The 125,614-nt window shown below is 33.3% G+C and overlaps 4 protein-coding genes and 2 long non-coding RNA genes across 9 annotated transcripts; 5 read left to right on the plus strand and 1 right to left on the minus strand.

Moving 5' to 3' along the window:
- Window positions 1-9,567: 9,567 nt before the first annotated feature.
- LOC128556037 (heat shock 70 kDa protein 12B-like) lies at window positions 9,568-24,934 on the plus strand. The gene is made up of 6 exons (XM_053539937.1): window positions 9,568-9,867; window positions 10,064-10,215; window positions 10,510-10,731; window positions 12,801-12,945; window positions 22,937-23,071; window positions 23,914-24,934. Exons 1-6 carry the CDS (start codon window positions 9,726-9,728, stop codon window positions 24,846-24,848), a joined length of 1,731 nt encoding a protein of 576 aa, XP_053395912.1. The 5' UTR covers window positions 9,568-9,725; the 3' UTR covers window positions 24,849-24,934.
- On the plus strand, window positions 14,752-19,464 carry LOC123554289 (uncharacterized). Its single transcript, XR_008370404.1, has 4 exons — window positions 14,752-14,893; window positions 15,967-16,065; window positions 16,468-16,552; window positions 19,140-19,464. It is a non-coding gene; the product is annotated as an uncharacterized LOC123554289 (long non-coding RNA).
- A 6,070-nt stretch (window positions 24,935-31,004) lies between the features above and the next one.
- Window positions 31,005-46,458, plus strand: LOC128556038 (uncharacterized). The gene is made up of 12 exons (XM_053539938.1): window positions 31,005-31,149; window positions 35,650-35,694; window positions 37,544-37,582; window positions 39,692-39,733; window positions 41,283-41,327; window positions 41,793-41,834; window positions 42,460-42,501; window positions 43,113-43,151; window positions 44,157-44,198; window positions 45,057-45,083; window positions 45,500-45,612; window positions 46,284-46,458. The coding sequence occupies exons 1-11, from the start codon at window positions 31,147-31,149 to the stop codon at window positions 45,584-45,586; spliced, it is 453 nt and encodes a 150-aa protein (XP_053395913.1). The 5' UTR covers window positions 31,005-31,146; the 3' UTR covers window positions 45,587-45,612; window positions 46,284-46,458.
- Window positions 46,459-47,804: 1,346 nt separating this feature from the next.
- LOC128555627 (transient receptor potential cation channel subfamily A member 1 homolog) lies at window positions 47,805-88,309 on the minus strand. The gene is made up of 11 exons (XM_053538471.1): window positions 88,229-88,309; window positions 58,256-58,518; window positions 57,211-57,352; window positions 56,781-56,948; window positions 56,342-56,415; window positions 53,203-53,385; window positions 52,705-52,878; window positions 52,161-52,316; window positions 51,787-51,873; window positions 50,825-51,110; window positions 47,805-50,347 (listed from the first exon to the last, which is right to left on the minus strand). The coding sequence occupies exons 2-11, from the start codon at window positions 58,291-58,293 to the stop codon at window positions 50,159-50,161; spliced, it is 1,497 nt and encodes a 498-aa protein (XP_053394446.1). The 5' UTR covers window positions 58,294-58,518; window positions 88,229-88,309; the 3' UTR covers window positions 47,805-50,158.
- Window positions 63,947-114,143, plus strand: LOC123523501 (uncharacterized). Of its 4 annotated transcripts, none has more exons than XM_053538474.1 (16): window positions 63,947-64,172; window positions 66,202-66,243; window positions 67,358-67,396; window positions 98,882-98,923; window positions 99,938-99,979; window positions 100,894-100,938; window positions 101,497-101,535; window positions 101,711-101,752; window positions 102,822-102,863; window positions 102,988-103,029; window positions 104,504-104,542; window positions 105,625-105,666; window positions 106,670-106,702; window positions 107,620-107,664; window positions 112,501-112,594; window positions 113,228-114,143. In XM_053538474.1, exons 1-15 carry the CDS (start codon window positions 64,170-64,172, stop codon window positions 112,567-112,569), a joined length of 606 nt encoding a protein of 201 aa, XP_053394449.1. In that variant the 5' UTR covers window positions 63,947-64,169; the 3' UTR covers window positions 112,570-112,594; window positions 113,228-114,143. The 4 variants fall into 4 exon arrangements, with proteins under 4 accessions (XP_053394449.1, XP_053394450.1, XP_053394448.1 ...); XM_053538473.1 differs by lacking the exons at window positions 63,947-64,172; window positions 66,202-66,243; window positions 67,358-67,396 and adding exons at window positions 93,512-93,729; window positions 95,738-95,779; window positions 98,622-98,660 and having other exon boundaries at window positions 113,686-114,143; XM_053538472.1 differs by lacking the exons at window positions 63,947-64,172; window positions 66,202-66,243; window positions 67,358-67,396 and adding exons at window positions 93,517-93,729; window positions 95,738-95,779; window positions 98,622-98,660 and having other exon boundaries at window positions 113,228-114,140.
- A 563-nt stretch (window positions 114,144-114,706) lies between these two features.
- On the plus strand, window positions 114,707-120,752 carry LOC128555629 (uncharacterized). Its single transcript, XR_008370218.1, has 2 exons — window positions 114,707-116,856; window positions 118,499-120,752. It is a non-coding gene; the product is annotated as an uncharacterized LOC128555629 (long non-coding RNA).
- The last annotated feature ends 4,862 nt before the right edge of the window (window positions 120,753-125,614 follow it).

The following is a 125,614-nucleotide window of genomic DNA, read 5'->3' on the forward strand; positions in this document are numbered from 1 at the left end:
AAACACAGGGTCTAGGCTTGATATCTTGTGTGTAGCTATTAGTGGTCTTACCAAACTTGTTCAATTATCCTAGGGTCAAATATGGCCGCCGGGGGTCACATTGTTATAGACTTATTTAGGAAACTTGAAAATTTTTTGTACAAACGACATGGCTAGGCTTTGATATTTGGTTGTAGCATCATCTAGTGGTCCTCTACCAAGAATGTTCAAATTATCCACTAGGGTCAATGTGGCCGCCGGGTCACATGTTTATAAGACTTTTGGAAACTTTGAAATTTCTTGTACAAAAGACATGGCCTAGGGCTTTGATATTGGTATGTAGCATATCTAGTGGTCTTACAAGATTATTCAAATTATCCTAGGATCAAATGTGGCACGCCGGGGGTCAAGTTTACATAGACTTTATAGAAAAAGTTTAAATCTTTTGTCTAACCAAACACTTAGACCTTTGATATTGTTGTGCATTGTCTATGGTCCTCAACAAAATTGTTCAAATTGTACCTTGGGTCCAAGTTTATAGATTTATAGTAAAAGCTTTAAATTTTTTGTCTGAAACCATACGACTAGCTTGATATTTGGTTTGATGATGTCTAGTAGTCCTCTACCAAATGTTCAAATTAATCTGGGTTAAAAGAGCCCGCTGGGTCATTAGTATTATGTGAGTTATAAGAAAATACTTTAAAATCATTGATCTATTTCCAGACTGTTAATTTATTACTGATGACCAAGTAAATATGTCACTTGACTGTGACTTGACCTATGACCTACTTCTTTTTTTTAAGTCAGCTTGAAATTTGATGACATACAAGTTTTGCACACAAATCGTAAATGATTTCATTGACCATGATGTGACCTACTGACTTCTTAGATTTTATCATCAGTTTGACATTTGAAATGCAGCTATATTACTCAGGTGAGCGATCCAGGGTTCATGACCTCTTGTTTTTTCCTTTTTTGATCTTTTAACGTCAACGGAGTTAACTTCGGCCGCTAAACTTGGTATGTGTTCAAATCATATAATGTTGTGTCAGCTAAGGTACAGAGTTGTCTGTAGTTGAACATGCCAAACAAGTTTAAAAAGAATGGTCATGTACAAGTATGTGAATAAGTTTCCATTCTTAGTTAATGATTTCAAAATGAATACATCTTAATAGCAATAACAATCATATTATAACGTTTAATGTAAACACATTTTACGAGTATGCCCCAACCAACATTTTATTTTCCACGTGATTATCTAACTACATATCAGAACAAAATATATCTTTAAGTGCAAAATAAGTATTTCTCTTGAAAGAATTAAAACCAAGCTTTGAAGGTAGGAAGAGAATGCCAACTTAATTTTTAATTCCGTCTGTAATGATCTAATTTAAAGCGAAATTATTTTTCAGGATGTTAGCGACCACTACCTATTTCCCGTATTATTTACATTATGGCATAATGATGCTTTACAAATTCGAACTTCGTATATCTACTCACATTTTATTGCAAAAATGGTCTTATGTTTATGGTGATATATACCTTTTGAATTTTCGCACATTTGAAATGACATAACATTTTCACTGATGATACGATAGTGTACGATATCGTAATACCTATATACATGTATGACAGAATCAATCTTACCGTATCATAAAAAGATGTTCCAACACTGTGCATATAGTATTTGCAAATTTGTTGCGTTATTATTTTAATAATTCTTTACATAGATGTTTATTTTAACTCATCGCTCGTCTTAAGATATCAATTTAAATATTTCTTTTTAAACCTGATATTATCATCTTTTGATATAACGTATACAAACATTTAAAACATTTATTTTGCACTCGATCATTTAATCTTGTTAAACAAATATATGTAAAATATTTAAAATGAGCAAGCAGGAAATTTCCCAACTACGTAGATAAAGTTCAGTACACAATTTGTATATTGATAAGACAAATCAATAAACATCTAATGTATTTCGTAAATTTGTGAAAAAAGAATGCATGTCTCTCACACGTCTGTAAGATTTTGTTCTTAGTATGTCAATTAAAGTACGTGTAATCATGAACGATGCGCTGTTTTAATAATGATATTGAGAGCTCAAAGTTGATGCAGTATTTTATGCAATTATACCACCAACACAAATATATAACAGAAAGGAACGGGAGAGTAGAATGATACCAAAATTAAAAATGGCAGCGGTATATAGAGCGTCAGATGTCCAACAAGGACCGAATTCTGATCATGATAATCCACCATCATTTACTTAGGGAAGATAAGTGTTCTCAATTCAAGAACTAGTAAAATAAAAGGGGATTTAAAACTTGATTATCAAAGGATATTAAAAGTAATTCAAATATACATATCTAAGCTGTGAGTTTCATGTCCTAAATAGTATTTTGATTTATTTTAATAGATTCTACGCATCTGACTTTCCTCTGATTTAATTTATTCCTCTTGCATTCTTTGTTTATTAGATGCAATGTTTTTTAATTAATGTTTGCTGTTACAAAATAAGCGTGTATATTTTACGACATATTTTCAAAATGCACACCTGTATATATTAGTCTTTAAATAATTAATGCACATTTACAACTTTATAGATGATCTTCCTTTATCAAACACACAAGGAAGTATATTCATTTCTGTGAATAATTTAATGGCTGAACAAGTTTTGTGTTGGAAAACCGTAAGTACAGACGTTATATTAATGTTTCCTTCGCTTTTTATTTTCATAAATTACAGTTTTAAATTTTTGTTCACTTTCCTGAATCGAGTTCAAATCTACACTATATATAGAACCTTATACGAGAGCTTATGTGAATAAGAAATCATATGACCTTTGAAAACCAGAGTCATATATCTTAACAGAAAATATATTATTTATTGAGTAAATGAATAGGAAAGGGTTGATATATCAACACTGGCTATCTTAATAATCACAGAGCTTACTGAAACCGAAAGTACCCACACAATCGACTCTTTTCTGAAAATGATTGTGTTTATTTAACAATATAGTAAGTATACTTGTAATGCAATCACTTTTAAAAAGAAAAGTAAGCTTCTTCAGAAAGTATGGGATAATACGTATCATGGACTTGTGGAAGATAAGTGACGCTAAACTTATGTATTGTTTAAGGTTTTAAGTTTGGAGACGATTGAGTTAAAACACTGACTAGACGTCTGTAATGTTTGTATAATACCAGCTATTTAGATAAAGATTTGGTAAGATGTACATTTATCATGGTTGGTTTAAAGAATAATATCTGTAGTGTATTTGTTTAGTGGTTAGTATAAAGCGAAAAGACTCGACTATATAAGAACATATTTGGATCAAGCGTGTTGACTTTTTAAGTATTAACGAATACTTAGTTAATATTTTAGAGTGACCAAGTAGACAGAAGTAAAATGAAGCCATTTTCCTAACTTTTATAACGTTCAATAGATAACATACACTAATGGAAATAATCTTCTGTTAAGAAATTTCATGTCATTGAACTTTGTTAAACAAAGTCTAAGGTTATTATAACATCTTGATTGGAATGCATTGGCTCGAGTGTCTGTTAATGACAAGTTTTCTTGGTAACACAGTTGTACACAGTTGTTAATAGATAATATAATAGGGTTATTATAACAGTAGCTTGATCTGGGATGCAGTATTCGGCTCGAGTGGATTTTGCCAGATCGGATCTCACGAGGCGCGCAAGCGCCGAGTGTGATCCGAACTTGCAAAATCAACGAGAGCCGGATACAAAGTCCCAGATCTAGCTACTGTTATAATGACCCTTTTATTATATACCTTTACCATTTTTTGATTCTTGTTTTGTTCTTGAACGAAATTTTCAATGTTTATCGATATTAAATGGAATTTAGTGAAGTTTTTATGTGCGCTATTTATAGAAATGTGTCGGGTCATGCATATTAATGAAACTAGTCCGGCAGCATACAATACGGAAGGTACAATACGGAATTTAAAAGGTACAATACGGAATTTTTGTCTGTCTGTTCATATTCAATTGTGCAATACAAGCCGATTTTTTAACAGAATTGATATAGGTATGTAATAAAAAAATATATGGTATATCTATATATATCTACAGAAATTGTATTGGAAGTCAGAATGGTCTTGTGTTCATGGAAGAGAACTAACTTAAACCTCATAAATGGGGATATACAAAATGTATAATATTTCTATTTTTCGCACGAATGGTTACAATGATAACACGATAATGTGCTACTTTTAGCTAGGCAGATGTTCTCAAATATACAAGTCCATATTGCTGGGACTAGTCCGGTTATCGATTCAAAATCCTTACAAACAATATTACTGGTTTAAAGTCCAGGTTAATGTAATAGCTGTGAGTAACAGGCTCAATCTTATCATATCATAAAAAGTGTTCCAACGATGCGCAAATAATATAATATATTGAAGTACTGCATTTTTAATAATTTTTTACATGAAATGTCTGCAAAAAGGATTTATTGTAATTTCCAACATGATGGTATAATAGAAGATTGTAACAGATAAGAGAATACAATAGATTCATATTTCAACTGCTTTTGTTGACTTGTTTGAAATAGTATGATTTAGTCTGATGAAATATTATGACTAATGAAACATCATATCAATGTATAATATTTCTTTTTCGTGTAAGTGCATGTACGTTCTTAAGTTTATAACTGAATACTGATATTGTCTACCAACAGTCCCAAAATGAACGAACAAATCAATACTTAAATCGTATATTACTCGCACCAGAGATTAAGGTAGGTAGTTACCGAACAAACAAGGAAGTATATAATATTTTCAATTCTACGAAAGACTATTTGGCTTAGTGAGGAAAAAGTAAGTGAACTGCTATCCATTTAGTTATACTTCAAAACATACATGCACATTATGTGCGTGTGTAGGCGATTTCCATAGAATATTATTTTTATATCAGATCATACATTTGATTAACCAAAACCAGTTAAAATTTGAAGGTATAATGCTTTGATTTGAGTAAAGATTCAAATGAATGAAAATTAATTATTAAAACAGTTATGTCTAACATCTCAACATATTTTGATTAAATGCATTTCTTGATAATAAAAGCTGATAAACTTTCTAAATGATTAAACAAATGCAAATTTCCTGATTGTAAATCCCAAAACACACCAGCCTTTATTTATGATTAGATGTCTTTTCTTTCGGATAGCAATACTGGCAAATGTATGAACAAACTATACTGTATTAAAATGAAAGCGAACGCATACGTTTGTTCATAGACCTCATTCCAAAATTATTGGTAGGATGTTAATTATCTTCAGCAAAAAAAAAAAATCACAGTGCTTAATTTCTCAATAAAGCCTGTAGTTTTGAGAAAGCAATGTTAATTTAAATCTACATTTAAAAACAAAATTGTGTTAGGAACATGCTTTAATATTTTTTTTTTGTTTCTTTACAGCTCAAAGTACTGGTTTGAAATCCATGAAGCAAACACCTCTCAGTTGTAAAACATTGAAAAAACTAATACGGTATGCCTCCTACATGTCTCAACATCAAGTAGTAAAATAATTAATTCAACAATTGAACTTATAATTAAGACTTGCATATATTTTAGTAACATTATTAATAAGAAGAAAGAAACAAAATTAAAATAACGCTTTGACATGGTTATATCTGACTTGCGAAACTATAAAAAATCAATTGGACACAAGCTGATTACTGAAATTGTTTTCTACAAAATATCGCGGAAAAATCATAATAGTAAAATTGAGCACGATTTCACGCCTGGTAAACTACAGAGCTACCTCTTTAAGAGGTATACGGTAAACTGCTCTGTCGCGACTTCCGAGGTAGTGCACGTCGCGATAAAAGAACATCAACAAAGGTGAGTGTCATCATATATTTTTGCATTTTTACAAGCAGTGTATCGAATATCAAAAATCGGGGAATGGTAGGCGATGTAGATATGATTTAACTTTACAGAGATCTTTAAGTTTGCCAATTCATTCTTAATTAGTGGTCGTGGTTATGTTTACCAACAAGCTGATTTTGTAGTAAATTTGGCCATTTCGTCATGAAAACACTTTCATTGTCACATATTTACATTTTAACTAATATTAAGAAGCAAACCGAGTAGGTGTGAGATAGCTGTAAAATATACAATGCATTTGGAAATAAAATATGTACCGAAAATGGTGCGGGAGTAAAATTATTCACTTTTTCTTGAGAGAGATAGCTCTGCCGTAAAGGAGATAGTCATGTCGCTAAGGAGATAGCTCTGTGTTGCATGAACAGAGCTCTGTGTTCATAATTTAAACGTTTTAATATTTACTTTGGGTTGTCCTCATTTGAAATAATATAAAGTTACTGTTCCATTTTATATACATATGTATGAATTTTCTAAGTATTGTTTTGATAAGGGTTTTTCATGAGGTTATAATTGTAAATTTTGAATAGTTGTACATTCTGTTTACTTGTAGCTTGTATATGCAATAGAAGCGGTATTTTTCAATTAATCTTCATGAAATTTTGTCAAAATGGTGGTCTTGTTTAAATCTAGGTCGAGTAAGAAAATGTACTACCTGGGGTCAAAACTAGATCACTAGGTCAAATTAAAGAAATACCTTATCTATGCAATAGGAACTGCATTTTACACTCTATGAAATTTGACGAGATTGTTTGTCTGGATAAAATCTAGGAAAAATTTGAATATGTGTTAACTGGAATAAAAAGCTAGGTCACCTGGTTAAATCAAAGGAAAGCTTTGAATATGTGATAGAGGCTGAAGTTTTTCATTTGATTTTCATGAAATTTGGTCAGAATGCTGATTGCCTTGATGAAATCTAGGTCAACTTTTAATATGGGTTAGCTTGGATAAAAACTAGGCCACTAGGAAAAACAAAAGAAAAAATGTATTTGCAAATAGGAACTGTATTTTATACCGGACAAATGCGATGCTGGCAATTTATGAAAAAAAAAATAAATTGAAAATGCGCGAATTAAAGCCCGCGCGAAACTGCCTTTTTGGCGTTTGCGCGCAATTTCATGCTAGCGAATTTAACATGAATAAGGAAATGCGATTACCGGCTCGGGCATGTTTTTTTTCTTCATAATTTCGCAATTTAAAGATGCTAGTGCTCTTACGTCATAAAATGACAAATTCAAATTCTAAAGAAAGATAATTTTACTCAAAATCTGAACTCACGACCCTTCCGACAAATGCGCCTGATTGGTTCAGATAAAAGATAAATTGATAGAAATGAAAATAACCGAGAATATTAGAATTTCAATTATAAAGACAGTTCTTAAATTTAGAATTCGATCACTGCAGTCATTACGTCAGTAATTGTATGTTTAATTGAGGTTGCTAATTAAATGCGTACATTGTTAAAACACTAAATGCATTATGATTAGCCTCCACGCAAAGTTGTCCTGTAAATTTGATTTAGCTGGTAAATCAGCATGACTGTTTAAAACTTTCAGATTTTAGATTCATAAGTGCATTTGAACGTGCTCGTACATTGGTGAAGTCACAGCGACTCTGATATTTGTACAAAGTATATTTTATTTACCGGTACGTACAAACAAACTGGTCGTGTCCTTAACGAAAAGCAATTATGGTATCATTGTATTCAGATATGATTTTACACGCCTTGTAAAATCATATCTGAATGTAATATAAGGTAGTGTAAACAAGTATCAGAACCACTTCCACTAAAGTTACTGGCAACCCTTGCTTTTCACAAGATAATTTCACGTACTAATTATTCTCTAACTGAATTTATCTTTTTTATAGAAAAAAATAGACCATGCCGATTCTAAGAAAATATAGCCCGCTCACTTAGATCAATAGTGAAAGTGCAGATCTATTGATCATGGGCTTTGAGTCTGAACCCCCTGACAATTTTACAACTTATCTGTATGAGGACTTGATAGTTAGTTGCTGAGCACAAGTTAGTACTGGTGCTGAATCCAGAAGTACTTGTTAAAAGGCACTAAATACAAAACAAGCAAAATAAATATAAGAAAATATAAGCAATATATATCATATAAATGATGTATAAATATAAAAATGAGATTGAATTGTATCTCGTAAGTGGACATAAGTACTATCCGGATACATTTAACATTGCTCAAAACTGTTAATGCAACACAGAGCTATCTCCTTAGCGACATGACTATCTCCTTCACGACAGAGCTATCTCTCTCAATAAAAAGTGAATAATTTTACTCCCGAACCATTTTCGATACATATTTTATTTCCAGATGCATTATATATTTTACAGCTATATCACGCCTACTCGGTTTGCTTCTTAATATTAGTTAAAATGTAAATATTTGACAATGAAAGTGCTTTCATGACGAAATGGCCAAATTTACTGCAAAATCTGCTTGTTGGTAAACATCACCACGACCACAAATTAAGAATGAATTGGCAAATTTAAAGTTCTCTGTAAAGTTAAATCATATCTACATCGCCTACCATTCCCCGATTTTTGATATTCGATACACTGCTTGTAAAAATGCAAAAAATATGATGACACTCACCTTTGTTGATGTTCTTTTATCGCGACGTGCACTACCTCGGAAGTTGCGACAGAGCAGTTTACCGTATACTTCTTAAAGAGGTAGCTCTGTAGTTTACCAGGCGTGGATTTAGTACTTAAAACTATTTAAATTTTATGTGTAAAATGACTGTTTATATAATGTTGTCCCTGATTTATTTTTCGGTGTCTCTAGTAAATTTCAAGAGCGATTTCATAATTAGTCGTAAAATTGAGGCTCATTGAAAAATCAATAGTTGTGTTTGACCTAAATAGATTACCGCCATCAAACAGGGAAGTAAGTTTTGTTCTCATTTCCACGATAGCATTTTAGGACAAGAAAGAATTTTGGAAAACGGCAAATAAGATATCGCGTTTACATAAAAAATGTGCTGACTTTAAGTTTTATCGAAAAAAGACTTATGTCTAGATGAAAAAAAAAATAACTCAGCCTTTATTAGGTGGTTTAAACCTTTAAGAACACAAGCTGTTAAGTTTAATTTGGAAACAAGTTACGTATGTCAGGATCGTCCCTTGAACACATGCTTGCTTTAGAAGGCATTGTATATTACACAAATATATACACGTTAATTGATACGTGAAAGCAAGTCTGACAAACCATATACGTATGTTTCTATTCTTTTTTAGAAGGCAGATTAAGAGAAACACAAGCCAATAATTGCACTTTTTTTCCAAACTCAGCACATAACGAACCTAACGAACCACCGTGGCAATATGTCACTAGTGTGCTCAGAAAAAAAGAAGGAACGCTTAAAAGATGCATTTCGAATGAACATCATCATAATAGTACTATACATGTATTTAATATAAATGGAATAGGGGACAACATTACACAAATCTGCCTGACATATTATTTAAAGTAAGCTTAACAATTTTAAAGGAACTATAGAGGGTTTGAAATCTTTGAAATAGATATTTTCACAATATTTGCGGCCCGTTTTTAACTGTGATAAGTTCTAAATAAAAAAAAGAGCTCAATAATTTAACAGCACAATTAAAATAGTTTCTGCCCTGAGCAAAGCACTAACAACAACATAACAGTCTTTACAACTAAAATAGTCTCTGACGTAAGGGCCAATAAAGTAAGCTTAAGGAACAACCACACCAATGTACTCAACACGTATGACTATGATATAGTGTAAAATTTATTTCAGACACGTCAAGAAGTTACCGAACAGCACGACGTAATGAGTTCACTGCTTGTAGCTGCTATAGATTTTGGAACAACTTATTCCGGCTGGGCGTTTTCATTTAAATATGACTTCGAACGTGATCCAACAAAGATAACAGCGAAGAACTGGCATGGAGATCAACTTATTTCCTCGAAAGGTTTTTTAATCAAATTGTAGACGCTGTGTAAATTTTGCTCTCATATAAAACTTTAAAGACTAGAACAATTTATAAGTATAGTAGTATTTACTAATTCGTCATAAGGTGCAGTTGAGAAATGTTTAATTAGAAAATAATAACAAGATCTTCAACGCAATGGATATTTGACATTGCAAAATTTTATTTTTTCTTACAGCTCCTACGTGTGTGTTAATTAAACCAGATGGGAAGACATTTGACTCGTTTGGATACACAGCAGAGAGCAAGTATGCTGATTTGGCTGCTGAGGAGAAGCATGGAGAATGGTTCTTTTTCAAAAGATTTAAGATGATGCTTTTCGACAAAATTGTGAGCTTTTAACCTTAAACGTATTTAAGAAAAGATAATTTGGATACTACAGTTCAAACGCATTGTCGATGGAACTGAGCTCTGTTCTTACGAAAGTAACGTTTCCCTTAAAAACGTCTGATACCGTCCTAATAAAAGTGTAATTATTTTTCATTTTAAATTTAGTATATTCTTTAAGAAAATAAAAGTCCATCTGTTAACGTATGTAACACTCCCTTAACATGTTTATAAGAAATATTACAGATTATATGGGATGCTGGTCATATATTGAAGTTAAATTTTGCTATATTGTAGAAAATAAGTCGAAATGCTAATATTGAAGATGCATGTGGCAAGCAGTTGCCTGCGAAAAGGGTATTTTCAATGATAATCAAATTCTTGAAAGAAGATCTTTTGACTGAATGCAATAGACAACTTGCTGACGCGGTTACCGACAATGATATCCGCTGGGTCCTGACAGTACCTGCTATTTGGAATGATGTCGCGAAGCAATTTATGAGAGAATCAGCCATGACGGTATAAAAAAAATCACATATTAGATGTACCGTAGCTTCAAACTTCTGTTCTGTAGCTGCACACTTAAAGAGGCACCACAAAATAACTTATTGTTTTGTATTTCCATAATGGTAATTATACACGCTTTGCATGAAGAAAATGAGAAATAACAAGTATCTAGTTACAAATTGACAGTGACATACATAAGGCCAAGACAATGTGTTTAATGTCTAAATATATTGTTAAATTAATGTAGTAGTATGCACAGTACTTGATGTTTTAAGGTGAGTTTGGACCACACTTTGTTTGTACAGTGTACGATAGTTATTATTCTATGTTTATAAAACTATACTTAAAAGAGAATGACTAAATAAGTTTGCAGATGAAGTTGTAAAATACTTTAATTCAGGGAGGGCCTAAACTGTATTATACCAGTATTATCTGAATGATTTGCACGAAGTTCATGTGGGAGGAAAAAGCAGATCACTAGGTCGTGGTGGGTCTTAAACTTTCAATACTATAGGTCGACAACGTTTTTGAGCCGTGACTAATTTATGCAGGACAGTTGATCCCTCAAAAGAGGGTAGGAACATACATGTAATACATATTAAAGCGGTATAAGTTATCAATGAATGTAAACGAATGTATGGCCCAAAGGATATGACGTTGGCTTAAAAAACTTGCTTTTCGAGGTTTACATCTTTTTTAGCAAATTTATGAAGATTTCCCTATGTACAATCAAGTAACCCCTGGGGCTGGGACAATTTGACCCTGGGGATCAAGATTTGAACAAATTTTGTAGAGGTCCACCAGGCAATGCTACATGTCAAATATCTAAGCTCTAGGCCTTCTGGTTTACTTTTAGAAAATTTTGAAGATTTTTCTATGTTAATCAAGTAACCCCATGGGGCGGGGTCATTTTGACCCAGGGGGTCATGATTTGAACAAACTGGGTAGAGATCCACTGGGCAATGCTTCACACCAAATATCTAAGCTTTAGGCCTTCTGGTTTTTGAGAAGAAGTTTTTTTTAAGATTTTCCTATATAAAATCAAGTGACCGACGGACAACGGACGCCGGACGCCGGACGGTGACTGATCAGAATAGCTCACCCTGAGCCTTTGGCTCTGGTGAGCTAAAAAATAATAAACCAAACATTATTATTAAAATATATCAAATGGGTTTTAAAAAGCGTCTTCAAAGATTCTTCACTGAAATGAAATAAAAATAATGTATACTAGAGAAAAAATACGGCCGTAATCTGGGATTGAACCCGCACCTCACGGTTCTTTACGCTCTACCAATTGCGCAAGCGATATAATCAAATTCATGGTAAAGAAAACAGACATATCAACTTACTCTATAGATATTTTCAGCCAGGTATGGACAAAATATCGATATAACCGATATAAAGTGTATCATTACGTCACAGCTCAAAACACGCGGTCGAACTATAATCTCATACTTTCGAAACAAAATATAAGTAATTGATAAAAGTGTAGACAAGTGTTTAGTGTTTTCTGGAATGATAATCTTCCTTTTGTTGATATTAAGGTATTGTGTAGATGTTCGATTCTTGCATTCAGTCAACCTTGACATGTATTGGTATTTTTATATTTTTTACCTTTATGAGGAAGGAAATATTGACATTTTTATAACCGCCTTTTATAGATGTATGTAGGATAATTTTCTTTTCCATATACTGGTTGCAGGATTTGTTCTATAATGGATAAATGACACTACGCCATGACTTCCAGTTTATCAAACTTGCAGAACTACCCTAATTTAAAGCTTCGAAGCAAACTATATTCCAGTGTTGCCATCGGCTTCTTGCTTTTACGTTTGAAGATATTTAACAGAAAATAGTCAGAAGGTGAAATGTGTTCAGCAGGATTGTATACAGTTCTTAATATCTGAGGTTATACAATAGCCTTACGTTGAAGCTGTAGAATGTTCTTTTCATATAATATCTTGGTAAGATTAATACAATATGAATACCACCTGAATAAACAACTTCCAAAAACATTAAAGAAACTTCTGTGACAAGAGACTCAGTGATGATAATGTAATATTTAACTGGAATCGTTTTAGGCTGGTATCCTTAAAGAGAACCTGACGCTTGCTTTGGAACCAGAAGCTGCTTCTGTTTTCTGTAGACACCTTCCTGTAAATAAGGAACAGTCTTCATTGGCGTCCATGAGAGCAGGAACAAAGTACATGGTTCTTGATGCTGGAGGTAAGGCTGTTACAGGCAACCATTGATCTAAAAGCATTAGTATTTAGAGGAGTTTAAAGCCAAATATTTATTATTGTATAAATATCATTGGTGGTATAATATTTTAATTGATTCTATTCACGAGATAATACGCGTAATATGACGTGATTCACAAAAACCTGGGTAAAATGGCTTCATTAAACAAGAGGGCCATGAAGGCCCTGTATCGCTCACCTGACCTACTGACCTTAAGATCATCAAGATTAACATTCTGACCAAGTATCATTAAGATATGGTCATAAATGTGGCCTCTACAGTGTTAACTAGCTTTTCCTTTGATTCAACCTGGTGACCTAGTTTTTGATCCTACATGACCCAGATTCAAACTGGACCTTGAAATCATCAAGATTAAAATTCTGACCATGTTTCAGGAAGATACAATTATAAATGTGGCCTCTACAGTGTTAACAAGCTTTTCCTTTGATCTGACCTTGTGACCTAGTTTTTGATCCCAGATGACCCAATATCGAACTCGTCCAAGATTTTATTAAGGGTAATACTCTAACCAAGTTTCATTAAGATTGGACTAAAATTGTGACCTCTAGAATATTAACAAGCTTTTCCTTTGATTTGACCAGGTGACCTAGTTTTTGACCCCAGATAACCCAATATCTAACTTTTCTAAGATTTTTTTACGGGTAACATTCTGACCAAGTTTCAGTAAGATTGGGCCAAAATTGTGACCTCTAGAGTGTTAACTAGCTTTTCCTTTGATTTGACCTGGTGACCTAGTTTTTGACCCTTGATAACCCAATATCAAACTCGTCCAATATTTTATTGAGGGTAACATTCTGACCAAGTTTCATCAAGATTGGGCCAAATTGTGACCTCTAGAGTGTTAACAAGCTTTTCCTTTGATTTGACCTGGTGACCTAGTTTTTGACTCCAGATGACCTAATATAGAATTTGTCCAAGATTTTATAGAGAGTAACATTCTAACCAATTTTCATTAAGATTCGGCCAAAATTGTGACCTCTAGACTGTTAACAGGCTTTTCCTTTGATTTGACCTGGTGACCTAGTTTTTGACCCCAGATGACCCAATATCAAACTCGTCCAAGATTTTATAGAAAGTAACATTCTGACCAAGTTTCATTCAGATTGGGCTAAAATTGTGACCTTTAGAGTGTTAACAGTCAAATTGTTGACGACGGACGACGACGGACGACGGACACAGGGCGATCACAAAAGCTCACCTTTGAGCACTTCGTGCTCAGGTGAGCTAAAAATAGTAAAATACCTTGTAAAATCGGTCACTATGTATAGTTTATGCCCGTTTAAACTGCCAACTTTCAACATTTTTTCTAATGTGTTTTATGAAATCGTCAAGGAGAACTTTCACATGAATCAGAGGTGGCAGAATGATGTCAGACACAATGTCATTTATGAAATCGTCACGGAGAACGTACGCCTCGGCCAGGGCTCGAACTCACGACCAAGCGATCCATAGATCTGTGCTCTCCCTACTAAGCTAAGCGGGCGGGCGTATATTTATGGTGTAACAATTAATGTTAAACCATATGTAATGCTTTTGAAGCAGTGAACATAAAAGAAATTAACCTGACAGAAGCTTACACAGTGATTCATGTAATTTGAAATCATTAATAGTTTGCCTGTTTTGAGCAGTACTCCTTACAATGAAATTATTGCTTGCTTATGACATTTAACTTTATTTATCGTTTCTCTGTGCTTAAGTAATTTAGTTTTATCACATATCTTATAAATTAGACTGAGAACACAACAATGTAGACATAGTACTAGAGCCATTTTACGCAATCGAATACCACCGGAAGTAGAACATTTATGTCAACACCGGTTTCGTATTTCACGTGAAAACGGCCTAAAACTGAGAGGTTATCAACAAATTATAAAGTTACGGGTACCATGAGGATTTGTCATGCATTTAAACGGTAAGTATAATGTTTATGGATTATTCAATACAGTATGAAAGTAAAGTATTACGCTTTAAATGGAAATTATGAAAGAAAAGTCAATAAGAAAATATTGACTTTCTACTTTCACTTTCATTGTCGCTTTTTTAAATGCCCAAATATGTTCTTTCTATTATTTTGTTTTTTCTTGTTTTTTGTTTGTAGATACATAATCCTATAGCAAATTTTTGTGTGAAATGACAGCTTATTTAAAGCATCTGTGATTAACTGGGCCTAAGTTTACCGATTTTTCCATTTAGAATGACCTTTGACCTTATAATAGCTTATAGTCTGTTCTATGTATTTTAGCTGTAGTCAGACCAGAATGTAATTGAATTATAATTAATTTAAAAAAACCTGTTGCAAAGTGTACGAATAGAATAACATGATATCTATATTTATTATTAGTTATTGAAGTATTATAATTACCCCATTTCAGACAGAAGTATAAGCGAACAAATGACACATTACAGTGGCTGCAGAAGCTTGAAAAGTTACATAGAGCAAGGACGGTCAAAACAATGAGATAATGCTTCTATGTAATTTCTTTTTAAAGGCAATTTATACAGGATGGAAGGCTATCACATACAATGTTTTACAATTCATTTGTAGTTTTATCTCTCTTTATGATGTTGAGAATAGACAAGTCAGTGACATCTAATTAACACAAGCTATTGACAGTTGATCTATGTAAGGCAGCATTTGATAAAATGCAATTATTGAATGGCTTGCCTATCAGTATTCAAAAGAGAAAACAGTTGACAATTAACAGGCAGGCCATTCTTTTAAATGACACCATAAATAAACTTTCACAATTTATTTTTCTTCAGCTTATGGATTTAGGCTGGAAGCCATTCTAAACTATGAACTGGTAAATTACATAAGGAGTCATGTAATAATTATAGATGGGATACATTATACTTTTATGGATAATAATAATTTGAAATAATAATATTTTTTAAGATCAAGGTGTTAAAGTGATTTTATAAAGATGGTGTTATGGTTTTTGCATGATGAGTCTTTTCACAGATTTTATTACTTATATATTTCAGGCTGTCCTACATGTCTAGTCAGGTTGACAGAAGTGGAAGATGGTCTAGTGGTACAATGATGTACAAATGATACTCTATAATAGGTTTAACATTTAAAAGGTAATTTAATGCCAGTTATTAAAATAGCATTCCCTTAACAGATACACAGTGTAAATTTAATTAAAATGATATTATGTAAGTTTCATGTAGGATGGTACAGCCAACTATTTTGAATTAAGAAATTTTGACTTAGGTAAAGATATCTATTCAGAGTTCTTAAATCATAGCCCTTGAAATGATACAGGGATAAAAGAACTACTATTGTCAGCCACTCAATCATGTTTCAAAGTTTTAAACACACTATAGAAATAAACATTTTGTTTAAATATCTTGTTAATGCAATGTTTTCTTGATATCTGTCACTTGATGTTTTCAGTGGATTAGAGTCCTAATTTAATGTTAAGTCTGTATTTTTCTGTAATGGAAGTACAAAATTTGTAGGAAGTTGTTTCTTTATTTCAGTGTAAAATGTTCTGTGGATTCATATGATGGGAATGCCAGTGTTATTCTGTATGGTTTAATTAAACACAGATATTGATACCTTCAGGTAATTGTTTACAATATTCAAATAGTTACAATGTAATTCAGTTATTGATTTGGTATATATCACTTCTAGAGGCTTGTGTAAAGTTTGTTTCCCATGAGACCAGTGGTTAAGTATGATATAAACTTTACACTTGCAGTAAGAAATTATACAGTACCAAATATTTACAGACTTATGAATGTAACTTTCCAAATATCTTACAATTTTCTCCTGAAATTAATTAAAAGGGTAAACACAATTTTATTGTTGTAAGCTTAAAAAGGTAAATGTAAGATATAAAATATGAAGTGTCAAATATAAGGTGTGTTATTTTAAAAGGAATTTAAGATATAGTATAAAATGTAGCCTGACATCATAATATTCCAAAATACAAAATATATGCAGACTATATTGGAGTCACACATGTCTATCTGTCCACTTTATATCTTCTACATTTTTTGAAGGATTTTCATAAAATTAACACCAGTTGTTAAAATGCAGAGTGCATACTGCAAGTCACTAGTTCAAAGGGAACTGGTAACAAAAGAAACAAATATAGGAAAGCCATTTGAGACAGAAATTAGAAAAATTGTATTATCGTTTGATAAGTCTGAATATTGGCCTGATAAATATCCCACGGGTTTTCTCTGCAGTTTTTTTCATTGGTAAACATTGAGTTAGATGTATACCCTTGTGAAAATCTAGGGCACGCATAACCTTCTTCTTTCTATAAAAAATGGACTTGAATGTTCCAGTATTGCTTTCATGTAGATCTATAATTAGAAATATATCTATATGACTTTTCCTCTTTAATTGCTTGGCGGATCTTTATTAAACTTGGCCCAAAGGTCTTTATTCAAATTTGTTAAAATGGGGGCACTTTAACTGTTGTATTTTATATATCAAACACTAATTATGTCTCCCCAGGAGACATATTGTTTTTGCCCTGTCCGTCCGTCCGTCCGTCCTTCCGTCCTTCCGTCCGTCCGTCCGTCCGTACGTCACACTTCATTTCCGAGCAATAACTGGAGAACCATTTGACCTAGAGCCTTCAAACTTCATAGGGTTGTAGGGCTGCTGGAGTAGACGACCCCTATTGTTTTTGGGGTCACTCCGTCAAAGGTCAAGGTCACAGGGGCCTGAACATTGAAAACCATTTCCGATCAATAACTAGAGAACCACTTGACCCAGAATGTTGAAACTTCATAGGATGATTGGTCATGAAAAGTAGATGATCCCTATTGATTTTGGGGTCACTCCGTCAAAGGTCAAGGTCACAGGGGCCTGAACATGGAAAACCATTTCCAATCAATAACTAGAGAACCACTTGACCCAGAATGTTGAAACTTCATAGGATAATTGGTCATGAAGTGTAGATGACCCCTATCGATTTTGGGGTCACTCCGTCAAAGGTCAAGGTCACAGGGGCCTGAACATTGAAAACCATTTCCGATCAATAACTAGAGAACCACTTGACCCAGAATATTGAAACTTCATAGGATGATTGGTCATAAAGAGTAGATGACTCCTATTGATTTTAGGGTCACTCCATCAAAGGTCAAGGTCACAGGGGCCTGAACATGGAAAACCATTTCCGATCAATAACTAGAGAACCAATTGACCCAGAATGTTGAAACTTCATAGGATGATTGTACATGCAAAGTAAATGACCCCTATCGATTTTGGGGTCACTCCATTAAAGGTCAAGGTCACAGGGGCCTGAACATTGAAAACCATTTCCAGTCAGTAACTTGAGAACCACTTGACCCAGAATGTTGAAACTTAATAGGATGATTGGTCATGCAGAGTAGATGACCCCTAACGATTTTGGGGTCACTCTGAAAGGTCAAGGTCACAAGGGCCTGAACATTGAAAACCATTTCTGGTCAGTAACTTGAGAACCACTTCACCCAGAATGTTGAAACTTCATAGGATGATTGAACATGCAGACTAGATGGCCCCTATTGATTTTGGGGTCAGTCTATTAAAGGTCAAGGTCACAGTGGCCTGTTCATGTAAAATCATTTTTTGGAAATAACTTGAGAACCACTTGACCTACAATGTTGAAACTTAATAGGATGATTGGACATGCAGAGTAGATGACCCCTTATTTATTTCGAGGTCACTTGATCAAAGGCCAAGGTCACAGGAGCCTGAACAGTGACTTGAGAACCACTAGGCCAAGAGTGTTGAAATTTAGCGGGATGACTGGACATGCCAAGTTGATGATCCCTATTGCAGCCAACCATCAGTGTCTCTTTGACTTTGGCTCCTGACCCCTATTGACTTCTTGCCTATAGGACTTTGCATTGGGGGAGACATGCGCTTTTTCACAAAAGCATTTTCTAGTGTTACTATTTATCTTTCAGTGTGTCATACATATATTTTAGGTCAAATAGTAAAGGTCAGTTTAGTGACTTAGGGTCAGTAATCGCCTCTTGATATATTCTACTAAAATGGGTCTTATGCATAAGATATATTTAGGTTTTATTTTACAAGTAACAGTTTGACTTTTATTCTACCTTATATTGAGAAATATACATATTTTGAATATTAAATGCTGCAGACATGTCGAATACAGAGTTACTACATTATGCATTTGTTTCTTCAGGTATGTCTATGAAATCTTCAGTGTCACCATTCAGCTATGGTTCAAGATCAGTGTCAGCAACTTGCACAGTTTAGTATAGAGGAGCCTACTGAATCAATTTTGTTACATATTTGCTGTTATTGTAGGCCAGACATGTAGAGAGCAGCAAGTCCTGTCCAGTCGTGCATGTAAATGTGATTCAGAAACTGAGAATATGTGAACATTACACTGTTATAATTTTCAAAATATTGTGTCTTGTTTTTAAAGTTGTAAGTTTAAGGTTGGCATAAATTGTTTTTCTCTTTTATAAATCTAAAAAGTGACGGGTCATTATGATTGCAATATCATATTAGTATGACAAAGTTTATATTGAACTAAAACACAACTGAAATTTTTGAAATAATCAATGCATTTTCTTCAGTCTTAAAACATTTGTTTATCGTAAGTGCCATGGTCTATAACTCCTCCGGATTCATATTACTCGTGTTTGGTCCTTTTTAGTTTCACTGAAGAATGGGTGTTTTAGCATCCCGATTTTGTAAAGTGTTGTATGTAAGCTTTTATCTCAGAATTATGTCTCATCCAAAGGTGGGGAGGCGTATTGTTTTTGCCTTCTCGTCTGTCCATATTAAGCCTGTCCTGCTTTTACAGGACAAACTGCTGGCCAGATTTCGATGAAACTTCACAGGACTGATCAGTACCAAGCGTAGAGTTGTGCATATCGCTTGCATGTTCCGTTTCGCTGCACTAAATTACAGCCAGAGCAAAAAATAGAAAAATATTATCGGCTTTCACAGGTCAAACTACTGAACAGATTTTGATGAAACTTCACAGGAGTGATCAGTACCAAGCATATTTTTGCATATTGCCGTCACTTTCCGTTTTGCTGCACAAAATAGCCCCATAGCTAAAGGGATACATAGATAGGAAACATGTTTGGTCATAGAAATACCTAAAACACCTTCCCGTTTGCTAATGAAAAATGTATCAAACTTCTTACACTTGAAACTGTAATAATTGGACATTAAATTCACTGGTTCCATAACTGCCTTTGGCTTTTTTACAAAATTATTGCCCTTGTTACCTCATTAAGCATCATAAAAGCAGAAAGTTCTATGAAATGTTTGCCTTTGTCATGTATATGTCTTCAGTGTTTTATATTGTTGTTACTTTTTGTTGTGCCAGTTTGCGGAAGTGAAGACTTAGTTGTCCAAATGGTGTGCATGTGTCCGTCCTGATTTGTTTGTCTGGGCAATATATTATTGATTAGTCTTCACGAAACTTTGCAGGTTTATTTCCATAAGTTCCCTGTCAACTTTGATAGTGGCATGGTTACTTTAGAAACCACTGTACAAGTCGAACGTTTCATATTTTAGATTTTTATCACAATACAGGCTACTGGTTCAAACATTAAGAAGTATAGTACTATAAGGCATTATTTGAACTCTGTCCAGTACCTTTTGATTTTCTCTGTTACTATGAAATTGCCTTTTCCTAGAAATTGGTTGGCTTATTTTTGGTGAACTTATGTACTTGTACTATATTCATAAAACATTATATAAATCATTATATTTCATATAAACAGAATTAAATAAATATTTAAGAACATAGTGTTTTCTTATTGCTAGATGAAACAGACCATAGGTCAAGTTAGGGTCAATTCTGACACCTTATATGCAAATTGATAAGGGAGATAACTAGTACTGTCTTAAGTAACCAATATTTAGTACACAGTTACCTTCCCTTTACACAAGTAGGACTATTTGTTGTTGATCATCTTTTGAACATTATTCCCTTTCTGAAGACAGAACATTGAAAACAAAAGTTGTTGTATCATGCAATTAGATCATATATAACAATATATACATTTTTATTCCATTTTTTAAATGTTCTTTAAATTAGGTACTATGCCTAAGTTACAATGTCTGAAAAGGTCAATTTAACGCATAAATGATATGAAATAGAAATAACATTCATATTCGTTGCTTTTGTTATAAATGACACAATTTAATTTTCTATACAGATTTGATTAAACTTTATACTTAAAATATGGCGGTTAAAACGTCAAAATCAACTTGCAATGGATATAATGTATGAGCGCAAATAATTTTTCTGTAAACAATGTGAAACTGACCCTCTAATTTTAATGTCTACGAACAGATGTTTTTCAATCAAACCAAAAGAGTCTCATTTATGATTGGTATGTCAAGTTAATTCATATCCTTCTAAATGTTTATAATCCTGAAAACATAAATAAGAGCATACGAAGAAATGATTAAAGAAATTTTGCAGGTTTCTATTTCTTAATTTGTATCTTATTTCAGATCGTAGATAAATACAAGTCAATAGCTCAGTAATATACTGCAAACCACGGACCCCCTTACATAAAGTGAATTATAGATAGAGCGTTTCTACTGTGGTCTTAAAGATAAAGTTGAATATGAAATTTCATATAAATATATCAAAAATATGACCTCAATATTTAGAATAAGTATACAGAACATGTAACAAAAACTAATTGCGGATCAGATGAAACTGATAAATTCCCACGTGACGAAATATGTTTTCACGCTCGGAAACTATACTATTGTACGGTTTAAAACCAGAACAACATAACTTCGCAATGACAAAAACATGCCACACCACTTTTCAAACACTTATATGATAAGTTAGCAAAGACATGAAAATGGTACTGTGAAATCATTTAATTTCGTGGACTTGAAATTTCGTGGTTTTGGTCAAAACGGCAATTTCGTGGGGATATGAATTCGTGGATTTCAACTTTTGAACATAAAATGAATGGGAATTTTACTTGTTCGTTGGGATTAAATTTCGTGGATTGACTCAACCACGAAATCCACGAAAATTAGTCCCCCACGAATATTAATGATTTCACAGTATATGATATTAAAACTAGAAATACATTCTGCATGCCCACCTTTGGCCTCTAAGTGTGACCTTGACCTTAGACCTAGGGATCTGGTTTTTGCGCATGACACTCATTATGGTAAATATTCATGCCATCAAAATCCCACCATGCATGTAGAAGAAATGCTCCGGACAAACATCAATTTGACCTTTGACCTCAAACTGTGACCTTGACCTTTGAGATAGGAACATGGGGTTTGCGCATGACACTCCTTCTCATTGAGGAAAACATTCATGCCAGATATAAACAAAATTAATCCATGCATGTCAAAGTTATGGTCCGGACAAACTTCAATTTGACCTTTGATCTCCAGCTATGACCTTTGAGATTGGAACATAGGGTTTGCGCATGACACTCCTCCTCATTGAGGTAAACATTCATGTCAAATATAAACAAGATTGGTCCATGCATGTCAAAGTTATGGTCCGGACAAACTCTGACGGGCACGGACGCACACACGCACATACACCGACCCGCCAAAAGTGATGACTATATCGAAATCATCGCAAGCGGGCTCGACAATAAAACAACATTAGTGTACATGTACGTCACAGTTTTCAACTATGAATAACGCTAATAATATAAAGCCACGCTACTTTTTGTCTACAAATTTACTGCGTAATTGAATATAGTATTTTCTTTTGTAACGAAAACTGGGTAGAATTCACCTAATCACTTTGTTTGCTTATGATTTATATAAACAAAGAAATTAAGTCTTATTTGAATCTAAAAATAATAAATTATATTAATTTAAGGGTGTAAAGCTTTATTGTAAAATGTAAAAGTAATTTAAGTCAATCCGAAGCATGTGACATCTAAGCGTTTCTTGTACGGGAACACCGACTACTACAAGGGGAAGAATGAAAACATAGTTACTTAATGTTTTCAGGTGGTACAGTGGACATAACGTTTCATCAGGTTATCGTCGATGACAAACTCAGAGAGATACACAAAGCAAGCGGTGGCGCTTGGGGAGGAACGAGGATCGATGACGAGTATGAAAAACTCTTAAAATCTATAGTCGGTAGGTTATTCAAGATGACTTACCGTAAAATAATACATATTTTGTTTGATCATGATATCTTTTACAACTGATTTACTTCATTTTCACCTTTGGTTCGATTTCTAAGGGGAATTCCCCTTATATAAGATAATCAGGGAAATAAATTTCACATTCGACTGCTGAAGTATTTGTATTAATAGAAAAAAATGAAGTCTTTAAGTCAGAATGGAAAATTTGCATCTGTTTGGTTGTTTCTTTTCTGCCTATCATTGCTGTAAAGCTATTTATTCATAATTATTTTTAAAGAAAAAAAAGTCTAGGCATACGTTTTTCACTTGGCGTAAATAAAACGCCATGTCAAAATTTATGCAGACTATAACGCTGCTCGATTAAAAGATAGACAATTATTCTTCCATGACCTTAATTCAATAATGGTGCTTTCAAGATCCATTACTACATAAATCAAGTGAAAAGGCTACAGCCCTTACAGACGATATGTCAACTTCCGCTTTTAAGCGATTCTGATATAAAGATATCCTCTAATAAATATAGTCGTTTTATTTACTTAATTTATAAACTTCCATCTTGTGATCTTGTGCCGAGTCTTTTCATTGTATAATATATTTATATATAGCTAAGTTGTATATATATACTTGACTATATATAAATATATATACTTGACAATGAAAAGACTCGGCACAAGATCACAATCACAATATACTTGACTATATATTAAAATTCTAGATATATGTGCCTGACGTTCTCATATGCAAATTGTTAACTGAACATTTTTATCGGGAAGGTAGGTCTCCATGACTTTTGACTACAATCCGTGTAAAATTATCTTTATCTGGTGTACTCAGGTCCCGATGTAATGAAGACGTTTAAAGATCAACATTTAGATGATTACGTTGATATGCTACGAGCATTTGAGATAAAGAAAAGGGATCTTACTCCTGATGACACTACTAAGATAACTATCCGCATTCCTCCTTCGCTGAATGAATTGGTTCAAGAAATACGTAAGAAACAGCTGAAGGAAATCATCGCCGAGCCAGTATTTAAAGAGAAGATACAATATGTCAGCGGCAAGCTAAGAGTGGATCCTGTTCTATTCAAAGAACTATTCGAGGAGACTGTTTCAAGAATCATTCAACATACGAAATCACTTCTACAGGAAGAAACATGTCAGAATTGTTCAACAATACTGATGGTAGGTGGATTTTCCGAATCTATAATTCTACAAGAAGCTGTTCGAGATGCTTTTAAAGGTTTCAGAATTATCGTTCCGGAAGGGTCAAGTCTGGTTGTTTTGAAAGGAGCAGTTATATTTGGCCACTGTCCAACATCCATTGCGGAGAGAGTATGCCGATATACTTATGGTTTACGAAGAAGTCACCGATCATCTGAAAACAAATGCAAACATCCGCCAACATCCACAACAGTAGGAAAGGATGGTATAATGCGCTGTGAAGACCTGTTTCAGATACATGTAAGAAGTGGTGACACCATACATTTGGGAGAGGAACTAATGACTGGTACTTATTGTCCAAGATATGATGATCAAACGGAAGTAGGCTTTCATGTTTACGCTTCTGAATCTCCTAATCCTATTCTTGTGACAGAAAAATGCTGTTTCAAATTAGGCGTTCTGTCGATACCGATCAAAGATACTTCTCTTGGGAGAGACAGACCGTTGGATACAAAATTCCTTTTTGGTGGAACTGAAATCGTGGTAAAAGTGGTTGATCAGATAACAAAAGAGATATCTCTGTTGTCGATAGACTGTTTAGAGTAAGCCAGATGTTGATTTGTATGATTATGTTATGTTAAATTACACTGACCTGACCTTGATCATATAAGTATTTGTCCATCCAATAATCTTCTCTAAGAATGTGAACCTAAAGCTCCAGTTATGCTTCATAGTGTTTAATTCTCATTATATTTATTTCACCAAAGGGCTAATGCAAATTGCTGCTCTGAATATATTGTTTTCATAACCATATTGTTTTAGTTTTATGCTCTTCGAGTATATTCGAGTGAGGGCATATAACAGAACTAACGGATACTGTCATGACGTACATGTTCAAGCCCCAGCTAAGGAGTTATTGCCCTAAGAAAGTGTACAAAATGAGCGATAGTAATGAAGGAATAAATAGAAAAACTTCTATTACAGTTTTCAAAGGATCTATTCCAAAGTAATGGAAAGAGTTTACTATGAAGTGAACTTGTCAGAACCTGCTCGGTGTTTGATTATGCTAATTTTTCTTTAGGAAAAATCTCAAGGTACCTGATCAACACTATTAGAAATTCATTATTATTAGGCGAATTTGAGCACAATATCACGATTGTAATAAATAAATCATTTCCCCCTGTTTTTGTAAAAATAAATGCAAATACTGTATGGAATTTCAAGGAAAATTGAATAAACGTATCAAACAAATGACTCAGAGATGAAATGCGATGAGTTTGGCAAATATCTTAATATTAAAGATGTACAAGATTTTTTTTCAGGATATTCGCCATTCTGAAAAATGTTTCTTCGAACATTTCTTTCTAACAAACTTTATGTCAAAATAAATGCTAAATAATTTAAAAGTAATATGACTTATAATGTACCATTTAAGCAAACAGATTCTATTTGTTGCGAAAACAATTTTGGCCTTTAGTGTTGGTCGGCATTTGCCTTAAATTAATGTAAGATGTACAGTGGGGTAGGGCTGTTTATTTGAAATTCTATTTAATTAGATCAGGATTGATTCTGATATATTCTGCATGATATATAAAATAATAAGCTACAGCTGGAATAAAAGTTTTCAACATGGCACTTTATATTATCTAGGAAGTATATATTAAAACAGAAATAACTAAACATATAAATTTTCACCAGTTTTGAAGGGATCTTTTCTAAATATATCTTGTAGATGCATGGTGACCCCAATATATTTCTTTCCATTTTGAAGCATACCTGTATGTCATTAATGCAGCAAAATATTTTTAAAATCTTAACTCCAGATTTTTTTTGTAGATGAAAATACGTTTTATTTTTCATTGAAAAACGTTGGTGGGGTAATTATGTCAACATGTACAAAAGAATTTGAATGTGACATTTAGGTTTCTATAATAATGATATCACCATGTATTCATAGTAATCTGTAAGACCTGAAAACCCGACCAAATTAAGTGGGGTATCATATTATATGTTTTATAAAGTACCCCCATTTTTTCAGTTTTACTGAGTTTCAGAAATACTTCAACAGTGGGTGAAGAAAATGCCCTATAAAATGAAAACTAGTGCGGTTACCTGTGCTTTTCTCTGCTCTTATTTGTCTTGGAAATAAATGTTTTTCAAGCTCACAGAGTATGAAAAAAGTCTTAATTGTAGAAAAAATTGATCGTACATCCTTAAATCATTTTAATTTATCTCCCCTTTTTGATTTTGCTTAACATTTTTGTAACTTTGTAACAACTGAATAGAATTTCATTAAACTTCTTACGAATAATATTGTTACGCTCCTGCCCCTTGGAGGAGCCTTCTGTATTATTTCTGTGTCTATATATGTATATATAGCCTATATGCTAAAACAGTAATCAGTCACTGCCTGGCAAATATGCTATGAGGGTTACCGGACTGTAGCCCTTCGGCGTGATCTTGGATGTGGTTCTGAACTACACTGAATTGGACCGGATTGAACCTTAAGGTCGGGTATTGAGCATATATGTATATAATTGGTAGACGTGACTGTGACCGTTTAACCGCCCAATTTGGCTTGACCACTGCTGCTTAACGTGTCTGCACCTCTGTAGACTGCTGAGACCAGACTCCTGTAAATTGCTTGGCGTGACTGGACTTTTATAGGCTGCTAGGTGTGACTAGACTTCTGTTGACCGCTAGACGTGACAGGACTTCAGCTGATTGCTCAATGTGACCGTACTTCTATAGGCTGCTAAGTGTGACAGGACTTCAGTAGACTGCTCAACCTGACCGTACTTCTGCAGGTTGCTAGGTGTGACTGGACTTCAGTTGACTGCTCAGCGTGACTTGCTTTGAAGGATTTAACACGTGACCGGATCTCTGTAGACTGCTAAGTTACTTGATCTTTGTTGACTGCTCAACGTAAATGGTACTAAGATCGCTTCTGGTCAGCCTTTGCAGATGTTCTCTGGTTGAACTCCAACATTTAAGTTTTGAGAAAATATATCTACTTAAGACTTAACAAAAAATTCTAAGACTTAAACTATTAAAATACCACAAACGACTATTAAAAGTTTCTATTAATTATTTAACAAATCTTTAATAGATTCTAATTGTTTCTCACAAATAAATTATCAAACATTGAATAAAATCTAAAAAGGAATAGTCGCAAAGCAGAATGATCTATCAGATTCTCGAGCCAAAGTTTGATTTCTGCAAAATGATTTAAATAGATCAAATAATTCTTCCTTTTACGTAAACAACCTTAAAATGCCAAAATATAACAAATAAAAATGGTGCACACCTTTATAATTTTGATTTCAAGCCAAAATATTGCAAATTTCGAAGAACGGCCAAATACGGTGTGCAGCCAAAATTTTCATGTTGGAGCTCCAGAATGACGGTGAGCAGCCCTTATATACTGTCACTGAACATGCCACAAAAAATGGTGAAATATTCACGAACGCTCCACAGAAAAAATTGTGGTGACCACAGAAAATTTGTGGCATCCACAGAAAAGTCGTGGTCCACGGAAAAGTTGTGGTACACCACAGAAAACTGTGGTGAAAGATTAAATGGATCTATCTGACTGAAAAATACGCAAAGACACAAAATATTTAAAAGACATAAAATATAAACCTCAAACTAGTGCTATCTGGAAAAGATTTAGTTTAAATAGCCGAAAATTTGGTATGAAAATATTTACTCCCTTTGCAACTATTCACCGTGTAAACAAACATGGCGGATAAGATTCTAGGCAACAGGTGTACTAGATAAAAACATTAAAATACATTGTTTTACATCAAAATTAATTGAATTACTCAGCAGATTTACTTCATGAAGGTTGCTACTCAATATGAAATTGGAATTTAACATCTGAAAACTAAAATGAAGGAATTGAGGGATTACTGACATCAGTCGTGAAATTCGGATACATTTACAAACTTTGACAAAGTTCTGTCATGGAAAACGACTTCAAAATTGAAGGATAGATCAAAATATTGGTACAATACGTAATGTCTGGTTGTTGTCTTGTGAATATAACCTACGACAACATCCAGCTTCATGCGTTGTCGCCAGCAAAAGCTGCAAAACGAAAGTAAGCAACCCAAGTGAAAGAATGAAGGATAAATGAAAGGTAAAATTTCTAGAGCATTTCAATATATTGACAGACGGCAATTACAGCAAAAACATAACTCATATAATGAATATATATCATTTTATTTTCCTTCTTTACACTGATTGTTTTGCATAAATTTGTTCATATGATAAATTTTAAGAAATCTTGGTTATACTATAAGATACTCATATGAATTAAACTTATTATTTCTGCAAAAATCTCCTTTAATTATGTTTTCTGTTTATTCATTCATGCCATTCACACTTCCTATGTACAGAATATACATGTATTTGGGCAACATAAATCACTTTACTAATCACTCTTGTTTTATCCACGTGGCAATTCCTTACTTGAAGCGATCTAGACTTTTATTGAAGAAATGAATGCATATTTACTGACACTAAGTAAAATAATCACTTGCATTATACATTTGATTGTTAATAAGGTATACATTTTTAATTGTGTTGTCAAAGACTGCAGTATGTTTTGATATCTTTAGATACTACATTTAATACACATATATACTGAAACTAAATTTAAATGAGAAGGAATATTTTAAATAATGCTCTCAAACAATATCTTAATAAATTTATTGCAAGAAGTTATATTAATCATAAGAAGATGTAATGCTTTCCATAGCCTTATAACCATAACTGATTCCATTTCAGTCCATTTTAAATTGAGTATAATCTTTGATGCCTTATTTGTAAAAATAAAGCATTTTCTATCTTTTCCAAAATGTTGCATAGCAATAAAGGCAGAATGTACGCATTGTAAAACATTAATTCAGTTTTATCATTTAAATTCTTTTCTGAGGAAGCCATCGTAAAAATGATATCGGCATTAATTACATGAAATAGCATTATCGAGACATTATGACATCATTTCCTGTACTAAAGCATCACATATTGTAAACTATATTTGATACACAGTGTAGCAATGCTCGTATATGAGAATAAAATTTTGTTAATCTATATAGAGAAATGAATGAGTTTTAAATCTTTACTTTAGGTTCCGGATTTTTTGAACATCCTATATAATTATAAATGTATATGACAAAAATGTCTAGAAATATGAGAGAACCAAAGAAGACAATATGAGGATTGTGTGATACATGACAATGTTATCCTGTAGTGCAGGTCACATAGATATAATACTCTTCCATTGCATTATGGTTGACAATCGCTGTTCACTCGACAATTTACATTCTAATAGCAGGTTGCTTCCCTTGAGCAAAGATGATTTAGTGTAAGGTTCTAAAATTTGTGCAGAGTAATTGTAACTTTACTTTAGGGTACGGTCTACTACCCACTGCTTACTTTTGTATCAGAATTTTCAAATTACGACGGACATATTAATCGTATGCATTAATGCGTTAAAAGTTAACATTAATATACGGTTGCTAAATTTAAACAACGTCTTATTTAAATAAATTTAACTTTCAAAAATGCATTTACTTGGTTTTTAAAATCAGGTACACGGTGTGTGATCATGATTTATTTGCCTATTTCCCCATTTTTGTCAGATACTGTGGTTATTTTCACTATGAACTTGAGATCAAAAGGGTAAGTAGGCCGTGTAATGACCATATTTAGCATCACTTGGTTTATTTTTATTTTATAATTTAAATGATCTTATGGACAATCTTGAAGATGATTAGGCAGATTCTTTACCCAAAAATTGTATCTAATGTAGCTAAAATTGTTGTTAGTTTCATTTTGTTTCAAGGAAAAAACAAATTTATAATAATAATTTATAAAAAACTATAGTTTTAGTACTTCACGGAATTTAAGCATATTTTACAAGAAGTTAAGGTAGTTAGTGGAATTTGAATATACAATTTCCGAGAGGATTGTTTAGTTCGCGGAACTAAGTAACTTTTTACCAACATTTAACTTGAAAAATTTTGACGAGAACACGAATGTTGTTTGCGGAACATGAATAATGTAGTTCACTGAGCTTAAACATAGAAGTTGAGCCGTGATGGTAATTCACGTGACATTTTGTATTACAAAAAGTTCATGAAAAATAAAATACTTTCTCTCAAACAGCAAAATAAAGCTGACGAAGCTTTAGTTTTACTAGGAAGCGGAAAGGCACGTATTGACCCTAACGCATTTCCGAAGATACTTTATTTTGATAAAAATGGGTGAATGCTACATGTTCAACATATGTATAACAAAATCTTTCTGAAAAAGTGCTTACGGATTCTATTTCAATACTTCATTGCATCCTCCTTCTAATCAATTGAAAAGAAATGTAACTTTATATGCCATGGTTCAAAGTTCATATTCAAGGGGATTCAACTATGAGGGCGTTAAGCCAAGTGATGTTTGCTATCCAAGTTCTGAACAATAAATTGTAACGATACTGTTTTTGTTGAGATGATGTTGGTCATAATTGCAGTGTCATATATGAAAACGTATTCTGTGTTTTGTATCCTGAGGCTAATCTAGCCGAAAAGTTAGTAATAGATGAATGTGACTGGTTATATTTTGTTGTTATGACTACTTTCAATACCTATAGGTAACAAAATTATTAACAGTAACATTTTATCTCAAAACAAACCGATGTGAATGAAATGGAGCGAGTACACAATTTACAGGCAGGTAAACAGACAACTGTAGTGGAAAATAGCAATAAATAAGTTTTCATAGAAGAAATGTGAATATATTAGGGTGAATTATATTTGTTTTAAATTCTCTGAGTTTGTTTCTCTGTATGTAAGTGGAACTTACTCTTGACAAGTAGTCGTCCAATAGACTAGAAAAGGACACTGACATGGTAGGTGATATATTTGAACATGTTTACATTAGATAGCAAAAAATATATATTTGGTTGTTAATATAATGGAATATGATAGTTTGTTGATTATACACACTTGAGGGAATATTTTAACAGATTATATTAAATATAGATATTCCATAAATATGGTGGTATATTTCTGCCACGAGATGCATGTAGCTAACTATCGTGATAACATTCTAAATTATTTATGAAAATGTGCATATTTTCTGAAAACATTACGGCAGTAAATGATATTTTCTAGATATTTTTTTCTTATTTCATGAAAACGTTCTAGCGCAAAATTTCGCGTTAATGCTATCAACGGCCACGGGATAGCTATGTAGCTATCACGATAATATTCTTACCTTTCTAGCAAAGTTGTGCATTTTTCTGAAAAACATTATCACAATAAACTATATTTCAGGGAAATTTTAGGTTATTGATATAAACTTTTTAGAAAAGTTCGATATATCAAGATGTATTTTGAAAGTATCGAGATAGATATTTAGCTTATGAATGGCAGCTGTTAGCACTTTCGCAAAAAGCATCAAGATAATAATGTAAATTATCGCAATACTATTTCCAGGAAACTTTCGAATATTGAGAATTTCTTTTCAGAAATCTTCGCTTTATTTAAGATTAAAAAAAATTATCGCAATAGCTACCTAGCTATCTCGTGGCAGATATATTACACCATATATAAGCATAAACTATTAAAGTTTATGAAAGATTATTATCAAACCAGTCATGCAAAAACATGCATATTACGGTATCGCCGATAATTGGCTGATAATTGGCTGATAGCATCATTTCGCACGATGGCTCATTTTGAGGTACAAGTTCATAGTTCAGTTTATTAACATTACATATATGCACTGTTCCAAGGATCTCATCTCGAAATCTACGTCATGATATCAAAATTTCAAAACACACGTTTAAAAAAATGTAGTGAAGTGATATCAGTTATGACATCATTTTTTCTCTATGTTATTTTGGACAACTTTGTTTTTATATTAACAGAGTACAGTGCATACGTTTACTTTTATATACGCACTTTGACATGAAAGTGTTTTAAAATGCTGAAAAATGACATTTACATAGAGATGCCTGACTATTTAAGAACTAATTTAATATTTTCAATTCTTATATCATTCGACATGATCTAACAGACTTAAATAAAATTTGTATTTTAGGTCTACATATTTTTGTTTTCATGATAATATGGAATGCAAACTTAACAACTTTTGTAACTCCATGCTTTGTGTTGTTACCTTTGTCGAATATTAAGACATTTTACTGAAAAATGGACGATCATTTTAATACTACCACAATCGGGCATAAAGTCATTGAGGAGTGACAGTCACAATCAGGAACCCCTGAAATACAAGTCTAAAATGATTGCAAAGTCAAAAGTCAGTGCACAACTTACATTCGTTTTGTTGTACATGTAGATCCATTTTTGCAAAAAAATGATATCACTTTTGTTCGTTTGACCGGATAAAACTGGAACATACGATAATGTTTTATTTTCAAATTTATTATTATAATATGTGATATGTGACGTCATATACCTAATATGTATATAAACACTAATGTGAAAAATATCGACGGTTATTCCATTTCAACTTAACGGAGTTAAAGATTGAGAATATCATACTAAGTGTAAAGCATTAATTAAAGTTTTACTGTGTGATTTAGCGACCTTCCATTAGCCAGCTTGATGGCTTCCTCACATGAAAAAAATTGAATTTCACAATCCAAGCGACGTTTCGAACCCTCAGCAGGTGAGGGGTAAGTGACCCGAAGTCAGTGACCTTAACTACTTGGCCACGGAGGGGATTTACATTTAAAAATTAAAACGAAGCGTGGAGTTAGTCTAAGAACAGTTGTAAATATATTTAACTATTCTAAAGAAACGGTACTGCTAAAGCAGAAACAATGCAAGCTAGAACAAAAACATGATGAGTCTACAAATTTTAAACAACTGGAAACTTTGTACAAGGGAGTTTCAAGCCAATGTTGTTAACATACTTTGGATGCTGTTAAATCTACTATGGCTAAACTTTTGATACGTTTAACGATTGGGTTAGTGTTACATAATAACTGCACTCTTTCGTATTTTTTCATGATGGTAATTACACAAGATTTGCATGAAAAAAGAGAGAAATAAAAGTATTTACTTACAAAATGACAGTGGCATATATTAGGCCAAGACATTGTGCTTAATGCCTAAACATTTAATAGAATTAATGAAGCAGTATGCAGAGTATTTGCTGTATTTAGTTCAGCCTTCTGTGGGGTAAGTTATTTGTTCATGTTTTTAAGAGATTGTCTGAATACGTTAGCAGATAAAATTGTGATATCACGTCTAAAGTGTCCGTCTGTCATCTTTTAGTACAGCTGTATTAAACCTGTATTATCAGAATAATTTTCATTAAGATTTTGTCGGGGAAAATAAGGTCACTAGATTGTGAGGAATCTTTAACTGTTTGCTATATCAAGAATACTCATTGCATTGCATGGGTGTTAATCTGTTTTATAATACATGTTTAGGTACATACCCAAGCAAGAAGATTGAAGGGGACCAACTCTCAGTTGACCAAAACATAAAAGCTTTGATCTAACGTGAACGAAAAACTAAATAGGCCCTTTGTCCAACAACTGATAAGACATACAAAATATAACCCTATTTGTTAAAACTCTTTGTCACGGAAATAGAACATGCACACTTTTTCTTATGATATACTTTTAGCAGTTATCTTATTAGTCGCCACGAGGCCCTGCCAGAAAGTTTATTTGCATTGGAATTAAAAATTCATCATTTTTTTTTAAAAAAAAATGTAAGACTAAGAAGACTTGTTACTGCACATATCAAGTTTTGAGTTGTTAGCTAAAGGTGCTTCCTGTCAGTGAGGATAACGTTGTTTGAACTAAGTGTATATCCGAAAAGACAATGAGAAATAGCAAACAAAATAAAAACTGATATAACGTAATTGTAACAACCTATGTTTAATCTTGTTATATTCATCATTTCATTGTTTTACAAGTGTTTCAGACGCTTTACGCATCCGCGCAGTCTGGTCAGGATCCATGTTGTTCGCTAACGGTTTCTCTGATTGCGATAGGCTTTGAAAACGAACAGCATGGATCCTGACCAGACTGCACGGATGCGCAAGCTGGTCTGGATCCATGCTGGTCGCAAATGCACTATGTTGGTTTTCTCATGGCGCGGCTCATATCTTAAGACCCCGTTTTTCTTTGCATCCAATGAAAGCAAGTAATTTTAGAAATCCACAGCAATTTACAACCTTCATAAATTTTATACATAACTTTTGAAAAGATTTTCTATGAGGGCATCACACTTAGGATTATATCCAGATAATCAATTTTATCAAATAATTACAGTAACTGCTTTCAGTAAATTCATAATAGACAAATACGAACAGTAAAATGATTTATGGGTTTGTTTACATGGTAAAATAGAGCACGGGAAGTGGGTGTAAGATGGAGATTTTACTGCACCGGTAAAATCACCAAAAATCCTAGTCTGATATTTAATGGAATCTCCAAGATGTGTCATATTTTTCCATGACACAAAGATATAAAGAGTGTTAAAGTCAAATTTTCTGCTGGATTGTGCTTAATAACTGGTTATCGTACGATATAAAGTGTTAAAATCACATTTTCTGCTGGATTGTGCTAAATAACTGGTCATCGTACGATGTAAAGAGTGTTAAAGTCGAATTTTCTGCTGGATTGTGCTGAATAACTGGTTATGGTACGATATAAAGAGTGTTAAAGGCAAATTTTTGGCTTGGGTTTGCTTAGTAACTGGTTATCGTACGATATAAAGAGTGTTAAAGTCAAATTTTCTGCTGGATTGTGCTAAATAACTGGCTATCGTACGATATAAAGAGTGTTAAAGTCAAATTTTCTGCTGAATTGTGCTTAATAACTGGTTATCGTACGAAATAAAGAGTGTTAAAGTCAAATTTTCTGCTGGATTATGCTAAATAACTGGTTAACGTACGATATAAAGATTGTTAAAGTCAAATTTTCTGCTGGTCTGTGCTTAATAACTGGTTATCATACGGTATAAAGAGTGTTAAAGTCAAATATTCTGCTGAATTGTGCTAAATAACTGGTTATTCGTTGTTAAAAATTTCCAGGAAAGCTACTTTTAGTTTTTGAAACTAGAAACGTACATTGAAATATAACAAAATATGGGACAATTTAAATATCAAAAATGAAAACATTTGAAAAAAGTAGTAAAGAAAGATTGTTAGCTAAGATTACCAGGCTCTCGCAATTAACTCCTTTTCAAGCTGAAAGTCCGCACCTTCACCAAATATAATACGTGACTAACAAGATACATCAATGCTGAATTAAAGTTGAATAAACAGAAGATATCCTTCTTCTTGTTCATGAAAATGTCATTTAATGGCTGATGAACGAAATATATGTAAAAGTATCTGTTAACTGTTTTTATTTTTGCAGGCAACAAGACAACAGCAGCCTGACAGAAGGACGGAAACAGACAATGTAAGAAAGTCTATTTATTCTAAATGCATATTCATGAAGTATCAGAGTGAGTACGTATTGCGATCGCCTTTCTTCCATCCATATGTCCGAGTTTCATCATTCTACTTTTTATAAACAACTTCTTCTCAGAGAAATTTGATGAAACTTTGTAGAAAACATCCTAAGAAAACTGTTAAGATATCGCAAAAATTCCATGCAACTCTATCTATTGATATGGTATCAAAAATATACCCTTCTTTAAAACTACCCGACAAAATTGAATACAATTTTGTAAATGTGTCGGACACAATATTTCTTGTCTTCCCAGCGAGAAAAGCATACAGTTGTCTCATCCCGTGCCACGGACAGAGACCACTGTCTTTCCATAGGAAAATACATTGTCTATAATATTTGGGTGACCTCATAAGTTTCTTTGTTTACATAATGCCAGGAAATAATCAAGTCTATTAATCTTTTCAATAATCTTTTAACGCAATAGACAAGTAGAATGATCTTTAAAGTGTGGAGGACACTATCTTCCCAACTCACAGAACGCGCGTATTTACATCCCCACTGTCATTTGGGTTTGGAAAACATTGTCTCGTGAAAAACTTAAAGTCTAATGCTGCAGGTTTTAAGATTATTTTGCACAATGGCATTGCCCCTATATGAGTTTATTAAGTATGATTTAAAAGATGTTTACAAGCCTAGACGGCTAAAACCAAAGATACGTAAATAAGCATAAGACATTTGGTAATAATTTTCTACCAGGTTGTTCAAGCTTGGTACACAAAAGAAAGCAATTTATAAATGGAAAACGACCTGGTCTGTATTACGCATGTGTAAACGGCCTATCCTTTTTTATTTTGAAAAATTCAGAGATTATTTTCTCTGGGCCAAATCGGGATACGCCGATCACGTGAGCGGCAAGAAAAACACACTTGTATTAGAATACGTTCCTGCACACACCTGCCACTTTAAATAAAAAGCAGCAAGTTTCTAATATATGATTTTCTGTTGTTACCTGATCAAAACATGGTATAGTAACGGGAAGCCAAATAAAGCCTAGCCGAATGTCAGTGGCGAGAGGGCATACGCCGAAAATGTGAAACTAGCCGTCTTTCTCCAAAGGTTTAAGGCTTTCATATATGTTAAACCCAACAAAACAAATAAAATGAGCCGTGCCATGAGAAAACCAACATAATGGGTTTGCGACCAACATGGATCCAGACCAGCCTGCGCATCCGCGCAGTCTGGTCAGGATCCATGCTGTTCGCTTTTAAAGCCTACTGCAATTAGAGAAACCATTAGCGAACAGCATGCATCCAGACCAGCCTGCGCATCCGCGCAGTCTGGTCAGGATCCATGCTGGTCGCAAAGCCACTATGTTGGTTTTTCCATGGCGCGGCTCAAATAATGACGCTTACTTACAGCCTGCTGTGTGCAATTCTCACTACATTTAAAATTTACTTTAATGTATTTGTCTCATGTTTTTGTATATTTGCACGAACTGAGAGTTAAATGAAATAAACTTTGAAACTTTGAAAAAACTTCTGGGTAAAGTTTTTTACCCTTGAAAACAGGAATAAACGTTAGATATTCTATATGTACGTTTGTGTAAATAGCTTGTTAAGTATTAACAGGATATTGGTGCATATTTTAAAGTCATTTTTTGTAATAATTAGTCGAGTTATTTTCAAAAGTTATAATTGCAGAAAGAAGAAACACTGTTTTGATAAAATAACTTTTTAACTTAAACAAAACAATTCGTAGAATCTTATTTTGCAGGCAGCGACAGTGAGAGGCTGGTAGCATTTGAGCATATTTGATATTGAATATATTGAATATATTTGGTATGTTAATTTTGCAGAAAATTAGAGGCCAAAACAGAAATAGCGATGAAGAAAAGGTTAGTATCTAACCATGTTTGAAAACAAATATTTGAATATTCAAATTCATGTTATTTACGACTTACAAATTAGCTTTAAGAATGCACGTCTAAAATTAGATGACGTTCAAAGACTATAAAATACCTTTCCTTCTTAGTATTTAAAAGAATATTTTGTGTTTGCCAAATATTAAGTCAAGTTAACATTTTTTCTGGTGGCAAGTTACCCATTGCAGTAATTCAAAGAAATTTTAACATTATCTTTTTGTATAAAAAAGAGAATAAACAATGATGAAAAACGGAATAGATAGAAATTATAATATCAATATTTATTTTACTAGAAAATTGATGCATGTTTTAAAGTCAAATATAAGTCAAATCTGCTTATATATTTAGTTAAATCAAATTATTTTCAAAAGGTATTTAATATTTCTTTGTTTAAAATACACTGGTATATTTTATATATTTGTAATCTGTATTTGGAAGAGAAACCGACGCCACAACAGAAGTAGCGACGAAGAAAAAGCTAGTATCTATGAATGTTTCAGGACAAACATTCATGTTAAAGATTCGTGTTATTCAATATTTAACCTGATAAAACCTCGTGTATATTTGTCTCTGTCCCTTCAAGTAACATGTTAATCCAGGTTAGAAGTACTTGACCTTCTAAAGATGTTTCAAGTAACATGTTAATCCAGGTTAGAAGTACTTGACCTTCTAAAGGTGTTTCTTTATATACATATCAAAGCTTGAAATGCTTGCAGCAGTATTTTACATTAAAATTTTGTTTTTATACAGTAAAATCATGTGTGCTTGCAACTATTATTATCATTGACCATTTTGACATACAGGTAAGAAGCTGAAAATGTGTGCTTTAAATAGATCAGTTTCAATGGCTTTGAATCTTAAAGTTAGATTTATATACTGCGTGGTTTGCTTCCATGGTAACATTATTGTTTTAGGATATTAATATTTCTAAAAATGGACACTTTAAACATAGTTATTCGTATATGAATTCAAATATATCAATGAAAAAGATAAAATAGGTTTACAAATCAAACTGCCCAATGCATTTGAAAATGGCCGTGATATTTAAGATTGCACCCGCCTATCTTCTAATAAAAGCAGTCATTAACAACCATTTCCTTACACTTCAATAGAAGTTACTGTACATAAAAGCTGTAAAATATTGGTCATTTTTCGAAACGGGGGATTCATGAACAATATTTTGGCAAAGATAGCGTAATCAAAAATGCTCAAAATCGTGTACTATCACAGATAAAAGCTTTTAATTTTGCGCGGTTACTGACAAGTAACGCCAGTAACGTTTAATACAGGTAACTCAATGATGTTTTTTAGCTTTCCTGTGGTACTTAATTAATAATGACAGCAATATTAAACCATTTAGCAGCAAATCGGAGAAAGGTTGATGTAATTGTCCAGTAGAGTGAATGTACAAGACGTAAATGTTGTTTAATATTCTGAACATTTGCTTCCGGCTGGGCATGCCCACATTCAAATTTTATATCAAAGTATAGGTCACAACCATCTAAATAGCTTTCCCTATATATTCTATATAAAACTGACATTTTTTAAAGAGCTTCCAACATAGCTAGACCCTTTTCAGAGAACAAATCCTTACCTCATTTTAAAGAGTTATGATAAAACTGATATAAAATGAAGAGAAAATAGGGGTCATATATCTTCTAAGAGAGATTTCTCTGGTCGCATTTGCTTACTGTAAACTGACATCAAAATCACACTGCTGTGACCTGGAAGTACTACTCATACTGCAACTGAGATTCACTTCACCAAATACAACCTGCTCTCACATTTTCCCTACCAAAATGTAACAAATACATCCACAATGAAATTTAAACAGAAACTAGCTTTAATTTAGACCTCTGTTGCCATGCCAAGTGAAAATTAGTGTTCAAATACCTGGCAGCCATTACGCGACTAGACCAGATGGCTCCCACGCTGGTTCCTTTAGTATAGTTAGGTCTATATTGTCCCCTTTAATACGATTAATAGATAAGATTTAGAAATGATACAGTGTTGAATGATTTACCAAACTTAAACTTACTAGATATTTCTTCTTTCTATCCTTCGATTAATATTCTGTTGCAGAGAGGAAGAGTAAAAGAGATGGAAAGGCAGAAAGAACTAGAGGTTTGTCAAAATATAACATATATTATAGCGCTTTTATTAGGCGATATATAATAATTTATAAGAGAAATACTTTACGATACTTTTTGATTTGTGTAAGAAGAAATGTACAGAACCATACGCACTTGATCGGTGTCAGTGTTAAGTACAAATATGAATTAGCCTTTCGCCATTGTATACGACTAGTTTTGGATTACCAGTTGTAATGGCACATCTAGTGCTATTGTATAAAGGGGTTTCTTTTGAGAGCTGATATGAAAGTAGATATGCAATTATTGCAATAGGTAAATCGATGTTTCATTTGCGCTATCTACATATGATTTCGAAGTTGCTATATGACGTTGACGTCTGAATAAATAGTAAATATGCGAACAAGTAGCCATGTGCCACTAATGTTATGGCACGCAAGGAACACTGTACCAATTTCTGTCTCTAGACGGGTGCCTAAATTACCATTAAGAATATAATATTATGTCTTAGAATACTGAATTTGCATGTTTAATAGAAGCAGTTAAAATAAACTGCCGTTTAATAATTTATAATCGTGAGTACTGCTCATTTTTAAACTTGGAAGTATTTTACCATAAACTATCTCCTGAAAGCTATATGAAGGCAAAATACTTATTATATATAATAAGATATATTTTATTAACAATAGAAAACGAAGATCCAAGAATAGAAGCTATAGAAATTTGAAAGAAATATTTTGTAATCTTTTTTTTTTTGAATGTCGAATCACTGAAAAGAGAAAAAATCATTTATGAGATGGAAAATGACAACACAAAATTGTTTTTGAATATATAATAATGTTTGGTGATTCCTAAATGTGTACACAAAATGCTTTCTATCTCTAATTATATAAAACGTACCTACACTTCTGTAGTAGTTCATATGTAAAATAGTTATATAATTTCAGCTTTTGAATAACGAAAACAAATTTAGAAAGAGCGTTGATAACGTCGAATTCTTATATGATTGAGTAAATAGTTTCTACATTTAGATTGTACCACTTGCAAATAGTTCAGCATTTCATCTCAAATAGCATTAGACCAATGCTGGAAAAAAAAAACAAAGTAAAAAAATAAACATACGGTATACCATCTGTCTTTTAAAATATCTAAGTCCGAATAAGTATGTATGATCCATATGTTTAGATTGATATTTGGTAAAATTGTGTTATATTTTTTAATGTACAACACAAAAAAAACTTCTGTAATTATTGAGGACATTGCTGGCTCTTTGGGATAACGGTGTCCAGTCAAAGATTAAAATGTGCTAGGGGCGTTAGGGGTGCTTTATATTTATTACCTATCAGGGAAATACTGAATCGAGCCGAGACATAAATCTGCTTTATTTCTCTCCCAAAAGAAATACTTTATCATATAGTTAGCATGAGTCTAACACTACAGATAGTTCTTTGCTGCCTTTAACTGGTGTCTTTAGGCGTATGAATCATTCTTTTACATCTACTACTATTTCTGTAAACGACATATTATTTTGACTTATAATGAAGTGTTTTGTTATTATTGTTAATAACTCCAAGTATTTGCAGAGAATCAAACGCCTCAGCTTAGACGACAAGAGGACAGAGGCGGAGGTAAGTCTGGGAATACGTATAAAATGAATGTTTAAATGTCTAATTTCGAGTTTGATTTTAAATAATTCTAAAACCATTATGAAAATTAAGTAAAACTTTAAATAAGAAAATCGTATACCCTGGTCTACCTTTTGTCTGTTCATTTTTAAGCTTTATAAGCATTTTGACAATTTGCGGAAATAAAGAACGACGGAAAATACATTGTGTTTAAATGTTGATATATAATGCTATTATAATTAGCTGAAAATAAATATGTTTATATAAAGTATTTGGGTAGACTTGACTTGAACTACACGACAAAAGGAATGACGAAATATATCACATTTGAAATAAAATGTCCTGAATGTTTAAACTTTAATATCAATTTCATCTAAAATAACTCTTTTGGATGCTCAGTAAATCTTATTATTAATAAAAGGTTTCAAAAGCACTTTCCATGAAAATAAAAGCACATTTTCTTTGCAGAGAAGAAAAAGAAAAGAATACGAAAGACAGAAAGAACTTGAGGTTTGTTAATACATGGTTATTTAAAAAAAATGATTTTTATATTTGATTTAGAAGGTTTTGAGTATTATACTTAACGTTTACATTAACTATTATTTTCCGGAAAAGAAATATTAAGCCGGCGCCGGAAATGTACTCCGTCATTTTAACGTCACAACTGATAACCGACAGAATCATGTGATTTGAAAATAAAAAAAAACGATTAGGCCGTTCTGTAATAGGTATTGGTTTAGTTACTGAGATGTTAGGACGGATCTATTGATCTGAAAAATGGCTCAAGATTTACGCAAATAATTTTCAGGTATTTTTCCCAATCGAGTTCCCAGTCGAGTTAAAATACCTTTATTAATTTAGTCACTTAAACTCGATTCATTTATAGATGTACATGTATATAAAAGTAGACATTTCCTTTATGAAAAAAATATGAAGCGTTATTTTTTACACCCCCTTGATAGCCATTGATTTTAAACGCAAAACATTCCGAAATTCACCGTGTCTTATTTATTTTGCATGTTTAGTGAAATTCACCGCATGTTATAGCTTGCGAAGTGATGTAAAGGTTATTTTCAAGTTCGCACATCTAAAATGTCTTATATTTTTCTTGACTAATTGTAACTTCTCTTTTTAGCGAAGAAGAAAAGCCAGCGATCCACGGCTGAAAGAAACAGAGGTTAGAAACTCTTTTATAACTGTTAAATAATATCCATTACAAGCTTTCATTGTGACATGACGTTTAAAATACTCTAAATAATTTTCAAGTAAAGGCATACATATTCGGAATTAACGATCCAGGACTTACATAATTAGACGCAAACACGTTCTATATTCATTTCTGACAATTGAAGAAATTGGAAATTACTTTTAATCATTATGATAAATTGAAAGACATATTTTGTCTAACATGTAAATATAACAGTCATTTCCGATATACCTGAACTTTGCTTATATTTGGTTACGTCAAACAAATTGTTTTATACTGAGGCAAACGATAGAAAGAATCTCAAATGCGCTTATTTCACAAGATATTTCCAGTTTACCAAAGGGAAGTAAATCGAAACTAAAAAGCTTGCAATAGTGTAGAACTTCTGGAATATCTGACAGTGAACATTGTCAACGCGGTGACAGTTTTATTTTTCTAAAAGTGACCAATAGAAATATAAAAAAAGCCTGTGATTTCGATAGAAATCGTACGAATATTTCACATTTCTGATATTGGAGTTTTGCACAGGTAATGAAATGAGGTTTTGTATGTACAGTATAATTATATAAACTATTTTACAGAGACTAAAACAGCAAGACAGAAGAAAGGAGGAGGAGGCGGTAAGAAGTAAAGGTGTTTGAAAAGAGATATAAAATTTATTTAAGACATGCAGTCTATTGAAATCCTGCTGTAGTAAAGTAAAAGTAAAGTAAGTAAATTATTTTTGATCAGAGGGTGGCTCATTTAGCTGGTGCTAATCATCCTTGAGACCCTCATTATAGCAAATGCATAAAAATACAGAGCATAATGAATAACAAATATTAATACACTGAAAATGCAAAGGCATATAAACAGATATGTATTTGATATATAAAAAAACTTGTTTCTGTTTGATCACAAAGTCAAGGAAGTATCATTGGCTTATAGTTTTTGCTTGATATTCCATAGATATAGTAAGGATGTAAATTATTCGCGATTTTATACATAAACACGCCTTTTTACAGAAGAGTCTTTGATCAAGTTGCTGTATTGATAGAGAAAATAATTCCCTGAATCTAGAAATAATTAATTATCAAGGGCCTAAAATGGTTCGACACGCTCGTTTCTATAAAGTTAGTTTATATATATTTGAACACCTTCTGTTTCTACATATGAGAGAGTAATGGTCTAAATGTGGTATGCAGTGTGTAAGATTTGTTAAAAAAAAAACCTATAATTTATTTCTGGAAAACCCGTGAATATTGATAACAACCAAATATACGACGAAAATTTTTTGCAGATAGTTTTGATATGTGACACGAATTTTAAATCTAGTAGTTTTTTAATAGACGTTTCTTTGAGTATTACATTCTTATAAAATGTAGCGAAAAAAGTATGTATTTGCATGAGAGATTCAATGACAACAAATTACACTTCTGAGTCCCAATATTCATTTTGTATAAAACACTTATACAACAAATACAAGTGTCAGCTATGTATCTCTGACTATCTTCAAATTTTACCATATCAATGTCTTTAAATTATCTGAGTCGCGTGAAATAAGAGTATAAATACTTTTACTCGTCTGAATGTTCAGGAAATCGGAATATCACTAAAGGTGTTCAATAGCATTTGTATCTTTGCAGAGAAGAAGAAAGAAAGAATATGAAAGGCAGAAAGAATTAGCGGTATGTTGATAAATAACAGAAACATTTTAAGCTTATTAATATTTTGCCAGCTAAATTTCAGCCGGTTATTATGTATGTGAATTTTGGTGACTCAGTTTTTATCTCGATAGTTGAATATTATATATGTGGTTTGCAACACTAGTACAAACTGAAAATCTTTTCACAGAGTTGTGACAGTTATTATGTAAACAACACTTTGAAAATTGTAAGTATGTAAAAATCGCATGTTCTGTAACACTATAGAGAATACCAGTATGTAGGTAAGATAATTTATATGGTAGACGAAATATAGACTGGTGCTAGACGAACTACAGCAGAATGCAGGAGAAATAGTAGGACTTAATTTTTATGCTCAGCTTTTTACAATGTTTTCAATTATACGGATCGATTATGTACTGTATGTAAGGCAAAATATAAACAGATTGAATGCTTTCTGCATATTCTTAAAAAGCTGTGGCATGAAAGCGTTGCCAGCCTTAACGCCATCTTATGACCACATGCGTTTACAATCGTCACGTGATTTGTTTGGTCGGAGAAATGAATACTTGCAACTTAATACTGCGTTTCGAAATTACACAAAAAATGTACACTTTGAAAGGTATACAATTATTTGAAATGTACTGCAAAGTTACTTGTGCTGCTGAGATATACACTGTATGAAGAACAATACATATAGCAGAGTTAGACACTACCTCGAAAGAAAGGATAAATAGTATGTGTGTATGCTAAGATTATGTTTGATAAATAATTCTGATCAGGACAAAATATAACTTAATTTCAAGTTCAGCTGTTCTCCAAAAGAACACTGTTGGATTCAGTTAAATTTTCTATAAATAAGCAAGATATTTCTTTTTTTAGAGGCGAGAAGAAGAAAAACAAAGAGAGGTATTTATTTGTGACATAATTTATGTATTTATTTGTAGTAAAAATGCAAGCTTTTAAATGAGTAAGCTTTCAAACTATTGGATCATTTGAACTTAGTGACTATTTTATTTTAGGATGTTAACTAATCTTTATTTAAATTATAATTAGAAGATATTGCAGCACGTTGATTAAAATAAATAATACGTTTTCGGGATTCTTTCTAAGATTTGATGATTGTTTGACTTCGCCGGGGACGTCACATAATTTTCCATAGAGTATAATCGTTCTTTTTCAGTGTATTAGGGATACCCCGTAACATTTATATATACTTTTTCTACATGAAAACGAACACATAGCTTAAAAAAATATAACAATACGAATGATAGAATGAAAAGTGCAAGTGGACATTTGTTTCTACAGTCTAATAAATATTTCAGTATAGCTCTGAGGAGGAAGATGAAGACGGGAAAAGTTCCCGGACAGAAACAGCAAGGGCTGATTATGAGGCAGAGGGACTTGCCTAAAGTTTAGGACTCCCGTATAATGCTTGGTATGAATGTATTTTACTATAGATATGAGCCACACCATGAGAAAACCAACATAGTGCATTTGCGATCAGCATGGATCCAGACTAGCCTGCGCAACCACGCAGTCTGGTCAGGATCCATTCTGTTCGCTAACGGTTTCTCTAATTGCAATAGGGTTTGAAAGCGAACAGTATTGATCCTGACCAGACTGCGCGGATGCGCACGCCGGTCTGGATCCATGCTTGTCGCAAATGCAGTATGTTGGTTTTCTCATTGTGCGGTTCATTATGTTGTTTTTTATGTCGTCATCAACATATTAATGATTTAACATAAACGTCAACCTTCGATAAATTTCTCACAAAATACCGTTGTACGTTTTCTCGTCTCAATCTAGCTTTTTACTTCAATGAGAGGACATAGACAATAGACAATGCTATATTTGTTGTTAGTAAAACAATTTATATTGATCCTATGCCATCATATTACGTTTTCCCACGAATGCGAAACAACGACGATCGTTTTTTCACCTATGAATATTTTATTATCTAAACACTTCTATCTTCAGTTTAGTACCTAAATATATCAGGTATCAAAACATCTCATCTGTGTTCCTTAATCATTACCAGATTTGAAATTAATCCGAAGTAACTTATTATAAGCATTATATTTCATAAGAATATGTTCTTACTTTCAGATTGACAACAAAACAAAAACTCTCGAAGAAGAGATATGTGATGCAAAAGGAACAACGTTATCATCTTGCACAGATATCTGTCGTTATCACATTTTGCATTCTGTAATTTTATTTATGTATATGTTTTCATATTATATGTAATCCAGACCTGTTTAAATTGTTCTGTGAGCGTATGTTGGGGGCGTGGTGTGTGTGTGGGTGGGGGAGGGAGGGGGGTGTTGTACGAGGCTTTAAGGCAACTTACCTCAATTACCAGTTTCCTTACCCAAAGGCAATGTGTAGGCAACCTATTTTAATTAACTATTTCCTTAACTTCGGGGTTTCAAAACTAAATGTAAGGTGTGATCTTAAGATACCAACAGACTTGTGTAGGGCTGAAGGGGCATCAAGTGTATGTCTCCCTCAGAACTGGAAAGTGACTTAATTGCATCTTGTGACTTACAACCAGCCAAACAAAACAAACTGTTCAATTCTGCTCAAATATATATGTTTTTTGCCGATGTATTGTTTTGCTTCTTCTTTATGAAAAACAGAAGTATTTTAAACATTTCAAGCAGAGCTAATATAACCGAACTTGTTACGTAACATGTTTTGAAAAATATGTTTATAAAACAATTATGTGTTAGTATTTGCTTCTCTTTATTTCTACTTTATTAATAAAAGCGAGTAGCTTCCCTTTAACTAGCATCAATATCATTTACTTGTATGATCACATTTGGTTTATTATTCCTGTCATGCACCCCCTCCCCCTGTAAACGATTCCGCAATTATAGCATAATAATAAAATATACTGTTTCATACATTTATTGCATAGAGCAGGTTAATACCAGATAAAAATATATGCTAAGTTCCATTCAATATAGTAGAGTTACTTATTATCCAACACAATAACAAACATACAGAGTCTCTGTGGGAGGTCACTAGTAGTTCATTTATTGGCTATATACCAATAAAATTTTGTCTCCTCCGGACCATTTTGATATACTATCTAGATTCTAACTCAGTTATAGACCTCTTTTCACAGCTTATCCTAACATATGCTACGCAAAATCTAAAAGAAAACGGGATGTAGAATATTCTGCAATGAAATACAAGTCACTTTAGTCAGGTATGCTCATATTATTGCATTTCAGAGACCAGTCCACAGAATGAGCAACCTACTTTCATATTAAAGTTAACAACTCGAAAACTTTAGCATATAAGCACGACAAGGGTCTTCTTTTATGTAATATACATTTCTCCTGTTTTATTGACTGTAGAAGGGAAACATATTTTCGAGAATTACTGCTATTATGCTCAAAAGAAGAACTGTATCATTTATTTTCGTTAAATTTTACATTTATTTTACACGACAACATGCCGCTAGGATGTTTTGTACCTTTTAACAGTCATTGCATAATCAATAAAATCTGTGACAAGATTTGAAGCATAGCACGTAACTAAACAACATTATAGCAGACTATGTTTGAATAAGTCTGTTCATGAGAGGTAATGGAATTTGCAACACCCCTCACGCCCCATAGCACCGGCTTGGATTACAGTTTGTGATTGGCCACCAAGTCAGCATGTGTACACAAATACCATATAAATTTTACTGAAAGTCACTGACCTAAACTATAGACATTTATTACACATGTTGAATTAAATCACCATGCAGGCACCTTAATTTGCACTGTCAGGTGTTTGATCTTCTCGAGTTTCAGTTCTGTGAAATGTTTCCTCATTAAAATATATGATGACCGTCATAGCATTTAAGAAAACAAAGATAAAGAACACAAATAAGACAATGATACCCGTTTGAAATAAACGCAATAAAACGTTTAGTTTATAAAGCATTTACTTCATACTTCATTTACATATTCAACCCTATACTAGTATACAATAACATAAAATTACCAATTACGACATTGCCACTCAATAAAAAAGGAAAAGTTGTAAGTGAAAATATATGTGCATAAACTAATATAGGTAATAGAATACATGTTCAAGATATATATCGTATATCTTTTACCTTTTCCCTGCTAGATTTCTAACATGGTTAGACCATCATTTAATTTGGGCAATACTACTTATCATTCAAAGGCGTTTTCACTGATAATTTAGTGACTGAATAGCGAACACTGCAGACCATGTCCATGCAGGCTGGTGATCTCAAAGGCATAATCACTTGCCGACAGCAGGCTAAAGGGTAAACAGTTGAAATGTCATTTTAGTATTACTAAGCACCTTCAAAGCAAGAACATTTTTTTGTAAACTGTTTCATTAAGTGCGTAGTAAACTATTCCTTGGATACGGCCTGTTGGCAAAAGTGTTGCGTAGTCTGGGAAAGGAAAATCGTCAATATTCAGAAACCTGATATGATAACATTAACAGATTGGGACGACATAAAGTATCAAGGTAATCGTAGGCTCATACTAGGTAATTTAAGACTCATCTGGTAATTTCTTTCTTTCTGACAGATTCTATAACAATTTTCCTGAATACTAGAATTGTATATAGGTGCTAGATATCCACAATTAAAATGATATATTGCGCTGTAAAAATCGAGATACCAGCGTTCAAGGAAGAAGACACACTTGAAAAAATAGAAAAAATACAGTTTAAAATAATGAAAAATAAAAAAATACAGTAAAAATCTGTGTTTATTTAATTATTTTGCACTGAAATGTATCATCATATTACAGGAATAATGTTTAGATACCAGATAAATACTATAGTACCTCGGTTTTATGTGCACAATTTTGGAAATTTAAAGATATTTAAAATAAAGAAAATTGTTATAGACAAAAATAGTTCCCTTTGTGTGAAAATAAGATATATCAAACAGAACAAAAATAATCACATTTTGCAGCATCCATTTTTTTACATTGATGTTAAAACCTTATTACGTCCCTTTTACAAAATTATTCTTGAATTTTCAAACTGCATACATATTTCAAGGTTCGAATAAGTGCCAAATACACATCTCTCTACATATTATACAAATGGCTAAAACAAACTGTATCAATAGTAGATTTATTTTGTTTGAAGTTTTACTTGATTTTTACCCTATCGCTCTAGAAGCAAATAGAACTCCAGGGAGAGATAGACATGTTCGTCATGTACTAGAGCTCTATGACTTGGGAAGAAAATTAAACATACGGTCAATAATTCTTTCTAACTTTGTCCCTTTTGGATTTCCATCTGCCAGTTTTCTTTTCTGTAAACAGTTTGCACTACCATTCTAATTAGTGTGGGAAAGACGCTAAGCATATAAAGGAGTGCAATGCAATCTATTGGATATTCATTTAAACGCAGCTCGGGTACATGTAAATAGTACGTTATTTTGTTATTTGTAGAACCAATAAGGCATATTTGAGGTAAGTAATGCTTATGTCTATTTTCGTTACCATAATTAAAAGCAGCGTAAGGAAATATAGAATGCAATAAGTTTACTAGTTTGAAAGGCTTGAAATCAGCACTCTGATAAATCATTTATCTCGGAGTCAGAATTCGCATCCTTAATCTCTGCGCTTTGTATGTCCTTCATCCTACAGTCTAACGAATCCTTTATCCCAGTATCCTGTAACACAGAATCTGATAAATCATTTGACTCAGAGTCTGATATATAATTTATCTCAGGGACTGATACATCCTTTATCTCAGAGTCTGGTATATCCTTTATCTCAGAGTCTGGTATATCAATTATCTTAGCATCTGGCGTATCATTAATTTCAAAATCTAATAAATCCTTGGTCTCAGAGTCTGATACATAATTAATCTCAGAGTCAGATAAACCTGTTATCTCAGTGTCAGAAGTATACTTTATCTCCAACAGATCCTTTATCTCCCAGAAATGCATGTGTATTTTGTCATCTAGATCATTGAAATTCTTGTCAATTTTTTTTATCTAGTTGACGAAGTCTGGATTTCAAGGTCTGGGCTTTCAGATCAGTTTTTATTTGTAACCTTCGTAGTTCGTGTATTCTTTCATCCATGTCTTCCAACAGGGTCGTGTACGATTGGTGCTGATGTTTAAGGTCAATGTTTTCAAACACTGACTTGTAATATTTCTTTCTGTTTCCCTGTTAACAGAAAAATGAAATAATAAAATTAAAAAAAGAGGTCCTTTCATATATAAAGTAAAGTTTTATTTATTTGGAAAACAAAGCAAAATACGTGAATGTACATCTGGTCAGCATTATGTGGTAAAATATCTAGCACAGATATCAATATAAAATACTGGTAATTGTAAATACCTGTGCAGAAAAGTCAAACACGAACTAAACAAAACAAAAAGACGTAAGTCTAAGACGCTCAAACAGGCTGATGCGACACATAACTTACACCCCCTCCCCTTACATCGCTTCCAAATCTTACATTGAAGATGAAATAGAGGAATTCCACACTGTTTTTGAAACACTTTTACATCTTGTACAGTAATGTTCATTGTATATACACCAGGAACTGTCGGGTATCTTGTTATTTTTCACTGATTCACTTTTACTGATTTCTCTTGTTTCCATACTGATACCGAGCTTGTATGGTTAATTAATACATACCACCGAGATAGGTCTCCAGTTAACAGGATCACACTTAATGCATCCACATAGCGACAGCAGCCACACAGTGCATCTACACTGAGACAGAGTGTCTATAATATAGGACAGCATTTGCCACTCATTTCTCTCTAAACGTGTTAAGATCGCGACTCTGTTTGCTCTTACAGATTTGACTGCATCCCCTTGTATCTCGCTGTAGGTGTCACTTAACTGAGCTATCAATATATTCAGTAGAACAACGATCGTCATTGATAGGAATACCAGCATAACAATTATACCAGCTGTTCTGAAATATAAATACACGAACTGTCAGATATACCAGCTGGCCTAAGATATTTAAACACAGAATATCAGTTATGTCAGCTGTCCTGAAATATTTATACAGCATTTTTGACATATTTATACGCACATGAATTTTTTATGTTATACCAGCCCCCAAAAATATTTGTAGACGACAAACTAGAAGGTATTAAACTGTTTCGATTTTTTTTATACACAAACTATCAGTTACACCATCTGTCCTTAAATATTTATACGCAAAGTAGCCGTTATTCAGGTGTTCCGATTTTTTTTAGAAACAAACTATATTTAGATAATGAGAAAAACGATCGTTAAACATGGCAAATGCACCTGTAGTCCTAACATAATAATACACAATCCTTTCATTCTTTGAAAATATCAGTAGTATTACTGTTGACAGTTTGGAAATATGTTAAATTTCTACGTAGAAAGGTTGATTTAATCATGAGGTCGACAGCAGAAATGTTTGGGACAATGACTATTCTTTGTAGATGTAAATAGGTTATTTAGCACAACGATCACACCCTCCCTCCCCCTAGCCTGCTCCGGGCGCATAATTCACGGGAAAAATATTCACTTGAAAAATAAAGTGACTTGCTTTTCGGATAACTGTTATTTGAAACCCTATTTTCTGTCATCATATATAACATAAGGAACTTTACCCGTAACCATCGGATCCAGTATATTCAACAATCGGTTGCGCTTCAATCATGGTTCTCAAACCAACAAACAAAATCCCAAATATTGTGCTGAAAGAGAAGATGATATATGTTATTCTTTATATAGGTCATTAAGGTAAGAGATACGTTAGTTAAAAGAAATAAAGAAATTTAAGACGCATAAAAGAGGGAACTCTCAAAACTACACCTGCAACATATTTTATCTAACATTCCTCCCTTTGGTTGAAGAAAGTGAGACATGACATAAAAAGTTGAACAAGTTCCGGTGGGTTGGGGGCGGGTGCCGAGTCCAATTGCGGGGAAATGTTTACATTATATGCATGTTTGTAAAAATGCTTCTTCTGTTTTGCCCATACCTGGTTTCTTCGTGTGTATTCAAGCTTCCTTCTCCTTTCAGCACTAGCAGAAATACACCACTGAAGGCAACGTTAACAACAATAAACAACAGACTGAACGGTACAAAATTCCGAATCAAGATCTGCCGCAACGACTCTGCATACGCACCAGTTTGGCTGTAATGAATTTAAATCTTCAATGTTGAAACTCGTTAGCTATCAGTATGTTATTATCTTCATCTATTAAACAATCAACATGTTGTAATTGGAAGTATAAGCATATAAGTGTGAAGCTTTCTGCATTATTAGGTGATCTTATTAATTTTGAAATATTTGTGTTGAACACAGCAATCAAACGAATGAAATAAAGGTATAATAAATGTCAACGTTACCATGACTTTAATAAATGAAAAAGTTACATCGTATCTGGTACTCAAACGATTTCACAGTCAAAATTAAACAGAACAAATAGCTCAGCCTGATTAAATGACGTTGAAGAATGACTTGAAGACAAATGATATTCCACAAGTAACTGAACAAGTGTTAAAAAGGTAATAAATTTCACGTGGATACTGCCGCATACTTGAATATTCTTAGGACCCACAACACATAAGTAACAGCTAGAACAAACCAGTGGGCGTTTTCGGTGGTGAATCGCAATATTAGAACAAGAAATATGATGCTTGAAGATAGTAACTCAATCCAGTTGTTAAATTGCTTCCAGTAGTCAAGCATGTGCCTGTTAACAATATATTCAAAATGCAATTAGCAAATCTGAAGCAAACGTAACGAAATCACTTTAAAGATTTTCGCAAAAACATCAAAATACATTATTTCATCACGAGCAGGCACCATGGTAGAACCATCAACCATCCGTAAGCCAGCTGGATGGCTTCCTCACACGAAGAGAGGCTCAAGCCACTTTGTTGAGGGGCAAATCATTTAAAATCAGCGTCCACGGAGGCTCTTATGTTTCATTCTATTTTTTTTATATATTTATTTTCACTTGTTTACTTTCCTACTGCGTTGCTGGCATATCAATCATTCTGTTTCATTTTCTTACCGTTTAATCTGCCATATTTCAGTAACAAGTCTGTAAAATGAAAGAATGCAGAGAGTTATCTCGAAAAATGCCCTTGCACGTTGAAGACTTGTATCATATCTGCGTACATTGTCGGCCATTACAGCAGTTACAACAGAAAAGGTAAGGGAAAACAAGCTCAATAAATACAACAAGAAATTCAGCCTGAAATGGAAAAACAATTAATAAAGTTAAGTTGATGAAAGGAAATGTAGCAAGTCTCTTATGGTTATATCTACTAGCTAGTTACTGACGAAAGATTTTTAGTTGTCGCGTTGACGTTTGTGAGTCGTTTATGTTGCACACTGTTTATTTTTGAAAAGACTTAAAGTCGAAACTAGTGAGACTGTGTTATTTTTGTTGTTTTGTTAACTTATTTTAATGAAACAGTCGGAATATTAATACTGATTTAAAGACAAATGTATAATTTAAATTGGCCATAGCGAACTACACACATAAACAGCATATTGTCGTTCAGTTGGATGTGTTAGGCATGTGATTGCATAAATTGTTAAAGTCAATAGGAAAAGACTTTCCTTGAAAAAAGGATTTTATTATCAAAAACGTAATAAATCATATCTGATGATTCAAATTAATATCATGCAAAAATAACTAAGGTGAGACAGATTTTAGTTATAATTAGAGTCAAAGAAAAATAATTTTAATTAACAAGCAACGTAATTTGCATTTCACTTACAACGTTCACGGTTAAAATTTCTGGTCACAAAATTCAGTTCTTAAAATTTTCAGTTTATGTCTCATTTAAAAAAAAATCGGATAAAGCGAATATGTCTGTAACACATTTTTTATACAACTAACGCGTTTACATGTCCAGATATTAAATTTACATTCAAATAACATAGGTTATAGCTAACTTATCAGAATTTATATTATCAATAAGTGTATAATTTAAAATTTGACATGAGAATATGAGGTTTAAATAGCATGTGTAGGTATACATGTTTCCCATATTTATAACATTTATCAGTGAAATTTGAAAATAGCAAAATATTTTAATCTTTAGTGCGTGAAATAGAATTTACTTTTTTGGTTAATATCACAACCAGCATTTCCTAATTCGTAACATTTTATAAATATTTCATAGAATTGGGCCCATTTTAAAATCAGTCAGCATAGATAACGTATGATTGTAATATAACATTTGTTAAAAATATAAGAAATTTACAATGGTTGAAGGTGCGGATTGAAATATTTGTCTCAACGGTAAATGTTCGGAGGTAACAAGGACCTGACGAGTTACTGCAAAACAGTTACTCGAAAGCCGGATATATCTATCCAAAAATACAACCAGTGATAGACGTTTGTATTCGGTTTGCTTGTTGTTTTTTTTTTGTTGTTTTTTTTTTTTTGTTTTTGTTTTTTTGCATACTGTAGTTTTTGTTAAATATTTGAAGAGTAAAGTCAAACTTTTGCTTTTATTTTAAACACTAGTTGTTTTTTTCGGTATGCCAGACTAATCACAGAATGAACACTGTTGGGAGCTATAATCGCCATACAAGCAATAATTGTGTTGGTGTGACGTTAGACCAAACAAATATTAAAACAATACATGAAAAATCATGGAAAATGAACGAATATAAATGCATCAATGCATATTCAGTCAGTTCGGGAAATAAATCTGATATCTATACATTGTTCGCTGTGCGTTCATAACAATACCCATGAAACGAAACGTTGCGTTTAAGGTCGCTTTAACTGCAGTTTATTGTATTTTAAACCGCGCCCCAAAAGCGGGGCAATATACGCCGAAAGGTCTTGTAAAATTTAAACAATTTTCTTTGGTGTCTCTGTTTGAACGGGATGTAATGTGGCGGTGGATAGGGGTAGGGGGAGGTGGAGTATTAACTCACAAACTACTAAAGGTGAATTGCTGTTTGAGTCGGGGGATGTGCACGCATGTGTGTTGTGGGGGATTAATGTTGATTGCTGCACTCCTCAAATCACTTCATCACCACCCACCTTTATTCCAAGATTAAAATCAATACCTTGAATAGTTATGAAGTTATGCTCAAGACACAAAATACGAAGGACAGATTTGAACTCTTTTATGTCCTTGATCTTTGATATACCGACCAAGTTCATGCGCTCTGTGTATAGTTTTATTGCTACATACCATGTCAAAGTCTAAGTCAATACCTTGACACAAAATATATCGGACAGATTTGACCTTGCTGTAATCATGCTCTTTGACCTAAAAACATCACGCGCTTATATAGCTCTACAAAGACACAAAATTTAAATTTTGTTTCGGCGGGGTGGTGGAGACGCAGGGAGGAGGGGGAAGTTGGGAAGATAAGTATTGTGGATTTCTTCTCTCCTTAGATCATCTCATCACTACCGACCTGTATTCCAAGTGTGAAGTCAATATCAGGAATAGTTTTGAAGTTACAAAGGACAGATCTGAACTCAATTTGTAACCATGACCTTTGATCCACAAACCAAAGTTCATATGCTATGCACATCATCTCATCGCTACCTACCTGACCTATATGCCAAGTTTGAAGACGATACCTTGAATGGGTTTCGAGTTATGCTCTGGACACAAGATACGACAGACAGATTTGACTTTGCTGTGACCTTGACCTTTGACCTAAATACCTGATTCATCCACTCTGCATGATTGAAGTCAATACCTCGAGTGGTTATAAAGGTACGCTCCGGACGCGAAATATGAAGGACAAATTGGACATTTTAGCTCCATTTTTTATATTGACCTTTGACCTAACGACCTGATTCATAACTCTGCACATTGTCTTTTCACCACCTAGGTGTATGCCAAGTGTAAAGTCAATACCTTCAATAGATATTACGTTATACGAAAAACGAAAGTCAAATTTGACTTTTGAGCTACATTTGCGACCTTTACGTTTGGCCAACCAACCTGGTTCATTTGCTCTACGTATCGCCATATACCAATGTCAAAACTTTAAAGTCAATACATTGAATACCTTCAATAGTAATCCAGTTATGCTCCGGACACGAAATACGACGGACGGACAGACGCATAATATGCATAAATATGTTCGTTTTTATCAGAGCGGACGTATAAAAATCAAATATCATAGCATGAATTTTTGCAATATTTAAACTAATATCTTACGCAAATCGTCTTCTGCCCCACGTATTCCATTTATGATCTATCAACATTCCAATCACAGGATGGTTTGTAACCTCCTACATTTAGAACAATGGTCTCAGTATCAAATCAGAAGGATTCAAAAGGCTACAATATGTGACAATTTAAAACATATTTAGAACCTGTTATGTAATAACAATTAAAGACAAAGGCTGTTTGTAATACTTTAGCCAATCTGTTACATGATTATATTAGATATCAAGATGAGATCTATATTTGTACAGCATTTTTTGGTATTTTGCATCAATTATTAAAAAATGAAAATCAAGGTCAAAATAAGGAAAAAGCATTTACTATACACTTAACATATTCCCCCGAAATGTATTTTCACAAAAATGTATGTTTCAAATAATAATATTTAAGACGCATATTGATACTATATATTTGTTTAACTCTAATTTACCTTTTGTGCATTAATAAGATTGTGAAAAACGGTATGAAAGTGGTCGTTGAATCCTTCGTCTGGTGGTTCTAACCCTTTGTCATCTTCCTCAAGCAACTTTATATAAACTGTGGCAAGTCCACTGTCATCTACATCTTTTAAGCTGTCAAACACGGCTTGTATTGTTTTCTTAAAGTTAAATGATAAACTTTTGATTATAAGTAATATTTAACAAGTTATAATGAAAGAAGTAGGCAGATGTTTGCATTTGGGTGTATTTTACATAAAACGTATAATTATGTAGATTATGAGACCACTGATAAAAAATGATCAAAGAAATGAATGCTTTAACATACTGCACATTGCACATTAAGATGAATTTATATAAATATGTGTTGTGAACATTATGTCTGTATGGTTTTGTTTTTCATGTTCAAAGGGAAGAACTTACTACAAACGTGGCGTCACTGCTAATCAAGTAATTCAGAGATAACACGTCAACTGTTTCGTCGGGTAGTGTGTTAGATTTTCGGCCCTGTTTGCATTCCTTGAACGCAGTGTTTTCAGCATCGGTAAGAAACAATTCTCTTACACTTTAAAAGAAAGAAAAAAGGAACATATTATAGTTGAATATGCTATTTTAGATATGTTATATTACATGAAGACTTTCTGTGATGAGCAGACTTTGTAAAGAGGTATGATACTTAGTCTAGTAACTTTCTGTTATTAAATTCCATCTAATGTTAAAGCATATTCTGTTTGATTGAAATTTGGATCCAGTTTGCTTCTATTTTTAATCTGAACAGACGAGTTCAAAATGCCTATATAGCTTAGCATTTATAAGGACAGAGTCCATCTGCCCACGGATAAAGCTGATGAAACTACCATTCACCTAAGGAACTGGGACATAAAAATCGAAAAAGCGTGTATAACGCAGTATGGCATTGCATAACCTCGTATGAAACATTCTCCGGCACCATTTTACCATTAAATTAATTAGTACTATATGTTTAGCTCAAAAGTTAATCAAGACTTTAAGCTAATAGGACCATTTTCCAGGATGGAAAAGCCGCAGTTATATGCGATAGTAAGTAATGGTTAGCATAGTACCCTTCTTCTTTAGCCGTCATTTTTCGAGTTGAATACTATTTATACTGCAATTAACACAACATAACTGAGATATTTGTAGCAGTTTGACCAAAATATTTCGAGAGTATATTGGTTTCTTACGAGCAGAGAACAGATGGTGCCAGGTGAGTCTCAAGTCGGGCCTTCCGGAAATTTATACTGTTAAATCATCTTTTATGATTTATACACACAGTTATTGCTTATGCATGCAATTTTCTGTGAACATCTAGAATATAAATATGTTTCACAAACATTTGAATACTGAAAGTTTACTTATATTTAAAACTTCAGATACTGACAGCTGCATTTTTCTTACGTAAAAATTATAAGTGATATACAATAATTCATCAACTTTACATAACACTTACTCAGCTGGGACAATGTGTCTGATAAGGAGAGCTCCCATATCGTCATAACCTTTTTCAATTGCCACATGCAGAGCTAATTGTTTACTCTCGTTACAAGCTGGAGTTAATGGATCGAATCCACTCTCTAGGAGCTTCTCGGCTACGGGTAAGAAGTTACGTTCCGCTGCCAAATGCAGTGAACTATACCCCCTTACATCATGGGCAAGTTTGGCGCACGTAGGATCCTTCTGGTTATGAACGTACGAATTGATTACATCTAGTACCTGAAATATGCATATATTTGCATTTATTTATTCGATTTTCTTCAAATATAACATTGTAACACTTTATAAAAAAGAGGGAATTTACAGAGTTGTCATGCATAGGAATGCACAGACTATGAGTCGTACAGTTCAGAACGCTAAGTAATGATAAATGGATATTATACTGAACTTACCCTTTTTTCGGTTTTCTTGAATGTTTTTGCTATCTGTTCTTTACGGTTCTCTGCCTCGTTACAACCTCCACCCCTTTTCTGACATGGCAAAATTCGTAATTTTGACTTTATTGTAACAGACATCATTCAACAGAATTGAACACTAATTGATCGCAAATAACGTCAGAGTTGTCAAGCTAATGTGTTGAAGTCAAATACGTTTTTTAAAAGGCAGCTACAAAATCGCACCTCTTACACCATTTTCAAGTGTAGTTTTGATGACGTTGTTCAGTAATATGACGTCATCTATTTGCTTGAAGTTCTGTAGCGTCTGTAAAAGAAATAAAAGTAAAACTGGTTATATGATTTGCAAAATTGTTAAGTAAACGTAAAAAATGTTGAAAGGTTTATTTCATTTCCAAACCTAGTCATCTCTGAAATTTAGAAATTGATAAAACAGTTGGCTTAAACAAGAAGTATGAGTAACCCTACTGGTACTGATGATAAACCCGGAGAGATGATAAAGTCGGCCACCTTGAAATATTCGATTGCATGCGGTCATTTATAAAAATGAACACACCATCTAATAGTTTCCACTTACCACAGCAATTGGTGTAAACAAAAACAAAATTGGTAAATATTCTGTATAATAAATAAATAAACTTATATTTATGTGTATAAAAAATATTTATCCAAAATTACCGGGGAAGAGGGTGTTTTTTTGCGCATGCTCACTGTCGAAACATGAAGGCCTGACATTGGGTCACTTTTCATTACTTGATCAGGAATGACTGTTGCAGTTTTTTTTGGGAAAGTTTCAATATAATAATACGAAGAAAATTTTGTAAATGACAAAGTGGTCGAATTTATCAACAGTCAACGTTCATACAGTCCCCATTTTACAAACCCCTTTCAGGGCCTCACTTCGTGTGAGTTTGCTTATTAAATAAAAATTTGAATTATGTAAAGTTTTCAGCAAATGTTAAGCTTTATTTTGATACCAAACATTGATTTCAATTTGCAAAAATAAAAAAGTTACAGGTAAAAACCCTCATTTTCTGTTCGGGTTTATCATTAGTACCAGTATATTAAGGCGGTTGTTATAACAGCGTCAAGATCAAGTTTGAAACTATTGTAGTTTTCGCATAACAAAGACCATAGTTTAATACGTTTGTTAAACACTGTTTGTCAATATCGTAAAAGAGCTAACGTCTTAAACGATTGAATGATAATATTATGCAGCCTAACTTGATTTTGAAATACAATCGAGCCACATTCTATTTACATGTAATCACAAAAATAAAGAAACTTACCAAGAGTCTTCTAGCACAATGCAGTATACTTTCCCATTACATTGAGACATTTTCTGAGAAAAGGATGCATCATTTAAAATCAAGTAACACATGAAATCACAAATTAAAGAAAAAGCACTATAGCAGAAATTTATTTATATCTTAATGATTTAGCCATAATGACCTTCCAAAATACCATATAAAATTGTTTATATCCGCTTTTATCGCGTACTTTTAGTTATTTACCTACATTCGAATATATTACCCATGACTGCAAGAGTTTATACCTCATCGCAGATTACTAAAGCGTGCAATTCGTTGAAGTTATTTATTCAGACTGTGAATGTGAACCAATTTCCAGCTAGTCATATTTTTGCTTGATGAAACTATTTTATCAACAAACATAAATCACACATGTGACTGATATCAGAAATATTTGACTCGTCAGTGTGAAAATATATAAACAGGATATTTACAGTCTAGTGGAAATGTTTAAAAATACGAAAATATGCAAGATTCCGTTACTATTTCGTACACTATCTTCAGCTGATTATAAAAATATCAATATTCCGCATTGATTTTTTTATAATTGTTTTATACGGATTTTCATTTATTATTATATCAAACTCTTGGTTAATGTATTCTGTACGTTTGAAACACCGGAAGTGATGGTGTAACGTCATTTATCCATAAAATATAGAATAAAGTATGGATCCGGCATAGGAAACGAAATCATTTTATGAATTAACGGCAACCAAATGTAAATCTATTAAAACGGCAACGTTGATATTTTTCTTAAGATAGGATATGATATGTTCAAAGTTTCCAAATAATTTCTCAACATAGGCGTCAAATGTGCAAAAACAAGTAACATTTTACTCTAAATAGCTCGGCGACCCGTCCGTGTATACTGTTCGTCTCTTACAATTTTTTAGTATCGCCAAAATGCACGATTGGTTTTACTGGGAGATATAGCAAATAAAACCTATAAGAAGGTGCTTTGGGAGGGGTGCACGACATTTCGTCGAAACATGTTTAGTCGAACAGACAAATGGACGAAAAGACATTATGCCTAATGGAAACTATGCAGAATGCGACAATTAGTCGATAAAATTAACAGACCACGACACTTGGTCGAAAATAAATTATTATCATTGATAATTACACAAATTAAACGATCAGTAAACGCCTAAAGGTGTTGCTTGTTGTTGATTCCCTAAAGTCCCTTTGATTAGAAAGAATATTAGACGAATTATGTTCACAAACGAGAAATCATAATACGGCCTACCGACAACAATAATATATCTTGCTTCAAATCAGTTTTTATACCTGTTTTGATTTCAGACTTAAAGAAAGCAAACGATCAGATCACGAGAATTGTGAAGGACTACGGAAAGAGGCCAGTCTTGGATTTTCTGAAGGGAATACAGAACGCAAACTTGTAGTAGACTGTTTTGACTGACTTGTTGTGTAACACCCCTCACGCTTTAATGGAATTATATTATATTAAAATTTAAAGGTCTTTATAATCTAAAAGAACAGGAAAATATATCAACACTGAATTAGTCTTCAGCAGTTTCAAATCACACAGTTTAGCCTTCATCTATATATAACCAAATTTATCACATATTTGACGTCGATTTTACACTAGTGTAACAAAGCTTAGACGTCGGCGTCGTTTATAGTATAGGAGCCGTTGGTTGAATTGATTAGTTTATAATAGTAAAACAAGTAGACTGTGTGATGTTTTTGCAGGAAAAGCTGACATGTGATAAAAAGAATATTACAGTTTGTGACTTTCCACACTGAATCAATTAAACTCGCTGAATAAAATTGATAAACTGCTCGACAGTGCCTCGCAATTTTGTTATTATATTTAACTCGTTTAATAAATGCAATATGAAAAGACACTTATGTATTATCCTCTAAGTATGCATCTTAATTTTAACTTCACATAAACTGGCACCATTCGTTTAAGTTCTACCGTTTTCCACCCATATATTTCTTCTCAAGTCGTTGTTAGTTACATGCCATTTCAAATTACTACAACTAACTTGCATTACACATCACTGTTGAATGTAAATATGTGTGTCTACTAAATTAAAAAAAATTATATTGGGAAATTTATCCTTGATAAAATACATTCACTTAACTCTTATAGCTCTGCATGCAGCTACCAATCTTACTTGAAAAAGGGAGTCGTGTTTTTATACTTACAAATAAACATGTGTAACATGACCTAATTTATGATAATCTTTATATTATAACTTAAATAATTCACGGGACACCTCAAAGATAATGAAATATAATAAAGTAGACTCGTTACCCAAGTTCTGTATAATTATAATGTAGACATTTTTGAGTTATAAATCATATAAAAAGTTGAAGGATTACTTACTTACTTACTTACATTCCCATGTAGAGACTGTAAAATCAACGGCCACGTTTGAAGTCACACTTGTCGATGTGTGTTGCTGCTTATCTAGTCACGTGTTGTACTTTTACAACTTAATTAGGGTGTCAGTCAGAGTCAGTAAAAATATAACAAGCTTTATCCAAGTTGTGCAGGTTTTAAAAGTTAACAAGGAATATAGTTTGACTGGTTAAATTCCAGCTGCATTAATATCCCCAATGTTTAAAAATATGATCATGTGTAACAGTATGCTTTTCTACTGAAAACATTCCTACGCTTTGACACCCAGGGATCTCCGATTTCTCCACCCCGTCCTGCTCAAATGACTACATGATCACATGATTACATTTTAATCTTGTATAGCATACTTCATTTCAGCAAATACAAGGATAAACTCAAGGTTAGATTATGGCTGAATGGTTATGCGGTAAACAAAGGCTTTGACATATTTAATCTCCCTCTTTTATTTCTTTACAGCAATGCACACTTTCTCATATAACAAATCTATTAGTGGTTATTTCATGTGTCCGTTAATTTAGCTTTTGAATTAACTGTTAATGGTCATGGTATTATTTCATCTGCATGGTAAAACGGAGCGGTTTTCCGTAAAGTACTTAAGTGAGTTAGCTGTTAAGGTAGTTTTCAAGCAATCAAGGTAGTTCATTGAACTTCAATGTTTTCTTACAGCCATGTAAGGTAGTCCATGGAACTTTATTTTCTTCAGACAGTGGTGGTAACTCGCTAACTTAAAACTTTACGGGAAGGCAATGTAGTTCGCGAAATCTAAACACGTTTTGCCGAAACTCAAGGTAATTTGTGGAATTCAAATATCTAGATGCGAAATAAATAAAACTTTCAACCGTTAAGGTTATTCAGTAAAATTTCTGCAAAACCGTAAATAGAATTCACGGAACTTAATTCACAGAACTTTAATATTTTTCACAAGACGTGGCGGTAGTCTGCGGGATTCAGATACCTTTAACAAGCCGACAAGGTAGGTCAGGAAGGTAGGAACTAAAACACATTTTACAAGAAATTACAGTAGTTCACAAAACTTAAATACCTTTAAGTAGGTGTATTTAATGACATTGTCGAAGGTTAAGTGTTTCGTGCAAGCGGTTAAGATAGGTGAAGTCTCTTACATACATGTATTTCTGACATAAAGGACTACAATACGTACCCAGTATGTATCAGCCAGTGATTGTGCACTTGCAGTACATTCAATTATAAAATAAATTAAATTAAATGCATTTGATTACAAGTTTTTAACAACCTGTGATTATTACTATATTCATTAAATTATTGACAATGCCATAAAGGTAGTTTTCTTTGTCAAAATACAGATGCGTAGGATCTTTGCTATGTAAACCAGGGTGGTTACCTGTCCAAGTATGTGAACCATGGATTGTAAACATACGTGAAAGAATGCATGTTATCTTGTTCATATAATGTTGGTCTAGAGTTGCAATGTCATATTAAAGCTTCTAAAAGGTAATATTTTACAAAACAAATTTATGTGAATGAAATGGAGCGAGTACACGGCTTACGGGGAGATGAATATAGAAAACAGGTATAAGTACATATAAGTAAGTGATTATTTTAAGCCCGTATCTTTGTATGTTAAAATTGAAGAAGCACTCTAGTAACAGTAGCTTAGAAACCTAGGTGGCTTATATCTCTATCAATTTTTCTAACATAAAGTTTATTTCCCCATATTTAAACAGAAGTCACTGTGGACAAATAGTGACCAGGCGAAAGTTGACAAAAAGGACAAAAGGACTAAAGGCATTAATCATGGTAAGTGATTTATATGTAAATGGTTATCAAATTAAAGAATGCAAGCGGTATGTATTTTCTTGTTATTAGTTTGAAATATTGGAGTATGACATTTTGCTTGTTATTATATCGTTTACTCTGGGAAGAGATGCATAGTTTGTAAATATAAAATAGATAGTTCGCACGTGCGAATTATTGACATTTATATAGCGTTAAATACCAGAATACAAAGCAACATCACAGATAAACAATTTATGGTGTAAAAGATCATATTTCCTTTAATAAAACTTTCATAATTATAATTATCCAGATTTAAAAATATACCACTATATATACTTAAGAATATCAAAAGTTTCAAAATGTATGAAAATATTTATCCCATAAATCAGTATCATGCAAGTTAATATTTCATCAGTATGATATAAATTACAGCTTAATTCCTGTATGACATCACCTTTCGCCTGTTTTGAGGGGAGCTTTGCTTTCATATCGAATTTTACAGATTACAAGAGTTATCATCAAAACCACTTTCCGGTACTTACTAGAATTAGTTCTTGACAATGAAGTGCTTTCAAATTTTGACATAAATATTGATGCATACCTCTCTTCAGAACTAGATAATTAAATTCTTTTAGTTGCATTTCAAAACCACCATATGTTGCAAGTGTTTCATGAGAATTTGCAATGCATTTAGGTCACTAGTTCTATCGAAAGCATGGTGAATGGTAAACCCTGCTAAAACAACATTAACACTGATAATTCGAGCTAGAATTTAGCCGAAACTGAGTTTATGATGCAAGGAAATTTTAAAGGGGGGGGGGGGGGGGGGGGGGGGGGGGGCGGAATTAGTGGTTAACGTTGTCAACATAAAACTAAAATCCACGTAAGGCGGTGATGTATAAAAAATAAACTGTTTTTGACATTTGAAATTCACCTACATTCATTGTAGATTAGTGTACTTTTAATGATGTGACCATGACTTGTTACTATCTTTACCTACTCATTGCGCTGTATGGGCTTTTTTCTGTTTTATGATTTGTGAAATCGTTTTATACTTATAATGTTTCAGTGATTACCGATAGTATTTAAACCACGTCACGACTGATATATTCAGAGTGTTTATATAAAAAAATGTATGAGTAGCGTCGTGTCTTTTTATCATTGCATTTTGTCAAAGGGTAAAATTTCAATTTTAATTATATACTTGGGACTTGAGAGTTCATTATTTTATGAGTAATTACCGGGGACGTTGACCTTTTCAAAGTTCTTATGACATTATTTCCCACCCCCACCCCCTACCAACTGTGCTTTTCTGTCAACCTCGTTCCGTCCGTCCGCACTTTCGTGTATGGTGATAACTCGGTTATCCACCAAGTGATTTTACTATAACTGGACATAAATGTCTCTCATAATGAGATAGCGTGTGATGCGATACATCCAGACCGTAGCTCAAAGGTCAAAGTCACACTCGGATGTCAAATATCGACAGGATCTTTTCTTGTTTGGTAACCCAACCACCCATTAAGGGATTTGGATATTTCTTGGCACAAATTTTCCCCATAATGAAATTATGTATCATGCGCAACTTTCAGATCCCTAAATCTAGGTTATACTTGGAAGTCAAACGTTAACGTGGTATTAATAGTGTCTGTTTCGTGTCCAGTCCATATCTGTGCCACCCATTCAGGGATTTAGATGTCAAATAAAAATATGTTTTTCCTATGAGGCCTATAACCATCAATCAAGGGATTTTAATATTACTACAAATGCCAATCCATATAGAAACAACATGGCATGCACTATTCGAAAAAAATAAATTTATAGATAGAAATGAAGGAAGATTCTTTAGCTAAGATAAGCAGACATTTGCAATTATACTCTTTATGCAATTGAAGCATCAAAGCATGCACAAATATAATTTATGACAAGATACATCAAAATTTAATTGAAAGTTGAAACAATAGAGTATACTCATTTTTCGCTGTCATGGATATGTAATAAACTGGTTGATAAATAAAAATGTATGTAACTGTATGTTTACTTTTTTTAGGCAACAAGACAACAGCATGAACGGCGGTTGGGAGAAGACGAAGTAAGATTTATGTTTTTACTTCATAGGTCATCTGCTCAGAGAATCATTGTCAGCTCCTACTGCGATCGCCTTTTCGTCCAATGCATAACCGCTCTTTCCTCTGGCAACGTTTTTATGCAATTTATACTCCACAAATGTAGACGAAACTTTGTATAAAAGATCCTAAGATTGGTATATTGTTTATATATAGAGAGAATATTTGTTGTTGCAGTGTAAGATCAAAATAATTTTCGCCGAGCGAACAACATATGCAGTAAAAATCATGATGTTTACATTCGATCTTACATGTAAAACAAACAAACAAAGTTTCTTCTTTGATGAATTCTAATGGTTTAACCAAATCATATCCATTTTACTAGTGCAACGTCACGTACATTGCGTCATAATGTAATACTGTAGTGACGTCACGAAATCTGTGTTGAAAATTTGTTTTTATTGTTATGCCCCCCCCCCACACCCCTTCGGAGAAGGAGGGGGAGGGGTATATTGTTTTGCTGATGCCTGTCAGTCTGTCTGTCAGTCGGTCGGTCCGTTAACCAATCAGTTTCAGGATGATAACTCAAGAACGCTTAGGCTTAGGATCATGAAAATAGATAGGGAGGTTGATCAAGATCAGCAGATGACCCCTATTGATTTTGAGGTCAGTACGTCAAAGGTCATAGTCACATTAACTCAGAACAGTCGAACATTTTTTTGCCAAATAACTAGAGAGTTTTGTTCCTTATGCAGTTACTGAATGCGTCAAGGGGACATGTCGTGTTCTACGAGTTCTTGTTATGTTTGTCCTGAAATTGATTTTAGAGATTAGTCTGAAATTATAAATGAATATAAACAGGTTTGCAAAGATTAAGTTTGCATTATAACGACATGGAGAAAGAATATGAGGTTTAAATACAATGTTACTCGTTTGACATCTGAAAATTTGATGTTGATTTTTTTTATCCTGACTGTAAAATGTCCACTTGATACCAAGTTCTAGTAGTTGATCTGTTTCAGAAGGCTAATTATCAATTACATTGTAAAAAAACGAATAAACGACAACCAAAAAAATATCTTTTTGTTCTTGTAAGTTAACAGCTATGCTATATCAGTTCTTGAATATTTTAATTTGCAGAGAATTAGACGCCAAAACAGCAGTAGCGAGGAAGAGAAGGTTAGTATTTGAAACAAAATATTGGAATGTTTTCATTCATGTTAAAAGCAACTGTTCAATAAGTGTTTATTATAATACCTTTCTGAAGATCAGTCAAACTTCTTTCACGATATATTTTATAGAATTGTAATCAACACTTTAATATTTTAGTAAACAACATTCCTACTGTAACAGAATTGTAGGATGATCTTAAAACTGTTCACTACAAAATAGTTTTAGTTAACCAGTGGTGGTTTTTCCACTGACCGTTCCAAGGCGGTGCCCAACTGTGTTCCTTTATTTGTTCGTTTTATCCTAGTGTGTTTGCTTTGTGTGAGAGTGTGTGTTAGTGTGTTTGTTTGCGGGAGTGTGTGTGTGTGTGTGCGTGTGTTGGTTGTGTACGCGTCCGCGTGCTGGGTTAACGTTTGGGGAGGCTGAGGTTTTGGAACGTGGCTTTCCCTGTCGGATATTTATCCTTTTTATGTCTTGACAGGTACAATTCAAATCCCGCTTCTTTACTGTTAAGGGGATAATATATTCTGGATTCCATTTTTTGCTATAACGGAACACTGCTATAATGGCACGACGGCTCCCAGGAACCACTTTAGCCATTATACGATCGGGAAACTGTCCCGTGTTCAGTCTCTAGAGGACTGTCGCAATCTTTAAATAGCGTCTTTGTTACTTTATGTAGTTAGCTACGTAATAAGTCTTTTCAAATACTGAACATGCAGTAAAATTCAATGCACCGTCTGAACTAAGACAATGACGGATGCTACTCTAAGTCTTATGTTATGTATTATACGTTACAATTATAGTAATCTAAACAAATTGTTGGTATAGGGTAATTTCGAGAATGCAGCAAAACGATCGCGTTTTTGTGTTAGTACGAAATACACTGTATATTGTAAATTTATTTGTTTTTGCCCTCGTTACATTTATATTTACTTATGTATATCCTTTGCGTATATTTTGATATTGCACATATATCTTGGTTTAAGGAGGCTGTGTTTATGGGGTGTGCCTTTTCATATTGTATCTTTGTCTCTGTTAAATAAATAAACGAGAAAGTACTTGAGGTGTGGGTCACTTGAAAGGAAGGTGTCATTATCGAACTCAGCTTTTGTTTTCTAACAAGAAGGAGACCTGTGAGTGAAGCAAATATTCTTCAGGCTTTCTTCACATTCATGTTAGATAAATTAGTTTATCAAACAAAACATATATATCATGTACATATTGACTCAAACCGAATCTGCTATTATTTTGTTTGGTTGTGTTCTCTGCTTGCAAATTATATTCTAAAATATTTATTCAGTTTGATCAAATTAATAGCGATATAATTATTTCAATTTTGAAATCGATTATCATTGATATCGCGGAGATGATAAATATCGGAGGACAAAGCACTAGAATGATGCATCATGACCATGATGACGTCATGTGACATTATTTTTAAAACGCATTTTTATCAAATTGAATATTTCCTTTTGCAGAGAAGAAAAAGAAACGAAGATCCAAGAGTGAAAGATATAGAGGTAACACATGCACATTTAAATAGTTGTAAATTATGTCAGAAGTTTGTATCTTTTGTAAATGGCAAAAATAACTAAAAGGAAAAGCTAATCATTGATAATATGGCAAATAAAACATATGGAAAGACAAATTGGTCTTGGAAGTATGATAGTGATATTTGGTATTTTCCTGTTACTTTCACAACCTTTTGAAATGTAGACTTCCAATTCTTATAAATCTCTACAAAGCAACCTTTCTGTCTGGTTTATTGTGGTTATAAGATCAATACAAAAACACAAACCGAAGCATATAATCAGACAAAATAATATTAAAAAGTCTGAAACTGTTGATATACCACAATAAAAATGCTCGGATCTTGCCAATCTGTCTTCATAGCATGATGGTGCGTAATCAGATGATGACCTTTAATACTCTATTTGTCCTTAGATAAAAAGTAAACATCAAAGCATACTTGAGACTGCAAGTTATATAACAAAACTGCTCAAAAAAATTAGTTGGGGCAAATGCTTTTCACTAACAGCTCTTGTTTAAGATTTAACATGCGCGACATTTTACATGCGACATAAAACACAGTCATAATAAATGAAGGTATATGTGCATAATGTAGCACAAATACTGTTGAGAATGAAATCTGCGATTTAAGAAATCTTCTAAAACAGTCGAAAACTTACTACAGACATAGAATGAGTAGAATTCAATTTTCCCTCTGAAAATCTGATTAAAAACAAGCCTACTCTTAGCAGAAGCATCACAATTAAGATAAATATAAAATCAGTGCTACTGTTTTGTAACGCAGTATATACTAGTATTTTGACGCTTGTTTAATGGAATTGCTGATTGTAGAATATGTAACTAGTATTTGAATTTGATATAAAGGTATTAATTTGCTGCAAACTATGAAACTGTTCTTTTTGTTTGATAACAGCATATAGATAATGATTTTATACGATATTTATTTGTAGACATTGCAGAAGTATGAAGTATCTTTTAGTGACAATAAGCCTCGGCTTTATAGATTTGCATTGGATTGTCTATACCTTGTATTTAATTTATATTTAAGACAATGTTATTTGCATATACATGTATGTAATATTGTGTGAACATGTAACTTGTCACTATAATAAAATATTAATGATAACATTTTTATGTATATATCCAAAATGTATTGTTGCTGAACAATATGGATAATATAGCGAGAACAATGTTTGAAGGAAATGCCTTTTTGGTATTACATAAAACACGAACAGACACTTTCTGTGTTTACTGAGATAACTGAATTTAATCATCTTTACTACAAATGATCCATCACCCTGTAACATATAACAGTATTGTGTTTTAATTGTCGTAGATTTACCGTTACATTTTGTTTTTAGAAAGAATCCTATTTACAGGTATATGTTTGCACGGCCGAAATATGTTTAGGATGATTCTTTTTGTGTATATCATTTTTGCTATTATCAGAAATTATATATAAAGTGTTGTTTTGTGTTTTTTTCCCCAGAGAATTAAACATCTCAACTTAGACGGAAGAAGGGCGGAAGAGGAAGTATGTTTGTAAACTTGTTTGAATTAAATGATATAAACGCATTTTTCGTTTTTACATTTAACACAAACATGACTTTACCCGTCTTAAATTTAGCAAAAACTATATATGTGAGATCTAGTTATTTCTGTGAAATACCCGTTTTAGGCAAAACGTTAACATAAAGGTAATGAAAGCTTAAATGCTTTGTTCCTATTATTATTTCGTACCGAAATTTTATGTATATCCTATTTCTTTTCGCAGAGACGTGTGCAGCAAGACAGACGAAAAGAGGAAGAACTTGTAAGTGTGTAATCATGTTTGAAAAAATATTTTTGAATGTTTAGATTATTGAACGTACATTAAAAGCAATTGTAAAACAATTAAAATCTTTTAAATGTTCATTATATTCAACAAATGACCAAGGCCTTCGAGTGGTTTGTCGTCTTATTTGTCATGGTTCAGACTTTAGGTGCGCAGGAATTGAAGGTTAAATATCTAAGCATATGAACGATGAACCGTGGTTAATTAGACATTAGACGATAAACCACAAGAAGGCATTGATTGTTTTCATTATTAAATGTCCATTAAAATATATGAATGAAACATATGCTTGGTTTCATTTATCCCAGTAATTATGAACTGCACATCAAGCGGCAATTTGACGCCATAATGCTCTCTTAACCATTTTTGGTTGCAGAATATACAGAGCTTGATTTTCTTCTTTGTTTAGCAGGCAGTCAAATCGAGCAATGTTAGAATGAATTATCACTGAAATACTGAATATTATTTTTTCTAGAAAACAATTAGTATATTTTCTTTTCAGAGAAGAAGAAAGCAAGAATACGAAAAGCAGAAAGAATTAGAGGTATGCCGAAAATAATTGAATAGTTACTACATTCTTAATATTATTTAAGATCTTGATATTCTTTTAATACAACAGATTTATATTCGGAGAACCGATTTTAAAGATGGACAAGAGACAGCATTGGGTGTCTTATAGGCTGGCTACCGACTAGATAATTTTTTCAAACTTTTTAACAATACGTTTTTAATTTCTACAGAATAGGTATTCTTTTTTAAATTTTTTAACAATATTTTTCTTTTCTTTTATTCTCGCTTTTACTATCTTAACAAAATTCCCCTTAGCTCTGATTATGTTTTGAGAAGAAATGGATCATAATTATACAAAATGTAAATAGCCACAGGAGTTATCTCCTATGAAAAACGTAAGATCTGAAGACAGACTAGGTGTCTTCGCATGAATGTGTAGTAACATACGAACTTTATAAGTGCTAATGTTAAATCTTGAACGTCCTTTCTCCATTATGGCTTTTTACTCGACTTGCTTGTCGTAAGTAAATGGCCTCTATGATTATGCGTATTGGTCAGTAGATATAATGTCAACATCACAAGTTTCCATTTATGATTACCGCACTCTCAAGCCTTCAGTTCTCAAAACATTTAACAGATAATGTGGTCACTAAATGATCATTATGGTTAGGAGGTGAATCAGTCAGAAAGTAAAATCGTTGTCTGAAGATGATCTTTGTTGTGTCGGTAGATTAAAAGTGAAAGTTAAAGCGATACTGACAGCTTGAGAGAACAAATAGTTTCTTATCAAAAACTGGAAAATAGTTAACTAAGAACATATGATTATTGCTTGTGCTCAGTAGATCAGACATATTTTATTGGAGTTCTGTATGTCAAAACTCAAAGTGACCTACAGACAGAATTGTTTAAGATCTATAGCTGGAAAAACGCATTGGTCTTGCTAATACGTTTTTATAGCATTAATGCGCATGGTTAGTTTCTGACACTTTTAACATTATTCTTGTTCTTATGTCAAAGTTCCAGATCAAGGCATAATTGAGACTGAAAATTATACAACCAGGTTACTCCGACAGGCTACCAGTTGGGGCATGTGTACTTCACTAAAATCTTTTGTTTAAGAGTTCAAAGAGAAATGTCATTCTATATGAAACATAAAATACAAACAAACGATTCCTGTGTTCACTGAGAAAACTGACTTTATTCACCTTACAACAAAAGATCAATCACCCTGTAATGTATAATAGTAACGTGTTTAAATTGTCGTCACAGAGGTGCATGGTCGATGCTCGGTAAACCTTATTTGTATTAAATAGCTTGACTTATAATGACGATGATTTCTTTTAATTATTTATTGAGATTTACCGTTATACAATGTATTTGTTTTTCAACTGAGTCCTATTTATAAGTTTATGTTTGGATCATTAAACAAAGCGGCTAAAATATGTTTAGGAATATACAGAAAATATAATTATTTATGGGCATGTTTGCTAATATCAGAATTGCATATATATATAAAGCATTTTGCAGAAAATTAACATATCAAATTGGACGGAAGAAGTCAATAGAGGATGTAAGTTTGAACAAATTTAACCATAACATAGCTTTACACTTCTGAAATTTACAAAACTTATTCTGATAACAAAGAATCTGTGTTTGAGGTCTAGCTTTTTCTGTCAAGTTATAATTTTCCGATAGGTTTTTGGCAAAACGTTAACGAAACGGGAATGAACGCTAAAATACTTTGTACAAATGCATGTTATTATTGTTTTTTAACGAAATATCTATATATATGTGAACTATTTTACAGAGACGTAAACAACAAGACAGAAGAAAGGAAGAAGAGCTGGTACGTATGCATTTATGTTTGAAACAAAAAGATTTCCAAATGTTTGAAGTATCAAACGCACAATAAAGGCAACTGTTAAGCTCTTCGGAATATTGAGTGCATTGTATTATCAACTCCATAATGAGTAGTATTTTTTCTCTAGAAAATAATTAACATATTTTCTTTTCAGAGAAGAAGAAAGCAAGAATACGAAAAGCAAAAAGAATTAGAGGTATGTTGAATTACAATATTATAGGATAGTTACTACATTCTCAATATAATATCAAATGTTGATATTCTTCTAATACAACATTTTTACTTCCGGAGGACCGAGTGTTAAGGCGGACAAGATTTACATACAATCAAGACATCAAGACAAGGAGGGTACTACAATTATCGTCAGACATTCTTCACAATCGAGTCCAAATATATAAGCTACTAACTATGCGGTTCTTTTTAAAAAGTGGAGTGTTTCCTGATCACACGGCTCTTTTTGGCACACGATCACATGATATACGTGCAGTTCACCGCAAGTTACCAAAAATAACAAAAAACACTGTATTGTAATGCAAAGACGTATGTTTTTAAAGAAAGTAAAATCTCTTTTCAGCGAAGAAAAAACGACGGTCAAAGACAGAGAGAAACAGGGGTAAGAGAATAAACACTTTCATAACTGTTAATTAATTAATTTATACCCATTGATTTTGAAGCGCATGTTGTGACGCCAAGATTATATTCTAAATTTCAATTAGACACTTCTCAAGAAAAGTGTGTTTTTTTTGTCTTTTTGCAGCAACAAAGAAGAAATAATGATCCAAGACTTGCAGAAACAGAAGTAAGACATAAAATGTTTATAGCAATAAAATATTTATTAAATATCTATTTCGAAAACTGAAACATGATTTGAAACAATATTTCATCTGTCTTTAATTTGACAGCTTCTTTCTATATTTATTCACATTCTTTATATTGACGTTTCTTGAAAATGTATTATTTCGAAATACTGGTTTGGTCGAAACAATTGTTATGTTTCCTGAATATTCCTCTGACATGGCGTGTGACATATTAGGAAGGAAATGGAGTATAACAGATATCAAGGAATCATTCTGTTTAGATAACATTATATCAAGTAGAGGTATAAAGATCATTATTTCATCTTATGAATTAAAATCAATATCTGAAAGGCAGTGACTAGTGCAGCTTTGTAGGGAATGTGTGTTGTTGTTAAAGTTATTGAATATCATTAACGCTTACAAACAAGCTAGAAAAATGATGATATACTGATCGATGAATGTGAAACACCACCGCTCGAGCATGAATGGCTCGAGCCACTGGGCTTGTGCAAGCAATTCATGTGGTCCCGGTCGATTTGATTCTATTTCCTATGTGAAGGCACAATTGCTGGATCAAACACTGGTAACTCAATCGTTCGAGCTTGAAACCTAATCCATGTGTATTATTCTACTCTTAGTTGCTACCAGCACATTTCCAGCTCTGGGGTCATATCATTGTTCTCTAGCACTTTGCACAAAACCTTTTTTTTTATATTGTCCATACCAAACAACGGCTGTCAGATTCTGACATACATTTTGTATTAGGTCAGTCTATGTCTAACCCTGGTGCATATTTTTATTTTCAAACCATGTTCATGGCTACTATGTTGCATCAATATTGCCAATCCTAGACAACCTAGTGAACGACCTAATCATAGAGGGATGGCTAGGTCGCTTGATGTTGAATCTTTTAAACCATGTTCACGGCCTGTAAACACTGGCTCGTCCTCTTTGAGGAGATGAGTTGAAAAAAGAGCCAATGATACTTCCGAGGAGGCGCTAATGACCGGAACTTAATGCAGAATGTAAACAAAGAAGAAGGGTGAGTTGATTGTTTCATTTCTCAGATAAATGTAAGGCCCTATTTCAAAAAATAGCAAATGTAGTTCCACTCAGAAATGATTATACTTTTTATTTATGCAGGCCATTTTGCAAGGTAAATGCATACCTTGACGTGAGAACTTTTGAAAGTTCGAAAATGGGGCAAGTTCGAACCAAAAGTGGAGATTTACCCATATATTTCGCCCTAATTTACACAAATAAGAGTAAACATACATTGTACCAATTTTTCCCATAATGGTATGTTAAATCTCAATTATTTATGTGTTTTAACGACGGGTTTTATCCCTCTATGTTCAATTTTGGCTAAGAGGAGGAGCCAAAGCCTTGGAGGAGGCGCAAAAGTCCAGAGTCGGAGCCACTTACAAGTTCTTTTCCTGGGTGATTAACACTCGTATAAAGCGTTTTCGTTCTCGCAATGTAGTATCTATTTCTTTTTAATGTTTGTAATTTGATGCTTGAAATTGTATTATACTACCCAAATGCACATACTCTTACCTAAAATAACAAGAGCTGTCCACAAGAATTGACTCTGAATTAGAGCTTTGCCAAAAAAAAACTTTATAAAACTTAAAAATCTAAGTTAAAAATGGGCATAACTCTGTCAAAATTCAAACAGAGTTATAGGGATTGTTTCTCCTGGTGTAGACTTTGATAGTAAATAACTGTTTTAAGTTTCAAGTCAATAGTTCCATTCACTACTAAATTAGACCAACAAAGATGAGCTTATAAATGTGTGTAAATATATCAAAGAGGCAATCAAAAAACCCATGTCATTGTATTTTCACTTCCTTTGTTAATTGCATTATATTTGATTATATATTATATGTCTAGGTATCTCTTTTCTAGTTAATAACACGTTTGTCACTTTCTTTAAAATTGTATGAACGTGACTGTGTATATTGTAATATTGGTGTTTAGACGATGTACGAAGTACAATTCTCAATAAAATTCTGTTCTGTTCTGTTCGGTTCTGTTTGATAGTAACAATGATATTTGATGCTATCAAAAGGGTTAACCAAAAGGGCTTAACCAAAAATTCTATGTTAAAAAGGGGCATAACTCCATCAAAATTCAAATCAGTTATAGGGATTGTTTCTCATGATGTAGACTTTGATAGTAAATAACCATTTTAAGTTTCAAGTCAATAGCTTTGATAGTAACAGAGATATTTGACTTTATAAAAAAATAACCAAAGGCGACGCCGACGGCGGTGCGAGTGCAATAGCTCTACTTTTTCTTCGAAAAATCGAGCTAAAAATATATGTGTATGTATCAATGCAACAACTACATAGTTTAATGTTAAATGGTCAATTTTATTTTAAATGTTTGAAAGGAATCGCAAAGAAAGGATGCCCAATTCTGTATGATATTATTACCTTTGTTCGCTCCAGATTAGTCTGTTTAAAAGTATCAACATACATGTTTCCTTACAAACGTTATTTAAATAAAATTAAACAATTGTATTTATAATTCTGTAACTGTAAGCTCAGTAACGGTCAATACCCATTCTGACTACGTAGCATTAATTAAAAGTCTGACATCAAATATTGCCTCAACAGATGGCACCCTATTTACAAACTCCCAGTACTAAATAATAACTTAATATGACTTTGACTGCAGAACGACTGACAAACGGACAAGGCTAAGACAAAACCTATTTGCGGTTCGACCGGGGAATAAATATCTAACTTTTTCAGTTTCATTGTTATCGTTAGAACATCTGGGAGAAGTATTTTGAGTGTTAGCATTTTCTCATATATGTAATCGAATTAAGCAATTTACAAGTAAACAAATATATTTATTTAGCATTTGTAAGTACCTAGTGAAGCACATATTGCAATTGCATTTCAAGACTACCACAACGTTGACACTAACTATTAAAAATCCAAAATGCGTTGGACACGAAAACCGTTGTGCATTAGGAAATGTCCCTTACATAGAAAATATCATAATTATACAACTTATAACGCCATGATAGCCCATCATTAGACAAGTGCAAAAGAAAAGAGAAGTGCAAATATCTCGTAATACATTCTAAATGAATAGGATGTTGTTACAATCTCATCCATCAGATGTTTGTCACAATCCAAGGGAATCATGATAAAGCTCTGGTATGTGGGAATTGATGATACATTAAAAAAATCTCAATTTCGAAGTGCTTTGGCTCCCACTCCGGTTCTTAGCGCCTCCTCTGCGGCGATGGCTCCTCCACATGGTGATAAATGCACATGTACGGGATAAACACGCTAGTAAACCACCAAAGTCATGCAGCAGTAAGATATGCTTTTCAGCAAGATTGATGCAGGGACTATAAAATCTTAAATTTGTGTAAATTAGGGCGAAATATATGGGAAATTGTCTACTTTTGGTTTGGACTTGCCCTATTTTCCAATTTTCAAAAGTTCTCACGTCAAGGAATGCATTTACCTTGCAAAATGGCCTGCATGTATAAAAAGTATAATTATTTCTGAATGCAACTACATTGTCTATTTTTTGAAATAGGGCCTTAAATTTGTCTGAGAAAGGAAACAATCAACTCACCCTTCTTCTTTGTTTACATTCTGCATTAAGTTCCGGTCATTAGCGCCTCCTCGGAAGTATCATTGGCTCTTTTTTCAACTCATCTCCTCAAAGAGGATGAGCCAGTGATGTTGTAATGCCAGGTTGACTCCTGGCTATACAAAGTCTCACACTAAAAGGATTAATATCGTTTTATTTTCTGTCTTTTGTGATAATGGAGTCCATTTAATTTCATTTCAATAGGTTTGCGTTTGAGTAGGTGCTAAGGAGCGTCAGGAGTGTAGCACTTATTATACGCCCGAAGGGACGTATTATGTTATGACGCTGGTGTCCGTCTGTCCGTTAGCAATTTCGTGTCCGCTCTGTAACTCTTGAACTCCTTGAAGGATTTCAAGGAAACTTGACACAAATGTTCACCACACTGAGACGGCGTGCAGACCGCATGTTCCGGATGTCTCACTTCAAGGTCAAGGTCACAGTTAGGAGTCAAAGGTCATATCTGTTTTTTTCGTGTCCGCTCTGTAACTCTTGAACCCCCTGAAGTATTTCAAAGAAACTTGACACAAATGTTCATCACACCAAGACGACGTGCAGAGTGCATGTTCTGGATGGCTCGCTTCAAGGTCAAGGTCACAATTAGGAGTCAAAGGTCATATCAGTTTGTTTCGTGTCCGCTCTGTAACTCTTGAACCCCTTGAAGTATTTCAAAGAAACTTGGCAGAAATGTTCACCACACTGAGACGACGTGCAGAGCGCATGCTTTGGGTGTCTCGCTTCAAGGTCAAGGTCACAATTAGGAGTCAAAGGTCATAACAGTTTTTTTCGTGTCCGTTCTGTAACTCTTGAACCCCTTGAAGTATTTCAAAGAAACTTGACACAAATGTTCACCACACCAAAACAACGTGCAGAGCGCATGTTTCGGATGACTCGCTTCAAGGTCTAGGTCACACTTAAGTGTCAAATGTCATATATGACTTTGTTTTGTGTATATTGCTCTGCATTGCAGTGCTCTTGTTTTTATTTGGCAGATCTCTTTTTTGTTCTCTTACAATAATTTTTTTTAATTACTTCCGTTTTATGTTACTATAAATAGTTTATTTTGAAACTTTTTTATTATTGGCCGTAGGGAAAAACCGAGACCACTTTTCTGTGGTACAACATGGATGGTACCTCAAATTTTTAGGTGTATTTTTACATACCTATACCTAATAAGGATTTTTTTGTGGACTTTGAATATTTTTTTGTGGACTTAAATTTGTTTTTTGAAGTTTTCCTTTTGTTGTTCTAGTCCTTTGGTCTACAACAGTCAAGTTCTTTAAATTTTGCTCCCATCCTATGATGTAATCTTTCCGGCGTATATTGCCCCGCTTGGCGGAGCTCTTGTTACCTCTTATAAAAAAAAACTCAATCAATCCGTGTCTGCGATTATTTTGCATGGTTGTGTTTTATGCTTTCAAGGGATATAATTGTAGATTTTATCATTTATTTAATTTCTAAAAACAAATGAAAATACATTTGTTCAGATACCATTCATTGTTTTTATTGGAAAATGTATGTATATATATATTTAAGTATTAAAACTATATTGCAGAGGCTAAAACAACAAGGCAGAAGAAAAGAGGAGGAGGCGGTAAGTGTTTAAAATGTTTGTGGAAATTTAAAGGTCTTGAAGTAAACATGTATATTGGAATAAGCACTTAAATGTTTGATTACAAGCGCAACACTCGTTTTATGTAAAACAGTACAGTGGTAAAGACACACGTAAGAATCTGTCATATCATGTTTCCTTCCGTTCCATATACAGCTTCAATTGTTTATGTTTATCTTGTAACTGAATTGAACATCTGTCAAACTGTAAAGATGGACATATTCTAACAATTAAACCGCCGTTAAAATGGTCTTTTAACACTTTAAAGTATCATTTTCTAGAGAAAATAAGTAACAGGCACACTATCATTCCAGAGAAGAAGAAAAAAAGAATACGAAAGACAACAAGAATTAGCGGTATGTTAATATACGAAAAATACTATTAGAATAAAGATATAGAAACTGAATTTACCGATATGTTACACAGCTTTGGGAGGCATGCCAAATACAACAATGACCTTACCTATATATCAGACATTCTCAATTATGACGTTTTCCTCCTTTTCCTCATATATCATTAATCGAGGTGGTCAAACTGACCACAGGAAAAGGAAGGTGCAAACAATCTAGCGATAAAACCGACAGAATTAGATTTGTGGTTACAATTTCTGTTCGAAACAATGAACGTAAGTGTAATACTCAATGTTTGAAATTTAGACTCGGTGCTACTTTACTCGTGTCATCAAAGTTTGCACAGTCTGGCAAACTACGTTGGTGGTATGGGATAGCAGCATTTGAAAGTTGTGGTTCACTATCTTTTCACACCCTAAATGAAACTCATTCTAAATTCAAGATGGCAGACGTACCTTAAATATAGGAATGAAATTTCCGTGTGGAATCCAAGTATTGCTAAATATGGACTGCACGAGTAAAATGAACGTGTATATTAATCGTTTTGTTATAAACGCATTTTTCCTCGCGTAGTTCAATATTAAATAGTCAAATATGAAACAAAACATTGGACTAAACCTGAAAAATAATGTACTTACCCCCCTTGAAATCAGTCCAAAATAAAAATTAAAAGTACTGCGAGGGAAAAGACATGACGTCAGGCCCGTGTTCTAATTTTAGTTCAATTTCGGAAACAGCCATTGTATTGTAGAAATTAATTATAATAAGACTGTTTTGATTGCAGTTGAATTGATCACTTGTCTAAAATATATTTTTACTTTCTTTTTTCCCCTTCCGTTTATATCATTTATGAAAAGAAACTGAATTAATAAATATTTCTATATTCTTACAGAGGAGAGAACAATATGATGCACGTGGCTTTGAAGACGGAGGCGAGGTTGGTCTTACAAAAGATATATCACATGTATTAAATAATCCAATATCCGAAACAATAAAATCAGAATAGCAACAGTTTAAAACATATCTTGAGATGGAATGTCATACCTCTGGCATCCCATTTTCACACAATCATCATATTTTTATTGCAGTTCTTTACTTTATTTTATAAAAAGCGAATTTCTACATCAAAACGGGTACATATTTAAGAAATTAAAATGAATTAGTCTCCGTTAAGTAACCAAATACGGAAACACATTGATTGTATCTAGAAACTGACTGAAATGTTCTGTTTGATCTTATGGAACATATCAGCACGTATGCTTCTGAGTACTAGTAGCCTTATATACAGACGACGTTCCAAATTAACTGAGTTGAAGTAGGATAGCAATATTGCATTCAGCAAAAGCAGTAAAATTAAAACAAAACTTAGAAAAGAAAATGTGAACACTCAGAATAACAATACAAATCAATATGATATAGACTGCTGTAAAGTTGACATTATTAGTATACATGTAGATGCAGCATTTTCAACACGTATAATGCTAATTCAAGACACAATATAACAACGGCAGTTTTGTGGGAGATAAGGGATAGAATGTTCTGAGATACTTGATGAGTAGTAATTAAATCGCTCCGAAAAAGGTTTATAGTTGAATATTAATTTTGTAGAGAGGAAGACAAAACAGAAGACAATATAAAAATGAAAGGCAAAATGAAATTGAGATTAACCACTTTGCTACAAATGTATCTTAAATGTACTGACCGCAAGATTTTGGCTAAATACTGACTACGGCAATGAACATTTTCCTGCGGTCTTAATTAATATACCACGGAGAAATACGTACTTAACGGTTGTTTAATATAAAACTTTATAATTAAGGCAGTTTACCCCGTTACAACCGCTTTTCAGTTTTGAATGGAAAAATAATAAAAACAACTAATTCTTATGTATTTCCGTAACATTTGATGTTACGTCAGTGAGTAAGTTTCAAAGCCTTCTTGAGAAATATAGCAAGAATTTTCTGATATCTGAAAAAGAAGTGGTTTTTTTTGTCTTTGTTGTTGCACGATTTGAATGTCAGTGCATTTAAATGATTTGTTATGTCTCTTTAGAGTTTTTCTTTTAAAAAATTTAAGTTTCAAACAATTCAACAGGTTATCGTATGCAGAAATGTGCCATCATAATTTCCTAAGAATCTTCTTATATATTTAGTTATCATAACATTTGACTTCCAAGATGGAAGAAAAGTAGCAGAAAAGTAATTACAAAAGATTCCTGCTATTAAACAAACTCCTGTCTCGAAAAACGGACACAACTCTTACAATTAAATAATTGTTGATCACTTAGAAAATTTCTGCAAAATTTCCTATCAATACAGGAATTTGAAAATTATGAAAATATAAATGCACTCTACCGAATGTCGTCTTTAATGTTACACTTTTACCAACTTTCAATCTGTTGAAACAGAAAGCAAGTACAACTTATTAACAATGAACACAAATGAGCCGCGCCATGAGAAAACCAACATAGTGCGCTTGCAACCAGCATGGATCCAGACCAGCCTGCGCATCCGCGCAATCTGGTCAGGATCCATGCGGTTCGCTTTCAAAGCCTATTGCAATTAGAGAAACCGTTAGCGAACAGCATGGATCCTGGCGCGGCTCAAATTTGAATTGTTTTACCAGGATCTTTAAACTTTTCTATTTTATAGTTGATACCACCAGAAATTATGTATTCTGAAGCAGTAATTATTGACGAAGAGGCGGAGGCACTTTCGTAAATTCTTGAAGTTCCATATACGCTTGGTAAGAATATATGTTTATTAAACTAATTGTGGTTTTCGTCTTAATCTGTCATTTTATGAAGAAACGGTAAAATGCTTAGACCGTCAACATTTTTCTTGACAACGTGTCAAATCTCAGAAAACCGAATATCTGAATCATTTCCATAGTTCCTAATCAATATTATAGTTAAAGTTTCATTGACATAACATGAATGCCTAATCAATTATTATATTATATTTACTTTCTGATAGAAAACAGTAAATCGTTTAAAAGGAAGAATAGCTACTGAGAAAAACATTTAAGATTTTCAAATAATACTTCGTATAGTCAGCTTTGATAACTACGTTTTGTGTATTTTATGCTTTATAAATGTCGATTTTGGTATGAAGTTAGGGACTTCCGTTGGCAATTGGTCAAAGCCGCTGGCTTGAAATCACTTGCCTCGCTTGATATCAGGACATAAAAATGAATCAACTTACCAGTGCGCGAATGGAACTCTGAATCATTTTGCATCATAAAAGGTGGCTTGATTAACGTTACATTGTCTTTAGACAGACACTTATAAAACAATCGGTCACGGTTCCATATAATTCCAAGAATTTATTAAAATACCCACTCTTCGATCGGATGTGAAATGACGAGAGGTCAGCGAACTTGGCCACGCGGCCATGGATGCCTGTTTTATTTTTATATTAATGTTATTACAAGTTAAATCACATGTTCTGTTATATTTGATCTTTTCCCTTAATTATCAAAACACATTCCGATAGCAAACAGATATCTGCAGAAATGTAAGACTATATTTCTTTAAGGTCGAAGATCATTTGTCCAGCATCTCTGATTCTGTGGGAAAATGTCAATTACTTGCAAAGAACATGTATGTACAAAGTTTAGGTTACAAACGTATAGAATAAATTCATCTAAAACATTCAGGTTATAACAAAAAAATAAAATAGGATAGTAAACATAAACGAAGCCTTTTTAATGTAGTGCCATAGACTTTCATTCCTATTATATCATATACGACATACCAAAAGAGCAATGATGTCTTCATAGATAAATCATATTCATATTATGAATTGCAAATTAATATTTATATACAGTGCTTCATAAAAAAGCTTCCTGATCAGGATTATAGTTTTTTATGTGTCTTTGTAAGGATAATACCTGTTTATGTGTATTAACGTCTGCAGAAGCCCGCGGGAATGTTTATGACTGAGACCGAAGGTCGAGGTAACAAACATATCCCAAGAGGTTTCTGCAAACGTTAACAAACAATACAAACGTGTATTGTCGCTATTCTTGCAAAAAAAAAAAACAACATTACACGACGACTAAATCTATCGTTTTAATATATGATGACTTTACGACTCTGGTACATTTTTAATTACCATTCTTTAGTTCCTGGAAACGGTTAACCCGTTTTAAATCTGTTTTACCTCCCCTTATGCAAACATGATAGTACCAATAATTTTTCATATAACTTAAACATTTGGTGAACAGAAGCACAATTTCAAGATAATAACCTTACATTGAGTAATTTTAAGTACGAAAACATTTCGAGTACGGATGAGTTCGAACGTAGCAGCAAGCTTTCAAACAGTTGATATAAATTCACGGAGAAATTAGATAAAAACATACCGACTGATACTTACCAAAATCATTAATATGATTCATAAAAGCAAAAAATCACACAAGTTACACGCGATTCTTAAACATTAGCGGTTATCTACAAAAACGAATCAACGCTGACTTCTAAATGGGGAGTACGAAAATTGTTGGGGGCAGCAGCAAAAAATTTTATGGATTAATTTAATTTTTTTATGCTACAATAAGCGGTTATTGTGAAAGAAACGTGAGGCTTATACCAGATGTCAGTCTGCGCAGAAATACATATACATCCCTGGGAAAGCATTTCAAAAATAAAAATCATGTATTAACAGCATGTGAAATGCCTTGTTTGTACACGGTTTTTCTCTCGTTACTACATGCGTGGATCCATTGAAAAAAGTAGTTTTATCCGAGAATACACAAATGTAGATGCAAACAGATGTGTTTATGGTTCAAGGATATCAGTAACCAAACAAAAACTGAACAAACATGTTGAATATGACATATATTTGGTGAAAGTAGAATTTTTGACCAAAATAATAGTATTTCTATATAATGTATAGTTCTTTGAACAGTTTCAAAAGGTAAAATAATAAAAGCTAAGTACATTTATATTTACAGAGTTTGTTAAACATATTTTACAATTAACCGGTATAAGCTTCTAATGTGTGTTTTTGCAAATGTCCGTTCACTGTGATTGTTTTGCCCTTGTTGTCTATTGCTTTATTTTGTCTATGTTTTATATATTGTATATGTTTATCGTTCACACGTATATCCATACATACATACGCTACTACGGGGTTATGTTTTGGGAGATTTTGTTCTGGCACCGAGGCTTTTCCTATTGGATCATTGTCATTGTTTAATATTATGGTTGCAAATATATACACTAGAGAACTTCAGTTATATACAACTACAAACGCGAATATTGTTTGCATTGTTATGTGCATGTCATTCCCACTTATGCTTCACTTTATTATTTTTCTATAATAATGGCTCATTATTTATTGTGAAGTCTGTTCTAGTTTTGAGATTACATATATGTCAATAAGTTATTAATATTCTCTTGTTTTCCAGAACATTCTACCACAAATAATGATAAAGAGTCTGTTTTTCATGAATCTTCTGATTTATTCTTGGTGGTAAATAAAAGAGCTGGAATCTTCGTAGATGCTTTATAGAGGAAACTGTAAGAGGACAAAGAGAGCATATTAAGTAAGATGTTAATGAAAAACTTTCCTGTATTTCTCAATAACAAAATATTACCGGTTTTGATATTAAACATTTGATGGATTTATGATAAGATTGTGGATTCAAAAAAAATCTTTATAGAGATAATTTATATTCTGTGGATATACTGAATTCAGTTTAGAGTGTGTGAGAAAATTTGAATTAATAGTGTCTGAATCTAAATTGGACCGGAACAGGATTTGGACTATTCTTATATAACATAACAGGACTTAAGGATTAGTTAATATTTTCAAAGATCAGTTAACATTTTTAATGTATTTGAATTTTTACTTTTAAAAATAAACTTCATTTTGTTCATAGTTGATGGTTTGTTTTTCTGTTACTTTTAGTATTTTCGGTAACACTTATTACCCTTAGACTAACAACATTGCTCAATTAATGATGATACTGTTTTATACGCACACAAATGTATTACTTTTATGTTGTAATTTCCCTTATTTGGATGAAAGTGCACTCAGGCAATATCTCACATGGTTAAGCCTACATGTCCTTTTTGATTATGAACTACGCATCAATCTGAAATTACTATTGCCTACTTGACGATTTTACTTTGTACCCACCTGTTTTGCTTTTTCTTTTGTTGGGAGTGCTACACTACCTACCTAACCTTTATGCCAAAATTGAAGACAATACCTTGAATAGTTATAAAGTTATACTCTGGACACAAAATATGATCGACAGATTTGACTTTGCTGTGACCTTTATCTTTGACCAAAAAACCTGATTCATGCATTTTGTATGATGGAAGGCATTGCATTGAGTGGTTGTTAAGTTATGCTCCGGACACGAAATACGAAGGACAAATTTGACGTTTGAGCTCCATTTGTTACCTTGATTGACCTAACCACCTGATTCATTGCTCTGTTGTTTTATAGCCACCTTCTTGTATGCCAAGTTTAAAGTAAATACCTTGAATAGTTATTAAGTTATGCTCCAGATACGAAATACTAAGTTTAAATTTGACCTTGAACTACCTTTGTGACTCCGACCTTGGGCATACCAACCTGATCCATGACCTCCACGCTTCGTCATCAACAAATATCAAAAGATTGAATGGTTACTGAGTCATGCTTCGGACACGAAATATGACTGACGGACAGACGCTTGAGCCATCAAATAATACGGACGTATAAAAATCGATTATCATAGCAGTATTGTTTAATATTTAAAATGATATCTTACACAAATCGTCTTCTGCCCCACGTATTCCATTTGCGATCAATCAGCATTCCGATGACAGGATAGTCTGTAACCTCCTATATTTAGAACAATGGTGTCAGTATCAAAATCAGAAGGATTCAAAGGGCTAAAATTTACGTAATTAGAAATCATCTATTTTGTAACAGCATCTAAAGACGAAGACAGTTTGTAATTATTATACAAAATAAAAAAAAGTGATTCAGTGAGTTTTGGCAAGAATTTATTTGCAAAATCATTCAGAAAAACTATCTACTGTGTTAGTCACACTGTAAATGTTTGATTTCTTTGTATTTCTAAAGAAATGTTAACTTCATGTATAATCATAACCGCCTTCTCAAGGGTCCAAGCTGGGGAAAAAAATACCCGCTCGCTCCATGTAAAATCTACCCGCCTCTGAAAAAATCAAAATTGAGAGAAAAAAAATTCGCTCGCTCGCTCCCATTTTTTATGAAAATTTTCCGAAGAACTATTAATCAATTTGGTATGGCCTAACACGTCTACTTTTTCGTCGGGTAGAGTGTTATATTTTCAGTCCTGCTTGCATTCCTTGAACGCAGTGTTTTTAGCATCGGTAAGAAACAATTCTCTAACATTTTGAAAGAAAAAAAGAATGATAATATAGTTTAATATAATTTTTAGACATGTTTTACTACATGAATACTTTCTTGTGTGAGTAGACATTAGAAGTCTGATGCTGGTAGCCTGCAGTTATCAGATTTCATCTACTGTGAAAGTGTATCCTGCTTGATTAAAATTTAGATCCAGTTTACCTCCAAAGTTTAATTTTAACAGACGAGTGCAAAATGCCTTTACAGGCAGAGGGTCAATCTGCCCAAGGATAAAGTCGATGAAACTACCATTTACCTAAGAACCTCAGACACAGAAGTCGAAAAAGCATGAATAACGCAATAATGTATAAAACATTCTGCAGCACCATTGTACCATCAAATTAATTTGTACTACATGTATATGTTTTTGCTCAAAATGAATCAATAATTTAAGCTATTTGCATCATTTTCCAGGATTGAAAAGCATCAGTTGTGTTATATGAGATAGTAGGTAGTGATTAACTTAGTTCCCTTCTTCTTTAGCCGACATTTTATCGGGTTGAAGACTACTTATATTGCAATTAACACAACATACATGTAACTGTGGTATTCACAGCAGTTTGACCAAAATATTTCGAAGGTATATTGGTTACTTACGAGCAGAGAACAGATGGTGCCAGGTTAGTCTGAAGTCGGACCGTTCGGGAATTTATACTATTTAATCATCTTTTATGATTTATACGCACAGTTATTGTTTACGCATGCAATTTTCTGTGTACATCTAGAATATAAATACGTTTCACAAACGTTTGAATGCTGATACTAAGCTTTGACAAGTTTACTTCAAATATTTAAAACTTCAGATATTGACAGCTGTATTTTCCTTACGTAAAATATGTGATTGACGATTCACGATTAGAATAATTCATTAAAATGTTACACATCAACACTTACTCAGCAGCGACAATGTGTCTGATAAGAAGAGCTCTCATATCGTCAAAGCCTTTTTCAATTGCCACAAGCAGAGCTAATTGTTTACTCTCGCTACAAGCTGGAGTTAATGGATCGAATCTACTCTCCAGGAGCTTCTCGGCTACGGGTAAGAAGTTATGTTCCGCTGCCAAATGCAGTGCACTATACCCACTTTCATCATGGGCAAGTTTGGCGCACTTAGGAGCCTTCTGGTTATGAATGTACGAATTAATTACATCTAGTATCTGCAATATGAAATGCGTATATTTGCATTTATCTCATCGATTTTCTCCAAATATAACATTGTAACACTTTATAAAAAAAGAATGAATTTACAGCGTTTTTATGCATAGGAATACACAATGAGTCGTGCTGTTCAGAACAGTAATTTATGATAAATAAGTATTATACTGAACTTACCCGCTTTTCGGTTTTCTTGAATGTTTTTGCTATCTGTTCTTTACGGTTCTCTGCCTGGTTACAACCTCCACCACTTTTCTGACATGGCAGAATTCGTTATTTTGCCTTTGTCGTAACAGACATCATTCAACAGAATTTAATACTTATTTATCGCAAATAAACTAATGTGTTGAAGTCCAATACATTATTTAAAAGGCAACTACAATTCGTACTTCTTACACTTCTTCAAGGGTAGTTTGTATGACGTTGTCTTCTTTTATATGGAGTCATCTATTTGCTTGAAATTCTGTAGCGTCTGTAAAAGAAATAAAAGTACAAAGGAGGGGTGGGGGGGTGGGGCGGGTGGGGGTCCCAGTTAGGTGTCTGCGCAAAATGTTTTTTGATTTTATTTATACTTTGTGGTAATATACCTACATGTATTAAGTTTCATTAACAAGTGTTACTGTTTCAAGTTTTGACTTTCTTTTATAGATATTCACATTTAAAGTGGGTGGGGTAATCTGACATGTGACCAGCCAGGAACACAATATCTGTTATTTTTTAAAAAAATAGTTCTAACTTTTTACCTGAAACTTTCATGATAAAATAAGTATGCAATGGACATTCACACAACATGTTGCATTTTAAATTGTACTGAATACTTTTTTCAGCACAGAGCCACAAAGTGGTCTAATCAAATTTACTGATTTTCAATGGACGAATTTCACCCAAAAGCTAAAACATTTTTTATTAGTTGAGATATTAAGGTGTTATTTTCAGCAGATATTGTAAACTAAATAAACATAAAAATGACAGTATATCAGTATACTCTGATTAATATTGGAAGAGTGGTACACTCTCAAACTGGGTAAAAGTGGGTGGGGTAAATAAATATTCGAAGCAACACTACAAAAATTGTGCAGTTGTTACGAAATGGCCTCAGATTGTCTATTACTATCTTAATTGTGCCCCCCATGAGTGGTGGGGGCATATAGATTTGCTCTTTTCTGTGCGTCCGTCCGTCCATCAGTCCGTGCGTCCGTCCGAAGTTCGTGACGCGCCTAGCTCAAAAAGTATTTGATATAAATTGATGAAACCTTGCAAGATTCTTTATCATGATATGAACTTGCGCACCTTCTATTTTTCGTCTGGCTCCGCCCCCTTATTTTAGAGTTACTGCCCCTGAAATAGTAAAAAATGCACATTTTTACCTTGAGACACGCCTAGCTCTAAAAGTATTTGATATAAATTGATGAAATCTTGCATGAGTCTTTATAATGATATGAACCTGCACACCTCCTACTTTTTGTCTGGCTCCGCCCCCTATTTCTAGAGTTATGGCCCCTGAAATAGTAAAAAATGCACATTTTCACCTTGTGACACGCCTAGCTCAAAAAGTACTTGATATAGATTCATGAAACCTTGCCTTAGTCTTAATCATGATATGAATTTGCGCATCTCCTATTTTTAATCTGGGTCCGCGCCCTATTTCTAGAGTTATGGCCCCTGAAATAGTCAAAAATGCACATTTTCACCTTGTGACACGCCTAGCTCAAAAAATATTTGATATAAATTGATGAGTGTTTATCATGATATGAACTTGCGCACCTACTATTTTTTATCTGGGTCTGCCCCCTATTTCCAGAGTTATGGCCCCTGAAATAGTAAAAAAATGCACACCCTGCGCCTACAGACACATTCTAGTTTAATTAAATACAGACTTGGTTGATAAATTTTAACAAAAAATTTTTCTCTTTAATAAGACTTTATACATGTGTGCTATGGAAAAATCAATGCAGAAAATTTAATGTTAATTTGAATAATAGCTTTCCTCAAAATATACTGCCTCAGGCAAAACATTTTGTTAAATACTTTGAGCTTTCAGGGTTAATTTGGTTTGTCTACATGTCATGTTCAAGGTCCATGCTTTTTCCATGACACACATGTATAAAGTGGGATTTTTTTTTTAATTTATCAATCAATGTGGTATTTCATAAAATTAAGATAGTAATAGACAATCTGAGGCCTTTGCTTAACAACTGCACAATATCTGTAGTGTTGCTTCGAATATTTATTTACCCCACCCACTTTTTCCCAGTTTAAGAGTGTACCACTCTTCCAATATTAATCAGAGTGTACTGAAATACTGTCATTTTAATGTTTATTTAGTTTACAATATCTGCTGAAAATAACACCTTAATATCTCAACTAATGAAAAATGTTTTAGCTTTTTGGTAAAGTTCGTCCATTGAAAATCAGTAAATTTGATTAGACCACTTTGTGGCTCTGTGATGAAAAAAGTATTCAGTACAATTTAAAATGCAACATGTTGTGTGAATGTCCATTGCTTAGTTATTTTATCATGAAAGTTTCAAGTAAAAAGTTAGAACCATTTTAAAAAAAATAACAGAAATTGTGTTCCTGGCTGGTCACATGTCAGATTACCCCACCCACTTTAAATGTGAATATCTATAAAAGTAAGTCAAAACTGGTAACAGTAACACTTGTTAATGAAACTTAATACATGTAGGTATATTACCGCAAAGTATAAATAAAATCAAAAAACATTTTGCGCAGACACCTAACTGGGACCCCCCCCCCCCCCCCCCCCCTCTTTTCTTATACGATTTACAATATTGTTAAATAAACATAACAATTGTTGAAAAGGTTTATTTCATTTCCAAATGTAGACATGTCTGAAATTTAGAAGTTGATAAAACCGTTGGCTTTAACAAGAATTATTGGTAACCCTGTATTTAGGCGGTTGTTATAACAGCGTCAGGATCATACGCACATACTTACATCTTAATCACAAATAAAGTAATATATGGAACTTACTAAAAGTCTTCTAGTACATTGCAGCTTGCTTTCCCATTATATTGAGAGATAAGGACGCATCATTTAATATCAAGTACAACATAAACTCACAAACAAATAAAATACACTGCAGTAAATAATTCATTTTTATCTTCATGATTTAGCCATAATGATACAATTACATACAGTTTAGGCTTGACAAATAGCAAAATACAATATCAAAATTGAATAGTCATCTAACGAAATACAATCTACAATTTGTTTATATCCGTTTTTTATGGTGTACTTTTAGTTATTTACCTATATATTCGTATGTTACCCATGACTGCCAAGTTACAGATTACTAAAGCGTGTAATTCGTTAAGTTATTTATTTATATTGTCAATGTGAACCAGTTTTGAGCAACTCATATTTCTGCTGGATAATACTATTTTATAAACATACATAAACAACATATGTAACCTGTATCACAGATATTTGAAACGTGAATAGGTTTGGTTATTAGGTTGAATAACCGACATATATGGAATTTTTCAGAGATATGTCTGAGTACTCTTACTGAAAATGTACCAAAATGTGCATGCCTCCGTGACTATTTCGTGCACCATCTTCGTGTGATTATAAAACAAATCAGTATTTCGCATTGAATTTTTCATATTTTATACAGGTTTTCATGTTTTACAATGAAACTATTGGATAAGGTATTCTGTACGTTTGAAAGACCGTGACGTCATTAATCCACAAAACATAGAACAATCCGGCATAGGAAACGAATATCATTTCAAGAACTAATGGCAACACATAAAACGGTAATGTCGATATTTTTCTAAAGATAGAATATGGTTATAAAACGTTTGACACGTTAAAAAGTCCAATTAATGTCCTACAATCAATTTCAACTGGGCAAATTCCTTTAATCATGCGAAATATCTCAAAAACAAGCAAAATTTTATTTCACCATATCATATAGCATTTGTTTAGTTACAAAAGTTTTCATTACAATCTACGTTGAAGAAAAATTTTATTCGCGAACATGTCATCAAAATTGGGACAGTAAAATTATAACAAGCTATCCAAGTTGTACAGATTTAATAATTTAACATGTATATAGTTTGATCAGTTTAAATTCCAATTGCATTAACATCATCCTATCTACAAAAAAAAATGATAATTTGTAACATTATGCTTGCTTTGACACCTTATGATCTCGGATTTCTCGACCATATTTCACCCACGTCCTGCTCGGATGACATTATTACATTTTAAAATCTTTATAGCGTACACGAGGACAGACTCAAGGTTAGTGTGTAGCTGAATGATTATATTTTTGTTATTCAGGGATAAAAGCTTTATTCTCCCCCTTTTATCTATTTACAGCACTAAACATTATCTCATATAGCAAGTCTAATAGAGGTTATTTCATCTGTCCGTTTATTTAGCTTTTAAATTAACTGTTAAAGCCCATGGTATAATTTCATATGCATGGTAAAGCGGAACGGTTTTCCTAAAAGTATTTAAGTTAGTTTATAGACCTTAAAATATGTTAAGGTTGTTTTCAAGCAATAATGTTTAATACACCTAAATGTTTTCTAGTTCATGGAGCTTAAAATATTTTCTTCAAACAATTGTGGTAGTTCAATGAACTTAAAACTTTACGGGAAAGTAATGTAGTTCACGGAATCTAAAGTCTAACACGTTTCGCCGGAATTCAATGTAATTCGCGGAATTTAAATATTCTCGATGCGAAACAAATAAAGATTTCAGTTGTTAAAGTTATTCGGTAAAATTTCGGTAAAACAGTAAATGAAATTCACGAAACTTAAATCACAGAACTTTAATACTTTTCACAATACGCGACGGAAGTTTGTGGAATTTAGATACCTTTAACAAGCCGACAAGGTAGTTCGCGGAACTAAAATACATTTGATAAGAAATTACGGTAGTTCACAAAACTTAAAACCTTTTAAGCAAGTGTATTTAATGACGTTGCCGAATGTGTTTCGTGCAAGCGCTTTAGATACGTGAGGTCTCTTACATACATGTATTTCTGAAGAATATGTTATGCCGAAAAAGAGTAGAATGCATCATGTACCCAGTATGTGTTAACCAATGATTGTGCATTTGGAGTCTATTTAAATATCCAATTAATTCCTTTTGATTGCAAGTTTTAAAACACCTATGATTATTATTATAATTATTAAACAAGACCTCAGAGTAGTTTTTTGTCTTGTATACGACGGTTCAAAGTTCAGATGCGTAGGATTTTAGCTATGTAAACACGGGTGGTTACCTGTCCAAGTATGTGAACCATGCATTGTAAAAATATGTGATAGAATGCATGGGTTTTATTGGGATGATATTGGTCTACAATTGCAATGTCATATATTACAGGTTCTGAAACGTAATATTTTCTCAAAATAAATTTATGTGAAATGGAGCGAGAACACAGCTTACGGGGAGATGAATATAGAAAAATAGAATGAACTCTCCATAAATAAATGACTATTTTAAGCCCATATGTCTGTATATTAAAAGTGAACAAACACTCTAGTAAGAGTAGCTTAGAAACCTAGGTGGCACATATCTCTGTTATTCCTTTTACTAAATTTTCTAACATTCCAACAAGTTTATTTCCCCATATTTAAGTAGTGGGCAGACGAAAGTTCACGAAAGGACAGAAGGACTAGAGAAAGGCTTTTGACATGGTAAGTAATTTATTTGTATATGGTTATAAAATTATATTAAAGTTATATCTTGTTATTATGCTAAAATATTGGACTCTGATATTTTGCTTGTTATTATATCGTTTACTCTGGGGACAGATGCATATAATGTCATGCTAAATATAGTATAGATAGCTCACAAGTGCGAATTATTAACATTCTTAAAGCGGTAAATACAAGCACATGAAATAACCGATAAACCACTTACTACAGGTCCATTTTGGTGTGAAGGACCACATTTCCTTAAATAAAACTTTCATAATTATATTCAGATTAAAGGGTTTCATAACAGCATATACATAAGAATATCAAAAGTTTTAAAATATAATTAGGAAAATATACATCGCATAAATCAGTTTTGTTTCGCTGGGTTCAACGTCACACTGACACAATTGTAGGTCATATGGCTAATTTTCAGCTTTGATGGTGGAGGATGACCCCCGGTGCCCTTCCGTGCATTATTTCATCACAGGTAGACACCTGGGTGGTACCACCGGCCTTCCGTACGCCAGCTTGGTGGCTTTCTCACATGAAGAATTCAACGTCCCGAGTGAGCATAAATCAGTATCATGCAAGTTAATATATAAATTACAGCTTAATTCCTGTATTATGACATCAATTTTTTCTGCTTGTTTTGGGGGAGCTTTGCTTTCAAATCAAACTGTTACAGATTACAAGAGGTATCATAAAAACTACTATACATTTAATTGCATTTCGAAACCGTATTTTTCGCGTCTGCATTTATGGTAAATGGTAAACCCGCTAAAACAACATTAAATGCTGCATTAAAACCCTAAACATTCGTGCCAGAATTTATTCGAAACATTGAGTTTATGAAGCAAGAAAATTGTAACAAGGGATAATTGAAGGCTAATGTTGTCAACATAAAACTAAATTCCAGGTAAAAATAAAATATTTTTGACGTTTGAAATTCACCTACGACATTCATTGTAGGTTAGTGTACTTTTATTGATGTTACCTTGACTTGTTACTATCTTTACATACTCATTGGGTATGGGTTTTAATCTGGTTTATGATTTTGTGAAATCGTTTTTTACTTATAATGTTTCGGTGGTTACCGATAGTGTTTAAACCACGTCACGAATGATATATCAGAGTATTTATATAAAAAAAGTGTATGAGTAGCGCTGTGTCGTCTTTTACCTTGCATTTCATCAGAGGGTAAAATTTCAATTTCGATCATATACTTTGGACTTGGGTACTGTTCATTATCTTATTAATAATTACCGGGGACGTTGACCTTTTTAAAAGTAGTTATGACATAATTCCCACCACCCCCTGCCAACTGCGTTTTCCGTCAACCCATTATTCCGTCCTCGTTCCTGCCATCCACATTTTTGTGTCTGGTCCATAACTCGGTTTTCTACCAAGGGATTACTGAACATGGATGTTTCCTATACTGAGATAACATGTCATACGTTACATCAAGACCGTAGTCCAAAATCATACTCAGATGTCAAATATCAACAGGAGCCTTTCCTGTCCGGTCTGTAACCGAACCATCCAACAAGGAATTTGGATATTACTTGTCACAAATGTTCCCATGCACAACTTTCAGATCCCTAGGTCCAGGGCACACTTAACATGGTATAAACAGGTTCTGTGTCGTGTCCAGTCCATATGTCTGCCACTAATTCAGGGATCTGGATTTGAACTGAAAATGTTTTTCCTATAAGGTCCATAACCACCCATCAAATGTCCACCTATATAAAAACGGCTTTTCATGCACAATTCGAAAAAAAAAATGATTTTATAGATGGTTATAAAGAAATCTTCTTTTTCTATGATAAGCAGACATTTGCATTTATACTCCTCATTTAATTAAGGATCAAACCTTGTATATATGATAATATACATCAGAACTTAATTGAAAGTTAACACAATAAAGTATACTAATATTTTCTCTGTCACGGATATGTCATCAACTGGTCGATAAATAAAAATGTATGTACATGTTAATTGTTTTCAGGCAACAAGACAACAGCATGAACGGCGAAAGGAGGAAGACGAAGTAAGATTTATGTTTTTACTTCAAAGCTCATCTGCTCACGTGTTCACGTTCAGTCCTACATTTGATATAAACAAAGTTTCTTTTTGTATGAATTCTTATAGTTTTCACCAAATTTTATGATTTATCCATTTTACTCGCGCAACGTCACGTGCAGTGCGTCAAAAGTACCTAAAATGTCTTGACGTCACGAAATCTGTGTCAAAAATTTGTCAATTATTTCTATGAAGTTTCCAGATTTGTTTAACTTTTTATTACGGAGGATCGTACATCTTTATTTTCGTGTAGGTATTTATATACATCTATATCTTTATTGAAATATATCTTGCAAATGATACCCTAACACTTACTATTCATTTTCTTGTGCATTTAAGTGTCGTTTCTGCCACTGAAAAATAATAAATTATGGTTTTACTGTTTGAAACAGTGAGAATATCAGTTTAATTTCATTAATTTATAATCCATTATTTCACGGAAAGGCATAAGGTTGTACGGCAATATTCCAACTATTTTGATTTGTCCGAAATCAGAAATGATCTCTGGCAGAATTTAATACCATATTGCACATGTAGTTATTAACAATATATAAAATTGAAAATTGCAACAAAGCTAAAAAAGGGATAAAGCATTTTGTATATTTATATTCACCCTACAACAATTTATTTAAAACCCTTAACAAACAATAAATAAGATACATAAATATACGTATCAAATCAGCTATTAGCTCAAATTTTGTTCAAACCTTGTTTACAGAGAGTTGATTCCGTAACGAAATAAAAAAGGGAAACTTTTTCTGAAACTGCAACACACAATTTCGCAACATACGATCCTCTGAGTATAGTTCAAATCCTGTCACATGTTTCAGGGAGTATAAGTTCACATTTCAAATATTTTGAACTCTCGTCTCCTCCTCCAGATTAGCTTCAACTCGTTTATGTCCAAAAGCTTAGAGTTCCAAATTATTTTACATGATTCATAACTCAATTGTGATGCAAACACAGAAGGTTGATAAGGAAACATAAGAACTCACAGTCACAAAATGGTCATCACATTTTTACAGCAAGTTTAGTGTACTGGTTGGGCACCAGTTTCCGGAAAGGACTAGTTTCCGGACACATGTAATATCCACTTTATTTCGTTGTTATTCACGTAATTGTTTCATCAATATCATTTAATTGTTTGTCCTTCATGTCTACAACAAACCACTATATTACAAGACTGTATAATGTTCGGTTTTATGATGATACCTCACCTGTGTTTACAAAACAACTTTAGGTCTTAACGGGGCATGAAGATAGCATTGCGCATGCGCAGTAAATTACACTTGCCGAGGTATCAAGGGGAGAAGAAATAATCAAACTACATATTGATTGTCTGCTGATAACATGTGCTACTTTTAATTTCACGGTAATAGTTACATAAAATGCAGGGCTGTCGATTTTTGCACTAGTTTTATTCTATATCTATTGGAATTATCAGGAATTCGTGTTAGACGAAATTCGAGTTTTTTATAGTCGGCCTCTGTTTGCTTTCGTAGCTGCTATTGAACGTCGGGTTATGTTTAATGTGCATTTTTGAAGAGATTAATGGTAAAGAAATATGTAAAAATAGTTCAGTTACTTATTTCGATATCAAAATAACAGCAAAATATCGTCAAAATATTTGTCCGGCTACTGGTTTACTTTACGGGGAAAATAACTTATTTTGTGACCCAATTTGAGGCCCAATGGAACCCATATTTTACGTCATAGCGCGATGCCGATAACAACATCGGATGCGGAAGGAGCTGAAGTTTGTGTAGTGTAGACTTCTTTTAGGGCAAATATTTTTTAGGAAATAGTGGTGCGGAAATATGAAAATGTGTCCGGAAACTGGTCCCCAGCCAGGACACATTTATAAGATTCGTGACAAAAAAACATGTTTGACACGGCTTAGGTGCTAATCAATGTAGTACAATGAGATACCTGTCATTTGAATTCTCAAACATGTTATGTTGTATATGGTGAGCATTACTAAAACAAAATCGCAAACAACCAAATTCATCCATGAAATAGGGTTTACTAGCTTAGTGTTTTGCAAACAGAAGATTACACTTAGACCTTACCTTGTCGGTAAGACTGTTGAGAGGAATTATGAGTAAACGGTATAACATTTGGGTGGCCTGTTTAAAAAGGCTTATCGTGCGCTTTAACAGAGCAGTAATCCTCACTTAAAATGCAAGGATATTAATTAAGATATTTGACATTTAAGTTGGCAGTCGCCGTTAATAAATCACCATGGTTCATTATACGAGTTGTGAAGGGAAGCTTTAAAATGACGTTGAACACGTACAGTAATGTCTTATATTGTAAATATGGCTAGAAAATTTATCATTTTACTGGATGAAATTAATACTAGCTGATATTAAAATTAGTTTTCGATGTTTGTTTTGTCTTAAAAATTTGGTTATAAAGATTAGTCTTAAATTATAAATGAAAATATGTATACGTCAGCAAAGACTAAGTATGCATTATAACGACATAGAGTAAGAATATGACGTTTAAATACAATGTTACTCGTTTAACATTTGAAAGTTTGATTTATCCTGTCTGTAAATTTCAGCTGGATACCAAGTTCTAGTTGTTAATCTGTTTCTAAAGGCAAATTATCCATTACAAAATATCAAAGAAAGTTATTTATTTCTCATTGTAAAAAACGAATAATATATTTATGTTCTTGTAAGTTAATAGCTGAGAATTACTAATGAAAATTGAATTGAGAAGTTGGTCAGAATGTTTTAAGAAGGTATATAAAATCGCTTTGTTTAAGACACAATGTTACAATTCTTAAATATTTTAATTTGCAGAGAATTAGACGCCAAAACAGAAGTAGCGAGGAAGAAAAGGTTAGTAAGTAAACATGCTTGGAACAAAATATTGGAATGCTTACATTCATGTTAAAGATAACTGATTAACAAGTGTTTATCATAATACGTTTCTGAAGATCAGTCAAACTTACTGCGTTATCTTGGTAGACAGCATTTGACCGAAGTAAGATCTATATAGAGATGCATTGAACCCTTAAGTTTCAAAAATTTGTTATCAAATGTACAACATGTTTTTGCAGAGACGAAGAATGAAAGAGCTTGAAAGACAGAAAGAAATAGAGGTATAGTAAACACGATATATCTTATAGAATTGTAAGTAATATTTTAACATTATTATAATAGTAAACAACATTGACAGAATTTTAGGATGATCACCACAATATAGTTTTATGTCTTGGTAGAAATTGATAGGTACAATGCAAATTCCCCCACCATTATTAAGAGGATAATAGTTATATTGAGGGTCCTCTTTTTGCATAACGGAACGCGAGGGAAAGTCTCTAAGCGACTGTCGTAATTTCTAAACGATGTCTTTGTTGCTATATGTAGTTAGCTACATAATAAGTCTTTTAAGATACTGAACATACATGCAGTAAAATCTCATTCATCGTCTTATCGAATTTAAACCAAATCAGATAATGTGGACTTATTTTATGTACTATAAATAGTTATTACAGTAATCTTACTAGATTGTTTTTAATTTAAGAATGCAGCCAAACCATCACACTTTTTACGTTAATAGTACAAAATACACTCAGTCTGTTTATTGTAAATTCATTTGTTTTATATATTTTGATATATATTTTCATATTTACTTATGTTTTTCCTTTGAGTATATTTTGATTAGGCACATATATCTTGCTTAAACTATAAAGGAAATTAACTGAGGCACGTGTTACTTGAAAGGGAGATGGTATTATCAAACACAATTTTACTTTTCGAACAAGAAGGGGACTTTTGAGTGAAGCACATAATCTTCAGGCTTTCTTCACACTCGAGTTGGGATAAATTATATTATCAAACAAAGCATGTACAGACTGACTCAAACCTAGTCTGCTATTATTTGGTGTGGTTGCGTTCTGTACTATACTCTAAAAGATTAAATTAATTTGATCAAATTATCAACGATACATTTCAAATTTTGAAAATTGATTATCATTGACATCAGGAGCATGAAAATTATCGGAGGACACAACGCTCGAATGATCAAATAATGCATCATGACGTCATGTCAGAACTTTTTTATAATGCATTTTTATCAACTTGAAGATGAAATTGAATATTTCCTTTTGCAGAGAAGAAAAAGAAACGAAGATCCAAGAGTGAAAGATATAGAGGTAAGAAATGAATATTTGAATAGTGGTAAATTATGTCAGAAGCTTTTATCTTTTGAATAATGCAAAAACATCTATCGTTTATGATAAAGGGAAGGAATGAAACGGATAGACACACTGGTCTTGAATATATAGCAGTGATATTTGACATTTTCCTTTTACTTTCGCAACCTTTTAAAGCAATGATCAAACATTAAAGGATGATCGCTTATGGTAAATAGGTGGCTTCTGTGCATCTAGGTATATAATGCCGTAGTAAAAATGTCAAAATAACGGATTTCGATCATTGCCGAACTCTTAAGCGTTCAGTTGTCATAAACTTAAAGATAATTAAGTTACTCTATGACCCGTATTGCTATAAAGTCAATAGATCAAAGGTCAATCCTATATCGTCGTCTGAAGTTGTTCACGTTTGTATCAGTAGATTAAAGTTTAAAGTTATGGTGGTACTGAAACCTGATTCCAATTTAGAACTCGAAAATAGCCCACAAACAATATTTGATGATTGCATGTGGTCAGTTATTCAGTCCCATTGTATTTGAGTTCAGTAGGTCAAGGGTCATGGTTAAAATGACCAAGAGCTGTAGCTGGACAACGCTCGAGTCTTGCCTATCAATCTTCATAGCATAATTGTGCATGGTCAGTCAATTTATATAGACACGATATTCTAAAATACATAGAATACGTTTATAACTTATATATTATAACATACAAACAAACACTTTGTGTGTTCGCTGAGAAAACTGACTTTTACCACTTTTACTACAAATGATCTATTACCCTTTAACTTAAAAAAGTTACGTGTTTTAACTGTCGTTACAGAGGTGCAAAACTGATGCTCGGAAAATATAATTGTTTGTGTGCATATCATTATTGCTATTATCACAAATTATACGTAAACATATTGTATTTTGCAGAGAATTAAACACATGAACTTGGACGGAAGAAGGGCAGAAGAGGATGTAAGTTTGTAGACATGCTTGAAAAAAATAAGTGCACAAAAGTACTTTTCATGTTTAAATTTAGCAGAAACATAATTTTACACTTCAGAAATTAACCACATCTTATTTTGATAAGTAAGAGTCATCTTGTGAGGTCTATTTTTCTGTTAAGCCATAAGTATCCAATGCGTTTCTGAAAAAAAAAACGTTTACGGAAAGAGAATGAAAAATTAAACACTTTGTTCAAATGCATAATATCATTGGTTTTAACAGAAATTGTATGTATATTTGAAATATTTTAGATGGACAGAAGAGGATTAAGTTTAAAACATGCTTGAAAAAAAAGTTCACAAAAGTCTTTTTCATGTTTAAATTTTACAGTTACATAACTTTACACTGCTGAAATTCATCTGAACTTGTTTTGTTAACAAATAGTCTGAGTGTGTAGTAAGGTCTAGCTTTTTCTGTTTAGCCAGAAGTTTCCAAAACGTTCACAGAAAGGAAATGAAAGCTTAAACACTTTGTTCAAGTATTACTGTTTTTAACGGAACATCAATATATTTGTGATATCTTTAACAGAGACGTCAACAGCAAGACAGAAGAAAGGAGGAAGAGCTGGTATGTTTACAATCATTTTTGAAAAAAAAAAGAAGATTTTCGAATGTTTAAATTGTCAAGCGCACAATATAGGCAACTGTAAAACACTTTAACTCTTCTGAATATTCATTATAAAGTACTATAACGACAGTACTCAATAGAAATGTAGAAAATAATTTACATATTTTCTTTTCAGAGAAGAAGAAAGCAAGAATACGAAAAGCAGGAAGAATTAGAGGTATGTTGAAATAGAAAATAATAGAATAGTTACTACTTTCTCAATATAATGTTGAATCTTGATATTTTGATGAAACATTTTTATCTTCGGAAAACCGAATTTTAAGACGGACAAGAATTTCATACAGTAAACAGGCAATTGGGTATTTTATAGGCTGGCTACCGACTAGATAATCTTTTAAAACTTTTTTACAATGTGTTTCTGTTTTATTTTTACAGACTAGATGTTGTTTTAATTTTTAACAAAATTTTTCTAAATTTGTACCCACCAGATAATCTTTTTTAATTTTTAACAATATTGTTCGAAAATTCTACTTTCTCGCTTTTACTATCTTAACCCTACCAGCACTGATTATGTTTTGAGAAGAAAAGATGCATAATTATACAAAATTTAAATAGCCTCAGGAGTTATCTTCAGGAGTTATCTCCTTCGAACAAAAGTGTCTTAATGTATAGTAACATTCAAACCTTTTCAATCATCCTTACTACATTTTCATGGCTTTTTAAATGCTTTGCTCGACTGAATTTATGAATGAAGGCAGTCGAATTGATTCCGACATCTAAATGGATTAAAGCCGATTTTAACAATAATGGAGACTGCTCACACTGATATATGGCATGTATCATATGTTTAAAATAGATCGTTTAATCTAAATTGTTGGTTTCATCAATTTCATTGAACTATAGGACTTCTTTCATTATTATAATGCAAACTGTATGTAAATAAATGAAGAAATTGAGAGATTCTGTGGCAGTTGGCCACTCAAAAGGGAGACCGTTGTTTCGAAACAAACTATGCTCCAGGAGTTGAGTTGAAAATTATCTTCAGCCACAGTCGATGTCAAATACATGTATACAAGTTTCTAACAACGCGGCTCTCTTTCAGTTTTGTATGATATGCATTGACATCAAAAGTGAAATATTTCCTGAACAAATTAATCGATTGATTACACGCATCATACGGTCACACGAGATACGCGCAGTTCATCGCATGTTACCAGACAAAACTATTGCCTTGTAACACGAAGATAAATAATATACTTATTTAAGAAAATATGAATTCTTTGCAGCGAAGAAGAAGAAACGACGATCCAAGGCAGAAAGAAGCAGAGGTAAGAGATTAAACATTTTTTAAAATTTTAATTTATATCTGTCAGAAGCTCATGACGTGGCTCGAAGATTCTTTTCTAATCTACCATCAGACATTTTATCAAAAAAACTAATATCTTTTTGCAGCAAAGAAGAAGAAATAACGATCCAAGACTTACAGAATTAGAGGTAAGACATTTAGAATGTACTGTTTTCGAAAATTGAAATATTATTGGGGAAAATCTTCATTGTAAACGACAATATCTGACTTTAATATGACAGTTATTTGCTATATTCCTTTACATTCTTAACCTTGAAAATTGCCGTCTGTGATAATTTTTCGTTTCGAAATATTGATTTAGTCGAAAAACTTGTTATGAATCGTTAATATTTCTTAACTTACACGGTGTATGATATATTACGAAGAAAAGGAAGTAAAAATGTCTACTAGGAACCATTCAGTTTGAGACAACATTAAATCGAGTAGAGGTACAAAGATCAATTTGTCATCTTTTGAATTAAATCAGTATCTCAAAGGCGTTGACTAAGCAACTAAGTAGCGTGTGTGTGTTATTCGTACAGTCATTGAAATGTTACCATTACTAGTAAACTGATGATATACAACTCGATTACTGCGAAATACCGCTGGCTCAAGCATCAATGGCTCGAGTACCCCGGGCCCGTTCGAGCAATTCATGTGGTCACAGCCGACTATACTTCTATTTTCTATGTGAAATTACCACGGCTGGGTCGAGCATCAAAAACCCGATCATTCGAGTATGATTCCTGTGCATTAATCTACTCTTTCCTGCTACTCACAGGCTCGAGCAAACGTCTCGTGTCGTTTTGCCCAAGCACATTGCACAAAACATTCTCTATATTGTCAATACCAGTCTGCGGCTGTCGCATACAGACATATCTCAGTTTTGACATTCAATGTCTAACTTCGGTACCTTTTCTATATTGTCAATCCATGTGAGTGGCGGCTTTGCTTTCTCAATATTGTCACTCCAAGCAATCTAATGAAGGACCCAGTCATGGACTGATAGCTTGATTGATCGGTCGATCGATCGGAAAACACAAAACTGTTGGTATTGGGTCAAACTTGTGTCATGTGAAAGTTTAGATATTTCTACAATGCACCATTCCCAAATTATATAGAAGATAACGTTGTGATATGTTTTTATTTGAAAATGTAACAAGTGTGTAATTATACATCACCGTTTTCTTCTATGCAAATATTGGACACACCATTCAAGTGCAATGAATAATTTTAAAAGATACCTTGGATAAAACTACGGAAGCCCTTTAGTGACAGAAATTTTTGCAGGACCCTCGTATTTGGATAAGAGTAAAATAGTATTGTCTGAATCTGAAGTGTCAAATTCATGCATATAACATTAGAATTTTTTAAAATGAATTGAAAAATAACTTCAGATACACTTTATAATTTAACTTTGAATATGTGCTCGATTAAACCGAGTCTGCTATTTTGACCATGTCTGTTACTATTTTCCATGGTTGCGACCCATGCTTTCAACAAATATTATAGATTTTATTTTTTATTTAACTTCTGAAAATATATAAATAAAATTATACAGAAGCATATCATAATTATTATAAATGGAAAATGTATACATATATTTTTAAAACAATTTTGCAGAGACTAAAACAACAAGACAGAAGAAAAGAGGAAGAGGCGGTAAGTGTGTAAACATATTTTGAAATACATCAACATGACGAGTACAGTTAATTGAAATCCAATTGAAACTGTAATTATATATGAATTTCATATACATGTCAGTTAACATGTTTATTTTATGCTTACTGGTGAAATACTGAAAATTATCAGTGAGATATTTCTCTTTATTATATCGCTATATAAATTCTGTCAAAAATCCGGCTTGTATTTCACGAGTAAATATGAACAGGCAGAAAAAAATCCATATTGTACCTTTTGTATTGTATGTTGCCGACTACTTTCATTTAATATGCATGACCGGACACAGTTCTATAAATAGCGCACATAAAAACTTCACTCAGTTCTATTTCAACATCAATAGACATTTGCCACTGTCTGTTAGCCGCGGATAGAGTATTTTGTAGACAAAATATTTAAATACAATTTTTGTTTTTAAAAACAATATGGCGTCGTGTTGATTTCACGGACATTATCACCAATATTCGATATCACGGTAGCCTAAATGAATCCTAGTTTCGTCATGAAGTATTGGTCTTATTTGAATCTGTAAGCATGTTATAAACAGATATTTCGTTGAGCTTCACATATAAGCATAGGATAAAACGAAAATGTGTTTGTTTTCAGTGAGATATCAGACAATTGAATATTTTCACAAAGTGAAAATATCAGAATTGTCTCGCGTATCGGTGAAGATATATTTCGATATAACACTGCAAACAAACAAACATCCTCAATGCATTGGCAGGAGCAAGCAAAGGCCTGATTACAAATGAACTGAAGGACAACATTCATTGTGTAAAATCACTTGTGCAGCACATATAAGAACCTCTCAAACTCTGTTTCATTCGTTCCTCAATTGTTTACCTTGTACCTGGATTGAACATCCACCTAACACATAGCTTGAATGTTTACAAAATAAACCGTTAAATTGGTCGGTCTTATGTCTTTAAATTATCGAATACATGTTTAATTCGAATTGTATACTTTTACCCGTCTGTATGTTTAGTAAATTTCAATGTTACTAAAAGTTTCCATTATGATTTTTCTAGAGCAAGTAAATAGTTAATACATTATCTTTGCAGAGAAGAAGAAAGAAAGAATATGAAAGACAGAAAGAATTAGCGGTATGTAAATAAACAAAAAAAAATTATTAGCTTTTTCATATTCTGTAAAGATAAGAAATTGTATTTGAAGACGGAACGATATTGTAACAGAGCTCTGGGTGGCATTCCACCTAAAGCAATGCGTTCGTCTATATATCAGCCATTCCTATTTACGACATTTTTCAAATGTTCCTCATATTTCATTAATGGCGGCAGACAAACGGACAAGATTAATGTAAAATCTAGCCCGCAATAAACCCAATAGAATATAATACTCACTGTTTTAAAGTTTTACTCGGTGCTTTCTTCCTCGTATCACCACTGTTTACAAATTCACAACCATGGTTAAATTTCAGCAGATTATTTTTAAAATGTGTTGAGCTTAATTTTTGTATGTATCTCATTAGTTAATTATTATAATTATAAGGTGCTTGTTTTGTCTGTAAAAACTGAAAACAGTAATACAAATATTCTACTAAATTTACTGATGCAGTGACGTCAGGTTAAAGTAAATAATTAAATCATTTGATAGTAATGTGAATCTGAGGAATAGAATGTGTACAGTAATATCTTAACGTAGAATGCTTGCAGCATTTTCAGAAGTGATATGACATAAATGAGCATTGACGAGTTAGTCATAGTAAAAATTTTAGTTATCAGGCGTTGTCAAGCAGAAGGCCATTTCACGATCACATTGTTTTATGAGAAGCTGAGGGTTGCATGTACACTTTTCAAATAGTGCAATTTCATGAAATGTACTCGTTCTGTCATTCCACTGGGATCACACGCAGAAATATGTTGTCAGGACAAAGTATATAGCAGAGTAAGACACTAAGGCGACAGTGTTGTTAGTTTAACCTTTACATTATGTTATATTATGTTTGAAAATAATAAGTCTACTTATAATAAAAAGTCAGGAAGCCAATTTAAACTAAAACAAAATATCATGTGAAACATCTCGCTGACAAAAACTGATTGATTTCAAATGAATTTCATATTAATAAGTCATACATTCATTTTGCAGCTGAGGAGAAAAGAGGAAGAAAGGCAAAGACAGGTATGCTTAATTTAACCTATGCGTTTAGTAAAACTCCAGCTTCTTCTAACGTATTTTCTTTTATATAGAATTATCTTATATGGCTGTTAACCAGTCTTCTGATTATAAGAAATTTCTGCTATTGTAAAATGCGTAACACACTTTCACGACTCGTGTAAGGATTTGAAGCTTGTCTGACGTGGACATAGGCGTCAGTTGGCTTTCTACGGACTACATCGTATTTCTCAAGGTATAAGGGGTGACAAAAAGCCAGTCTCATTAAAATAGAATCCAGTGCAGTATAAAGAGTGTTAAGAAAATTGCATAAAATTTACGCAGTAGTAATTGTTGTAGTTGCTCTGTCCAGGTTCTTTACTCTGTTTTAGAATGTTAATTCTTGTATTATGAAAACAAGTCTTAGAGCTGTAATATGTTCAAGTTCAGTATAATAGATATAATGTCAAAATAAGATCCATTACTCAGAAATATTGCGTTGAATTAATATATAAAAATACGACTTTCTGTCACGTTGTTATTGTTATACGCAGTGTAAAATCACCACCTTGACTTTATTATTTGTATAATCACAATCAGATGTGTTTGTTAAGTGAGAGAAGGATTTAAATACGTTATTACTCCGCATTAGTGTTTCATAGTATCAATTCAATAATATCAACAAATTGTGTGCTTTATAAATTGTGCATTATTCTTCGAATATTTTATTTCGCACTGAAATTGACGTTTTGGGCCACTCATTGTTATATATAGTTGAAGTTAAAGGTCGGAAACATCCATTATTTTGTTAAAGTGGAAAACTTGTTATACTAAGCATCTGTTGATGCCAGTTGCTTATTCACAAAAGTCTTAGATATACTTTTGCTGTCGACTTTATGATGCTGAGAAGAAACAGAAGTAACACATGCTTCTATTTCTTGCAGAAGAGAGATCCATATGCTCCACGTGATTTTGATGATGAAGACGAGGTTTGTTTTAGAAAGAATATATGAACCGCACCATGAGAAAATGAACATAGTGCATTTGTGACCAGGGTGGATCCAGACCAGTCTGCGCATCCGCGCAGTCTGGTCAGGATCCATACTGTTCGCTTTCAAATCTTATTGCAATTAGAGAAACCGTTAGCGAACAGTATGGATCCTGACCAGACTGCGCGGATGCGCAGGCTGGTCTAGATCCATTGTGGTCGCGAATGCACTATGTTGGTTTTCTCATGATGCGGCTCATATATGCTTTCTAAAAATCCAACATTTGAAACAAAATAGACAGAATAAAATCAGGGTGAAACAAAACCACTTTGTATTATTCAAATGAATAATTATTGTATCATGTTGGTATTAACATTAATACTCTATTGTTTCACTGTCGAATGTCTTACCTCTAGCATTCCATTTTTACATACGTACTAATGTTTAATGTCAGCAAAATTAAACAATCTGGGTTGGCAAAGAGCGTGACTTGATCTTCTGCCCATATTCATTACCTCAATGGTTCGTCCCCATGTTTCATGTGGACTTGATAATTACTTAAGCCTGTGTGTCAACGAGTCAAATGTTAGTATTTTTTATATTTGATTCTAACATGGTTCAATTTGATTTCCAGTTAAACAAAGAAGAAAATCAAGCTTCTGCGATAAACAACGGTTGACGCGCGGACCGGTAAGAGAGCATTATGACGTCAATTATGACGTCATATTGCCGCATGACGTCCGATACATTACTCCTCTCGTAAATGAAGTCCAGTATAATATTTATTAAAATATATCAATGAGCATGTCAGAATGAAAACAATCAAGGCCATCTTGTTATTTATCGTCTAATTTACCACGGTTCATCGTTCAGATGCTTCAGTATTTATCCACTCGGGCTAACGCCCTCGTGGTTCAATTCCTACGCATCTGAACTCTGAACCGTGGTAAATTAGACGATAAACAACTCGAAGGCCTTGATTATTTGTTAAATATCGAATACATGTGTGTAATGATTTCAAACGCTTTCCCTATAAGTCCACGTACAGGCTTAAACAGTAAAGACGGAGTGAGTGAGTTGGATTTTATGGCGAATCGACACAAAATGGTCATATATCGCCGAGTAAACAGTAAAGGCACTAACATAATAGTTTACTTTTACATCGTAACATTGAAAGAAAATAGCAATGCATCAGGAAACAGCAACAATAAGAAAACGTTGTTCTTATTAACAAAATCAGAACATTAGAACTGTCACAATTCTACAAACCAAAACAAGGTGCAACATGTACATCAAGGCATTATAAGTACTGCTTGAAATTCCCGAAACATATGCTTTAAAACAGTTTTAACATCCAAACATATTACAAAAATACAGGTTTAGTTATTCTTATATACAAACAGGCGCGTAGGAGCTGGGGCTTCGGGGGTTACAACTGCAGCTCAAATATTTCATTCAGCAGTGGTTATTAGGCCGCGGTTTTGCGGTTCCTTGTATTCATACGTACGAAATTCTATGAGAGCAGCAGACGGAGCCAAACAAAAACAAGCAAAAACAGGTCAAAAGTAATTACGTTACATTGTCAATTACGTGGGTGACACTAGGACGGGCTCACATGTGAAAGAGTCATGTTTGATATATTTATAATGTGAAAGTCTGAAAATGATCTGTAAATGCAATCTCGGTTTTACTTCCAGTTTCTTTTCTTTCTTTTTTTGTCAGGCTAGATGTATGCCAGGATTTTACAATTGCGCGTACACTCTAAATTCGTATTAAAAGTGGCAAATACTATACACGCCCGTGACAACAAATAAGTTTTGACATGTTAAATACTCTACTTATTGGGTCAGATAGTAGGCAATTTCTCGATTTCGACTAACTCAAGGGCCATAACTCCAGAATCTTCTATGTTTGACCTTCTATGTTTGACGAACATTGGATACGAATAATTCGAGTTATTTAGCGGACACTCTCAATATTCGCAAGTTTAAGTAACTCAAGGATCAGAACTCAAGAGTTGCAGAGAATATCTAGCTGGTAAACTTACAGAGATTTAATGCCCATAAATAGTGTGACAAACTTTGGTGAACATCGGATAAGAACTGCTCCAGTTAGAGATTGGACACAGCCTTTGGAAATTTTGAGTTACTCAAGGAACACAACAATCCATGTAAACCCTCTGTTTTTAGCTCACCTGTCACAAAGTGACAAGGTGAGCTTTTGTGATCGCGCGGCGGCCGTCGTCCGTGCGTGCGTCCGTGCGTCCGTCCGTCCGTCCATCCGTCCGTGCGTCCGTAAACTTTAGCTTGTGACCACTCTAGAGGTCACATTTTTCATGGGATCTTTATGAAAGTTGGACAGAATGTTCATCAAGATGATATCTAGGTCAAGTTTGAAACTGGGTTACGTGCGGTCCAAAACTAGGTCAGTAGGTCTAAAAATAGAGAAACCTTGTGACCTCCCTAGAGGCCATATTTTTCATGGATCTGCATGAAAATAGGTCAGAATGTTTACCATGATAATATCAAGGTCAAGTTCAAAACTGGGTCACGTGCGGTCAAAAACTAGGTCAGTAGGTCTAAAAATAGAAAAAACTTTGTGACCTCTCTAGAGGTCATACTTTTCATGAGATCTTCAGGAAAATTGGTGAAAATCATTATCTAGGTCATGTTCAAAACTGGGTCACGTGCCTTTAAAAACTAGGTCATTAGATCAAATAATTGAAAAACATTGTGACCCGTCTAGAGGCCATATTTTTCAATGAATCTTCATGAAAATTGGTCAAAATGTTCATCTTGATGATGTCTAGTTTAATTTTGAAACTGGGACACGTGCCATCAAAAACTAGGTCAGTCAAATATTAGAAAAACCTTGTCACCTCTCCAGAGGCTACATTTTTCATGGGATCTATATGACAGTTCGTCTGAATATTTATCTTGATGATATCTAGGTCAAGTTTAAAACTGGGTCATGTGCGGTCCAAAACTAGGTCAGTAGGTCTAAAAATAGAAAAACATTGTGACCTCCCTAGAGGCCATACTTTTCAATGGATCTTCAAGAAAATTTGTCAGAATTTTCACCTTGATGATATCTAGGTCAAGTTCGAAACTGGGTTACGTGCGGTCAAAAACTAGGTCAGTAGGTCTAAAAATAGAAAAACCTTGTGACCTCTCTAGAGGCCATATCTTTCAATGGATCTTCATGAATATTGATCATGGTGGACCAGTCAAGTCGCCTTTTGTCCATGGTCTGTCCTTCCGTCTGTTAACAATTTTTGTTATGGCATCTACTCTGAAACTACTTTGTGGTTTTCAATGAAACTTAGCCACAATGAACTGGGTTGCGTGTGGACAGGTGAGCGATTCAGGACCAACATTGTCCTCTTGTTTGTTTTTCTAGTGGTTGAATAATCTCGAGGCCACGACATGTTCTGGGAACGGGATAAAACTGTCGTGACTAAGAAATTGTACGTCGTTGGAATGAGATAATTATGTCGTAGCTACGAGATAATATGTCAAGGCCACAAGATGATTTTGTGAAGACCACGAGATTTACATGTCATGGTCACGAGATAATATGTCGTCGCAACGAGATCAAATAACATTTCACGTGTCACCTCTATGCTCAGTAATATATGTACAACATCATTTGCAATGCAGATACTAATTTAAGACAAAAGTAACAACGGTAGTTTGGTAGAAGATTGGTGATTGGATGTTTTAAGATTCTTGTAGAGTAGTCATTAATTTGTTCTACAAATAAAGTTTAACTTATATAAAAAGATCTTTTGGAAGCACAGAACGCAACCAAGCAAATACTCTGCGAGGGAATTGTATAAATATCACTGGCGGAGGACACAAGTACATTCAAATTGCTTAACAGCCATAGCAGTCTATGTTTGACTAAGTCTGTTCATGAGAGGTATTGAAATGTGCAACATCTCTCACGCCCCTTATCGGCGACTATAACGGAAATCTATCATCTATAAAAATCTGAATGGACTCTACGATCCCAAAGAAACAGAAAATATAGCATTAAGCCACGTTACTTTATTGTTGATATAATCGTGTAAAGATTTCTGCGTTATTTCGCCAGTAATTTTCATTTATTTCAAAAGTATAAAATTTGAGAAACCACAAGAACTCCTTTACAAGAACGATTTTAGTAAAAGACGAACTCTTATAATGAACTTTTTTTCTTGATCATTTTGTTTTGTTTTTTTTTATATTTAAATCACTAGTATTATAAGTAAGTATAAGTAAGAGACCAGGTATTATCTAACATTATTTGAAAACATCATTTACAACAGATAGTCAAAGGTAGGTCTAGCTGTTAAGCAATTTGAATGTACTTGTGTCCTCCGCCAGTGATATTTATACAATTCCCTCGCTTTAATACCAATTTAAAAGAAAAAAGCCATTCTATCAAAATTATGTCTGGAAGGATATAAAGCTTTTGTCTTGTCCCTTTTTAAGTGAAAAAGAATTCAAACCATGCTTTTAACGATTTACTTACATATTTATCTAAAATCTGAGTGATGACAGATTTGATATTGAAAACAGACAAAAATCAATAAGCAAGTAAATAACACTTTTAAGTTTATACTAAGTGCTTTTAAAACGAAACTGAAAATACCTTGAGTTGTTACAAAATATTATATTTTTATATTCAGTATAACTGTATTAAGGGCAATTAATTTTTTAAAAGAAATGGAGTAAAAATGATTTACGCTTAAAGTAAATCAATGGTATTATTTGGATCCTAAAAGTTTTCATTAGCTTCTTTTGGCCAGGAAAATTGCAGTCTAATAAAATATTTAATGTCTATTTTCTTCAGGAGACCGAAGAATCTCCAGAAGAGACAGAAACAGCGGAAGCTGACAAGGAGGCGTGGGAACTTGCATAATGTTCAAAAATTCCACATATGGTTGGTATGTGTATATTTAATAACAAAATGCTAACCTGGCGCCACTAAGTTGAAAAAGCATCGACTGCAACACTAAATATTATACTGTTTTAGAAAAAAGCGATTTTAGTTCTTTTTTTGTTTCTTTTCTTTTTACAAATAGTTTGCATGTGTATATAAAAAGACGGTAAGCGATGTGGGTTCAAGCCTCATTCGGGGCGTTCAATTCTTCATGAGAGGAAGCCATCCAGCTGGCTTAGGGAAGGTCGTTGGTTCCACCCAGGTGACCGCTCGTGATGAAATAATGCACAGAGGGGCACCCGCGGTCTTCCTCCACCATCAAAGCTGGAAAGTCGCCATATGACCTATAATTGTGTCGGTGCGACGTTAAATCCAACACAAAAAAGACTGTTCTGTTGGTTGTTCATTGATAATATGTCTTCATATAATGTTTCTTTTTAGAAATATGGAACGACGATGACACTATATTACACTCTATTGTGTCGTAGGCATTTAAATACCACTAAACAACTTGTCAAACGTCTTCTTTAGTGCATGAATATACCTGCTAGCAGCTTACTACATCCGTATCTTTAACCGTTACGAAAGTCCATTTTAACATAATATTATTTTAAGTTAAACATGATTTTGTTTTCAGACTGAATACAAGGAGTCATAGATAATAGACTGGGAAATGATGTGAAAAGTTCCTGGAAACATTATTGTTATCTTTTAAAAATAACATAATCACATTTTATAACTTCATTTGTATACATCTGTTTATGTTATTTGAAATCCAACTGTTACGACCTCCGTTGACAAGTGGTTACAGAGGCCTCTGACTTCAAATATTACTGTCCCTTACTCTCGAGGATTCGATACCCATTCGGGTTTTAGAATTCGTCCGTTTGAGGAAGCTACATACTGCCATAAGGCTAATGATTCTACCAGGAATACGTCCGAACCTTCAGTAATGCAGTGTCACTTTGAAAGTGGCCTCAAGAAAACAAAGCACACTGCTACAAATGTTATATATTTCAAATATTTTACTTCTATCATTTTCGTTAGATTGCTTTTATGTTTCTTTCAACTTCTGTGTGTCCTTCAATTTCATAGGCATTTTCAGAGATACAAAGATGTTTTGAAAACTACCAGTCGTGCCTTTTCAAAAAGACGATCGATTGCAATAAAGGTTTCTTTTCAGAGGGTGATTTACCGCTTGACAACTGATGAACATCAAGTAATGAGGATATAAATAGATGCATAATATTATTATTGAACAGTTACTAAACATAGGCGATGAAAGTTCAAGTTGACGGTTGAATATAAATGTTGTGAATGTGGTATAGTTTACTTTCGGTATAATATTACAACATTGAACAATTCATTGCTAATATTATTAATGGTCACTAAAATTAATGTGGGAGATATGATGCATGATTATTTTTACACTTTTATTTATTTAGAACTACTCTTATTTAATTCTAATAACCAAGTATATTGATAATGTGGTGTTATTTCTTTTTTGTTTACAATGTAGATAATTAAAGTTGATACTATACTTTATAATGTTTTCATTTCCTTTACAAGCAAACTTATCTAAAGTCTCCCCGTACTTGGATTCAGTGTTGTTATATTTTCTGGTCCTTTGGGATCATGAAGTTCATTCAGTATATGTTTAAAAGAGTTCCGCTTAAGCCGACGCTAGGGGGCGTGAGAGGTGTTGCATATTTCATACCTCTCATGAACAGACTCAATCAAACCGAGTCTGCAATTATTCTGCTTGTTGAATTCGATGCTTCCAGAGGATCTTTGTACATACTTTATTATTTAGTTTATATGATAAACAGTTACGGTCTTTTTGACTTAAAAATCTTGGCTCTGGTTAAAATATCTTACATTATCACTCAGTATAGCAGAAATACGTAACAAACAACACAATTTATATTTCTGTCAACAGACTCGAAGCGTGGTCACTTCTAATAAATGCAAATGATAAATTGCTTAAAACATTCATTATATCTTTTTAATAATATGATTATTTTACATATGTTAAACAATAACACTGTGAACAGTTATAGATTTTTTTTCACGTTTTCAAAAGTCGATGTTGTTATTTAAACATTTTTATGTAAATTTATGTTCTCATATGAAATAAATTGTTTTAATTTTGGTGGGTATCGTCTTGTCTAACATAACGCATCACTGCTAATCCGCACCTGTATTTGTATTTATAGTCGTATCAGTTCAAATACTAGTCTGACAAGTTTTAATCCCACGGGATTTTCATGGGCAAATTTAGTGCAGTGACAAGTACATTCTTTATCGGAAATCCGTAGAGGACAGATCGTTTACAAAAATTTAAAGAAGATTACGACGGAAAACTGCAGCGCAACTGTTTTGAGAAATCACAATTGAGATGAGTATACATTATATATTTTCTTTAGATGTCTGCGCTTATAATTTTGATTGCTGAACTTTCTGTTTATACGGCATTTGAATATGTCCTCTGGAAAGTAATGGAGACACGTGTTCATCGTACAATCAGCAAGTTATTGGCTATTTGGTTTTATTCAATCACTGACTGAATCAGTCTGAAGTGAATTTTAGTTATAAAAAAAAAAAAATAAATAAAAAAAATAAATAAATAAAATTAACAGACATAGTGAGCTGACAAACACTCACAGGTAAAACATGGGTGTGGTCGAGCGTTCTTTTTGTTTGCATGTACATACACAAAAATGCAGTACGTTAGTTCCTGTACATTATTCTCGGTCATTATTATTTATGGACTTCAATCATATGTACAATATGCATGTACTGGTTTCACCCGAGGTGTATTGAGGTTTATGCATTTCTAACGTACATTGTTGCGGAAATATTTTGTAACATGATTTAGTATCGCTAGGATTAATCAAAGAATTTTGCTTTGTAGCCTAATATAATTAAAAAAAAAATCACAAACTTTTAAATCATTAAATCAAATAGAAATATACATTTGGTTGTTTCTTACCAATTGTCAAAATTATACGTTAAATATCTTGCTTCAAATGATAAAAAACATGCTGCATAGTCTAGTTACAGCTTAACAGATCCGATGAGAAAGGAGCGACATACAATTAATTGGTTCCATGCCGTTTTCAACAGTATTTCAGTCAGATGGTTAAAGTGTTCGTAGAGACTGCACATGGGAAAATTGGTATGTAATAAGGTAATGTAAGCTTACGCTTTTTACGTGTCCAGGAACGAAATTGGCTATATTAACTTGATTAGCTAACTGGCAAGAGAGCGTTCCAGTTGGGTTCGTACCATGGCATGAAACATTAACAGCTGACAAGAAAGATACGTGTATATTGGATGTTTTCATAATGTAACATATTGGTTAGCTGCTGTTTGTTAGATATCGAAAGAAATGTAAGATATATTTTCATTTTATACATCACTAGGGTAACCTAGATCTCAACTGTTGTAATGTATAACAGTAAATGGTAAGTGATGCTTATGAAAATTAATAACATACTGTCACAATTCTAAGTCGTAGAAATATTTCTTAAAGCACGAAAGCGTCATGTTTAAATCAAATAATTCACGGATTTATAGATATATTATTAATTCATTGTAATGAAATTACAAAGCTCTTTCAGAACTGTTAAACAATATAATCCGGACATGTTCGAAGTAAGGTAAGATGTGCTTTTCATACTTAAGTCTGGTTACTGTTTCTGAGAGTATTTTACATAAGAATAAAATCCAGCAAAACAACGAAACTTATGGAGAACGGTGCTATAGAAATAAAAACACAAACATTCTGAACTAAATGGAATAAGCCACACTATACTTGGGAGTGCCATGAGTGATTTCCCATGAACCAAGTTAATCGAACCGAATCTGCTAATACTTTGCATGGTTCCGTTCTGCAAAAGATTATCATATACAAGGACTAATATAAATTAATACAGATTATTGTTATATTTTGAACAATATTCAGCTTTAAATGTATTTCTTAATGACTAAAATATGGATTTGGGTTAGCAATTTTGTTACACGCTAACGAAATGCATACACATTAATTTTAGACGCAGTTCTAGCCTATACGATTTGATGCGGATTATCCATTTCGTCAGCAACTGTAACACCAGCATTAACACGGTCAATCTCTGGTATAAGGGACTGCAGAAAACTAATGTCGTCAACCGGCTATTCTCCTAGTGTCTTTAAACAGTTTAGCTATAGGAGCGGCGTGGCATGGTCGGGATCGGCAGCTATTGGGGCACCTTGTGTTGAAAGGTAACTGCTGTACCTGGTTAATTTTATTAGATCCGATTTATCTAGGTCCGTTGCATGCATTACTTAACTGCCTGCATGTAAAAGAATAAGTTATAAAAATGCATTGATATGGAAAATGAAATAATCAAGAAATATCAAAAAAAGGTGTAAAACAGAATTGAATCAATTATGAGAATAATGTTAATAATAATAATCATAATAACAATAACGATATGAATAATAATTTCAATAATATGAATGCAAAGAAGACGTCACATGAAACTGTCCAAGCATATTCTGTTTATGACGTAACAAGTCAGTAGCAGTAAGACTCTTCTAATTGAAAGTCTTATGGCTATTGGTTTCCTATTCGTCCGCCTGTCCGTCCGTTCGTCTGATGTTCGTTCAAAATAAATAGATAATACATTTCGACTGAAACCTCAGCAAAAGGTTTCATGATGACACTAGCTTATAGTAATCGAACTATTGGATAATATGTACATGTACCTGAATGACATTGTAACATTTAAAGATATACAATATGTAAAATATGCAGCGAGTTTCATAGATTTTGATACATCTTAAAAAATTAAGGTACATAGCAAAAGGTAATTTCTAGCTCTAGGCTTTTAACTGTTTGTCAATGACCTGCTGTACCTATTGAGTAAACGTGTATTCACTGCATACCTCGTTTTGGCGAATTTTATTTTCATAAAATGTTGAGTGGCCCTCAATACACGTAATGTGCATTTCGGTATGACATATTGTAAATCTTATTAGTACTAAAATCTAAAATGCATTACATTCGTTGAAATCTATAGTTATCATCTTATATCATAGAGATCGGTGAGAGCATCTTTGTCACGTTTCTCATTAGTGCGAAGTACTAGAACCTACAATTTCCTATTAGGTCTGGTATGTTCTGCTCTTATTTTCATAGTTTTCTGCACCTTCGCGCTGCTATGTTGCTTCCAGGCATTTTAGCTGGAGCTTTGTCTTTCATATTTTCTCATCATTTTCATATATACCATGCTATATATTTACAATATGCCATAATTTTCATTTGAAAATTTACAATAAAGTCACGGCCTTATCCCACATAATTTTGTTTTGTTTTTGCTATATTACTTGGTACATTTACCTTTGTCATAGAACCGATGAACTCCCTTATGCAGTCAGACCCGTACTGTAGACAGCCTCCAAAAAATATAACCTGCTTACTATGGTCACACGTCACCTGTCTTGCGAAAATATATGTTATCACAAATACCGGCATTTTTCAGTCCCCAAGGGAGGTTCTGCAGCCGGGTTTGACTGTATATATATATAAATACCCTAGCTTCCACCAATAAATTAAGTAAATTTATGTTCTCATATGAAATAAATTGTTTTAATTTTGGTGGGTATCGTCTTGTCTAACATAACGCATCACTGCTAATCCGCACCTGTATTTGTATTTATAGTCGTATCAGTTCAAATACTAGTCTGACAAGTTTTAATCCCACGGGATTTTCATGGGCAAATTTAGTGCAGTGACAAGTACATTCTTTATCGGAAATCCGTAGAGGACAGATCGTTTACAAAAATTCCCTCCCACCCTTCCCATTACAGTAACTTTGTTGTTTTTTAACATATTTCTGCCGTCAAGTTTAATCTGTTTCAGGGTCACAATGGTGAATCATACTGCTGAACCCTGCCACAAAATGTACCGCTGCACCAAACATGTCACGCCGCTTCTGTAATCTATGGTATATTAGAGAATAAACTCTTTACAGTGTGTGTGTATAAACTCAATTTTGCTAGTATGCTTCTGTTGGTACATTTAATCATCATGGAACAATACGGTTGAATGAAACCGGCTTGATTTTTAACTGCATGTATTCATTTATAAACATTCCGAATGTTACTATCTTTTTCTTTTTGGTACTTTGTTTGTTGTTTTTTGTTAAATTTGGTTTGAATTTAAGCACGAAGATAACATGAATTAGTGCGGGTTTATTACACAAAGCGATAGCATGCAGGTTCGCCAAATTCTGGCATTGTATTTGCAGAAAGATGGCCTTAATGTCATTTATTCTGTAAAAAAAACAAACAAACATAACTGAAATATTTTTGTAGGACATCGTTTTGTACATCGATTTATAATTCGATGACAGCTCATGAACATTACCCAGTTTTTCGTGTTGTTTTTGTTCTGTTTGGCACATTTATTTTATCTACTAGAAACATTGATGATAGTAAATACTCGGAAAGCAGGGGGTGGAGAGAGCCTTTTCGCTGGTCAGAGCCTCGGATTCTCCCTACCTCCCCCCTCTTATATAAAAATATCAAAAAAAAAATAGAAAAGAGTTAGGGTTGGGGCAGCCGGCTCGCAGCATACGATTAACCTGTCTTTCTGGGTAGTTTTTAGATGAAATTAAAACAAAAAATAATAATTATAATAATAATAATAATGCGTAAAGATTAAGATAACATGACAAGTATTTGTCATATTACATATGAATTGTCCATTCTGTATTCTGTCTTACTGCATATGTTCATAAATAGTCCGGTATATTTTATGTTTCTTTCGGCATATTGATTGCTTAAGTACATGCATATTTGGAAAGAATTATGATATTTCTGTCTATATATATTTCGAAGGCGTTCTATTGATGCATTGTGTTATTGGGATATTGATTGTTATATGAACAGTAGTTAACCACCATCTTTGAAACCAGTTTAAGTTGTTTGTTTGGTATTAGTTATATAGTAAAGGAAAGAAATAAGGCGTGTATGCGTATATAAACTTGATTTTATTAGTAAACATACATTATTTGCATTGGTCTGATTTCATCAATTTAGAATTTTTATTGTCGTGACTTAAATGGCGCTTACAAATTGTAATCTTTATTCGGGGTACAGTAAAGAAAGTCTTCTGTATTAAAATGTTTGGCTCAAGTCAATTCTAATTTCATTTTAATTTTTGTCCGTGTTGTGAGCAATATTTAGTGATCCACAAAATATTTTATTCTTGTATACTACGGCAGTATCAAAATAAAAGCTCACTTGTCTAGGTTGACCTTCTCGTATCTGCAACCTCGCGCTCGGTTGGTCATCTCTTATTATTGGTGTTATTGGGCGGGCGCTCTTTAATCGTTAGAGGGGGCATTGTACCATGTGGTCGGCCATTCACCTGGTCCATTGATTGACTGTGTCTTATATAAACAGGGTTGTTCAACTTATCGGCCATACGATTATTAGTGATCAGTCGAAAGTTGCATTTGTTATATGTACGTGTAGGTCCGTACATATTTTTATAATTTGTGGATCACTTTGCTACAAACCTCTAACACATGGGTTATGTTGAAACAGACATGTAAATCCCCCCTGTTTTCTTACGTTTCCAGTCTGCTGGTTAGCTCAGTCAATCGCTTGGATGGATTATATTATTATTGTAGCATAGTTTGCTATAACCATTCCCTCGCACCGGTCCGTTTGTTCATATATTACATTGAAACAATTTTTTCAATATTTTAATATTTTTGTGCGTTTGTTTGCTGAAGACTTTCTTGACTTACATCAGATTTTATTTTGATCTTGGTGTTATGTTTCATTCTGCATTTACTTAATCTAGGAAGAATATTTTTGTTGATATATCATCTCATGTCATAGAGATCGGTGAGAGCATCTTTGTCACGTTTCTCATTAGTGCGAAGTACTAGAACCTACAATTTCCTATTAGGTCTGGTATGTTCTGCTCTTATTTTCATAGTTTTCTGCACCTTCGCGCTGCTATGTTGCTTCCAGGCATTTTAGCTGGAGCTTTGTCTTTCATATTTTCTCATCATTTTCATATATACCATGCTATATATTTACAATATGCCATAATTTTCATTTGAAAATTTACAATAAAGTCACGGCCTTATCCCACATAATTTTGTTTTGTTTTTGCTATATTACTTGGTACATTTACCTTTGTCATAGAACCGATGAACTCCCTTATGCAGTCAGACCCGTACTGTAGACAGCCTCCAAAAAATATAACCTGCTTACTATGGTCACACGTCACCTGTCTTGCGAAAATATATGTTATCACAAATACCGGCATTTTTCAGTCCCCAAGGGAGGTTCTGCAGCCGGGTTTGACTGTATATATATATAAATACCCTAGCTTCCACCAATAAATTAAATGAATCAACTTAAACACAGTAGTTGTTATTACTGCTAGTCCTATTGGACCATGGAGTCTAGTCAATGCTTAAATATTAATAGTTGGTAAGGAACAGGGTTTCATTTTCTTTCATTCAAAATTTAAATGTGTTTGCAATTGTTTCAGTCAGAAATCAAAGAAAAAGATTAGTCAGTAAAGTCATAATTATAATCTCGTTCATAGTTGGTCTTAAGCACAGGTTTTACCGTACAAAATAAAAAGTGAATATGCCCTTCTCGTAGTTGCACGTACCGAGTTTGGACATGTAGTGTATCTGCTCTGCGTATGTTGAAAAAAAACAAGATTCATCAGTGCTATATCCTTTTGTTCTAGATCAACAAAAAAAAATTATTATTGAGCAAATGTGTTCAAACTACTTTGTGGAGGCATATAAAACATTTATCTTTTCGGGAGAAAACCCTTCTAATTTACTTTAAAATTGAATTAGCTCACCTGAAATAAAGATTCAGGGTAAGTTATTGTGACGGTGCTGTGTCTATCGTCTGTCGTCCATCGTCTGGAATTTGCTTTATGCTTTAAAAGACTTCTTTTCATCAAATGGTTTCGCTCGGTCCGTTCAAGGGGTCGCCGGAGTAAACAGTAGAATGATACTTTTAAACAACTTCTTAGGAAACACCAATGATCTTCACGAAACTCATTCTGTAGCATTGTTCAAATCAAATAGCTCCAGAGCTAGAACTATAAATAGAACAAGATTTAAACAACTTCAAACTAACTACTTGGTGGAATTTCACCAAACTTGGTCTGTAACATCCTTGTATTGACTTCTCTTCCACTTGTTCAAATGCTTTCTCTTGGTTTGTATGAAAGGTATCACATTTTCCGGTCGCCAGAGCTAAAATGATAAAAATAGAAAAAAACATTTTAACGACTTCCTTCACTGAATACTTAATGAATCATAACTTAAGAAATAATTGTATAGAAAAACCGTGTTTTAAAGAAGTTATACGTCCGCGGAATAATTCTGCGGACGTATAACTGATTTTGAATGTATTAATTTAAGTAAAGCACTATTTTTCTATACATTATTTCGATTTTAATATGCCCTTTATTTAAAACAGTAGTAAAAACGCAGTAGCGCTCTTTCTGGTCACAACAAAGACATTGACGTCATCGCACGTTAACGCGACGTCAGCGTATTTTAACAGAAAAAAAATCATGTTAGAATTAACATTCTTGCAACGATATCTATCTTTGTTGTTCAAGTAATTCCGTTATTAGTGGCTACCAGAGCAAAAATAGAAATATCTTCAAACAACTTCTCATGAATTGCTTGACGGAACTTGTAAATAAATAAAAATGTAGCATCCGCAAGAGATTAAAATAGAAATACAAACATTACCACAACTTCTTGTAACGAGCCACTGTATGGACCAAACACCTAATCAGAAATAAGGTCAAAAGGTCAAGAACCATCACAAAATAGGCGACTTAGGCTCATTTGGATCTCTTGTTTATTGGTGTGTTGATAGACTTGAAAGTGCCAATAATTACGAGAACTATTTTTGCCATTTAAGGTAATACTCAGAGCTGTATAAAAAGGGGAAAATAAACATACATCTATTTTATGCTTCTATTTTAATGTATCCTATATCCTTGAATCGGAAGACAAAGTGAAATGGAAGTATTTTTACTGACATCCACTCTTTCAAGAAGAGCTGTATGACCCCCCCCCCCCCCCCCCCCCCCCCCCCCCCCCCCAAAAAAAAAAAAGATCATTTTGAACTCGGTGAATAAGTAAAATAAAGATCTAAAAGAGATACATTTGATTTACTTACCACGTTAGGAGATCAAGATTCTATCTGTTTTATACGATTTTGTCCACTTTATTCTAGTTTATCTGCAGTTTTCAGGGCCACTTTAATCACTAGTGTATTTAGAATACAGATTTAAGACAAACAAAATGATAATGATGATGTTAAAATGTCTATTATTTATGGATGGTCTGCTTCGTTCGCTTGCGTGATTTTGACATTGTAAATTATGAAGGGAAATAACTCAGTAAGACTAAAACCTCTGTCTTAAACAGAGTTGCTTCCATTGCATTAATTTAATCTAGATGTATTATATAAAGTAGAATTAGAAAAACACTGTGCCCTTCAAAAAAGACTTATAAGTAACTAGTTTATGGAATCGCAGGTCAATTAGTGCGTGTACAAATTTGGAAAATTCAATTTATTTAAAGGCTCACAATGCCTTTGTTTAAAATGTGGCTGCAACCACATTTTCCGTTATAAACATAAATTAATTTCTTGTTAAATCTTATTTTCGATAACTGTTTTCTCTAATATTAGTCACAGGTCTGAATATTGATGATCGCAGAAGAATGTTTTATTGAATCTATTGTTATTTTTACCTCCCTATATGGCTCTAATTGTAACAGTTCATGTGCAATAATATGAAATAAGGCAATGTACAGTCCATCAGCTTGCCCAGAAATATGCATTTCTATCAATATTTAAAAGTAGATTTTGGAATAAAAAACAATATTGTCCATATTTGTACTGATGTGCAAGACGTTACGGTTCGGACAAGTTATGTGGACGCTTATTACGCATAAGGAAAAGGCGTATTCTTCCAAAAACTCCGAAGTCAGACGCTCTGTGCACGTGCCGGAAGACCACACGAAAATTGGTAGGATCGATTCCCTATTAAAAGTAGCACATATGATTATGCATAACATCTAATTGGGTATCTGTTTCATCTGGGGGGGGGGGGGGGGGTTCTTTTGACAAAAAATATGAGCTATGCCATGGGAAAACCAACATAGTGGGTATGCGACCAGCATGGATCCAGACCAGCCTGCGCATCCGCGCAGTCTGGTCAGGATCCATGCTGTTCGCTAATAGTTTCTCCAATTCCAATAGGCTTTAAAAGCGAACAGCATGGAGCCTGACCAGACTGCGCGGATGCGCAGGCTGGTCTGGATCCATGCTGGTCGCATACCCACTATGTTGGTTTTCTCATCGCGCGGCTCATATAAAGCCTTATGGAATTTTAAGCATTAGTTAGGAAATGGCACAGGTTAGCTAAAATTTTATGATTAATTTACTACAAACATTTCTTCAAGAGAATTTTAGAAAAGTACTAATACATTGATTACTCCCAAAAATTCATACACAATTCAATGATACGCAGTATAAAAACCGTGGACTTTTGTCATTGAACAATTAAGGAGAAAGACAAAACCAAACTTTTGAAGTTTGAGTCATTCTTGTTATACAAATCTGCTGCAAAGAAGCTGATTATATACAGAACTGCATGGTACTTAATCGATAGACCATCTTGAAATCATTACTGCTTGTAAACATTTGGATCCTTCTTATCTTATTTTAAGTGCGCCAAGCAAAATGATAGGTCTTCTTTTATTTTCCTTACCTATTACATATGCATGCATGGCCAGCTTCGGCTGCCTATGTGCTATTCATGTTAGAAGAACATGATGAAGAGAAGTAACTCAGTAGGACAAGGAGATCTGTATTAAACAGAGTTCCTTCCAATTCATTAGTTTCACCTGCTTAATTTCTACATTCAGTTTGGGAAACACCATTTGTTATTCAAAGAGGTGTTCACTGAAATTTTAATGACTGATTGGTGAACAGTTCAGACCAAGACGAGCCTGCACATCTTGGTTTGCAGTGGTCACAAAGGAAAGGTCACTTGCCGCTAGCAGACTAAAGGTTCGTATGATCTAATTCATTCACATGCTATCTCGTTTCTTCCATACTTTACTTTCTAATCAGTCTACAGATATCCGTAATATATACGGATACAGGTCTGAAAGATAATTAGAAACTATATTAAGTTATGAAAACATTATCCAGCATAATATTATTTCTGTTTTATCGCATCATTTTTACTACCACGTGCATACAATGTTTTGATTTAATGAAGCTACACTTGCAGCCGTCTTTGTGTAAATGGAAAACAAAAGGGCTTAACTTCATAAGTATCATATACGATAGATGTGTTTTACGAGATTATATATTAAGTTGTGTTTACTATTCCTCCTTGTGTCGCCGCCTGCATGAAACATCATGTCCTTTTTCTCGTGTAATATATTCAGAAAGATGTGCCTGTATTTCTCTTTACTAAAGCTTAAGTTGCGACAGAAATGACAATGGTAAGCGTTAATTGCGAATATAGTTGCCGAAACGTTAACTCAAAATGAAAGTATCAAATACGTTACTTACCCAAAAAAGGGATATGTAATTCAAGGGTTTATAACAATAACGCTGTATTTCAGTGCCATTTACACATTGGGAGAAAACGAATTACATACACAGTGGCCCAGTGGTTAAGGCGTCCGCCTCGGGATCGGGAGGTCGGAGGTTCGAGCCCCATGGGGAGCGTTCGTCCCGGGGATGTTTGTCATGGGACTCGTTCCGGAAAGGCGGCCAGTTCGTGAGCCGGGAGCTAGTTAAATGAATGGTTACCGACTTCTATCCGCCTGGCGCCTGGCATGGTGGTATGATTTGGGAGGTAAATGGTACGCACAATAACGGTGTCTCATAAGCCTACTTGGCTGGCCCTTTCAATAGGGGTGACACTATGATAAACAAGACC

The sequence above is a fragment of the Mercenaria mercenaria genome, chromosome 3 (assembly GCF_021730395.1).
Source record: "Mercenaria mercenaria strain notata chromosome 3, MADL_Memer_1, whole genome shotgun sequence".
Lineage (NCBI taxonomy): Eukaryota > Metazoa > Mollusca > Bivalvia > Venerida > Veneridae > Mercenaria > Mercenaria mercenaria.

Coding starts and splice junctions, on each gene's coding strand:
- LOC128556037 (XM_053539937.1), top strand. CDS start 9,726: ATGAGTTCACTGCTTGTAGCTGCTATAGATTTTGGAACAACTTATTCC. Junction 9,868..10,063: donor TCAACTTATTTCCTCGAAAG/GTTTTTTAATCA, acceptor TTTTTCTTACAG/CTCCTACGTGTGTGTTAATT. Junction 10,216..10,509: donor TGATGCTTTTCGACAAAATT/GTGAGCTTTTAA, acceptor GCTATATTGTAG/AAAATAAGTCGAAATGCTAA.
- LOC128556038 (XM_053539938.1), top strand. Junction 39,734..41,282: donor AAAGGCAGAAAGAACTAGAG/GTTTGTCAAAAT, acceptor AAGTATTTGCAG/AGAATCAAACGCCTCAGCTT. Junction 44,199..45,056: donor AAAGGCAGAAAGAATTAGCG/GTATGTTGATAA, acceptor TTCTTTTTTTAG/AGGCGAGAAGAAGAAAAACA.
- LOC128555627 (XM_053538471.1), bottom strand. CDS start 58,293: ATGGGAGCTCTCCTTATCAGACACATTGTCCCAGCTGA. Junction 56,949..57,210: donor GCAGTGACGCCACGTTTGTA/GTAAGTTCTTCC, acceptor TTTAACTTTAAG/AAAACAATACAAGCCGTGTT. Junction 53,386..56,341: donor TGGGGCAGAAGACGATTTGC/GTAAGATATTAG, acceptor TTTCCATTTCAG/GCTGAATTTCTTGTTGTATT.
- LOC123523501 (XM_053538474.1), top strand. Junction 101,753..102,821: donor AAAAGCAGGAAGAATTAGAG/GTATGTTGAAAT, acceptor AATTCTTTGCAG/CGAAGAAGAAGAAACGACGA. Junction 106,703..107,619: donor AGGAAGAAAGGCAAAGACAG/GTATGCTTAATT, acceptor TATTTCTTGCAG/AAGAGAGATCCATATGCTCC.